General features: G+C 38.7%; 3 protein-coding genes and 1 non-coding gene across 5 annotated transcripts; 2 read left to right on the forward strand and 2 right to left on the reverse strand.

The window, feature by feature from the left end:
* Nucleotides 1-763: 763 nt before the first annotated feature.
* On the forward strand, nucleotides 764-5,901 carry STBD1 (starch binding domain 1). 2 transcript variants are annotated; one of them, XM_067035853.1, is made up of 3 exons: nucleotides 764-1,034; nucleotides 1,362-1,585; nucleotides 4,005-5,901. In XM_067035853.1, the coding sequence occupies exons 2-3, from the start codon at nucleotides 1,378-1,380 to the stop codon at nucleotides 4,865-4,867; spliced, it is 1,071 nt and encodes a 356-aa protein (XP_066891954.1). In that variant the 5' UTR covers nucleotides 764-1,034; nucleotides 1,362-1,377; the 3' UTR covers nucleotides 4,868-5,901. The 2 variants fall into 2 exon arrangements, with proteins under 2 accessions (XP_066891954.1, XP_058922858.1); XM_059066875.2 differs by lacking the exon at nucleotides 764-1,034 and having other exon boundaries at nucleotides 1,044-1,585.
* Nucleotides 5,902-8,010: 2,109 nt separating this feature from the next.
* CCDC158 (coiled-coil domain containing 158) lies at nucleotides 8,011-94,210 on the reverse strand. Its single transcript, XM_067035854.1, has 21 exons — nucleotides 94,081-94,210; nucleotides 87,027-87,244; nucleotides 81,478-81,587; nucleotides 81,038-81,365; nucleotides 80,600-80,676; nucleotides 79,048-79,158; nucleotides 78,311-78,425; nucleotides 71,890-72,009; nucleotides 69,933-70,130; nucleotides 68,769-69,251; nucleotides 62,363-62,552; nucleotides 60,407-60,559; nucleotides 58,247-58,359; nucleotides 54,987-55,145; nucleotides 53,535-53,615; nucleotides 52,171-52,296; nucleotides 32,812-32,969; nucleotides 23,248-23,307; nucleotides 20,687-20,754; nucleotides 18,050-18,208; nucleotides 8,011-8,049 (listed from the first exon to the last, which is right to left on the reverse strand). Exons 1-21 carry the CDS (start codon nucleotides 94,148-94,150, stop codon nucleotides 8,045-8,047), a joined length of 3,102 nt encoding a protein of 1,033 aa, XP_066891955.1. The 5' UTR covers nucleotides 94,151-94,210; the 3' UTR covers nucleotides 8,011-8,044.
* Nucleotides 59,628-59,735, reverse strand: LOC131759009 (U6 spliceosomal RNA). Its single transcript, XR_009336352.1, has one exon. It is a non-coding gene; the product is annotated as a U6 spliceosomal RNA (small nuclear RNA).
* Nucleotides 94,211-128,166: 33,956 nt separating the features above from the next.
* Nucleotides 128,167-128,613, forward strand: H2BN1 (H2B.N variant histone 1). Its single transcript, XM_059066115.1, has one exon. It carries the CDS (start codon nucleotides 128,167-128,169, stop codon nucleotides 128,611-128,613), a length of 447 nt encoding a protein of 148 aa, XP_058922098.1.
* The last annotated feature ends 15,566 nt before the right edge of the window (nucleotides 128,614-144,179 follow it).

Below are 144,179 nucleotides of genomic sequence, written 5' to 3' on the forward strand. Positions count from 1 at the left end.
TGCCGAAGAACTGAACAAACGTGCCCACGTGTCTCTCCGTCTGAAAGAGCTTCCCTTAGGCCTTGTTCTCTTCTCAAGCGACAGTTCGATTCCTCTCCTTGTCCTCCAGGGTTCTCTGGAGAGGGCTCCCTCCGCGTCGGCCTTCTTCACAGCCCTCACCACGTTCACCCCTCAGCCTTCCGAAGCGAGCTCCCGCCATACAAACACTGCAGAGTCACCAGGGACTCCCACTGCTCTCTGTACCTGACTTTGCAAACGAGGCTCGAGCCCGGGGCACGTTGGAACGATTTGTTTCACCAGAGGAGCCATTTTAGTAATCATTCCAGCTGTGGTCTTAGCAGTTGGATGTGGGAGCGTGTAGGTCAAGGAAAAGGCTCGCCCTGCAGATACAAACATGGGAACCGTGAGCTTGAAGTTGGCGTGTAAAGCCATCAGATCCGCAGAGGAGTGAATTTAGAAAGAAATGTGTAGAATTCTTAGTTCCCAGGTTGTTGTTGTTTTGTGAGGATCAAATTAAATGCATACATTAAACACCTGGCACACCGACAGCATTTAACAAAGACGGTCGCAATTTTTTATTAATAACCCATCCGGAGGAGCTTGCGTCTGCACAACATCCAGTCCAGTCAGGAGGGCGCGCACTTTGCGACAACCACGCACCCTCAGCAATGACTGGAGGCGGTTAAGGTGATTGGCATTTACAGATGGATGGATCTTAGTCCAATCCTTTCCTTTTACAGGCGGGAAGGCGGAGGCTTGGGGACGTTAAGCGCAGCTAACTGGCGGAGGAATGGAGCTTCCAACGCGCCGGCTGTATGGGTCTACCCACCCGGCCCGGCTGCCTCTCCCGCCCCGCCTCCGCTCTCGCCGCAACCTCGCGTGTCGCAGATGCACATCGGCCTCTTCCTCCTCTAAGAGCCAGAAGCTCAGCCCGCACTGCTACTGAGTGTTTGTGGGGAGGAGGCGCCGAGGTGGCCGGCGCTGTCCCAGGCAGGGCTGGACCTGAGCTGCAGCCAGAGCAGGAAAAGAAGGCGGCGGGTTTGCGCACGGGAGCCTCGCGCCCTGGGACTCGTCAAGCGCGCGGGACGCACTTGGAACCCTGCCCGGCGACTGGCGGGGTCGAGGAGGGAAAATGTTGGAGAAGGAGGGCGCTCGCGTGTCCGCCTTGCCGGAACCTGGGGCTGCAGCCCCGGGGCGGGGAGTGGGGCGGGGCTGGGAAAGTTGAGTTTTGGTCGCGGAGGGCTGGGCCCCGCGAGGGAGCGCCCGCCACCGGGGACCGTAAAAGGCTGCAGCGGGCTGGGTAGGTGTGGCTCTGCCTGCGTGACCCGAGCCCCCGTCTCGGTCTCCGTCGTCTCCCACAGCTGCGGCCTCTCAGTCATGGGCGCCGTCTGGTCCGCCCTGCTGGTCGGAGGGGGTCTGGCCGGAGCGCTTTTCGTTTGGTTGCTGCGGGACACGGGAAAGGAGGGGGATGCGGAGCAGGGGAAGGACGCCTCTCCAGGGGAGGCTGCGGCTCCGGGAGACGATCAGGGTGGTGGCGGCGGACTGAGCCCTGGACCTTCTAGGCGGGAGCTGGTCACCAAACCAGGTATTCTTCCTCCCTGTGTCTCGAGGGCATATCTGCCGGGAGGCTCTGAAGTTACCCGCGGGAGGGGGCAGAGGGCGGAAATCCACCTGGAGGTTTCCCGAGGGCTGGCTTCTCCTAACCCGGGCAGGACCCTCCCCGCGGCTCGCGTGTTCCGCGGCTGGTGCGCACGCGCCGGGTGGGGTTCTCGCCCTACACCTAGGCCCTGGGGATGCCCAGGCGGTTTGTCCCAGGCCTGCGCCCCGCTGAGTCGCTGCCCTCGGCGCCCGCCCCTGAGGACCTGCCCCTGCTCCTCCGGCGGGGATGGGCTCCTCCGCTTGGCGGCTCTTGGTGCAGTGCGGGCGGCTGCAGCGGCGGCGCCCCTCCCGGGCCTTCGGAAAGGGGTGCTTAGGGTTCGGAGATCCCACGACCCTCTCCAATTTCCGTCTGAGCAGGGACACTGTCTCGGTCCCAATCCCATAGGCTCATGTCCTCCCATCCCTCACCCCATGGAAGAGCCATGTTTGGGAACACCGGCGCAGCGAGCAGCCCCTGCTATCTGGAAGCTTCTGTCGGGGAGGCAAAGTTCAGGTTGGACTCTGGCCCTGAAGGCTTCGGCTGAAGCCCTGGGGCTGCTCCATGGCCGACCATTTCGGAGCTGTCGGCCCTCCCCCACGCTCACCCGAACAGTGCACGGTTGTCTGAAACCCCAGGGAAGAGACACTTAATTGTACTCCGACGAGTACAATTGACATCTAGGTTTCCATCTCTATACTTTAGACCCTGTGTACTAGGCAAAGGAAGAGCACTGGCAGAGAACCTTACCTTCCAGCGCCCTCCCTTGGCAAGGTGCCCATGCCTGGACTCCAGCCTAGTGGTGAAAATGACATCTGTAAACTTTAGTGGAGTGGCATTCATGTGTAGCCACTTGAAAATCTGCCCCTGTGCCTCTCCTGCAGAGAGCTCATTTATCTTCTTTTCCTGAAAGCCTAACTCACGTTTCAGGTCGAAAGATTGGGGATTCAGAGTAATATTTGTTTACGTCTCACTTCCAACACCACCATTAAAAAGAGACAAAATTAAACAAGACCACCCTCTTCCCACCGCCACCCCCCCCCCATCTCCATATGCTGATTGTATGGTTTTGGAGAATAAGATCTTGTAGCTACGGCAGCGGTCCCCGACCTTTTAGGCACCAGGGATAGGTTTCGTGGAATACCGTTTTTCCACGGAAGGGGGCGGAGTGAGAGGGTGGTGCAGGCGGTAATGCGAGCGATGGGGGGCGGCAGAGGCAGCTTCGCTTGCTCCCCGCCTCTCACCTCCTGCTGGGCCGCGGGTTCCTAACAGGCAGAGGACTGACGGCTACCTACCGGTTTCGCCCCGGGGGTTGGGGACCCCTGTTGTAGGGGGCTATTTGGACTATCAGTGAGGTGGCCAAGAAGGAAACTGAGTCTTTAGGGAGCTTGGATTGTGTAGTATTAAGAAAATATATTTTTATTTATTTATTCGTAATTTATTTATTTTTGGCTGTGTTGGGTCTTCGTTGCTTCGCGCCGGCTTTCTCTAGTTGCGGCAAGTGGGGGCTACTCTTCACTGCTGTGCGCGGGCTTCTCATTGCGGTGGCTTCTCTTCTTGCAGAGCACCGGCTCAGTAGTTGCGGCACACGGGCTTAGTTGCTCCACGGCATGCGGGATCTTCCCAGACCAGGGATCGAATCCGTGTCCCCAGCGTTGGCAGGCGGATTCTTAACCACTGTGCCACCAGGGAAGTCCCAAGAAAATATATTTTTAAAGTATGCAATGGGAGGGGATATAAGATGCCTGTGTTTTGTTGAAGAGGTTCCTAATGCACATGGGGTGTGCAAGGCGAATCCAGCCCTCCTCCCCACCCTCCTCCCCAACTCTTGCCCAGCCATGCACTGCTGTCCTTTGTATTCTCCCACAGTGACAGCTGCTGCTGACCTGCCCGCATCTGTGAGAGCTAATCCCTGACCTGCACGCAGTTCCTGGGAGTACAAGTGTACTCATCTGGTTTGCAGGGTAACCGTGCAGCTCTTCGTCACACAGGCTGGACATTTTTTGATGATAGCAGCCAAACAACTTGACTTGGTTGCATGCCAGTACGGCCTGGACTGCAGAGATCCAGGACCATGTCAGGGTTACACTTCTGCCTCCACAGCTTGCCACCTCGTTTACACTCTTGTGCTGGTATACTGACAATCCTGGATGTGCCTTTTATTACTGGATATGCCTGTATATTCTTAGAGCACAGTTGGGAACACACCAGGTAATTAAGTACTTGATTTTAATAGAGACCAATTTTGTGAACTGCAGATAGATTAGCAGCAAAGTCTTTAAAAACTAAAACTATTTTCTCAGCCTAACTTAACTTTTTTCTCACATGAACTGCACAACACTATTACACTTTTCCTTTTGTTTTTTAGAGCATCTTCAAGAAAGCAATGGATGTTTGGTTTCTAGGACTAAAGGCCCTGGTGACCTGCAGGAAGCAGCATGGAGACTGCAGAGTCCTTCTGGAGAAGGCAGTAACCATGACAATTCAAGAGCACATGTTCCTTCTGGACAATTACCAGACACACAATCTCTAGCTACCTCTGAGACTGGTAACTCTAGAAGTTACTCTGACGTTTCAAGAAACGAAAGCCTTGGATCTCCTATAGGAGAATGGGGATTCCAAAAAGGCCAAGAGAAAACTGCTCAAGCAGATCCACATCTGGCAGAGAAGTTGCCTTCTAGCAACCTGCTCCTGGACAGAGCGAAAGAAGAAGTGAGCCTTGCACAGTTGGACAGTCGGGCACGGGCTGACCACGTGGACTGGGAGATGGTGACCCGGTGCTCATCTTGGGGCGATGTTGGTTTGGGTGGCAGTCTTGAATCTCCAGTGTTAAGCTCTAAGCAGGGAGAGGACTATGACAGAAGCACTCTTGTGGAAGCAAGAGGTCAGGAAGTGGATGTGAAACCAAAAAGGGTAGGAACAGTGTCTCCAGAGTCTCATCAGGTTAGTGTCAGCTTCCAGGTCCATTATATCACACGCACTGGTGTGCAATGCCTTGCAGTAACTGGAGACCATGAGAGTCTTGGGAGATGGAACACTTACATCCCACTCCAGTCTAGCAAGGACGGGCTCTGGTCTCGTTCTGTGCCCCTGCCGGCAGACACAGTGGTGGAATGGAAGTTTGTGGTAGTAGAGAATGGGGAAGTTATCCGTTGGGAAGAATGCAGCAATAGATTCTTAGAGACTGGCCATGAGGATAAAGTGGTTCACAAGTGGTGGGGGATTCACTGATTCAATCTGCAAAGTATCGAAGAGGCTATTGCAGAACATGGAAGAGGCTTAGGTTGTGGAGCACCCTGAATAATTTAAAACAAAGGAAGTGAAACTTCCAGTCTAGCCATCAGAGTTGTTTCAGATTTGCTAGTGGCTTTTGTCTAATGTGTAGATAATGCTTCCATTGAGCATGGACTTTTTTTTCCTGTGGCACTGATGGATGGATTTTTTTACTGATCCATCATTACTTTAGGGCTTGGTGGTCTTGAGGAGGGCTTGGCTAAACTTCAGATGTGCACTGGTCACAGAGCACAGAAACTAACCAGCTGCAGAGGGTTCAGGCTTGAGCCTTTGGGCGATTCTTGAACCAGGGGAGTAAAACACGCCTTATTCAAAAGGAGATTTTGTACTGGTACAGCTGGAGAAATGCTCTCTTTAATCATACACACTTTATATTTAAAAATCGTTAACATCGCATGGAACTGTGATTAGAAAATATCTGGTCACTAGGTGTGATTAGCCAGGATATAAGGTAATGCATTAAGACTTCCCAATGTTTTTTTGCTTGATTTTACTTGCCATGTGTGGTTTGAGGGTAGCAAGTATGTTTTTGTCTTAATGATCAACGGCTGGTGTACAAACAAGGGGCCTAATCAGAGCCTGTTAGCAGGAGCAGCCCAAGAGGAAAGAACAGGAAGGGGGATAGGGTACAGGCTGAGCAAGGTGGCCTGAATGACACCTCTTAGAGAGCTGGGAGCTACAGGCCCCGCGGACTGCAGGGTGGGACACGCCCGTCATTTCCTCACGGGTCTCCTGCAGGACCGTCTCTCCCCACGGCCCCTCCTCTCACAGCAGCTCTGGGCTGACAGATGGGACTGCCCCATAGCAGTCATTTCACCCTCTTCCCTCTCCCTTCATGCCAGTAGCTAACAAAATTATAACAGGAGAGTGATACGGAAGTACATCTTTGCTCTGGGAAGAAGTAAACATTTAAACTTTGCCATTATAACTGAAAAAAATAATAAAACCCGAGTTTTAACATCTTTATTAAATGTCTGAATTATTTGTATAAATCTTAGTACCATAATAGCTTAGACGTAAAATAAAATACTAATATTTTCTCCACTAATGACACAGAAAAAAAGCAAACATCAAGAGGCACAGAATCTGTTCTTCCTTTAGAGAAAAAGTTTTAGAATATTTCTTTTAAAACTTTACCTTTGTTTGGAGGGATATTATACATGCCTGTACTTGAAAATTAATTCTATATTAAAATAACTTTTAATAAGTGTAACACCTATTGGCAAAACAACGTTTAATCCTGGTTATAGATGGTCTTTGCTGAAAAGAGCCTAAACCCAACTGAAAATAGTGTTAGAAAGTGCTTTAAGAACTGTTTTTTGGCTCATAGCACTTTTGTGTTAAATTCACATATGTTTTCTACAGACTTCACAATGAATTTTATATTCTACCAGTGAGGTCTTCAGAAGGCATTTACCATTACTGTACAGAACGCCCAAGCATTTCTATTAGGTCAAACTAAAGGTAAAACAATTTACAGTCAAAATCTGTTTAAAGTTCTATCATTAGCCATTTTATCATTACCTGATAAAATAAAAATCTTTCAGTAAAGCCAACTGATTTAAGAGATAACATATAATACTAAACTTTACATTTTTACAACTTGTTATTTAAAATCAGATGTGCTTAGAGGGAGAAGCATGAGGGCTGTGGTGGTAACTTAACGCCCTACTTAGCGTGTCATCTGCACTGGTTACCCTGCGCGCCACCCGCTGTCACAGACCCCAGCGTGTAAGAAGGCTGCAACGACAGCAGCTTACTTCTCCCTCACTAAACGGCAGTGGGTGCTCCTGGTGGGAGGGCGGCTTTCCTTGCAAGACATCACCCAGGCTCCTGTCCTGTGGCTCCTCCATCCCCTAGGACCTCACTGTCCTCTGTAACCAGCCTGTGGAAGGGGAAATAAAGTGAGGAGAGACCCCACTAAAACTTTGGGCCAGAAAGCACCACAAACTGCTGTGTACTATGGAACAGGAGTACAGGCTTTTTTGGACAGGTTGGCTTCTGTTACACTGTTCCTGTTATCTTTGGCACAATGTAAACATTTTTGTATCTGTTCTGCTCTCCTCTTATTTGGTTCACATCCTGTAGTATCATAAATATATTTGGTCTTTGTTCCTGGCACAGAGCTCTTCAAACCCTGGGAATTTCCCGAGAGACAGGAGTATCTTGTTATTCATAATGAGGCCCTTTAGATCACGCCTGAGCTTCTGCTAGTGAGGTGACTTAGATGGGGCCCCTAGATAGCCTCAGGCCGGGGCTGGTCACTGGAAAGACCAAGTGATCCGAGGCTTGCAACTTCCAGTGCCACACTCTGATCTCCAGGATGGGGGGCGGGGCTGGAGAAGCAGCTCTATAAAGTCTCAAATGGTGAGATTTAATGAGCTTCTGGGTTGGCGAACACAAGTTGCCGGGAGCCCTGAGAGGGCATGGAAGCTCCACACCTCCACCCCATACCTTGCTCTGTGCATCTCTTCCATTTGGCTGTTCCTGAGTTATAGCCTTTATGATAAACTGTAATAGTAAGTAAAGCACTTTCCTGAATTCCATGATCAGCTCTAGAAAATTATTGAAACTTTAGAGGGGGATGTGGGAACCCCCAATTTATAGCCAGTCAGTCAAAAAGTATAGGTGGCCCGGGACTTGCGACTGGTGTCTGAAGTAGGGGCAGTCTTGTGGGACTGAGCCCTTAAATCTGTAGAATCCGACACTAACTGGGTAGTTAGTGTCAGAATGGAATTGACTCATAGACACCCAGTTGGTATCCACAGAGAATTGGTTACTGGTGTTGGAAAACACTCCACATACAAACCCCACTAACTTACTAAACTCTAATTAAGGCAGACTGAATCTATTCAATTTGCAGAAGTTACCCACTGGCTGAAGAATAACAGACTTTTTCTCTCTTGCTTCCTAGTTATTAATATGTAAAAAGAAGCTTTTCTAAAAGTTTTGATTACGGGCCACAATGTTTAGTTATGTGATTACATTCACTGATATTGACAGAACAAACAGGGAGTTCAGGGTCACAGAAGGAATCCTGGTCAGTACCTTGGAGTTTGTCCTCCTGTTCTGGGCATTATACCCCATCTTTCAATTTCATGTGAAAGAAGCATTTTAAGCTGAAAGAAAAAAAGAAGACTATTGCCTCAGCACCATTAAAGGCAACAAAAAAACACGTGATTATTCCAACACACTGGTATTAGCACAAAATAACACCTATAAGGTACTTCTGCATCTAGCTAGTACTGCTTTTAAGTTTTACTGAGAGCACTCAAGACTAGTTTATTTCAAAATAGAGTTTACAGGACAGGGTATCTTTTATTAAATTTTCACATAAAAAGAAAAAAGTATACAGGGCACTAATTATAAGTAACACCACAATTAATTAGGCATCATCTCTCTGTAAAGAATAGGCAAGCAATGTATCATTTTAGTAACATTTTTTTCCTGGTCTTTCACTTTCTATATCCTCTTTCCTTGATTTCTGATCATTGAAGACATTGCTGAAAATGGTGATAAAGCAAAGTTAGAAAAGCAACATTACTCAGGCTTTAAATTCTATTATGCGCTTCTTAAAAGGTCAGCTTGCTACCACAGAATAGATACATCCTGAGCTCAATAAATTCTCAAAAATTGCAAAGTAGCATATTTTTTAAAAGACTGAAATTTTGAAACAGAGCTAAGGGTAAATCTTTGCTAGAGAATTCCCTGGTGGTCCAGTGGTTAGGACTCTGCTCTTTCACTGCTGAGGGTATGGGTTCAATCCCTGGTCAGGGAACTAAGATGTCACAAGCTGTGCAGCACAGCCAATAAATAAATGAACATGATAATTATTGTTACAGAAGTAATACATACTAATTGTAAATAATTTGAACACCTCAGAAGGGTACAAAGAGGGGTAAAGGTCATTGTTTGTTTTTGTTCCCTCAATCTGTTGAACCTCCCCATCCCAGGTCATCACTGTAAACCTGTCAGGGAGTATCTTCACATGTACACACACACACACACACACACACACACACACACACACACACACACAGAGTTTTCTTCTTTACACAATGGAAATATGTGATATAAATTGTTCTGTAGCTTGCTTTTATTCACTTAACAAAATGTCAACATCTTTCCAGTTCAGCTCATGATTTGTTATGACTGCACAGTATTCCACTGTGTGGATGCACCATGTTAGTAAATAAATTTTTAAAAGTTGTTTCTTATTTTTGTTTATGAACATGCTATAGGAAATACTTCAGACTTTTGTATGTACAATTTTTCCTTGCAGAATAAATTGCTAGAAAGTAGAGTATCTGGGTAAAAGAATACATGCACTTTAAATTTTGATAAATGTTCCCCAAATTCTCTCCAAAATACCTATTGCAGAATTTCCAAGACACACACCATCCAGACAATGCATCCAATAAAAAGTATTTGTCTAAAAAAACTTTTTAAAAGTTTTTTTAAACAAATACAACATGTTTTCCATTTGGATTATTACATGGTAGGATTACTCAGATAAAGTCAGAAAATATAAGTCAAAGTGTGAATAAAAGTGAGGCCAATAAGAATGCATCTTCCTTAAAAAAGTTACGATAAACTTAAAATCAAACATTTTTTTTTATGTTTATATATGCAGGTATCTGGAGTTATCATAAAGAATTTGTTAATTTTCTTTAGTAACAATGTTGTATAGCTTTAGTACATTAAAAAATGTGCATTTTGGAGTCAGAAATTGTAGAGATCAAGTCCCAGCTCTACTACTCATTGTGTGACTTAAAACTTATTGACTGATTGTGATTCTTCAGCTTCCTCATCACCAAATGACATAATATTAGCACCCACATCCCAGTGTTGTGAAGCTAATTAGTAAGACACTGAGTACAGGGCCTGGCACATAGCTGTAAGTGCTCAATAAATGCTAATAACAACTATTATTATTAATAAGGTTAAATTTATTTTAAAAGGATTTATTCTTAGAAAATTATTTTTTATCCTCCATCTATCAACTTATATTCTCTAGAGATGGAAGATGAAAGGAGAATAACATGTATCCTCCAAAATTAATTTCTTTCTGACAAAGGCTCCTGGATTCATGTCAGGAAATCATAAAACATGACAGCCTCCCAAATCCATGGGAACATCCACTTAGAATTTATGCCCCCAAAGTTGTCTATCATCTGCAGAGTACAACAGTTTCTCATTCAGATAGCTTCAGTATATATTTTTTTAATTAAAAAAATTTTTTCATTTATTATTTATTTTTGCTTCAGTATATTTATATGCAGTTTATCTTTTTTTTTTTTTTTTTTGTGATATGCGGGCCTCTCACTGTTGTAGCCTCTCCCGTTGCGGAGCACAGGCTCCGGACGCGCAGGCTCAGCGGCCATGGCTCACGGGCCCAGCCGCTCCGCGGCATGTGGGATCTTCCCGGACCGGGGCACGAACCCGTGTCCCCTGCATCGGCAGGCGGATTCTCAACCACTGCGCCACTAGGGAAGCCCCAGTTTATGTTTTTATTTAGTGATTCATTGGGTGGCACAGTCTCCTATACCCATGCTAATTTAAATCCTCGATAAGGTTAAATACTGTTGTTTTGTTTTCTGGCTATTAACTGCAAACTTGTCTTGGCTACTGCCATACAAATTCTCATCTACAGACCTAACAGGGACAAGAAAGACAGTGTATGGGAAAGTCTCATGTGAAATCAGCCACTCAAAACATGTGTTCTATTGCAGGCTAGTCAGCCTTTTTATCATCCCTATTAGATGAAAGAGGAGAGCAGGGCTAAAGTGACCTGCCCAAGGTCACTCTATTAATCCAGGCATTAGGCATGGTTAAGACACTCATATTTTGACTAAGGTTTCTGAATTTCTTGTTCAAGATCCTTTTCAGTGGGACTACAGATAAGAGGCTTAACATGAAAGCAAGGTGAGTATTCTTTTGAACAAGGAAGATCTCTCCAAAAATGTACACTGTACCTTGGTTCTTCATCTGTAAATCTTCTACCAGAGTCTGCAAGCTTTCCAGTCTGTTCTGAAGCTTCCTGCATGTTTTTCCAGTTGTTTCTATTGGCTGAGACTGTGAAGCTATTAGAAAATTGCTTAGATGTGGTATTAAAAATCTATTCAGTATTTCATTTTAGAAATCTTTCACTTACAGGTTAAACAATCTTTCCTTTAAAATAATGAAAAATTTAAAACACTTTGAAAATAAAGAAATGTTTTATCTAATACTGCAATACTAGCTTATCTGATTTTGTTTCAAACCAACATGATTTACTATTTTTTAACTAGGTAGCATTAAATGTGATGAGTGTGAAGAACACTTCAAGTTTAATGATACATTCTGCATTATAAATGACAACTTTTCATACCAAACCTGAGTAGTTCCAGTAACTTAGGGTTTGGAAGCACAAGATTTAATACTGATGCTGGCAACAGTTTTGAATGTGTGTGAGGCCAAGTGCCCATTTCAGTTGTTGACACCTGAATGAGGATAGTATTAAATCATGGGAGAGTGGAGTACAAATGCTGACATGGCCACAGTGAACCTAGAATAAATGTGGCAGCAGAAACTGAGGAGGGGCTAGAAGCATTTAAGCTACTCTCTAATAAGTATGCTAAGTTTTGTCAACCTCTAAAAAATACTGTTTGTGGGCTTCCTTGGTGGTGCAGTGGTTGAGAGTCCACCTGCCGATGCAGGGGACGTGGGTTCGTGCCCCGGTCTGGGAAGATCCCACATGCCGCGGAGCGGCTAGGCCCGTGAGCCATGGCTGCTGAGCCTGCGCCATCCGGAGCCTGTGCTCCACAACGGGAGAGGCCACAACAGTGAGAGGGCCGCGTATGACATACACACACACAAAATACTTGTTGTCAATCACAAGATTTTAATTTTGAGCTTAGCCTCTGACTTGCTGTATAATCTTGAAAATATTTCTGATGGCTCATTTTCCTATCAAAAGACTTTCACTTAAAGATATTAAATTTTAAAGGCAATCATCTAGGAGTTATTTTGGTTTGAGAGAATAAAAAATAATTTCTCATTGATAAATTTTTAACATAACACAAAACATGTGAAGTTTGATGAGTATCTGACAACAGGGTAAAAAAAGAAAATGCCATGCTATTATGTAACCACAAATTAATAATGGGGTGACCAACAGCACTGTTCTACTCCTGCAATAATCACTGCTGTAATAATGCTGTAATTTGCTACTTTTAACTTTTTAAAATATTAAAGAATAACATAGAAGCATAAGAGATGAAGGAGGATACAAATGCAGAAAAAGATGGTAAAACAGAAAATGTACTAAAATCTGTGATTAGGTCCTGATTTCTTTTTTTTTTTTAGGATCTAAAAATATGTTAGGCATAGAATTTCAAAAGACCAGAAACTGATTTAACAATGATGCAACAACTTGCCTAATTTATCCCTTATCAAAGGGAATGATACCATAGAGCACTGGGGCAGTTTGAATCACTGTCATATATGATGAAAAACATATCAAGTTCAATTCAACATATACATATTTAATGTCCACTTATTTATCAGGCTCTTATTCTAAATCAAATCATTTCCCCATCTGTCTTAGTGAATAACAAATGAACTTAAAATTTAAAAAATGAGAACATTTTGGTAAGTTTGTATGATAGACACTTGCACTTACAAAGGCAGAGACTGAAGAGAATGTAAATAATTTTAGAGAATGTAAATACGAAAGAAAAGTCAGACACATCAGAAACAAGAACTAGAATCCTGCAGCCTGTGGAACGAAAACCACATTTGCGGAAAGATAGACAAAATAAAAAGGCAGAGGACTATGTACCAGATGAAGGAACAAGGTAAAACAACTAAATGAAGTGGAGATAGGCAACCTTTCAGAAAAAGAATTCAGAATGGTGATAGAGAAGATGATCCAGGATGTTGGAAAAAGAATGGAGAAAAAGATTGAGAAGATACAAGAAATGTTTAACAAACACCTAGAAGAATTAAAGAACAAACAAACAGAGATGAACAATAAAATAACTGAAATGAAAAATACACAAGAAGGAATCAATAGCAGAATAACTGAGGCAGAAGAATGGATAAGTGACCTGGAAAACAGAATGGTGGAATTCACTGCCACAGAACAGAATAAAGAAAAAAGAATGAAAAGAAATGAAGACAGGCTAAGAGGCCTCTGGACAACATTAAACACACCAACATTTGCATTATGGGTCCTGGAAGGGTGGAAGGAGAAGAGAGAGAGAAAGGACCCGAGAAAATATTTGAAGAGCTTATAGTAGAAAACTTCCCTAACATGGGAAAGGAAATAGCCACCTAAGTCCAGGAAGCGCAGAGAGTCCCAGGCAGGATAAACCCAGGGAGAAACATGCAGAGACACGCAGTCATCAAACTGACAAAAATGAAAGACAAAGAAAAATTATTCAAAGCAACAAGGGAAAAACAACAAATAACACACAAGGGAACTCCCATAAGGCTAACAGCTGATTTCTCAGCAGAAACTCTACAAGCCAGAAGGGAGCGGCATGATATACTTAAAGTGGTGAAAGGGAAGAACCTACAACCAAGATTACTCTACCCAGCAAGGATCTCATTCAGGTTTGATGGAGAAATCAAAAGTTTTACAAACAAACAAAAGCTAAGAGAATTCAGCACCACCAAACCAGCTCTACACAAATGCTAAAAAACTTCTCTAAATGGGAAACACAAGAGAAGAAAAGGACCTACAAAAACAAACCCAAAACAATTAAGAAAATGGTCATAGGAACATACATATCGATAATTACCTTAAACGTGAATGGATTAAATGCTCCATCCAAAAGACACAGGCTTGCTGAATGGATACAAAAACAAGACCCATCTATGTGCTGTCTACAAGAGACCCACTTCAGACCTAGGGACACATACAGGCTGAAAGTGAGGGGATGGAAAAACATATTCCATGCAAGTGGAAATCAAAAGAAAGTTGGAGTAGCAATATTCACATCAGGTAAAATAGACTTTAAAATAAAGAACGTTACAAGAGACAAAGAAGGACACCACATAATGCTCAAGGGATCAATCCAAGAAGAAGATATAACAATTATAAATATATATGCACCGAACATAGGAGCACCTCAATACATAAGGCAACTGCTAACAGCTATAAAAGAGGAAATTGACAGTAACACAGTAATAGTGTGTAACTTTAACACCTCACTTACACCAATGGACAGATCATCCAAACAGAAAATTAATAAGGAAACACAAGCTTTAAATGACACAATAGACCACATAGATTTAATTGATATTTGTAGCACATTCCATCTGAAAACAGCAGATTACACTTTCTGAAATGCACATGGAACATTCTCCAGGATAGATCACATCTTAGGTCACAAATCAAGCCTTGGTAAATTTAAGAAACTTGAAATCGTACCAAGCATCTTTTCTGACCACAACACTATGAGATTAGAAGTAAATTACAGGGGAAAAAACTTAAAAAACACAAACACATGGAGGCTAAACAATACGTTACTAAATAACCAAGAGATCACTGAAGAAATCAAAGAGGAAATAAAAAAATACCTAGAGACAAATGACAATGAAAACACGACAATCCAAAACCTATGGGATGCAGCAAAAGCAGTTCTAAGAGGGAGGTTTACAGCAATACAGTCCTACCTCAAGAAACAAGAAAAATCTCAAATAAACAATCTAATGTTACACCTAAAGGAACTAGAGAAAGTAGAATAAACAAAACCAAAAGTTAGTGGAAGGAAAGAAATCATAAAAATCAGAGCAGAAATGAATGAAATAGAAACAAAGAAAACAATAGCAAAGATCAGTAAAACTAAAAGCTGGTTCTTTGAGAAGATAAACAAAATTGATAAACCATTAGCCAGACTCATCAAGAAAAAGAGGGAGAGGACTCAAATCAATAAAATTAGATATGAAAAAGAAGTTACAACAGACACCACAGAAATACAAAGCATCCTAAGAGACTACTAAAAGCAACTCTATGCCAAAAAATGGACAACCTGGAAGAAACGGACAAATTCTTAAAAGTATAACCTTCCAAGACTGAACCAGGAAGAAATAGAAAATATGAGCAGCCCAATCACAAGTAATGAAATTGAAACTGTGATTTAAAATTTTCCAACAAACAAAAGTCCAGGACCAGATGTCTTCACAGGTGAATTCTATCAAACATTTAGAGAAGAGCTAACACCCATCCTTCTCAAACTCTTCCAAAAAATTGCAGAGGAAGGAACACTCCCAAACTCATTCTATGAAATGACCATCCCCCTGATACTCAAACCAGACAAAGATACTACTACAAAAAAAGAAAATTAGAGATCAATATCACTCATGGATATAGATGCAAAAATCCTCAACAAAATACTAGCAAACAGAATCCAACAACACATTAAAAGGATCATACACCATGATCAAGTGGGATTTATCCCAGGGATGCAAGGATTCTTCAATATACGCAAATCGATCAATGTGGTATACCATATTAACAAATTGAAGAATAAATCCGTATGATCATCTCAATAGATGAAGAAAATATTTTTGACAAAATTCAACACTCATTTATGATAAAAACTCTCCAGAAAGTGGGCACAGAGGGAACCCACCTCAACATAATAAAGGCCGTATACGACAACCCACAGCAAACATCATTCTCAATGGTGAAAAACTGAAAGCATTTCCTCTAAGATCCGGATCAAGACAAGGATGTCCAGTCTTGCCACTCTTATTCAACACAGTTTTGGAAGTCCTAGCCACGGCCGTCAGAGAAGAAAAAGATATTAAAAAAATCCAAATTGGAAAAGACGAAGTAAAACTGTCACTGTTTGCAGATGACACGATATGATACATAGAAAATCCTAAAGATACCACCAGAAAACTACTAGAGCTAATCAATGAATTTGGTAAAGTTGTCAGATAAAAAATTAATGCACAGAAATATCTTGCATTCCTATACACTAACAACAAAAGATCAGAAAGAGAAATTAAGGAGACAATCTCATTCCCCATGGCAACAAAAAGAATAAAATACCTAGGGATAAAACTCCCTAAGGAGGTGAAAGACCTGCACTCAGAAAACTATAAGACATTGATGAAAGAAATCAAAGATGACACAAACAGGTGGAGACATATACCATGTTCTTGGATTGGAAGAATCAATATTGTGAAAATGACTATACTACCCAAAGCCATCTACAGATTCAATGCCATCCCTATCAAATTACCAATGGCATTTTTTACAGAACTAGAACAAAAAAATCTTAAAATTTGTACAGAGACACAAAAGACCCCGAATAGCCAAAGAGGTCTTGAGGGGAAAAAAACGGAGCAGGAGGATTCAGACTCCCTGACTTCAGACTATACTACAAAGCTACAGTCATCAAGACAATACGGTACTGGCACAAAAACAGAAATATAGATCAGTGGAACAGGATAGAAAGCCCAGAGATAAACCCACTCACCTATGGTCAACTAATCTATGACAAAGGAGGCAAGGATATACAAGGGAGAAAACACAGTTTCCTCAATAAGTGGTGCTGGGAAAACTGGACAACTACATGTAAAAGAATGATATTAGAACACTCCCTAACACCATACACAAAAATAAACTCAAAATGGATTCGAGACCTAAATGTAAGACTGGACACTATAAAACTCTTAGAGGAAAATGTAGGAAGAACACTCTTTGACATAAATCACAGCAAGATCTCTTTTGATGCACCTCCTAAAGTAATGGAAATAAAAATAAAAATAAACAAATTGGGTCTAATGAAACATTAAAGCTTTTGCACAGCAAAGGAAACTATAAACAAGACGAAAAGACAACCCTCAGAATGGGAGAAAATATTTGCAAGCGAAGCAACTGACAAGGGATTAATCTCCAAAATATATAAACAGCTCATGCAGCTCAGTATTAAAAAAACAAACAACCCAATCAAAAAATGGGCAGAGGACCTAAACAGACATTCCTCCAAAGAAGACGTACAGAATGCCAAGAGGCACATGAAAAGCTGCTCAACATCACTAATTAGTAGAGAAATGCAAATCAAAACTACAATAAGGTGTCACCTCACACCAGTTAGAATGGGCATCATCAGAAAATCTACAAACAACAAATGCTGGAGAGGTTGTGGAGAAAAGGGAACCCCTCTTACACTGTTGGTGGAAATGTAAATTGAAACAGCCACTAAGAAACAGCCACTGAGAACAGTATGGAGGGTCCTTAAAAAACTAAAAATAGAACTACCATATGATCCAGAAATCCCACTACTGGGCATATACCCTAAGAAAACCATAATTCAAAAAGAGTCATGTACCACAATGTTCACTGTAGCTCTATTTACAATATCCAGGATATGGAAGCAACCGAAGTGTCCATCGACAGGTGAATGGATAAAGAAGATGTGGTACATATATACAATGGAATATTACTCAGCCATAAAAAGAAACAAAATTGAGTTATTTATGGATGGACTTAGAATCTGTCATACAGAGTGAAGTAAGTCAGAAAGAGAAAAACAAATATCGTATATTAACACATATATGTGGAATCTAGAAAAATGTTACAGATGAACCAGTTTGCAAAGCAGAAATAGAGACAGAGATGTAGAGAACAAATGTATGGACACCAAGGGGGGAAAGGTGGCGGGGGGTGGGATGAATTGGAAAATTGGGATTGACATATATACACTAGCATGTATAAAATACATAACTAATAAGAACCTGGTGTATAACATTTCCTCCAAACTGGAAAAAAAAAAAGAAAGAAAAGTCATTCGGAGCATTTAAAAGAAGACTCAAAATCTTATAATAAAATAGAGAAAAACGGTCATTATTCATGTCAGAGAAAGAAACAGATAATATTTACCTATAATATCTATGTATATTTACTAAGGGGTGTGTGTGTATGTGGTATACAGTAACTATTCTACTTAAATAAGACTCAATAAATAAACAAATAAGGAAGACACCCACCACAAAGCATCAATTAGAGTGTACATATAAGAACACCATGTGAACCTTTATTAATTCCAATTATAGAACTTTTAAGTCACTGGAGTAGGAAATCAATTAATCTCATCAGTTTTATCAGGTTATTCTTACCTTTAACAGAATCAGGTGAATGAACAGGCTTGGTGGATCTATATTGTGGTGTGGATCCTATAGAATCTTCAACCGAACTAGTTAGGAGTGAGTGAATTGGAGACTTCTTAGGAGAAGAATGGAATGAACGACAAGCTGAATTTTTCACAGATGGACTTCCTAAAATTTTACAAGAACAAAAGTAAAAAGACAGAATTACTTAAAAATAGTATGCTGCACCTCTCAAAAACTCAAACTCTCATGAGAATATGTTCCCAATCATGGGGCTGGGGTGTGTTCTGGTAAAACCCCAAGGCTTTGAGTTGGAACAGAAAAGGGCTACATCTTAGGAATAAGGAACTGGACCTGCCCTTGGGGATCTTGAGGTCTATCTTCAAATCATCTTAATTCCTGATTGGATTAAATTGATCTGGGATTGCTGGTGTCCTTGGTTGTGTACCAGAAGCAAGCACGAATGCTCTCTGGAGGAAGGTGATCATATTCTAAGTCTGAAACCGTCTTTACAATTTTTCACATGTGTCTGTCATACAATAAAAATAACCAGGCATATGAGGAGACAAAATAACATGGCAGAAAAACAAGAGAAAAAAAATACAGGTAATAGATATAGACCTACAAGGTCTGGATGATGGAGGTGCAGACTACCACAGATTCAACAGCATTACTCCAAACACCAAACAAGTTCTTCTTATATAAAGAAAATCATACCTAGGTATATCAATAAAAACTGCAAAAAACAAACAAATAAACAAAAAAACGCACAAAAAATCCAAAGACAAAAACAATCTTAAAGCTGCCAGAAGGGCAAAAATGGCAGATTACATTTAAATGAGCAAAAATTAAATTTAGAGCTGACTTCTTAGTAGACACTGGAAGCCAGAAAACAGCTGAATATTTTCAAAGTGAAGGAAAAATGTTAACCTAGATTCTATACTCAGCAAAAATATTCCTAAAAAATGGGGATAAAGTAAAGACAAGTTCAGGAAAACAGAAACTGGGAGAATACATTAAAGGGAACATTAATGGCATAAGTAAAATGATAGCAGATAGAAAGTAAAGTGTGAATATGTGGGTGTATCTAAATGAATATTAACTGTACAACACAATGCAAATGATCCATTATGGTCTTTACCTTTATATGTGACAACAACTGTATGACAGTTGGAAGGAAAGTGAATGGAGTTAACATGTTCTAAGGTACTCACAAATTATGAGAAAAGGTAAAGACACTCACATATTAATCCAATAAAACAAGGATATATGTTGTATTCTCTTGGGTAAACATTGAAACAACAGTATAAACATATAAGTGAAGTAAAACCTGAAGGAATTAATTGTTCAATTTCAAATAAATGCTCTTTTCTTCAAAATATTAGTTCTTAAAGATTTCTCACAAGTTAAAGGTTTAAAAATTAAGCATTTGCAATTATTTTATTTAAGAATATTATGTTTTTATTTTAGATATACATAGATACTCTTCTACAAAAGACAAGAAAATCTGGAAATTTACCTTCTTCTATTTCACCTCACACCTCGATTTTCCCTATTTACATTATTACTGTCCAGATTTATAGCTACAGTTTGTTGAATAACCATCATTTTCACAGTATCATTCTTTCCCATTTATTTTCTTCTCTTCCATAAGAAGGCTGATAATGTGTGTGCTGATTTGCCTTCTCCTTCCAAATCTAACATATTCTGTATCATTATCTTTCATGTTTCTTAGTTTTAAAAATTCCTTTTCTCTAATTTTCTCTTGGGATCCATCATGTCCCTGACTATGATTTCAGTCATGCATATCCTAATTTTTATTTTTCTAAGGCTTTCCTCTGTAATGTTATTATTTTTTCTTTTCCATATCTAGCCCAAGTTGTGCCATTTTGTTTTTCAACAGATTCTGTTATCTTTCAATCTCTTCCTTGATCTCCTTGTTTTATAGAGAACATTTTGTCTTTCGAAAGTATATGGAGAACCATCTGTCTTATTTCTTTTTCTTTTCTTTTCATCCATTAAGTAATTATTTATTGAGGACCTGCTATGTGCCAGGAAAGTTCTAGGTACTGGATATATCAGGGAACCAAACAATTAAAGACATATGCCCTTGTGCAGCTTTTGTCTAACAGGAGGTGACAAACAATCAACAACATAAATTAGTAAGTTACATAGTATTAAAAATGCTAAGTGTAATTTTAGAAAAGAAAAAGATAAGGGGGAATGGGACTATGAGAGGGTTATAATTTTTACATAAGGTGATGAGAGTAGGTCTCACTGGGAAAGTGACATCTGAGCAAAGGCTTTAAAGGTGGTGAGGGGACTAGCAGTGTGGAGGGAACCATTGAAAGGGGAGCCACTGCCGGGTTTTAAGCAGGCCCCATTTCTGTGCTTTCATTAAAAACTCACCTGCAGGGCTTCTCTGGTGGCGCAGTGGTTGAGAATCCGCCTGCCGATGCAGGGGATACGGGTTTGTGCCCCGGTCCAGGAAGATCCCACATGCTGCGGAGCGGCTGGGCCCGTGAGCCATGGCCGCTGAGCCTGTGCGTCCGGAGCCTGCGCTCCGCAACGGGAGAGGCCACAACAGTGAGAGGCCCACGTACCACAAACAAAACAAAACAAAACGAAACAAAACAAAAAACTCACCTGCAGATGGGAATGTGAAGCTACTAGGTGGATCTTCCAACTCTCCTGTGTGTAATGTGACTGGCTCTCTGGAAGCATAAGAATGGTCATGAAAACATTCCATTTCAAAACTCATTGTTAAGATTTATCGACAGAAACAAGCTAATGAAGGCGAAAGTGATGGCTTAGAATATAAGCCCAAGATGGCAGCCATAACCCGAAACTGCAGAAGTCCTAAAATACCCTGTGAGGGAGATCCAAAGTTGCATCATCTCTACGTATTCAGTGCTCATGAACATTTTGCAGAATGAAAAGGTAATAATATATAATCTTGGTTAGAAAATTCATTTTTGTATAATAATAGCTATAAAACCCAGTGTTTCTTCTCTCATGGATTCTAAGAGATGAAATCTTAATGACTCATTTAAAAATTAAAAAACCAAAGGAAGAAAAAAACCTCTCTTAGCAATAAGTATCGCTTTACAAAACTATCAGACCTATTTAAATCAGTAAGTTGAACTAAACTACTTAGTTCTCTGTAGGATGGGTACCAGTTTGATAATATTATGACAGCAGCTCTGAAGGTGGTGCCCTTGCAAAGGGGGGTTTATGAGGTCAACACTATTTTTATTATAACACTAAGGTATTATTTTCTTTTCAACTCTCAGTCTCAAATAAGTGTATAGTGGAGGTTCCCAGAGGCTCCATCATATCTGATATCACAGCAGATAAATGCGGAGGCAGATACGAGAATACAGCTATCTTTTATTAAGCCATGCATTAAACTGATGATTTAATGACTTTAATGATTAAATCTTAATGATTTTTTTTGAAAAACATAGTTATTTTTCTTAATAAAATATGTTATTATGGTAATATGTAATATACTTTGTTACTTTTAAGTGAATAAATATCAAAATGTTTTAATTTTTTAATGCTTAAAATTAAATTTTATTTTCCAATACTAAAAATGGAAATGACCTATATATAAACAAAAGCTCTCTGGAATCCTCAGTGATGTTTGTGAGTGCAAAGGGGTCCTGAGACCAAAAAGTTTGAGAATATTAGGAGAAAAGCCTTGGAAAGGAAGGTCATGGCTATATTGTGGTGAGTTTTAATTATCAGGGCAAGCAGTTTGTTCTTGCTGCAGTAGCAATGGGGAGACTTTGAAGGTTTGGGGGCTGGGAACATAGTCTGAGGTGTGCTTCAGGCGATCAATCGGAAATTGATGCACAGAAGTGACTGGAACTTGCAAGAGATTGGAGATTTCAAACATCCACACTAAACACTGTAGAGCCCTCCACAGTGGTACATGCGAATGGTACAACGGCCTAAAAAGCAGCGTGGTAGGATGAACAATGGCTGCCAAATATATCTGTGTCCAAAGGCCAAGAACCTATGAATGTTACCTTATATGGCACAAGAGACTTTGCAGATGTGATTACATCAAGGATCTCGCGATGGGGAGATTATCCTGGATTATGTGGAGCTATACCTACATTATCTAAATGCCATCACAAGTCTCTGTACAAAGAGGAAGGCAGGGGGAGATTTCACACAGAAGAGAGAAGGTGATGTGACAATCTCAGCAGAAAGACTGAAGAATGCTATGTCACAGGGTGTGAAGATGGAGGAAGGAGCCACAAGGCAAAGAGTGCAAAGAATGAGGCTCTAGAGGCCCAGAAGCTCTAAAAGAGAAAGGTAAGGAAATGGATTAATCCCAAGGGCTTCTGCAAGGAGTGCAGCCTTGCCATCATCTTGATTGTTCAGGTACTCAGAGGCAGAACACAAGAACAGTTACAAGCCTGAGCTCAGGAACCAGCTAGACCTGAGTTCAAATCTGGATCCTCTATTTACAAGCTGTATGACCTTGGCAAATTGCTTGGCAAGCTGAGTCTTCATTTCTAATCTATATACAGGGATAATAATGCCTATATCATAGATTCAATTAGACAGACTAAATGAGTCTGAAACACCCATATAATAGTAAAAATTAAAATATGCAGTAGATAGCTGTAGATATTATTAAAAGCAACAATGTAACGTTACACACTCAGGTGAGAAGAAAATCAAAACTTGTTCCTTTTAGGCTAAGAGAAAGCTGTATTTAGAAAGATTCAAGTTCACTGAATATTGATCAAACAGCAGGGACAGTAAGAAAGTATCTGTCTTAATTTATTCCCTAAACAAATATTTCCTGAACAGCTACTCTATGACAGGCAATATGCTTGCTGCTGAAGATACAGTAATGAATAACCCTTTCTTTGCCTAAATTGAATTTAAACACTAGAATTCATTTTCACATTCTTATGATATAAAGAGGGCTCTGATACCTCTATTTTTTATAAGTGCTAAAAATAGAAAAGATAAAAGCTTTTTTCCAGGCAGTCAGTCAATAAATAGACCCTATGACTATAAGCAACTTGAGGACAGAGCCCGTATCTGTCTTCCTCACTGTTACATCCTAAGGGCCTAGCACAGAGTGGGCACATCATGGGCAGTTAACAATCTTCTGAATTAACGAATGAACAGTAGTAAAGGGGACATTTTGAAAGTCAGGGGCTGGAGAGATAGTTTCTTACCTGCTAAGAGTTTCACTTGATTTGCTGCCTTCAGTGGATTCCCTTAATGAGTTGTTGCTTCTGTTGGCAGAGGGTGGGAGAAGTTAAAGACTATGTGATGTAATTTTAACTTAGTGATCAAACAAAATTGTTCCTCTGGATACTGCTTTTAGACAAATGTAGATTCAAAAGAGTGAGACTGGGGCGCTGGCTCTTCCCAGTGGAGAGAACAGTATGGAGAAAAGCTTGAAGACAGAAGGAAATGAACCCCTTTTGGGAATCAGGAGTAGTCTGTTTTGGTTAGAGCACAATACAGGAGGAAAGCAGGGTGGTGACGAGTCAGGGAGATTCTTCAGTGTCAGCCTGAGAACCATGTACTGAATGCAGCACAGTGAGGAGCTACTGAAGTTCTGCAGGCAATGGCTTCTGTGTCTGACATGAGTAACAAATTAATATTAGCTTTTCTTCCTTTTTGGCTAAAGTCAGTTCTCAGAAGTTGTCTTTGTTTAGGGGTTATAGACTTCATTTCTTTATGCTCTTTTTATTATTTCATTTAAACATTCAGCTATTCAATTATTAATAAAAATAGAACTGTTTTCAGTAAGGTTCTTATAATCCTATATTGAGGTTGTTGTAACTTCCTTTCAGACTACCTTTCTCTCAAAAGATATGTAAGCTATTGTAAATACATGTAAATGTAGAAAAAGTAGTCTGATTTTGGAATGGCATACCATATAAATATCTGTGTCTGGTTAAACAGCAGTAAAATTTAAAATAAGCAAAAAAAAAAAAAAAATGCTGGGGCTTCCCTGGTGGCACATTGGTTAAGAATCCGCCTGCCAATGCAGGGGACACGGGTTTGAGCCCTGGTCCAGGAAGATCCCACATGCCATGGAGCAAGTAAGCCCATGCGCCACAACTACTGAGCCTGTGCTCTAGAGCCCGCAAGCTACAACTACTGAGCCCATGCGCCACAACTACCAAAGCCTGTGCATCTAGAGCCCGTGCTCCAAAACAAAGAGAAGCCACCGCAATGAGAAGCTCACGCACTGCAATGAAGAGTAGCCCCCGCTCACCGCAACTAGAGAAACCTGTGTGTAGCAACAAAGACCCAACGCAGCCAAAAATAAAATAAGTAAATTTTTAAAAATGCCTATTGTCTCTTTGGTGGGGCTAATGACAGACTCTAGGAGGGCTCACGCCAAGGAGTACTTCCCAGAACTTCTGCTGCCAGTGTCCTTGTCCCCACTGTGAACCACAGCCACCCCCCCGCCTCTGCAGGAGACCCTCCAACTCTAGCAGCTGAACACACATGTCAACTGAAGAAAACTCACAACCTAAAAGTTGCGAGTTAAGCTGTACTCTGGGATCTTACTGAGGACTCTAGCACAGGCGGCAGCAGTTCAGATATCCCTGAGGAGCTTCTCTGAAGAGGATGTGAAAGAGCAGCTGTGGGCTATAACTGGGAGGAGTCATCTCTGCATTTTTCACTGTTGCTTGCTGTGTGGAGGAGAGGCTTTTGGTGCTCCAGCCAGGCGTCAGGGCTGTGCAACTGAGGTGGGAGAGCCAAGTTCAGGACACTGGTCCACAAAAGACCTCCCAGCTCCACGTGATATGAAATGGCGCAAATCTCCCAGAGATCTCCATATCAACACCAAGACCCAGCTCCACTCAACGACCAGCAAGCTACAGTGCTGGAGAGCCTATGACAAACAACTAGCAAGACAGGAACACAACGCCATCCATTAGCACAGAGGCTGCCTAAAATCATAATAATCACAGACACCCCAAAACATACCACCAGACGTGGACCTGCCCACCAGAAAGACAAGATCCAGCCTAATCCACCAGAACACAGGCACTAGTCCCCTCCACCAGGAAGCCTACACAACCCACTGAACCAACCTTAGGCACTGGGGACAGACACCAAAAACAACAGAAACTAAGAACCTGCAGCCTGTGAAAAGGAGACCCCAAACACACTAAGCTAAGCAAAATGAGAAGACAGAGAACCACACAGCAGATGAAGGAGCAAGGCAAAAACCCACCAGACCTAACAAATGAAGAGGAAATAGGCAATCTACCTGAAAAAGAATTCAGAATAATGATAGTAAAGATGATCCAACATCTTGAAAATAGAATGGAGAAAATACAAGAAACGTTTAACAAGGACCTAGAAGAACTAAAGAGCAAACAAACAGTGATGAACAACACAATAAATGAAATAAAAAATTCTCTAGAAGGGATCAATAGCAGAATAACTGAGGCAGAAGAATGGATAAGTAACCTGGAAGATAAAATAGTGGAAATAACTACTGCAGAGTGGAATAGAGAAAAAAGAATGAAAAGAATTGAGGACTGTCTCAGAGACCTCTGGGACAACATTAAATTCACCAACATTTGAACTATAGGGGTCCCAGAAGAAGAAGAGAAAAAGAAAGGGACTGAGAAAATATTTGAAGAGATTATAGTTGAAAACTTCCCTAATGTGGGAAAGGAAACAGCCACCCAAGTCCAGGAAGCACAGAGACCCATGCAGGATAAATCTAAGGAGAAACACGCCAAGACACATATTAATCAAACTATCAAAAATTAAACACAAAGACAAATATTAAAAGCAGCAAGGGAAAAACAACAAATAACACATAAGGGATCCCCATAAGGTTAACAGCTGATCTTTCAGGAGAAACTCTACAAGCCAGAAGGGAGTGGCAGGACATATTTAAAGTGATGAAGGAGAAAAACCTACAACCAAGATTACTCTACCCAGCAAGGATCTCATTCAGATTTGATGGAGAAATCAAAAGCTTTACAGACAAGCAAAAGCTAAGAGAATTCAGCACCACCAAACCAGCTTTACAACAAATTCTAAAGGAACTTCTCTAGGCAGGAAACACAAGAGAAGGAAAAGACTTGCAATAATAAACCCAAAACAAGAAAATGGTAATAGGAACATACATATTGATAATTACCTTAAATGTAAATGGATTAAATGCTCCAACCAAAAGACACAGACTGGCTGAAAGGATACAAAAACAAGACCCATATACATGCTGTCTACAAGAGACCCACTTCAGACCTAGGGACACATACAGACTGAAAGTGAGGGGATGGAAAAAGATATTCCATGCAAATGGAAATCAAAAGAAAGCTGGAGTAGCAATTCTCATATCAGACAAAATAGACTTTAAAACAAAGACTATTACAAGAGACAAAGAAGGACACTACACAATGATCAAGGGATCAATCCCAGAAGAAGATATAACAATTGTAAATATTTATGCACCCAACATAGGAGCACCTCAATACATAAGGAAAATACTAACAGCCAAAAAAGGGGAAATTGACAGTAACACAATCATAGCAGGGGACTTTAACACCCCACTTTCACCAATGCACAGATCATCCAAAATGAAAATAAATAAGGAAACACAAGCTTTAAATGATACATTAAACAAGATGGACTTAATTGATATTTTTAGGACATTCCATCCAAAAACAACAGAATATACATTCTTCTCAAGTGCTTATGGAACATTCTCCAGGAAAGATCATATCTTGGGTCACAAATCAAGCCTTGGTAAATTTAAGAAAATTGAAATCGTATCAAGTATTTTTTCCAACCACAATGCTGAGACTAGGTATCAATTACAGGAAAAAAATCTGTAAGAGATAGAAACACATGGAAGCTAAACAACACACTACTTAATAACAAAGATATCACTGAAGAAATCAAAGAGGAAATCAAAAAATACCTAGAAACAAATGACAATGAAAACACAATGACCCAAAACCTATGGGATGCAGCAAAAGGAGTTCTAAGAGGGAAGTTTACAGCAATACAATTCTACCTTAAGAAACAAAAAACACCTCAAATAAACAACCTAACCTTACACCTAAAGCATTTAGAGAAAGAAGAACAAAAAAACCCCAAAGTTAGCAGAAGGATAAAGATCAGATCAGAAATAAATGAAAAAGAAATGAAGGAAACGAGAGCAAAGATCAATAAAACTAAAAGCTGGTTTTTTTGAGAAGATAAACAAAATTGATAAACCATTAGCCAGACTTATCAAGAAAAAAAGGGAGAAGACTCAAATCAACAGAATTAGAAATGAAAAAGGAGAAGTAACAACAGACACTGCAGAGATACAAAGGATCATGAGAGATTACTACAAGCAACTATATGCCAATAAAATGGACAACCTGGAAGAAATGGAAAAATTCTTAGAAATGCACAACCTTCTGAGGCTGAACCAGGAAGTATTAGAAAATATGAACAGACCAATCACAAGCACTGAAAAGGAAACTGTGATTAAAAAATCTTCCAACAAACAAAAGCTCAGGACCAGATGGCTTCACAGGCAAATTCTATCAAACATTTAGAGAAGAGCTAACACCTATCCTTCTCAAACTCTGCCAAAATATAGCAGAGGGAGGAACACTCCCAAACTCATTCTACAAGGCTACCATCACTCTGATACCAAAACCAGACAAAGATGTCATAAAGAAAGAAAAACCAATATCACTGATGAACATAGATGCAAAAATCCTCAACAAAATACTAGCAAACAGAATCCAACAGCACATTAAAAGGATCATACACTATGATCAAGTGGGGTTTATCCCAGGAATGCAAGGATTCTTCAATATGTGCAAATCAATCAACGTGATACACCATATTAACAAATTGAAGGAGAAAAACCATATGATCTTCTCAATAGATGCAGAGAAAGCTTTTGACAAAATTCAACACCCATTTATGATAAAAACCCTGCAGAAAGTAGGCATAGGGGTAACTTTCCTCAACATAATAAAGGTCATATATTACAAACCCACAGCCAACATTGTCCTCAAAGGTGAAAAACTGAAACCATTTCTACTAAGACCAGGAACAAGACAAGGTTGCCCACTCTCACCACTCTTATTCAATATAGTTTTGGAAGTTTTAGCCACAGCAATTAGAGAAGAAAAGGAAATAAAAGGAATCCAAATTGGAAAAGAAGAAGTAAAGCTGTCACTGTTTGCAGATGATATGATACTATACATAGAGAATCCTAAGGATGCTACCAGAAAACTACTAGAGCTAATCAATGAATCTGGTATAGTAGCAGGATAAAAAATTAATGCACAGAAATCTCTTGCATTCCTAAACACTAATGATGAAATATCTGAAAGTGAAATTAAGAAAACACTCCCATTTACCATGGCAACAAAAAGAATAAAATATCTAGGAATATCTACGAATAAACCCACCTAAGGAGACAAAAGACCTGTATGCAGAAAATTATAAGACACTGATCAAAGAAATTAAAGATGATACAAACAGATGGAGAGATATACCATGTTCTTGGATTGGAAGAATCAACATTGTGAAAATGACTATACTACCCAAAGCAATCTACAGATTCAATGCAATCCCTATCAAACTACCACTGGCATTTTTCACAGAACTAGAACAAAAAAATTCACAATTTGTATGGAAACACAAAAGACCCCAAATAGCCAAAGCAATCTTGAGAACGAAAAATGGAGCTGGAGGAATGAGGCTTCCTGACTTCAGACTATACTACAAAGCTACAGTAATCAAGACAGTATGGTACTGGCACAAAAACAGAAATACAGATCAATGGAACAGGATAGAAAGCCCAGAGATAAACCCACGCACATATGGTCACCTTATCTTTGATAAAGGAGGCAAGAATATACAGTGGAGAAAAGACAGCCTCTTCAATAAGTGGTGCTGGAAAAACTGGACAGCTACATGTAAAAGAATGAAATTAGAACACTCCCTAACACCATACACAAAAATAAACTCAAAATGGATTAAAGACCTAAATGTAAGGCCAGACACCATCAAACTCTTAGAGGAAAACATAGGTAGAACACTCTATAACATAAATCACAGCAAGATCCTTTTTGACCCATCTCCTAGAGAAATGGAAATAAAAACATAAATAAATGGGACCTAATGAAACTTAAAAGCTTTTGCACAGCCAATGAAACCATAAACAAGACGAAAAGACAACCCCCATAATGGGAGAAAATAGTTGCAAATAAATGAAGCAACTGACAAAGGATTAATCTCCAAAACATACAAGCAACTCATGCAGCTCAATATCAAAAAAACAAACAACCCTATCCAAAAATGGGCAGAAGACCTAAATAGACATTTCTCCAAAGAAGATATACAGATTGCTAACAAACACATGAAAGAATGCTCAACATCATTAATCATTAGAGAAATGAAAATCAAAGCTACAATGAGATATCATCTCACACCGGTCAGAATGGCCATCATCAAAAAATCTAGAAACAATAAATGCTGGAGAGGGTGTGGAGAAAAGGGAACCCTCTTGCACTATTGGTGGGAATGTAAATTGATACAGCCACTATGGGGAACGGTATGGAGGTTCCTTAAAAAACTACAAATAGAACTACCATACGACCCAGCAATCCCACTACTGGGCATATACCCTGAGAAAACCATAATTCAAAAAGAGTCATGTACCAAAATGTTCATTGCAGCTCTATTTACAACAGCCAGAACATGGAAGCAACCTAAGTGTCCATCGACAGATGAATGGATAAAGAAGATGTGGCACATATATACAGTGGAATATTACTCAGCCATAAAAAGGAATGAAACTAAGTTACTTGTAGTGAGGTGGATGGACCTAGAGTCTGTCATACAGAGTGAAGTAAGTCAGAAAGAGAAAAACAAATACCGTATTGTAACACATATATATGGAATCTTAAAAAAAAAAAAAGGAAAAGAAAAAAAAATGGTCAGAAGAACCTAGGGGCAAGACGGGAATAAAGATATAAAGATGCAGACCTACTAGAGCATGGACTTGAGGATATGGGTAGGGGGTAGGGTAAGCTGGAACAAAGTGAGGGAGAGGCATGGACATTTATACACTACCAAACATAAAATAGATAGCTAGCTAGTGGGAAGCAGCCGCATAGCAGAGGCAGATCAGCTCGGTGCTTTGTGACCACCTAGAGGGGTGGGATAGGGAGGGAGATGCAAGAGGGAAGAGATAAGGGGACATGTATATGTATAACTGATTCACTTTGTCATAAAGCAGAAACTAACACACCATTGTAAAGCATTTATACTCTAATAAAGATGTTTTTTTTTTAAATGCCTATTAAGTTGATTTCTAGAAAGTAAATTACTTTAGTACATTTCACCAAAATCCTTTTTGGTTTCCGTTAAACACTATCACAACTTTCCATCAATTCTCATGTAAACTGTCCAGACTTCCCAAATTACCTGGTCACATGTAAAATTCCTGGACAATTAATTAGATTCAGAATCTCAGATTCCTCTCACCTATGGCATATCTTTAATCTCAGGCTTGATTCAGTAATGCAATCTCTATTCTATCATCTCTGTATAGATAAATGTAACTCTCAGTTGATTATACAAAGAATAATTTCTAGATTCCATGTATTTTTAGAATAATCAATTGCTCCTATGTATTTAACTCTTCTTTAAGTCACAACAGGAGAATTTAGGCCTCCAAGCAAATTTTGCAAAGTTCTACCCCTAGAATTTGTCAACTTAGAAACGTTTTTGTTCCTGAACCCTTAAAAGCTTGAGGCTGAGTTTTGGCTTTGGTGACAAAGCCTAAAATGACAAGGTCATTTGTAGGATTACAGCAAACTAACATAAACTCTCTAACGGCAGGGGCTAAATATATTCATGTTGAATACAGTTCAATATAGTCAAGCCCATCATTAGTGGTTGAAGTGATGGAAGTTTGATCAGGGAAGTCCTGGTAATCTTGTGGAATGATTAGTGCTGGAAGCCAGGGGCTCTAATGTTTACTTCTGACTTTGTCTCTTTGCCTCATAGGAGGAGGCAACTTAATCTGTCTAAATGTAATCATCTGTCAAATGAGCTTAATAATACTGCCCTGGCTTAGAAGGCATATTATAGAGTTATGACAAAAATGAAAGTGCTCTTCTCTTCACAACAGCCAAGACACGGAAATAACCTAAATGTCCATTGACAGATGAATGGATAAAGAAGATGTAGTATATACATACAATGGAATACTACTCAGCCATAAAAAAGAACAAAATAATGCCATTTGTAGCAACATGGATGCAACTAGAGATTATCATACTAAGTGAAGCTAATCAGAAAGAGAAAGACAAATACCATATGATATCACCTATATGTGGAATCTAAAATATGACACAAATGTACCTATCTATGAAACAGACAGAATCACGGACATAGAGAACAGACTGGTGGTTGCCAAGGGGGAAGGGAGTGTGGAGGAGGGATGGAGAGGGATGTTGGGGTTAGCATATGTAACCTTTTATATACAGAATGGATAAACAACAAAGTCCTACTGTATAGCACAGAGAACTATATTCAATACCCCGTGATAAACCATAATGGAAAAGAATATTTTTAAAAAAGAATGTATATTTGTGTATAACTGAATCACTTTGCTATACAGCAGAAATTAACAACATTATAAATCAACTACACTTCAATTAAAAAAACTGAGAAAAAATAAAATGCATGAGAACATTTTTTAAAAATAAAAGTGTCCTGCACATATAAGTATTCTTGGATGGAGTGACAATAGAATGTTTCTAACATGTGATTCAGAGAATGCAATGTTATGCTAGGTAACTGGACTGTTATCAATATTTTACTACTACTATTAATAATATTATTAATAAAAAATAGACAAATCCAATTAATATTTTGCTACCTCAGGTTAATAAACACTAACTGAAGAGCTTAAGAGAATGGAGATTGTTTATATATAAGTAGTATGTCAGAAAGCATTATTTTGAGATATTTGCCATATAACCAGAAAACAAAATTACAACAATGGGTTATTATAATACTAACAACATATAATTAGTATTATAACGCTAAGAATATAGTATATACCATAGTAAAATGCTCTAAGTTAATTTAATAATAGCACACATTAAAAATTTAAAACACTATTTGAAAAGAGTATGAGGATCTCATTGATTCCTGCAGGTACGTGCAGGCAGTGGCTGGTGGACTGGTTGAATCCTTTTTGGATCTGACTTTTATTAATTTAAGTCATTGGCATGAATGCCTAGAGAACCAAGGCTTTCCAATTAGCTTATACCTGGAGAGTTATCCAGTTCTCAGGGTTTGAGTTTTAGCTTCACCATGTGTGGTTGTAGGTAAGTCAACCTTTTGGAACTTGTGTTTTTCTCATTTTTAAAATGGGATAAATAAATCCTGCTCTGTCTTGTCTCAAACATACAGTTGTTGTGACAACAAATAAGATTATGGATGTGAAATCTGTTGGGAACTATAAATTACTGTATGAATGTAACTTTGGGTAACACATTGCCCTAATTTCTGAGTAGAAAAAACTATTGCTATTATTTTCTCGTGATGTCAAGGTGTTTTACTTTTGCTAAACTCATCCACTTTTGTTTTCCCTGGTAATGTCCAGATACCCCTCAAAGTTACTGAAACTTCAACCCCCCAGAAGTTGTCCCACATAGACAACGTGATCGCCACCCACTGATGAGAGAAGCCTTCCCACTCTCAAGTACACTCAGTCTTACACAGCCACATAGGAGACCCCCAGATATGGTGCTCTCCTGTCTTCCTCGCTCTTGCCCAGGGGCACGGGTGGCTCCTCGTTGATCACACTTCTCAACTCCTGGAGAAGCTGTTTCAAGTCCCTCGTTGGATTTCCCTTTGTGTTAGGTTTCGTAGAGTGCTGAATTAAAACAATTTACAAGACAAGGACACTTTGTTTTTTTCAGATTTGAATGCCATTTCCTACTATAAAGTTAATTCAACTGGTAAACAGAAATTATGGAGAAGAAAGAAGAGGAAATAAAAAACCTGTAATCTTACTACTCAGGGATAATCAATAATATTCAATCAATAATCCACACAGTGCTATATCTAATCTATAAATGTGTGTATACTTATTTATACATATATGTAAACACAGTATCAAACTATACACATCTATTTTTAAATCTTTTTTAATTTTTTAACTTTAACAATGTGGTATGACGTCTTACCATGCCATTAAATATTTACAACTACATCCAGGCAAAAATAATTCCAATGCTTTTGTTAAGGGCTGAACTAATTTTATAAAGCTACAGAACTTTACAAGTAAGGAACTCTCTAGCGATGAGTCAATCTACCCCCAACACTTTACTGATGAGGAAAGAGACAGCCAGTATTTTCAAACTGTGTTAGTTGGAGAATAGTATAAGAAAGGTTTTCAAATAGATAGTATTCCTCAATGAATAGTTATAAGAAAAAGTACAGAGGTTCCCAACTGTCACAAAAAGAGAGGAGACCTAACAATAGTCAGAAGTTGCCCTGGTGATCAGGTGGACTGCTCACCACCATGACATGCTCCTCACCATGGAGGAAGTCCATGGCTAGAGAGGCGTCAAGCTTCATCAAGCTATTGTAGCCAGAAGTGTCTGTCCCAAGGCAGAGTTACACCTGCCACACGGATTGGTTGCTGAAGGATGAACACTGCAAAATTTTTGTTCTTTGGGCATTACTTTTCTAGGGTCCACGTCAACCAAGTGTTGATGTTACTGGTATAACCCTCACATTCCACTCCCCTTCCTACCACCACTGATAAACCACATAAAATATCCAGCTGAAGATGTCAAGAGTTCTAACCGAATGTGTGGTAATTATGATCGTTCCAGTTTACTGATGGTCACCTTACCTAGAAATTACCATGATGAGTTCAGAATTTCATAAATTAGACTCCATTAAATTATGAAATTTGACTTCATTAATTTAAAATATATGAAGATGTGAACCATTTTTAATAAACTTTATTTTTTAGAGCAGTTTTAGGTTCACAGCAAAAATGAGTATTAGGTACAGTGATTTCCCATATACCCGCTGATCGCACACATGCTAAACAAGTTTCTTAATCATAAATTGGATCTGCTTGTCTCTAAGCAGATCCAATTTCACCAAACAAACACTGGCTCTGTTCCTGTCCCAGCCCTGGTGGACATCATATCTAATGTGGAATAAAACTTCAAAAACCTTATCTTATTGCAATATTCAGTCACTTTAGTTCCAACCTTGAAATCTCAATATAACACCTGGACCTTCATATATTCTGCCCACTAGAAAGTTTACTTAATAAGCTTTGTCATTAAAAATTTTAAGCCCTTGACATTTATTATAACTTATCAGTATAGTAACGTACAAACATGTAAATATGCTTCCTTCCCCACCCCCAGGATCATGACACTCATGTTGTTTGAGAGTAACTGGTGCTTTACAAAACATACAAGGTTGAAAAGTATTCAATTAACATTTACTTAACACTTAATCGTAATCAGCCCCATGATATTCTCTTATTGTGATTTCAACCTAATACTCTTTAAAACTTTAAAAATTTGTGTTGTTCCTCCAATTAAAATGTAAGTTTCACAGAGGCAAGGACTGGTTGGACCATCTCAAATGCAGTCTTTATACACTGTATTTCAAATAACCCATACTTTGCTTGTATATAAAATCACAAAAATATAAAGTTGAAAGGGTCTTTAAGATCATTTAATTCTAGTCCAATCTCCAGTCAGAAGTGATGATGAATTTTCTCTACGGCATCCCAGCAATATACTTATCTGACATTTTCTTGATCACCAAAAACCAAAGAAGGCAGTTTAATTTTCTTATAGTTTTAATCCTTTGCAAGAAAGGTTTAAACTGAATCTCCTCCATACAACTTCCATCCCTGGTCATAGTTTTATCTCCTAGTGTTATGAGGGAACAATCTAACATGATAACCTTTTAGAAATGGATACTTATTTTATCATGCCAACCTCCCTTCCCCCACCTATACTTTCTAACACACTCCCCAGGCTAGATCTTCTCAATTCATCTACTCTTTTAAGTAGCATGGGCTCATGATTTCTCACCACTTTGGTTGTGCTTCTTTTTGACAGACTCTGGTTAATCAATGATTCTCTTAAATGCTCATGCTCAGAAATGAAATAGAGAAATCAAGGAGAATCTGACCAGAGCAGAAGGGAGGAGAACTGTCTCCTTCCTTGATCTGGGTGCTATCCTTAAAACCTTTTTTTGGCTGTAACATAATACTGCTGACTCAGACTGAGCAGGCAGTCAGCTGAGGCTCCCCAGGTCTTTTCCACACGTTATTGATAATACACATCTTCCATGTCCTGTACTTTGCATTTCTGTGTATTTAGTACCAAGTTCAAGACTACATCTATCCCAGTCAAACTTTCTCTCATAGATGTGGCTCATCATTTCAACTGTCAAGATAAATTAATAGAGGCACCATTTATCAAATATTTACCATGTACCAAGTACATGGTACTTGGTATAAGTAGATATAAGTAGAGACATTATCTTTCTTTTCTTTTTTCTTCGCTCCCTTCCTTTATAAACCAATATCCTATTGTTAGACTGTTGTATTATTTCCAGTTTTTGCTATTATAAATAATGCTTCAGTGAATATCTTCAAGCATTTACCTTTGTGCCTATCTCTGACTATTTTATCAAGATCAATTTCTAGAGATGATACTACTGAATCAAAGGGCATTTTAGGACTTCTGGTAACTATTATCTAGAAAAGTCATAACAGTCCAATCCAATATGTAAGGAGCTTAGAAGTCACCACTTCTTTCCTCACAACAAGAAAAAAACTTAACAAACTGATAATCATCAACTCTCCTTAGATCCATCAGAGAACTGAGGACACAGGCCAAACTGCTGCTCTCAAAACTGGAGACAAATATACAGAATTATAGCTTACTGGAGCAGAAGTTCAGGAGCAGAGATCTTCCACTGAAGACAGTAAAGGATAGAAAAACTTAAACTGATGAACTGCTAGAGGCTCAGTGTGAACTAGCTTAAGAATTAAAAACTCCAAGTTAGGGCCGTCACATTTTTGTAAGCTTTACCTCTAGGAGCCCCATCAGGTTCTCAGAATGAAGACTGGAGAAAAATCCCCTTGTGTTTCCTGACAGGAGTAAGGGAAAAGTAACTATCTTGAAATATGCTCAGAGCCTTCTGTTCTTCTTAACAAATCCAGCCCTCAAGGGACACTTGATATCAAACCAGAGGTGAAACACCTTGGGTTTTACTAGAGCCTGACCAACCTTGGGGAAGGGAAATACCCAACTCAACTCCCCCTAGCCTTCCTGTCTTACCTAAGGATGATAGTGGTGGTGGGGTAACAAAACTGAGAACTTGGGAGGGTCCCACCCAAGGGGCATAGGCTCACTAAAAGACAGACCTAATAATAGGACTATATGGTGTTCCCCACACACACACCTTACCATGACATCAATAAGCCTTCTGTATAATAATGAGACTACAACATAAAGAACTGCATGTCAAAGGCCTTAAGAGAAAGTCTCTAGGGAAACCCAAAGACAAGAGGGGAAACAAAAACAAGGACACCTGAGAAAATTTTAGCCTCTGACACCTACAGCTACTGCAAGCAGTAAATACAGCCCAACTCCTAGTGAAAAAACACAAAACCACACACTAAAGGTCTGTTTATCTCAGTTCTTTTTATCCAGTACATCATGTCCAGCTTTCAACAAAAAAGTACAAGGCATACTAAAAGACAAAAAAAACACAGTTTGAAGAGACAGAGTAAGCATCAGAACCAGACTCAAATATGGCAGATATTTTAGAATTGTCAGACTAGGAATTTAAAATAACTATGATTAATATACTAAAGGTTCTAATGGAAAAAGTGGATGACTTGTAAGAACAGATGGGTAATGTAAGCAGAAAGATTAAAATTCTGAGATAGACTCAAAAGGAAATGCTAGAAAGAAAAAACATTGTAAAGACAAGAAAAAGGCCTTTGTTGGACTTATCAGTAGGCTGGACATGCCCAATAAAAGAAACAATGAACTTTAAGATATGTCAATGGAAACTTCTAAAGCTTAAATACAAAGAGAAAAAAGCATGAAAAAGATAGAATAGAACAGACTTTATAGTTGTGGGACAACTATAAAGGTGTAATATCCATAATGGGGATACCAGAAGGAGAATAAACAGAGAAAGAAAGAGAAGAAATATTTGAAGTGATAATAGTTGAGAATTTTCCAAGATTACGGAGAGATACCAAGCCACAGATCCAGGAAGCTAAGAGAACATGCCAAGCAGTATAAACACCAAAAAAAAAAATCTATGCATAAGTATAAGTATTCAAACTGCAGAAAATAAAAAAAGAAAGATTTTAAAGAAGCCAGAAGAAAAAAACACCTTACCTATAGAGTAGCAAGGATAAAAATTACATCAGACTTCTCTTCAAACCATGTATGCATGTGAAAAGAGAGCTGAGTGAAATATTTAAAGTATTGAGAGAAAAACACCTACCAACCTAGAATTATGAACCCTGCAAAATTATCCTTCAAAAGTGAAGGAGAAGTAACAACTTTCTCAAACAAAAATTGAGAGAATTCGTTGCCAGTAGACTTGCTTTGCAAGAACTGTTAAAAGTTCTTTAGAGAGAAGGAAAATTATAAGGTCAGAAACCCAGATCCACATAAAGAAAGGAAGAGCATTAAAGGAGGAATAAGTGAAAGTAAAATACAAAACTTTTTCTTAATTTCTCTAACAGCAGTTTGTTCAAACAATAATAGCAATAATGTATTCAACTAGGTATGTACATCATATATATTAATAAAATATATAATATACATTATGATATGTATTACTAATATATGCTTATGTATAAGTGAAATGAATGACAACAATGATACATGGGGCAGGAGAGAGGAATTAGTACTATTTTGTTGTGAGAAGGTACTTGCACTACCCATGACACAGTATAGTGTTTCATGAAAGTGAACCTGGATTATCTGTAAATGTATATTGCAAACTCTAGGACAACCACTAAAAAAAGCAGAAAAAAACCCATAATTGATGTGCAAAAGGAGAGAAAAATAAACTCTTACAAAATGCTCAATTTTTAAAAAAAGCAGGAAAAGAGTGAAAGACAAAAATAGGAAAGAAAACAAAGGCAATGATAAAAAAACAGTAACAAATATGATACATATTAATCCAGCTATATAAATAATCACTTTAAATTTAATGGTCTAAATATACCAATTATAAAACAGAGATTGTCAGCATGCATCAAAAAAAATAAGACCCAAATATTTATCGTCTACAATAAACCCACTTCAAATATAAAAGCACATATAGATTAAGAGTAAAGAGATGATGGACTTCCCTGGTGGCGCACTGTTTAAGAATCCACCTGCCAATTCAGGGGACACAGGTTCGAGCCCTGGTCTGGGAAGATCCCACATGCCGCGGAGAAACCAAGCCCGTGCACCACAACTACTGAGCCTGCACTCTAGAGCCCTTGAGCCATAAATACTGAGCCCACGTGCCACAACTACTGAAGCCCATGTGCCAAGAGCCCGTGCTCTGCAACAAGAGAAGCCACCGCAATGAAAAGCCCATGCGCCACAACAAAGAGTAGCCACCGCTTGCCACAACTAGAGAAAGCCCGCATGCAGCAATGAAGACCTAATGCAGCCAAAAATAAAAAATAAATAACAGTAAAAAAAATGTAAGGAGATGAATAAAGTTACATCATGCTAACACTAATTTTAAAAAATCGGGGGACTTCTCTGGAGGTCCAGTAATTGGGACTTCACCTTCCAGTGCAGGGGGTGTGGGTTCGATCCCTGGTCAGGGAGTTAAGATCTCACATGCCTTGTGGTCAAAAAACCAAAAAAACATAAAAACAAGCAATATTGTAACAAATTCAATAAAAACTTTAAAAATGGTCCTCATTTTAAAAAAAGTTGGAGTAGCATTAATTTCAGAAAGAGAGACTTTAGAGCAAGGAAAACGATCAGGGATAAAGAAGGGCATTACATAATAATAGACAGGTCAATTTTCTTAGAAGGTATTACAATCCTTAATGTGTATGCACTTAACAGTGGAACATCAAAATATGTGAGGCAAAACCTGACAGAACTGCATGGAGAAATAAATGAATTCACAATTAGTTGGAGACTTTAATAACCTTCTTTCAAAAATGGAAACATTCAGCAGGCAGAAATTCAGTAAGGATATAGCTGAACTTAACAACACCATCAACCAACTGGATATAATTGATACCTAAAGACTAATTCATCTAAAAACAGCAGAGGGCTTCCCTAGTGGCGCAGTGGTTGAGAATTTGCCTGCCGATGCAGGGGACACGGGTTCGTGCCCCGGTCCGGGAAGATCCCATATGCCGCAGAGCGGCTGGGCCCGTGAGCCATGGCCGCTGAGCCTGTGTGTCCGGAGCCTGCGCTCCGCAATGGGAGAGGCTACAACAGTGAGAGGCCCGCGTACCACAAAAATAAAATAAAATAAAATAAAAACAGCAGAATACATATTCTTCTCAAATTTACATGGAACATTCACCAAGATATGAATTTGGGGCCATAAAACACACCTTAACAATTATTAAAGAATAAAAATCATACAATGTCTACTCTAGGAACACAATAGCACTGAACTTGAAATCAGTAACAGGACAGCTGGAAAATCCCCAAATAATTGAACATTAAACAGAACAGTCCTAAATAACACATGTGTCAAAGAAGGTATATGAAGAAAAATTTTAAAATTTTTTTTTTTTTTTTTTTTTTTTTTTTTTTTTTTGCGGTACACGGGCCTCTCACTGTTGTGGCCTCTCCCGTTGCAGAGCACAGGCTCCGGACGCGCAGGCTCAGCGGCCATGGCGCACGGGCCCAGCCACTCTGCGGCACGTGGGATCTTCCCGGACCGGGGCACAAACCCCTGTCCCCCGAATCGGCAGGCAGACTCTCAACCACTGCACCACCAGGGAAGCCCTTAAAATAGTTTGAATGAAATGAAAATGAAAATAAAACTTACCAAAATGTGTGTGCTATAGCAAAAGTGGGGCTTAGAGGGAAATTTATAGCACTGAATGCACATATTAGAAAAAAAGAAAGCTCTAAAACGAATAATCTAAGCTTCTTTGGGAATTTAGGGAAAAAAAAGATCAAATTAGATCCAAAGCAAGCAAAGAAAACACAAATAAAATTTAAAGCTGAAATCAATGGAGTTAAAAACAGGAAACCAATAGAGATAATCAATGACCCAAAAGTAGGTTCTTAAATCTGCTTTTTATTAAAGATCAATAAAATTAGTAAGTCTCTAGCCAGGCTAACTAAGAAAAAAAGAGAGGATACAAAAATTTCTATCAGAAAGAGGTGACATCACCACAGATCCCATGGACATTAAAAGCATAATAAAGGAATATTATGAACAACTCTGTACTCACAAATTTGATAACCTAGATGAAATGGACCAATTCCCTGAAAGACATAATCTGTCAGAACTTACATAAGAAGAAATAGAGAATCTGAATAGGCCTATATCTATTAAAGAAATTAAATCAATAATTAATAACCTTTCAAAACAGAAAGCACCAGGCCTAAATGGGTTTACTGCTGAACTCTAACAAACATTTAAGGAAAAGATTATACCAACTCTCTACAATCTCTTCCAGAAAATAGATGTAGATAGAATATTTCCTAAGTCATTCTATGAGACCAGCATTACCCTGATACCAAAACCAAAAACACTAGAAGAAAACTATAGACTAATATCTCTCATGAACATAGATATAAAAATATTCAACAAAATATTACTAAGTATAATACAACAATCTATTTTAAGAACTACATCCCACAATCAAGTGGGAATTATCCCAGTTATATAAAGCTAGTTCAACATTAAAAAAATCAATTAATATACTCTATCACCATCAACAGGCTAAAGAGGAAAAATCACATGATTAAATTAATAGATGCAGAAAATGTATCTGACAAAATCCAACATCTACCCATGATAAAAACTCTCAGCAAAAGGCCATTTACAACCAACCCATAGCCAACATAATACTCAACAGTGAAAAGCTGAATGCCTTCCCACTAAATTCAGTAACAAGACAAGGATGTCTGCTCTTGCTGCTTCCATTTAACACAGTAATGGAAGTCCTAGCCACAGCAACCAGACAAGAAAAAGAAATAAAAGGTGTCCAAATTGGAAAGGAAGAGGTAAAACATTTGCAGATGATGTGATGCTCTATATAGAAAACCTTAAAATCTCTACCCAAAAACTATTAGAATAAATGAATTCAGCAAGGTTGCAGGATACTAACATACAGAAATCTGTTCCATTCCTGTACACTAATAATGAAATATCAGAAAGAGAAAGTAAAAAAAATCCCACTTAAAATTGCATCCAGAAATATAAAATACCTAGGAATAAACTTAACCAAGGATGTGAAGGACCTGTACTCTGAACTATAAAATACTGATAAACGAAACTAAAGATGATTCAAAGAAATGGAAAGATATCTCATGCTCTTGGATTGTAAGAAATAATCTTATTAAAATGGCCATACTATCCAAAGCAATCTACAGATTTAATGCAATCCCTATCAAAATACCCCATGACATTTTTCACAGAACTAGAACAAATAATCCTAAAATTTATATGGGACCACAAAATTGTCAAAGCAATCCTGAGAAAAAAGAACAAAGTTGGAGGTATAACCCTCCCAGACTTCAGACTATCCTATAAAGCTACAATAATCAAAATAGCATAGTACTGGCACAAAAACAAACACATAAATCAATGGAACAGAATGGAGAGCCCAGAAATAAACCCAGGCACCTTCAGTCAATTAATCTATGACAAAGGAGGCAAGAATATATAGTGGAGAAAAGACAGTTTCTTCAATAAGTGATGCTGGGAAAACTGGATAGCCACATGTAAAACAATGAGATTAGAACATTTCCTCACATCATATACAAAAATAAACTCAAAATGGTTTGAAGACTTAAACGTAAAACCTGAAACAATAAAATTCCCATAAGAGAACATAGGTGGAACATTCTTTGACATATTTTCTTGGATCAGTCTCTTAAGGCAAAAGAAATAAAAGCAAAAATAAACAAATGGGACCTAATTAAATTTAAAAGTTTTTGAACAGCAGAGGAAACTTTCCATCAACAAAATGAAAAGACTACTTACAGAGTTGGAGAATATATTTGCAAATTATGTGACTGACAAGGGGTTAATATCCAAAATACACAAAAAGAGCATATAACTCAGTATCAAACAAACAAACAATCTAATCAAAAAAATGAGCAGAAGTCTTGAATAGATATTTTTCCAAAGAAGACATACAGATGGCTAACAGGCAAATGGAAAGATGCTCAACATCACTAATTATTAGAGAAATACAAATCAAAACCACAAAGAGGTAGCACCTCATACCTGTCAGAATGGCTATCAACAAAAAGTCTACAAATAGAGAATTCCCTGGTGGTCCAGGGTTAGCACTTTCTGCTTTCACTGCTGTGGGCCCAGGTTCAATCCCTGGTTGGGGAACTAAGATCCTGCAAGCCATGCAGTGCAGCCAAAAAAAATGTACGAAAACAAATGTTGGCAAGGATGTGGAGAAAAGGGAACTCTCATACACTGTTGGTGGGAATGTAACTTGGTGCAGTCACTATGGATAACAGTATAAAGGTTCTTTAAAAAAACCAAAAATTGAACTACTATATGATCCAGTAATTCCACTCCTGGGTAAATATCCAGAAAAAACAAAAACACTAATTTGAAAAGATACAGGCATCCCAATGTTCACAGCAAGTAATATTTACAACAGCCAAGACATGGAAGCAACCCAAATGCGTATGAACAGACAACTGGATTAAGAAGATGTGACGCGTATATATATACACACACACATACACACACACAAACAATGGATACTACTCAGCCATAAAAAAGAATGTAATACTGCCAGTTGCAGCAATGTGGATGGACATAGAGAACATTATGTTTAGTGGAATAAGTCAGACAGAGAAATTGTTTAGATTCCACATAAGTTATCACTTACATGTGAAATCTAAAAATATAATACAAATGAATATATATGCAAAACAGAAACAGACTCACAGATATAGAAAACAAACTTGTGGTTACCAAAGGGGAGAGGGATGGGGAAGGGACAAATCAGGGGTATGAGATTAACTACTATATATAAAATAGATAAGCAACAAGGATATACTGTATAGCAGAGGGAATTATACCCATTATCTTATAATAACCTATAATGGAATATAATCTGAAAAAATACTGAATCACTATGCTGTATATCTGAAAGTAACACAATATTGTAAATCAACTATATTTCAATTAAAAAATAATTATTTATAGTCTTGAAAGGAAAAAAACCTCTCAGTAAACTAGGAATAGTGGGGAACTTCCTCAATTTGATAAAGAACACCTACAAAAACCCTACAGCTAACATCACACTTAATGGGGAGAAGCTAGATGCTATCTTGCTAACGTCAAAAACTAGGCAAGAATTTCCCTTCTCATCACTTCTGTTCAACATCATATTGGAAGTCATAGTTAACGAAATAAAAAGAAAAAAAAAGGAAACAAAAGGTGTACAGACTTTCAAAGGAAGAAATGACTGTCTTTCTTCACAAATGACATGATTCACTATGTAGAAAATCCCAAAGAATCAACAAAAGTAACAAGAAAACTCCCAGAACAAATAAGAGATTATCACAAGGTGTCGGGAAACAAGGTTAATATACAAAAGTCAATTGTTGTATAAGAGCAATGAACAATTGGATTTTAACATTAAAAACACAATACCATTCACATTAGTATCAAAGATATAAAATTCTTAGGTATAAGTCTAACAAAATATGTACAAGAGCTACATGAGTAACACTACAAAATTCTGATGTAAGAAATCAAAGAAGAGCTAAATAAATGGAGAGATATTCCATGTTCATGGATAAGAAGACCCAATATTGTTAAGATATCAGTTTTTTCCAACCTGATTTATGAATTAAATACAATCTTAATCAAAACCCCAATAATTCTTTAAATTTTGTTGATATTGACAAACTGATTCTAATGTTTATATGGGAAGGCAAAAACCCCAGAAGAGCTAAGACAATAGTGAAGGTGAACAAAGTTGGAGAATTGACACTGTCCAAGTTCAAGATTTACTGTAATAAGACAGTGTGGTACTGGTAAAAGAACAGACAAATAGACTGATGGAACAGAATAAAATAAAGATCCCAGAAATAGTCCCACACAAATATAGCCAACTGATCTTCAACAAAAGAGCAAAGGTAATTCAATAGAGAAAGGGCACTACTTTCAACTGGTGGTGCTGGAAAAACTGGACATCCACATGCAGAAAAAAATGAATCTAGATGCAGACCTTATATCCTCCACAAAAATTAACTCAAAGTGAATCACAGACCTAAATGTAAAATTCCAGACCATAAAACTCCTAGAAGATAATATAGGAGAAAATTTAGATGACCTTAGGTTTAGTGATGACTTTTTAGATACAACATCAAAAGCATGATCCATGAAAGAAAAGTATAAGTAAATTGTACTTTATTAACCTTAAAAACTTTTCTTTGTGAAAGATAATGTTTAAAAAAATGGAAATATAAACCAGACTGGCAGAAAGTCTTTTCGAAACACATAACTGATAAAAGACTAGTAACCAAAATACACCCCAAAAAAGAACCTCTTAAAGTTCAACAATAAGAAAAATTTTTAAATGCCCATTTAAAAAATGGGTAAAAGTTTGGAACAGACATCTCACCATAGAAAATATGTATATGGTAAATAAACATATGAAAATAGGCTCAACATTGTATTTCATTAAGGAATTTCAAAGTCAAACAACAAGATATCATACTACACTACACTCCTATTAGAATGGCTAAAATCCAAACACTGACAACACCAAATGTTGTCAAGGATGGGGAGCAACAGGAACTCTTATTCACTGCTGGTGAGATTACAAAATGGTACAGCCTCTTTGGAAGACCGTTTCGTAGTTTCTTACAAAACTAAGCATGCTCTTACTATACAATGCAGCAATCATGCTCTGTAGTATTTACCTAACACAGTTGAAGACTTATGTCTGTGCAAAACCTACACATAGATGTTTATCTGCACATAGATTTATTCATAATCTGCCAAAACTTGGAAGCACTCAAGATACCCTTCAATAGGTGAATGGATAAACAAACTGTGGTACATCTATACTATGGAATATTATTCAGTGAAAAAGAAATTAGCTACTGAGGGATGAAAAGATATGAAGGAATCTTGCAAGCATATTACTAAGTGAAAGAAGCCAATCTGAAAAGAGTATATACTATATGATTCCAATTATATGATATTCTGGAAAAGACAAAACTACAAAGAGAGTAAAAAGATCACTGGTTGCCAGAGGTTCAGGGGAAGGGGGGGAACAGATGAACAGGTGAAGCACAGGGCGTTTTTAGAGCAGTGAAACTATTTTGTATAATACTATAATGGTCAATATATACCATCATATATATATGTCAAAACCCACAGAATGTACAATACAATTTACAATGTAAATTATAGACTTTAGTTAATAATAATGTATCAATGTTGGCTTATCAATTGTAACAAATGTACCACACTAATTCAAGATATTGGTAATAGGAGAAACTGAGGGGAGGGAGGGGTAGGGCAAAGGGAGTCTATGGGAGCTCTCTAAACTTTCTGCTCAATTCTCTGTAAAGCTAAAACTACCCTAAAAAATAGTCTATTAATTTAAAAAGAAAAAAAAAAGAAACAGTGAACTTTGGAAGCAAAAATGACAACATAAAATCATACCAATTTATATCTTTATCAGTAAGGTATGATACAAGAGTAGCCATTATGCTGCACCCTTCCCATTACCATTTGACCATTTTATATGCAAAATTGTTAGTTTGTTTTTGCTTTAATGTGCAGTAATTATTTGTTTATAAATGAGTTTGAACATTTTTCATGTTTATTGACTATATGCATTTCTTATGTGAATTTTGTATCCATATCTTTAGTACACTTTTCTTTTAGAATATATGCTATCTTCATCTGGGTATGTAAAAACTCTCTATATTATATACATTAACCTTTTCTTTATTAGAAATATTTTTCTAGTTTGTGATTTCATTTTGATTTTGTTTATGGTGGTTTTGTGATTTAAGTTTTATTTACTCAAAATAATCAATTGTTCCTTTTTAAAATTAATTAATTAATTAATTAATTATTTTTGGCTGTGTTGGGTCTTTGTTGCTGTGCGCGGGCTTTCTTTAGTTGCGGCAAGCGGGGGCTACTCTTCATTGTGGTGCACAGGCTTCTCATCGCGGTGGCTTCTCTTGTTGCGGAGCACAGGCTCTAGGCGAGCGGGCTCAGTAGTTGTGGCTTCCGGGCTCTAGAGTGCAGGCTCAGTAGTTGTGGCGCACAGGCTTAGTTGCTCCACGGCACGTGGGATCTTCCCAGACCAGGGCTCGAACCCATGTCCCTTGCATTGGCAGGTGGATTCTTAACCTCTGCATCACCAGGGAAGTCCCAATCATTTCTTTTAATGTTTATAAAGCTTGTAATACTTTCACTGATTCATTTTTAATACCTTTGCTGTTTGATTCATATGGAACATATTTTGATTTATAACATGAGCAAAATACACTTTTAAAAATTAGAAAATAGCTAGGAAATGAACAATTTAAAAACATTCTTTACATATGACTCCTGTCTGGCGGGTAAAGAAATAGCTACATATAAGCTATTCCTGATGTTACTGGAGCCCGTCAAAGAATCTTGTTCTCTCCCACTCCAATCTCTGACCCTTAGGATACACATTAAGGCTACTGCTAGGGGACATACATTTTCAGGTTAAAACTTCTACAACCTTTTTTGGTTTCAAGGGAAGAATATAAGCTTATACTGTTGTTGTTAAACTTAAGGTTTATTTTGTGATTTGATTAGCTTCCTATTACATTTTGACTCTGAAATTATTTTATGTTAAATTTGTTTCCAAAATACCTTGCAAATTATATCTCTAATGTACCTCCATCTTCCCCAAATACTGTTCTCTCTAATGGCCTTGAGTCCATTACAGGCAAACTTATGAGTTATAATGTAAGATAAGTAATGTCTAGGGAGAATGTGTGCTTCTCAACTCCTCCTAGCTCCACTCTCCAAAGATAGAAGATGAATGTAAAAGCTAAAAATAAAAGCTTGATCTCATTCAGTTTGAATTAGACTATTCTATTTTGAGACTGTCTGACCAAATCCATCTCCTATAATACTTATGTTCCTGTCAGAAGGCGGTAATAAAAATGGAATATAAATATACTGTTTAGAATATATATATATTATTTATATTATATGCTAAAAATGGGTGAGTAGGAAATAAGACAAAAGTTACAAAGTCCTGCTGAAAATCTTGCTCACATCATGGGTACTTCAATGACAAAGATCAAGCACAGCTAGCACAAATTACAGTGCATGTGTATGAAATCTGATATATAAACAAAATAAATTATATGATCCTGGAAATATTTTATTTTTATATGCTACAATAGCCTTTATTTGAAACTTTCATCTAAAATCTTCTATGTCAAGCTACCAATTATTTGTGTGTATGTGTCTGTCTGTGTAGGTATGTATTTAGATACATATATACATGTCCTTGGTGTTTGAGCTTGGATCAAATCACATAATATAATTTTTCTGGTTCTACCATTTTCTCACCTGTTAAAACTAAGGCAATCAATTGGATAATTTTTATTGTCTTTGTACCTCCAAAATGGTATAATACTCATTCACAAAGACCTAATGAAATACACTATTTGTTCAGGTAGAGTATCAATTTACATCATCATCCATTTATTTTGTTTATAAACAGCATTCAACAGTGTGGTGTAGAGAATCAGTACAGTATAACTGGCTAAGGAGACAGGTTCTAGGCTCAGGTTATCTTGATTAAGTGTTGGCACAACTGGGTTTTTGGAGTGTGAACTCTGTAAGTCACTTAGCTTCTCCACGCCTCAGTTTCCTCCTCTGTAAAATAAGTATAATAACAGCACTTAACCTCGTGCGGGTGGCTGTGAGGAATAAATTATATAATCTATAGAAAGTATGCTGCACAGTGCCTGGTGTTCAGTAAGTAATGACTATTATTAGAATCATGGAACAAGAAGACTAAAATGAAACAAGATAAATGAAGGGGCAATGGAGAACAATGCACATAGAAATATTCTACTTTTAAACATAAGACTTGGCATTTATCTTTGCTCTATCTGAAGCCCCACTAAAATGACACTAAAGAAATTAACAAGGATAAAGAGGAAAGGAGAGATAACATTAGATGAGTAATGATGATAAAATTTGGGGAGATGGAAAGCAAATAGGTGATTCATAATTAATTTAGTAGAACAAAGAAAGCCAAAACATCAAGTACCTGCACAGAAGTAGCCAAGAAGCAGCAAGCTGCTCTGCATCAGAGTATTCCAGAAAGACTCAGGAAATAGAGGCCTTGTGTATTTCTAAAGGCCACGGTAAGGGACAGGGCAGCAAAATGGGAGGACTGGCTAAAAGTTTATGGTAGAAGCTGTGAGAATACCGGATGTACTCCCCATGTAGGCAGGTAATAATTCATTCTTTTCCCCTAAATACATTTAGAGGCTTAATCTCTGGGTGAGGTTGAACCAAAGATATCCTTTGGTTCAACTAAAGATATCCTTTAGGCTCCAAAAGGATATCTGGCATGGCAGGGGGAAGGTTGCAAACTGAAAATAGAAGCATAAAGTAAGATTTATATATATATATAGATACCCCAGATTCCCTGCCCCACTCACCTCTCAGAATACTGGCAGATAGATTTATATCTACAAGTCTGTAGTAAGACAACCGTTCTTTGAGGGAATTAACAGGACCAAGAAAAAAAACAAAGATAATTTTTGGATCCCTCAGTTAAAAAGTAATACCTAACCGTCTACTAGCTAACAAATCCTGTGAACTTTACAAAGTGCTTTTCACTGGCTTTTTAGGGCCTCAGTCTTAAATATGAATGGACAGCCAATGACCGCCAAACAGTGTAGGAAAATCTCCAACATGAAAGACAGACATCAAAACAAACAGAAAAAAAATGAATTTAAAGAAACAGCAATAATTCAGGTAACAGAAGAAATTATATTGAAAAACTGATGCTAATACCCTTAAACGGAAATGAGGAAGTATCGCATCCACAAAAGAACATAAAACTATATAAAGAGAAGATTTAAAAAACAAGAAAAGGCTCCTGGAAATTTAAAAAAATACATGATATCAGAAAAAAATTCAGTAGATGTTTAGAAGATAAAGTTGAGGAGTTTTCCCAGAAGGTGGGAATAAAATATGAGGAGATGGAAATTGAAAGTCAAAATTAAAGGAGATTAGAGAATAAATCCAGAAGGCTTAATAGGTGACTTAACAGGAATTCTAGAAAGAGGGAACGGAAAAAGTGAAGGAAGAAAATGATCAAATAAATGACACAAGAAAATTTCAGAGAAGAAAGAACATAAGAGCCTGCACAATGAAGGGAAAAAGACCCCCAGCAGAGATCACCCTGAAATGAATACCAGAGGTAAAGAAAAGACTCTAAAAGCTTTGAGAAACAAACAAACAGGTCACATACAAAAGTCCTAGAATCAAAATGGCACAACAGCAACATCACTTTGCACATCAATCAAATGTAAGTGAAGAATAAAGGTATTTTCAGACACGAAAGGTTTTAAAACACTGAATGAATGAAATGCACCCATTCTCAGGAAACTACTGGATTATATAATCTCTGCCAAATGCTGGCAAGGCTGTGGAACAAGAGGAACTCTCATTCACAGCTAGTGGGAGTGTAAAATGGTACAGCCACCTTGGAAGACAGTTTGGTAGTTTCTTACAAAACTAAACAGATTCTTACCATATGACCCAGCAATCATGCTCTTGATATTTACCCAAAGGAGTTGAAAACATGTCCACACAAAAACCTGCACGTGGATGTTTATAGCAGCTTTATTCACAATCACCAAACTTTGGAAGCAACCAAGGTGCCCTTTAGTAGATGAACAGATAAACCGTGGTACATCCAGACAATGAATATTCAGTGCTAAAAAGAAATGAACTATCAAGCCATGAAAAGAGATGGAGGAATCTTAAATACATATTACTAAGTGAAAGAAGCCAATCTGAAAAGGCTACATACTGTATGATTCCAACTCAATGACATTCTGGAAAAGGTAAAACTAGGAGACAATAAAAAGATCAATGGTTGCCAGGGGTGGAATAGGGGGAAGGCAGAACTTTTAGGAAAGTGAAAATACTTTGTATGATATGATAATGATGGATATATGTCAATTATGACATATGTATAAACATTTGTCCAAATCCATAGAATGTACCACGCCAAGAGCAAACCCCAAGGTAAACTATGGACTTTGGGTGATTATGATGTGTCGATGTAGGTTCATCCTTGATAACACATCATTCTGGTGAATGATGTTGATAATGGGGAGGCTGTGCATGTGTGAGGGCAGGGAGTATATGGGAAATCTCTGTATCTTCTTTTCAATTTTGGTGTGAATCTAAAACTGCTCTAAAAAATAGTCTTGAAAAAAAGGCAGCAAAAAGAGCAGACAAAAATATGACTAGAAACCAAGAGAAACAATGGTCACAAGTTCATAGGGGATTCAGATAATGGAGTTATCACATACCCATTTAAAAATAAAGTTACTTAATAGTACAAGTCTCAGAAGGAAACGAGAATGGGGCAGAAAAAATAGTCAAGAATATAAAAGATTAAAATTTTCCAAAATCAATGAAAGATATCAATCCATACATCCAGGAAGATCAGTGAGCCCCAAGAAAGATAAATACAGAGAAGACTACACATAGGCATATCACAGTCAAACTGCTTAAACCAAAACAAAGAGAAAATCTTTAAAGTGGTTAGAGAAAAAAAGTACCTCCCCAAAAGTGACAATAAGACTTAAAACTGACTTGTCAGTAGAAACAATGAAAACCTGAACACAATATTTTACAATGGATTCATTCACCCATGAGACAAATATGTACTGAATACCTACCACATGCTAGATAGTGTTCCAGGTGCTTGGAACACATCAGTGAATAAAACAAAGAATGTATGTTACATTTAATGTGTAAAATTATATAATAAACATTTTTAAGGGAAGAAATTATATAAAACATGCTTAACAGTCTATTTAGATAACACATTTCATTACTGCTGTTAGAATTACAATTAAAGTTTTAAATTTAATAGACTTATGACTAGTACTTTTTCAGTGATGGATGAGATTCTTTGTAATCAAGTACAGTCTATGTATTAAAGAGCCTAACTACTAGGCTGGCTTTTGGGTAATGAAAAGTCATGGAATTTCAGAGCTGATCTTCTAGAAAACCCTAGAGATGATCTATAGTCCAGACTCCTCATTAGAGATGAAAAGGAACAATATATTTAACTCAGTTTCCAAGGTCACACAAAGTAGTTAGAGATACATCTTAAGTCCCAATGACTCCTGGTCAAATGTTCTTTGTTGTGTTTGTTGTTTGCTTCATGGGGAGAGGGGTTTAATTTAATTTTTATCAATGTAACATGCATATAGTTTTAAAGGTAAAATGATTTTATAACACTTAAAACAAAAAGCAGCAGTCTCCTTCCCTTCTTCTGCCCACCTCCAAGTTCCAGTCTCCAGCGAGAACCATGTTAACTTCTAATATTAATAATATTCTTTTGTTTGATAGAATGTTACTTGCTGTGTGATAGCTAGTTTATCAGTGCACATAACTCATGTGTGTGAAAAGAGTCCATTTCAACTTTTTCATTTTGCAGTGCATGCTTTTCATTTACATGCATAAGCAGGATAACTCGTAGGTTACTAGCAACCCTGTTGCTATACGTACAATAGGACTATTAACTAATGAAATTGATTGTCATGTGTGATTTCATGTGTGATTAGACTATAAGACTAGTTACTTACATGAGATAGGAAGCTGGCTGCAGACTGGGAAGATGGTACATTAGGATGAGAATGGGCAGCAGATGACGGCTGTAGAAGGAATGGTTTCACAGAAGAACTGGAGATGCATCCAGGGCCCTTAAGTTCCTGGAAGACAATATACATGTAAGCAAAATAACTGTCAACCTACAGTGAGAATTGTGAAATCAAATTTTTTTTTTTTTTTTTTTTCAGTACGCGGGCCTCTCACTGCTGTGGCCTCTCCTGTTGCGGAGCACAGGCTCCGGACGCGCAGGCTCAGCGGCCATGGCTCACAGGCTCAGCCGCTCCGCGGCATGTGGGATCCTCCCGGACAGGGGCACGAACCCGTGTCCCCCGCATCGGCAGGCGGACTCTCAACCACTGCGCCACCAGGGAAGCCCCAAAATGTATTTTTGCAAATATAATTTCAGACTTGCATGTTGAACTTCTACAAAGTTTTAAGCCAAAGTATTAAGCAAGATGATTCTGGTGTATGTTACTCTCTGGGGACTAATCATGGGCTTAGGAAGATGCCTTCACACTTCTGATGGATAAAATCATTCCAGATGTGAAAACATATCTCGGATGGGATGCTACTATTTTGGTTTCTAACTTTGCCAAACACTCCACACTATTTCTGACATACTACTGAGAAAGATCCTCTCCAACTATGGAGTGCTCCTGCCTGTGAAAATATACAGTATTGAGACTTTAAAGTACGTCTGCAACTTTAAAATATACTCGAAAAACAGACATATACATACTCCAGTGGAAAAATCTACTATTTTTAGCTTTTTTTTTTTTTTTTTTTTTTTGCGGTACGCGGGCCTCTCACTGTCGCGGCCTCTCCCGTTGCGGAGCACAGGCTCCGGACGCGCAGGCTCAGCGGCCATGGCTCACGGGCCCAGCCGCTCCGCGGCATGTGGGATCTTCCCGGACTGGAGCACGAACACGCGTCCCCTGCATCGGCAGACGGACTCTCAACCACGGCACCACCAGGGAAGCCCTCTACAATTTTTAAAGAACACATGTTTTGTCATGCAAATTACATCATTTTTCTATTCTCCAAACAAGCCAAACATACTTGACCTCCTGTATACAAACCTCTGGTTCCCCAAGGTGTGTACTTTATGTTTCCCTCATTCAGTATAGACTTAACATAAAGCATGGTGCTTCAATTTGTTACTATATATGAAAAGGATAGGTATAATCTGTACAATGTACAGATTTTATAAGTGCTAATATTAGATAATGTTAAAAGTACACTTGAATGTATCTAAAGTACACGGGGAAAATATGAAAGTATATCAAACCAAGGCACAATTTTTGCTTAAACTACTATTTTTGATGAAAAAAGATCTTACTTTTACATCCAAAGTGTGTTGAAGTTTTAGGCGCACAGATTCTTGTTCCTGACGCTGTATTATACTTTGACATTCTGCAAACTGAAAAGATACCTACAATCAAGCAACCACATGTGGTTTATCCTCCATTCTTTATGCAATTTTATTTTATTAATGTATAAATGCAGAGTCGCCATCTCTTCAAGGAAACTTCCCCTGTTCTTGGCATACTGTATTACATTTATCTATTTATCTGTTTTATTCAGAAAGCTTGAGGGTAATTGGAGGCCATGTCTTTATCCTCTGTAGCCGCAGCATCTACATGGCATTTAGTATGTGGAGGGCACTCAAAAGAATGAATGAACTAAGGATGAAATGAGCAAACAGCTTTAGCAATATAAAAACATTTCTATAAAAATAACCACAACTGAAATTCATTGAATTAATATATCATGCTCTAAGACCTAATTTTGAATAGGTGGGATCACAGGTCATTTTCTATCACCATGAAGGCTCTGAGTTCTCAAGAAGCAATGACTAGTCTTAGTATATTTTTAGGTTTCCAGAGTTTTCAGGTGACACAAAGAGAGAATTATTTCTCTACAATAAATGGCAATGACAAATACAGCATCATCATTGATCCTTCTCATTCTTTAAACTGTGTTCCCTACCTGCACTTTTTCTTTTTTTTAATTAATTAATTTATTTGGTTTTTTTTTTTTTTTAATTTTTGGCTGTGTTGTCATTGCTGTGTACGGGCTTTCTCTAGTTGTGGTGAGCGGGGTCTACTCTTTGTTGCAGTGTGCGGGCTTCTCACTGTCATGGCTTCTGTTGTTGCAGAGCACAGGCTCTAGGCACGCAGGCTTCAGTAGTTTGGCACATGGGCTCAGTAGTTGTGGCTTGTGAGCTCTTGAGCGCAGGCTCAGGAGTTGTGGTGCACGGGCTTAGCTGCTCCGCGGCATGTGGGATCTTCCCAGGCCAGGGCTCGAACCTGTGTCCCTTGCATTGGCAGGCAGATTCTTAACCACCGTGCCACCAGGGAAGCTCCCTACCTGCACTTTTTGAACTCCACAAAGTGCCAGATGTTAGCATTATTTTATCTCTTTATGGATATTATTAACAGACTGTATTCTACCTAGTATTCAAGTCCTTCTTTGACAGTAAGTTAGATTGGTGGTATTTTTAGTTATTCAGGTCACAAAGGATACCAGGAGCATCTTACATCTTATATCTTACTGCTCTTGTGACCTGTTAGCCAGAAAAAAGATAAGTTTGTAAAAAGTATACATCATGATTATGTTTTTAAAGCTCAGCCTTCTGTACAGGATACAGTTTTCTTGTGTCAGGTGCCTGGGATACAATACAGTTTGACAGATTTGGTTCCTATCGACATGGTGCTTTCATTCAGAACAATTCTCCTTGGTTAATAACTATTTAGTTGATAACGATTTTATATATCTAGTTAATAACCACCTTGTCAAGAGCAAATTCCATATTAGCAACCTTTTTTTTCAGTCGGCGTTCCTGAGATCGTAGGACTTCTAGTTCTCCCGCCATCTTGTTTTTCTCTGTTGCAACAGTACTCAATTCCTGGCTTAATTTTGTCTTTTCTTCTTTTAGAAAATACTTTTCCTACAATTACAGAGGACCAATATCAGAAAAAACATGCTGATATAGATGCTGAGATGTGATGGAAATATAAAACTATTACACAAGGATCTGAACTATAGCTTAACTGTTTATGGATTGGAGTTGGGAGCTGCTAGAATTATGTTACCATGTTCTCGCTCATTTTTATCATTGCTAGTTTATTGCTTCTTTCCAGGCTTATTAAATCTTTGATAAAACCTATGAAATATGTAATAACTGTGCTGTCATAAAAAGAGACAGTGTTGTGGTGAATGACACAAGAGATTTAAAGAAGACACATGTATTTGAAATCTTTATGGGTTCTCTATTTTGTTTCAAGGTTGAATATTAATTTCAAAAATGGTTAAATATTAATTTCACAAATGCCTACTATAGATCCTCTGGCATAAAAAGAAATAGGACACACAGCTCCTGTCCTCAAAGTCACTGTGATCCAGTGATGAGAATGAGCTTACTAATAAACTTATGGAGAATCTTTGGTATCTAACAAAATTTCATAAAAATTAGTTCATTCCTTTAAGATACATCATGAAATGGGTAGAAAAGAACAAATGCATAGTAATCAAGTTAAAATATAAACCTGAACTTACTGAGTCTATATTTCTTTCTATATGTATATTTTTTTCATAGAGAAAATGTTTAATGTAAACAAGGTAGTAGGTATCACCACTGTAATACACATTTTGGATACAAATAGTTTTTCCTTTTCTGATGAGTTAGGCAGAAGAGGCTGCAGAAAGAAAGAAGGATTAATTTTTCAAGCTGCCTTCTTCCTGTTTGAGGGGAATGTCATTGAGCTTTGATGAACACCTTCCTTTACTGGGTGCAGGTGTTTCTGGTGACAGCAGGCACCTTCTTAACAACTCCCACGCTGCAATTCTTAAAGCACAAGCAAACTTCAGGTCTTTTTTAAGATAAAGGGCCATCCTAATTGTATTATTTATGTTTCTCTTAACCATTTAACATGTGTAAAACTGTGCTACCATTTTCATTAGGTTCCTGTTTTTCTTTTGTCATTGATGAAGTTCATTAGTGTGGTGCTCCTAATCCCACTGTTCTGATAAGCCCCATGGTGGTTTTTATTGCATAATTTTGCATAGCATGGTGATTTCAGTAACACATATGTTGCATTAGAGCAGAACTGAATATGCTTTGTTTATAACCATTCCGTCTCTCTACCATGAATATCCTTTTGCCTACTTCTTGCAGTTAAATTATTAGCTCTTGGACAGTTACATGTAAAAAACATGAAATTAGATATTCTTTAACACTATACACAAAAATAAACTCAAAATGGATTAAAGACCTAAATGTAAGACCAGACACTATAAAACTCTTAGAGGAAAACATAGGAAGAACACTCAGACATAAATTGCAGCAATATCTTTTTTGATCCATCTCCCAGAGTAATGGAAATAAAAACAAAAATAAACAAATGCGACCTAACTAGACTCAAAAGCTTTTGCACAGCAAAGGAAACCACAAACAAAACAAAAAAACAACCCACAGAATGGGAGAAAATATTGCAAATGATGTGACTGACAAAGGATTAGTCTCCAAAATTTACAAACAGATCATGAGGCTTAATATCATAAAAATAAACAACCCAATAAAAAAATGGGCAGAAGGCCTAAATAGACATTTCTCCAGAGAGGACATACAGATGGCCAAGAGGCACATGAAAAGATGTTCAACATCACTAATTATTAGAGAAATAAAAATCACAACTACAATGCGATATCACCCCACACCAGTCAGAATGGCCATCATCAAAAAATCTACAAACAGTAAAATGCTGGAGAGGGTGTGGAGAAAACAGAACCCTCCTATACTGTTGGTGGGAATGTAAATTGGTGCAGCCACTATGGAGAACAGTATGGAGGTTCCTTAAAAAACTGAAAATAGAGCTACCATATGATCCAGAAATCCGGCTCCTGGGCATTTATCCAAAGAAAATCATTGTTTGAAAGGATACATGCGCCCCAGTGTTCACTGCAGCACTGTTAATAATAGCCAGGACATGGAAGCAAACTAAATGTCTATCGACAGATGAATGGATAAAGAAGATGTGGTACGTCTATACAACGGAATATTACTCAACCATAAAAAAGAATGAAATAATGTCATTTGCAGCAACATGGATGGACCTGGAGATTATCATACTAAGTGAAGTAAGTCAGACAGAGAAAGACAAATATCATATGATATCACTTATATGTGGAATCTGAAGAAAATGATACAAATGAACTTATTTACAAAACAGAAACAGACTCACAGACTTAAGAGAATGAACTTAGGGTTGCTGGGGAGAAGGGTCGTGGGGAGGGATAGATTGGGAGTTTGGGATTGACATATACATACTGCTGTATTTAAAGTACAATAGATAACCAACAAGGACCTATTGCATAGCACAGGGAACTCTGCTCAATATTCTGTAACAAGTGTAACAAGCAAAATAGGAAAAGAATTTGAAAAAGAATAGATACATGGGGACTTCCCTGGTGGCACAGGTTAAGAATCCGCCTGCCAATGAAGGGGACATGGGTTTGAGCCCTGGTCCGGGAAGATCTCACATGCTGCGGAGCACCTAAGTCTGTGCGCCACAACTACTGAAGCCCACACACCTAGAGCCCACAATGGGAAACTAAGCCTGTGCTCCACAACAGGAAAAGCCACCTCAATGAGAAGCCCGGGCACCACAATGAAGAGTGGCCCCTGCTTACCACAACTAGAGAAAGCCCGTGCACAGCAATGAAGAACCAACACAGCCAAAAATAAATAAATAAATTTATTTTTAAAAAAAGAATAGATACATGCAAAAAAATAATAAAAGAGGACCAAGGAAAAAAATAATAAAATAAAATAAAATTCATTCCAGAATAGTTACAAAAAAAAAAAATACTAGCTCTTTCAAGGTCCTGGTCAAATGTTCCTTCAGGAACTTTCTCCTCATTCTCCCTGTCAGAAATAAACTCTTGTCTTTCTTCCATCGTACTTTGTAGCTCTGCTACGTCTTATTCTGTGTTGTAGTTTACTAATGAGTGAACATATTGGCGTCCCCCATTCCAAAGACAGAGACTTACCTTGTTTGCATTTGCCATGGCCTCTTCTAAAAATTGTATCTTGCTCTGAAGGGCATCTATCTGACCTCTTTTAGCCGTAATTTGTTTTTGCATCCCCATTGCCACTTTCATAGCTGGAAAAAAAGGAACTAAACTGTATCTTAGTTTCTAAAGTTTCTAAATTTTGAGAGGTGACTATAATTTGATGGTCAAACATTATGAGAAGGTGACAGGTAAGATTCCTCTAAGGCACCTGGACAGTTTCAAGGAAGTGTTCACAGAAAATGTCTTCAGATTTCACAATATTGGGATACAACAATTTTCAGCAATTAATCAGAGGTTTTGAGCTCAGAAATGTATATAAATGATGATGTTTTGTGATTCCTTGCTAGAATTAATTTCATTGGCTATCATAATTTGCCATATCTCCAACAGTAATAAAGAATGCTGACCAAGTTCATACTTACACATATAGGAAATACATACACACAAAATATATACAGTCATAAAATGAAAAACGTATATAGTATTTTTACTAAAATAATTATTCTAGAAACTGATATATAAAATACCATGCAAGACATCTACTATTAGTGATCTTCTAAAAGATCCCAGTGATATCACAAACGATTCAATTTCCAATCTCATGGTTATCGTCATGTGCTTGGAACTCACTGCTGTTTCAGAAGTCAAACTGGCAATACAAGCATATATGTGATTATTTTACTAAAAATGATGACAGGATGAGAATGTTCTAGATAGGTAGTAGGCACTGAATACTTAAGATATGGCAGGCCACTGAAAAGATAAATAAAGCTCATCCTTGTTTGGAAATTCAGTCAGAGACCTTGTGTTGTTTCTTGGAGTCAGCTGAGAAAAGAGGTTTGAAAATGCCACTGCTTTGAGTTAGGTCCAGCTAGAGCTTAGAGGTTAACAAGAAAAAGAAAATGTGCCATTCTTTAAAAACAAACTATTGGAGGATGAAAGGTATGACTTCTTCCTAACAAGATATATTTCTTATAGCTAAACTGTCAAAGACAGGGTTAATATAGGCACATTACACTGATCTGTTGGCATCATTTGCTCACCACTTTGAAGAATTTTGGTCTGATTAAGTGGATCATGGTTGGCCTTCAAAGGTAATTTTCTTAATAAATTTTTTGTTTTAAGGTGATCTTAATCAATGAAAATAGGCATTCAAGAGCAAATACAGGATTACCTAGTTAATGGCAACGTGACTGGGGCAGTTGTGGTGAGGCCTGGAGCACACTGAGGACGAGACTCTGTCTGGTGGAGGGGGTGAGGGAACAGACCCCAGATGGGCCTCTGGAGTGATCTCTCCAAGCCCCACCATTTTCTTGGTGTTAACCAGCAAAGAAAGAGCTGAATCTCCAAGAACCGCACAAAATATGGACGCGTCAAGAATTTGCGTGCCATCTTTGTGCAGGGGCCATGGGAATCTCCTTCAGTATCTTTCCAATTTTGGTATATGTGCTGTTGAAGTAAGCACAAACGTAAATCTTTTGACATGAAAAAATACTGAGAAATAGAAAAAATGTAGCCTTTAGTTAAATATTTATTCTTACGGTCAGCTAATATAGCTATACAAACAATGATATGAATAATATGAAACAGCAACTAACCTTCTCTCTCTGAATTAATATGGGCAGCAAGGTGAAAAGGGAACAGGTAAGTGGTTGAAGGGACCCCTCATCCTAGCAGTTCAATTCCCAGGGCTCCCTCCCATCTTCTTTTCAGAGAAGGAATTGGGAACTGACAGCCACAGATACACAGTTTAATAAACGTGTGAAAAATAAGGTGTTGACTGAAAATTATTGGTAACCTGTATTTATATCAACAGTTCCTTAAAAACAATTAACTGGCATTTATGGACATTGAGGTCTGTTAGAAATTGTTGAAATAGCTACAGAAACAGAAAGATTCAGATACTTAAAGATTAAATTAAGTAAATGGCAATTTCCCTCAAAAAAAAAAAAAAAAAAAAAAAAAAAACCCTGAGAACTACTGCTATATAACACCCATCAGTGATACCTATTGTTGTATGTCTCTCACATCATGCTGCCCTGTGAAGAGGTGAAAGGCAATGTATCTAGGTTTGTGTTTTAATAAATTTAGACCAAGGGAATTAAAAACAAAAGGAAAAAATCTACTAAAGCATACCATGATCATCAGATCCTTCCATTGACTTTAATGTATTTCTTGTTTGTTCTAGCTCAGACTGTGCAGATTTTAATTGCATTTTCAGCTTATTTGTAGTAGTTTCCATTTCTTCACTTTTGTTTCGAAAATTCCTTTTTAAGACTTCATAGTCCTCTGTACAACGTGATAATCAATAATAGTTGATTAATTTTTTCTACTCCATTGTTATAAAGTATATTTTATTTGTTATCAGTGATCACAGAACTTTAGAGCTGAAAGAGATTCCATTTAATTATATCATTTGTTACAGAAATTAGATGTACATACACATTTCCAGGCATCTGACTCTTTTTAATCTGCTTGGGTGGATCTTCCTCCTTTACCCACTTATTATTTACTGCTTTTTCCCCGCCAGTATAATTGGCTCACATCTATTTCACCTTAAACCTTCTCGGATAATCACATCTACCACAACAGATTTAACCACCAGCTGTAGGTAGATGAAATGTCCACCACATGGTAAGTAACCTGAGGCTACCATGCGTCTTATCTGATTTTTTATCTCCAGTAACTACCAAAATACCCGGCATTCATTGCTTGTACATAAGAATACACACACACACACACACTTATTCAACTATCTATTTATTTATATTTATTTATTTATATATGATAGATAGATTTACATATAAAGGGAACAAACAGAGCCAAGGCCTCTCTGCTGAGATCTAACTCTGTCTAACCAGACACTTCCATGTGGATGTCCTGGTGCCCCCAGACCAACAGTATCACACTGACTGTGTCTCACCCTCCTGCCCGCAAGCCAAGCCCTCCTGGTTTCCTTCTCTCAGCTGTTGGTATCATTGTTCTCCCAATACTGCAAATTTAAAACCTGAAACACAAACACAGTCCCTCCCATCTCCAAAATATTCTTAATTCTTCCCTCTCCTCTCCTTCTCACTGCCACTGCCTCAGTTCAAGTTCTCATCACCTTTCCCTGGGACTACAGCAAAACCCTCCTTAACTGGCTGGCCTCTGTTCCTTTAGGCTTGCCTTTCTCTCCTTACCTGCTGACAATGTCCTTCTAAAATGTAAATTTGATGACAAGAATCTCTTACTTAATATCTTTTGCTGGCTCCACATTGTCTGCCTCATTTCTTAGTCCTCATTCCTTTGTATTTTTACTTCCATAAATACTTCTGAGGTCACATTATGTTATTTTATGCCTTCATGCCCTTCTACCTCTTTTTCACCTGCCAAATTGTTTTTCCTCCATCAATCCCAGTACAGATGTCACCTCCTACAGGAGGCTGATTCTCTACCCTTTCCCACATGTGCAGCCAGCACACATCCACTGTGCCTCACCCATTGTACTGTAACCTACCTGTTCTATACGGGTCTGGTTCTCAACTAGCCAGGAGCCTCACTGTTGTTTCTAGGACCTGTCTCAGCATCTGGCATAGTAAATGTTCAGGAATCACAGAGGTTTGTGTTTGTGTGTGTGTGTGTGTGTGTGTGTGTGTGTGTGTATGTGTGTGTGTATGAGAAGTAGATAATACCTATACCATACTATTGGTCAACTGGGAGTATTTCATTTTAAAATTTAAGGCCTTGGATTTTTCTGTTTCATGAAATTTGCATAAGTCTGCTTACATGTGTTGCTTCGTTATTAAACATCTAATCAAGCTCTCTGACTCAAAGGACTCAAGGTTTCCACTTTCCTCACCCTTCTCTTGGAAACTCGGTAAAGAATTTCATGGACACTGAAGACTGACTAAAGTTAATGGTTAATAAGTGCAAGCTGTGGGAGGGCTTCAAGGAGAAGTATCAGGATTTCAGGTGTCCACTGGGACAGCATAATTATCCACGTTTGTAATTGGGATGAGGAACCATTCTTTCACACAGTCCTAGTATCCTCATTGAACTTCACTGATAGCACTCCTATTTTTTAGCAGAATTTGAATTGGAGTAACATACCTGTAAGACTGTTAAACTCATTCCTACTAGCTTTCACCTCACTGAATAAATGATCTCTCTCTTGTTTGATGTCCTTCATTGCACGGAGCCGCTCAGAGCCTGCATTCACCAGCTTCACCTTTTCCAGCTCCAGGTCACTCACTCTGGCTTCAAGCTCCCGTATCTTTGCATCTTTTTTATCTTTCAAAACCTAAATATAGGGATGAACACAAACGACAGAGTAAGAAATAAAAAACTAAAATATAAAGCAGCAATACTAAACTGGGAAACAAAAGGAATATTTTACTTCCTTTTAACCTTAGATGTTAATTCTCAGTATCACTGACCACAACCCTTCATCATTCCTATTCTTTGTATTCATTCATTCAGAAAAAGGTATTGAGCACCAGCACCTGTGTTGTGCCAGGCCCCACTTTATCTGTTGGGGATGGCATAGCAGGGGAGGCAGGGGAGGCCCGAGGTGAGCACCTCCTTGTTTTACTCCCCGAACACCTCACCTGCGAGGCTCCCCCTGCCCTGGCCGTGTATAGCAGGAATCAAACAGTGTCCTTGCCCTCCTGGGGCTTCACATTCCAGTGAGAGGAGACAGATGAAACAAATATTTAATAGCCAGATAATAATAAGGACAAAAAAGAATTAAAAAGGTGAGAGGGTAGAGAGAATGAACCCAGGGAGGGGGCTGCTACATGAGCTAAGTTGGTATGTGGAAGAGAGCCTGACTGCTACCCTGATGAAAGCCTGCCAGGCAGGTTGGCTGTTGGCTGTTCTGGAAACTTGGGTTTTGAGAGGGTTCCCACCAGTCTAGCTGATAAAAGTGGCCCACTCTGCCTAAACTGTTCTGCAAACAAAATGATTTATGCTGAACACCTGTTTTCCTTTCGGAAGACTGTATTCACCTGTCCAGTAAGGAGTACCTAAATGACCAGCCCCCAGTATAAAAACCCCGCATACTGAGTCTCTAATGACCTTCTCTGGTTGGCAACATTTGACACATGCTGTCACAACTTGTTGCTGGGGGAGTTAAGCATATCCTGCGCGACTGCCAGAGAGGACTTTTGGAAGCTTGTGCCTGGTTTCCTCCGTGTGCTTTTTCCCTTTGCTGATTTTGTTTTAGATCCTTTCGTTGTCATAAATCCTATCCATGAGCACGACAATCTGCTGAGTACTGGGAGTCCTCCTAGTAAATGATCACCCTGTGAGTGGTCTTGGGGACCCTGCCACAGTCGGTCAGGAAAGCCTTCTCTGATGAGCAGAAACCTCAAAGAGGTAAAGGAGCAAAAGCATGTGGCAGGCTGGGGACAGCTTCAGGCACGGGTACGGTGTTCAAGGAACAGCAAGGCTGTCAGAATGGCTGGTGGAGGAGACCAGAATAGGCCACCCCCAAATCTGCCTCTTTGGCATAGGATTATTTTGAGAAACAACAAACTCAGAAGAAGCTCTGAAAACAGTACAAGTTAACCTTTAAGGCGAATTTACATTTATAAAGGAAATCTCCATTTGTAAGGATGTCTCGCTCTCTGAACCGGAGGAAGACTAAATCATGAGAGAATCTTAGCCACTGGGGAGGCACCAACTTAAATCTACCGTAACTGACCTCATCCTGGTTTACTGTAGTTTTCCTGGTCTACTTCCCATGACACACCTCCCCTACACCGTTCTCTGTTTTAGCTGAAGATGGTACTTAAGCCTGAATTCTAAGCCACCTCTCTGAATTATTCATTTCCCTGGGTCTCTCCCATGCATATGTGAAACTTACATGTTAATAAACTTGTGTTTGTCTTTCTCTTGTTAATCTGTCAGGGCCCCAGAGAATTTAGAAGGACAGAAGGAAAAGGATTTTGTGTCCTCTACACTGGAGTGGAGTGCGAGTGGGTGGAAGTGGTGGGAGATGAGTCAGAGGGAGCCCTGGGCAAGACAGGCCTTAGAGGCAACGTAAGGACATGAGTGAGAACTCCTTCTGAGAGAGAAGCCACTGGACAGTTCTGAGCATGGGAGCGATATAGCATAATGTTTAAAAAATATAACTCTGGCTCCTGGGTGAAGCATAAACAGTGGTGGGGACAAAGGGAGGAGTGGAGGGAGAAGGCACCTGCTACAACAAGCCAGTGAGGTGGGCTGGGTCTGGTCCTTGAAGTGAGCAGGGAATATGAATTTGGAAACTCTCATTTTGCATTTCCAACCAACTGCCAGGAATTCCCAGCTTGGCATATCCTGCTGCAAACTGACCAAACCACTCCCCTAACTCCTTCCTCACAGGGCTTTTCCTCTCCGAGTTTCTTCCCAATTCTCCCGTTAGGGGTACTACCTTATTCTAAGTCCCTCAGACATCTAAGTGCCTTTGAAACCTCAAAGTCTCCTGTGTCTTTCCCTTTCCCCTGACCCCTTATTATCAACTAAATCTTCCCCAACCTCCAATGGGGATTATCATCCCTCTCATGTGGATTCCTACAACTGGCTCAAAACTGGTCTCTATTTACGTTGGTAAAGCCTTCCCAGGATGAACCCCTCTCTTCCCAGACCTAGGTCTGCACTGTCTAGTACAATGGCCACTAGCTACATGTGACTGTTGAGCACTTGAAGTGTGGTTAATCTAAGTGGAGATTTCAAACACCAGATTTCAGACTCTATATTAAAAAAAATTAAAATATCTCAATTTGTGATATTGATTACAATATAAAAACATCACCCTATTTTGGATATGAGTAAAATAAAATGTTATTAATTTCACCAGTTTCTTTATACGTGTCTACTAAAAACTTTTAAATTATATATGTGGCTCACATCACATTTCTAGTGGACAGAGCCAGCCTAGATCCTTCTGAGCAAACACCAGGTGAAAAGAAACTTACTTATTTGTCATCAGATTGTCCCCTCAAATTAAGGCCCGTTGGCCTTAAATATAATACTAGCTAATGCAGTTTAAATGTACAGACCAATGCTATATTTGAAATGTAACACGTGACAAGCTTTTAGCTGTTGCAGAAAGGATCGGTGGAGAGCTACGAGCTTGTCTCGCTCCCACCTGTGATGGGCTTGGGCAGTAAAGGCCCTAAACAAGGCCATCTGATCCCAGATTGCCTAGCCACTCCCGGTAACTGCCACCCTAGATCCAGCTGGACTCATGGGGTGACGGAGGGGGGAGGGCTTTCCTGGGACAGCCTGTGGCATCACAACATGTACTGAGCATATGCTACTTCTGTTCCAACTGGTGGGGTCAGCTGATGGACATTTGGTCCTTTTTCAGCCTTGGAAGAAAGGACCCAGCTGGGAGGACCTGCAGTTGCTAGAAGAGAGCTTACCCTGCTCCTTTGCTGTCAGTGTGCGCAGGACCCAGCCTAAAGAGGTGAGAGAAACCATACCTTCTAGGGCTAGGATTCCCCTCCTTTCGTCCTCGCTGGATTGTGGAGGGAAGTGGATGTAGCACAAAAGCTCAAGTTTTTAACTTACATTCTATGCATCTGTGTGAAGCTCTATTCAACTAGGAAATCTTTCCCTGAAGCCACTCAAGTTCCGTATTTGGGAATTAAAAATTAGTTTCTACCCTCTCTAATCTATCTTTAAATTCTTTATCCAAACTTCGTCAGATTAACCTACCCCCAACATTGCCTTTTTCATGTCACCTTCTCTTCTCTACCCAAAACTTTTAACAGCTCCCACACCACCTGTAGGATAAGGTATAGATTGAGCTACCGTCCCCTTGCTAGGAATGCCTTCTTCCCTCCTCTTTGCCTAGTTTTTACCATTTCAAGTCCCCACTTCTCTAGGAAGGCTTCATTGGCCACTTTAGTCACAGTAATCCACACTGCTCTGGGATACTCTAATATCAGAACTTGACCTATGCTCTCTAGACCAGCATCAGATGGAAATTTGTTTAGAAACACTAAATTTCAGGCCCCGTCCCAGACCTACTGAATCAGAAACCCTGGGGCTGGCGCCCAGCAGTCTGTGTTTTAACAAGCCCTCCAGGTGATTCTGGTTTTCAGTCCAGGTGACTGAGAACTTCTAGTTCTCAGGTGATTGAGAACCACAGCACTGTAGTATTTACTAGTATACTGCCAAGGATCAAATTCCGAGGTAGTGTTGTTCTCAGGCAAGCTATTTAATGTCTCCATTTCTCAGTTTTCTCATCTGCAAAATGGGACAATAATATACATACCTCATAATGTTTTTGTGAACGTAAAATTGATTTAATTTACAGAGTATGAAACACAACAGATTCTTCCATTTCTTTGTACTCTTAACAATACTAGAAATCCATCTCTTTTCTTTAACAAGAAGGTGGAATAATCATCTTTTCTCCTCTAACATGTTCTGCAAACCTATTCTAAAGTTTTCACTATAAGGGTTGGCCACTGAGAAGCCTTTAAAAGTCTCTTTCATGGTGAGTTTGGCTGTTAAAAAAAACTGTATGACATAATCAAGTAAAACTTAAGCACTAGAAAATTCTAGGTCTTTATGCAATGAACCTGTATATCTCCATAGTATAGGTAATAATCCATCGGCCCAATTTTTAGAATGAGGAAACTCGGGCATCTGAAGTTTAATGAAGTTTTGTGATTATCAGGACTTCCCTGGTGGCACAGTGGTTAAGAAGTCACCTGCCAATACAGGGGACCCAGGTTCGAGCCCTGGTCCAGGAGAATCCCACATGCCATGGAGTAACTGAGCCCATGGACCACAACTGTTGAGCCTGTGTTCTAGAGCCTGTGAGCCACAACAACTGAAGCCCACATGCCTAGAGCCTGTGCTCTGCAACAAGAGAAGCCACTGCAATGAGAAGCCCAAGCACTGCAAGGAAGAGCAGCTCCCGCTCACTGCAACTAGAGAAAGCCTGTGCGCAGCAACAAAGACCCAATGCAGCCAAAAATATAAACAAATAAATAAATAAATTTATTTTTTAAAAAAGAAAATCAATATTTTTTAAAAAGATTTGTGAGCTTCCCTTGTGGCGCAGTGGTTAAGAATCTGCCTGCCAATGCAGGGGACACGGGTTCAAGTCCTGCCAGAAAGATCCCACATGCCACGGAGCAACTAAGCCCATGTGCCACAACTACTGAGCCCGCGCACCTAGAGCCCGTGCTCTGCAACGAGAGAAGCCACCGCAATGAGAAGCCAGCGCACCGCAATGAAGAGTAGACCCCGCTCACCACAACTAGAGAAAGCCCTCATGCAGCAACGAAGACCCAACGCGGCCAAAAAAAAAAAAAAAGATTCAGGTGGTCAAAAGGTACAACATTCCAGATATAACAGAAATAACTACACTAGTGATGTAATGTACAACATAATGACTATAATTAATACTGCTGTATGGTATATTTGAAAGTTGCTAAGAGAGTAGATCCTAAAAGTTCTCATCATAAGGGAAGAAACATTGTTTTATTTAATTTTTTTTGTATCTATATGAGATGATGGATGTTAACTTACTGTGGTAATCATTGTACAATATATGTAAATCAAGCCATTATGCTGTATACCTTAAACTTACACAGTATTGTGTCAATTATATCTCAGTAAAACTAAAAGAAAAAAATTAATTGTACGTGACTTGTCTCCTACTACTTACCGTGGCAGATACAGGTAACATAAAGCTTAGGAAATCAAATTTTTAAAAATTTGTTTAATAGTTTTAAATTTTGATAAATATTTACTGAGCACCTGCTGGGTGCAAGGCACAGAGTCCTGGGGCAGGGGTACAAAGATGAATAAGATGTGTACCCTGCTTGAAGAAGTCTGCAGTCTTATAGGGAAGAGGAGACACTGCTGTTTATACAGACACACACAGACACACACACAGTGCAATACTGAACGTGATCCAGGCTATAACAGGTACAAATGCAGTATGATAAGGTTCAGAAGGAGAATGGAATGGGGGAAGAGAACTAATATTTTCTAAACATCTTCCACAGGCCAGGAACCAAGCTAAATAAATCCTTGATACAAATTTTCTCATTTAAGCCTCAAATAACCCAATAGGTTTTGGGGGTTTTGTTTTGTTTGTTTGCTTTTTGGTTTACAGACATAGAAGCCAACATTCAGCAAACAGTCCAGTGTTTTACAGTTATTGAGTGGTAAGAGATGGGGTTCAAATTTAGGTCTGTTTGAAGAGGGACAGAATACTTCTTCAAACTGTGGGATCAGGAAAGGCTTCACAAAGAAGCTGGATTTTCTGACTTTTCTCTTTTGTGTCCGCAGTCCTGAACCATTTTGGGGCCATTCCTTGTGGAATCTGATAAAAGTACGGAAACTTTCTCACAAAAACATACATGCACACTGACACAAACACGTTCAAACAATTTCAGAGTGTCCACAATCATCTTACAGAACCACTTTCCAGTCAGTTAGGTCATACTTACTCCTGGGGAAAAAAGATATTTCAGAAGGTAAACCACCAAAACACTCTACAGACCTTAACTTCCTGTAGCTCCAGTCTCCTATCATCGATCTCCTTCTCCAGCCGGGCCTTCTCTACTTGCATAGCCCCAGCCGTCCGTCCGTGCTGGCCCACCAGCTGCGTCATGTTTTCAATCTGTTGTCGCAGGATCTCGATCACTTTGTCCTTCTCTGCCATCTGCAGCTTGAGGGCCTCGCATTCCATCTGCACGTTTCTGAGGTGACCCCCTTCATTCTTCAGATGCTGCAGCTCCTGCAGCTTCAAGTCTACCCGGGAGCGCAGCTTCATGATCTCCGAGTTGGTGGCCTCGATGGCTCTCTCTTTCTCCTGGAGTGAAGCTGTCAGGTCCGACACAGTCCTCTCAGAGCTCTCCAGGGTCAACTTCTTGGCTGTCAACTCTTCTACTACTTTGCGGAGCATCTCCTTGGTGGATTCAAGCTGAGCAGTCAAGGAGGACACTTTTTCTAGACTTTCATTCTTTCCCTGAATTGCTGCCATCTGATTGTTAAAGAAGAATTTCATGAATTTAGGCAGACAGACAGAGGTCTCAAGAGATATGACAAGTTAGCTCAACAACATGAAATCATGAATCTGACAGTGTCTCAAGTTGTTCTGCTGTCAGAACCTCATAGAGACCATAGACTGACGTGTTAATTAGACCAAGGTGGAGAGGCCTTAATTTAACAATAACGCTCCTCTAGAATGGTTTTCTAGCATTGGGAGGAGCTTGGCAAGTTTCCTCTGAGGATGTTTTCCACACCAATTTAAGTTAGGATAACACTGGCAATAGTGGAAAGTGTGGTAGGATTGAAGACAAACTGCCCTTTCTGTTTCCCCCCAACCTGCCCCTTAATTCCAAGGGAAAAACAAAAACAAAAAAACAAAAAAACATCTGTTGGAAACCTTCAACCCTGCTGTTCCTCAGATCTCCCTATGGTTTGATGCTTTTCTGAAATAAGCAATTATTAGGTTACAATTGCTAGATGGAAATGAGAAGGCAAATTGGATGGGAGTTTCATTACTCAACAATGGACAAAAACGAGATAAAGCTTAACATTTTAAATTTAACAAGTCGTCAAAACTATAGATATAAACAACAGGTTTTTATAAGTTGCTCACAGAACCCACAACTCTAGTTTTTGGGGGAGACCAAGGAGGAGCCGCCCAGCCCTGCCTGACCTGCCGTTCCATCTGGCCCTGACACTCGCTCTTCACGGCCTTGAGGAGGGCCTCCAGCCGCTGCACCTCCATGTTCCTGTCGTCCAGCTCCCGCCGCAGGTGGTCGATGGTGATGCTGTTGCCTGTGTCCCGGTCCCACAGACGCTTATTCTGTTCCTTCTCCAGACTCAGCTCCTTCTCTCGTTTATGCACATCAGCCTACAAGAAACGAAGACAAGCTTTTTCCCTAGCATTAAATAATTAAAGTAAAATTCTTATTTTCCTTCCTTACATCATTTTCGGAGTTGTTATGTGGTTTGAGAAGCCTTTGACTTTGGAATCTGATTCCCTTTTAATGGCTTGATAAAGGACAATATTTCCTAGAAAAATAACACTTTGTTTACTTGTAATTTCTAGCATTACATCTCAATGGACTAGACCCCAAATAGTATATAATGAAGAGGAAAATACAAATCATCCTGTTAAGTTTTGAATTTTCTAACAAAGGCATAATGCTTCACATCAAGTATACTCCTGTAATAAAGAAAAACTTGAAGGAACAGCAATAGTAATTTGGTTGACTGCTTCAGAAATAGCAGAATAGTGTCTGGTACTGGGATTGGAGTGGCAGTTGGGTTGTGAATAGAATAACTCCCTCTTCAGTTACTCAAGAAACACAGAGTGAGTGTTTACTGTTGGCAAAAACTCCATAGTCGAAGAAAGAGAAAAAAAGACACACAGATATTCAGAGAACTTTTCACCCAGAGAGAGATAAATGGACAAATAACTGGAAGTGGCTTTTCACTGAAGAGACAGAGCTAATGTACAGCAGAGAGAAATGATCAAAAAGGAGATCAAATGCTTCCAGAAGGCATCTAAGTTGGACCTTGAAAACAGCTTGGAGATGCAGAGATTAGGAAGAAGGGACTAGAAAGACGCACATGGGGTTTGCTTGGAGCACTGGGTGTATGTGGAGAGAAAAGACTGGAAAGGTAAGCTGGGGCCAGATAATGAACAGTCTTGAAAGGCCGGGAGTCTGACGTTATGGGGAGAGTAATTTCTGAGTGGAAGAGAGACAAAATCAGAGCTATAGTTTAGAAAGATGAATATAGGCTGGACGGAAGAGGGAAGAAACGAGATTTAGGAATCGAGTAAGGGGATGCTGCCACGCTGCAGGTATAATGAGGGGCTTGGATGAATGCGTAGTGGCAGCAAGAATGAAAAGGAGGGGATGGTTATAAGGACGGTTCAGACATTTAACCGCCAAGATTTTCAAATTAGATATGAGGACACTGGGATACACGCAATAGGAGGGAAAGAAGTGAGGGTCATCCCAAGGTTTAGAGCTTCTCTCCCAGTTGCCAGCTCTCCCTTTACTGCACGCTCGTCAAGCCCCCTGTCGGCCTGTGAAGGACGCTCTACCAGCAGAGGGCGCTGTGGCCTGGGATAAGGTTGGGTGGGGAGAAAGAACCTTATTCTATAGGACCTCTAATAAATATCACACAAAGGGGTACTAACATCTCCTTTCCTAAACTTCTCAGCCTGTAGTACCCCTAAACAGAGGGCAGAATCTGGTTCACCACTCTCAGAATCCTCTTTTCTTTCCTTCTAAAAATTTTGTTTACCTGAACTTGCATTTAAATTTTCTTTATACATAATTTGTATGTGTTTTGTTGTTTGGCTTTGAAATGAACACTCAACATTTTTTCAATTTAGCAGAACACAGTACCTAATTGAAAGACTATGACTGCTTGAAGATCGGCTTCATCTAACTTTTAAGCCCTAACAGTTCTGCTTAAAGTACAGAATACTATATTTTATATGTAAAACTTGAATAGTGTCTAGGATACTGTGTTGTGTATAAATGTACGACTATGTTGTAAAATTTGTAATTTTACAAATGAAACTAGTTTTGTGAACTATTGTGGTAAAAATTTCCCAGAATTAATCTCATTCATATTTCAGAGCATCAACTTGCCAAGAGCTTTTGAAGTTGATCATCCAGATTTCCAGATTCCTGACTGAACTGATCACGTTCCGTCCGTGCTTCCGTTAGTTCTGAGTTCGCAAGAACTAACTGCTTCTCCAGCTCTTCTATCTAAAAGGAAAGCACAAATCAGTCTGACTACGTCAATGAGTAATATAAAATAAATACAGTCTTTGGAAAACAAATGGTATTATTTGGGGGCAATGGTATTATTTGGGGAGCAAAAAAAAAGTTTATTTTGATGTATTTTGCAAAGTTTTCTAAACTTAAGATCTATGTAGAATTTAGCCAGACAAATTGACCAAAATGAAATACTTGGTACTGTTAGGTTAAGCCATGGTCTGAAATGCATCACTCTCATTTTCACACTATTCAAGATTTATCTTCTGTGAATATGTGTTCTATAATTTGGTATTTAAGGAAGCTTGATGTAGCATAAATAACATTCTGCAGAGCCCAAATAAATTAACTATATTATACTTAGAAGAGCTATTTTGTTTCAGAATATCAGTGTCAATAATAAAAGGCATTGAATATAAAAGAACAAATGGTTACAACAAGTTTATAGTTACTGTCATTATTATATAATCACCCTAGTTTGAAAGAATAAGTGAATTTATATTACAATCCTCAATTCCTACGACTATAAAATGGGATAAGAATACCAATTTTAAGGGATTGTTATAAGTGTGTTTTTCCCTTACAGACGGACAGCTGTCTCTTCTGTGTGACTGTGCATTTCTAGGACATATGCCAGAAGGGCCATAGCTGTTAACAGCATCCCTATAGCTCTTAACCTGGAGGTGCAGTGCAGGCTAAAAGGTTAAGGTCTCAGACAATGTAGATTCTGGGTTTAGAGTCTGGCACAGCTGTACAAACTCATAACTTAGACACAGATATTAAAATACTGAAAAGCTATTGATACTTAGTGATATGTAGTAATACCTGATCTTTAATGTGATACCTACAATAAAATTTTGTCATCCACTTTTCAGTAATTAAAAATCTTTCGCGTCTGCATAAATGTTACATATCCCTTCTTACTGCTAAGGCGTCTATTGAACAGGCTTCCAAATCTACTGTCAAGAATAAAACTTATGGATTGGTTTGGATGCAACTGTGATTAAACCTTCTTAAAGAACATATGAGCAAGACTAACTTTTTCTTAATGACTATTTTAAACTGGACTAAGTTCATTTAAGATCTTCATTTATTAATTCAGCACACACTTATTAAGCACATTATATATAAACACATATATGCAACTATCTCTTTGATAAACGGTAAGCATGAATACTTAGAAGTTGTGTGTGTGTATATATATATATATATCTTTATCTACATACATACATACATGACTTAAGAAAATACTAACACAGGACTATCAAACAGTTTCAAATTTACCAACAGAGTAGTATTATAGCCAACAGGGACTGTAATATAAATTTTAATATATACATTGGATATATTTTAAAACTGACTCTGTAGTTGACTGTATGTTATATATAAAAAAGTATTTCACAGGAATTAGATAAAATAAAACATTAGGTGACCGACTGAAATGTGCTCATAGATTCTAATAATCCTATAAAGAAGTATTTTCACTCTTGTGCTCCTTTGAGGGCATATACAGAAAAAAGCCCTACAACAATTCACCCTCTGTGGCACAAGTAGCTTCCTAAGATAAATGAATGAATAATATCAGTTGATACAACCTCTTCAGCTCTTTTATTATTGGGAAAGACTAACTCAGCACACTTAGTACAGTAGGAATAGTTAGGAAAAAAAACCCATAAACTTTCACTTTGGGTAGACAAATGTGATCGGACAGGAAATGTGATCTTACTTAGAGTCAAACACCTTGGGTTCTGAACCAGCTTCTGTCACATAAGCTCTCTGAGTCTATAATTTGAGTCTAAATTATACATTTTTCACCAATAATTTGAAAAGAGTATTCTAGATGATCTTTTAAATTCCTTTTAATTCTGCTACTAATACTTTTTAACACAAGAAGAACAGTATTAATGAAGCTGAAATTCTATCTTTTCCACCTGTCTTTGGAAACAAAATATGGTCAAAGGAACCATATTTTGAGCTATAAATTTACACTTTCAACTTGAAAAGTTACTCATATGACTAAAACGAACATCTTCTACTCCTAGTCTGGTGTAAAACCGTTTCTGTCTTTGAGCAAAGTATTTTTATATGTGGTTTAAAAGCTTCAATTAAGACTTGCTATTTTATCTTTTTTTTTTTTTTTTTTTTGCGGGCCTCTCACTGTTGTGGCCTCTCCCATTGCGGAGCACAGGCTCCGGACGCGCAGACTCAGCGGCCATGGCTCACGGGCCAGCCGCTCAGCGGCACTTGGGATCCTCCCGGACCGGGGCACGAACCCGTGTCCCCTGCACCGGCAGGTGGACTCTCAACCACTGCGCCACCAGGGAAGCCCTATTTTATCTTTTTAAGAAATCCTGGGTAACCATTTGATGTTAAAATCTATGAGACCAAAATTTTCAAAAGAAAAGAAAAAAGAAAAAGAGTCAACTCATAACTTTCTAAGTATCAGAAGTTCCTCCAGACCCCTGCAGGAACATTTGTTTTGTAGTTGTCAGTACTGACTCAACTGCTATAGCTCTGCTTTTACCTTTCACTTTTTAGAGTAAAAATATTTATATTAATTAATCATTCAAAAAGATAAATGGAGAGTGAAAGGGAAAACCATTGAAGTAGCAGCTGAGCTGATAAAAACAGCTGTTAAAAACACTATAAAGAAAAGCCTTTTAAAATGTCCAGAATAAAAACTGACATCTGAGATATAGTAAAGGTTTCTTCTTTTTCTTTTTAAATAGCAGCACTGGTTTTCCCTTTCACCATCTATGAATCTACTTTTTGTTTTGGATCACTGGACAAATAGGTACTGGGATCTCATTCTAATCTTACAGAGATTTTAGGTATCACCAATCATGCCAAATTGTATCTTTTGTTTTCTGTGCTCAAAAAGACACAGTTATGGGGTAATAAGGGGTGCTGCAGGTGAGCATGGAGGTGCATTGGCAGAACTATGCAAAGAGGTTTGCACAGAATCTTCCCGCACAGTATATAGCTCCAGCCAGTGCTACTAAATCTTCACTTTTTGAGTATGAAATTCAGCCCCAAATGCTTTCAAAGTAGGAAAAATAAACTTAGAATCAAGATCATGAGATATTTTTGTTGTCAAAAAGCGAAAGTTAAGAGTAAAGCCAAATCTACAGAGCCAATAGTGACAGCTTCTACTGGTCCAAATTCGTAAAGGGGAATTCTGGAGGTTCTCCTAAAATGGAAAGAGAAGAATAGAAAAAACATTACAGTAAAACACTGTTGTATCTCTGAAAGCTATGTCTAAAATCTTCTTTGAAACATTATTTTCATCAATATGATCTGAAGAGAAACATTGCCCTCCTAAACAAGTTTTCTCTAAACTTATGCATTTTAGTTGGGAAAGTTTTGTTCAGACCTGTCATGTCATCAGTTTTTTAAAATAGTAAATACTTTTTTTCTGAAGGAATCTGACCTCAGGAGAAAATTCTAACACTGCCCGCCTCTCATAAAATATGTTGCTGTATAATATCAACATACCCTTATAAGTCTCTTTTCTCACAAATCTCACTTTTAATCATAGCTTTTAAGTATTTTTTCCTTATTGTTATTTGGACAGTATATACTAAAATGTGCACTGAAGCAATGGAAAATAAAATATATTTGAAAGTTTTAATAGGCTTTAGCAATGTAAAGTCAAGGTACATGAAAAATAAAAGAAATTAACAAAAGAATCTGTCTTTAAAAATTCTATATTCGATTAATTACCACAAAAACATTTCATAACAATAGAATTTCTCATGAACCCAAAATGAAATACTTTTGTTAACTTGCTTGATCTTCTTTGCTCAGTTACGCCATGTATTATTAATGCCTTTCAGGTCGGAGTATATTCAAATCTATATTTACATGGCAGGGTAATCATCTCTCAGTGTTCCTTCACTAAAGGGAGTTACTGTTAAGAGATCCTTGTTAACCATCAACTAGGTGCCAACTCAATTAGGTTCAATATGCTTTATTATAAGTCTCAACGATCTGGATTAAAATTAATTAAACTAATATGCCCCTCTTATTTCCAATAATGTTGACTGTTTAAGACTGTTGAAATTTTTGGTGATCCATTGTTTACATTAGAGCAAAGACAATGATTTTAGTATTATGTTTGTATCTATATGACCTCAAAACACTCATATAAAAGGTTTGCAGTCATTCATCTGGATGCTTATGCTTCTGGAATGCTAAAGAGATAGACATTTATAAAAACAAAAACTCTCTTTGTATTGTTTAGATGTCAGTATTTGTTAAAATTTCCTACCATGCCCCAATTTAGAGTTGATCAGCATGATGCTATATATCAGACCATATGCAGATTAGCAATGGGTGATAGCTTATGAAGGGGTAAGTTTTCCAAGCAACATTACAAATGGAAAGCTATATCAATTTCAAATTATGTAAGACAAACAGGTGAGTTGAGTTTTATTTAGTACTTCATGGCTTTTCAAAGGGTTTAATTTGTCAATAAACAATGAATAGTCTTTTCAAAATGGTTTGAGTATGATGAATATCAGTCATTGTACTGTACTATAATACAGCAGCTCTCCTATTTCCTTTCTCACTGTTGGATTGTCAGTGCTCAGCTCGGCCAAGGTGCCTACCTCCACCCAACCTGAGTAGTAAAGTAAAGCATCTTTCTACCCCACGCTGTATTGAAATCATTACCATCCTATAGGGTGAGATCAAGGCCTTTTGTGTAGGCTTGATCTGCCCAGAATGGGTTCGATCGATATTCCTGCTATCAATCTTCAGGGGAAAAGTTCACCCTGAGAAAAGAAACTAGAACACAAAAAGCAGGCTTCAGAGAAGCAGTAAAGAACAAATATTTCTCTCTGGGCTTTTGTTTCTTGGGTTTAGCCTTTAAGAAGTCTAAGGTTCCTCAAGGCTGCTTCCAGGTGGCAGTTGTTGAAATGACCTTGATACAATAATCTAGACCAAGAGCTAAGGAAGAGGTCTTGGAGAGCGGTGTTATTCACACTGCAACCCAGCAGTGAAACATGAAGTCAACTTAGTGAGCATCAAATCAGTATCTGAAGAAAACAGAAAAGAGCCAGCGTCTTGTAATAGAGGTTAGTATTGTTTTGTGAAGTGTGCTTCAGTTGTATGTGTGTACTAGATTATATGGTAAACTACATTTCTTGCTATGGGTAGTGATCAAAAATGTTTGAAAGTCCCTGTAGAGGATCCAAATCTCATACTGAGATTATATAGTTTCATGTTACTCTTTATTGTTTAGACTTTTATAGTAAATTCATGTCTAAATTTTCCATTCTTCTTTCAGCTGTGCCACAACGAATTAAAGTTGAGGTCTAGAGCTAGAGAACCGAGGAGAAACAGCCCCCTCCTGTGGCCAGCAAATGGGTGACAGTGGTAATTACAGGAGGGGTTGCTCAAAGGCAGGAATATATCTGGAAGAGTTAGTGCTGCAATATTCAATTGCTTCTTCCCATAAGGAGCTTTTTTCTTGTACTGTTACCCTGTAGAACTGGATTATTTTATAAAGAAAATCTGGCAGCTTCCTTATACTCTATTTCTTCCCAATCAACTAAGGAGTAGGAAATTAGCTACAAGTGGTTAGAACTGTAGGTTCTCTTATAGGTAGGATGATTATACGTAGAATTTATCTTCCAGACTAGGACATGTTGGAGATGAAAGGTGGCATTCACAAAACAGGACACTATTTTGTGTCCTTCAAATTAACAAAAACCTAAGCTCCAGAAAAATGTCTGGTAATGATAACCAATAGCTTGCCTTTAGCTATAGACAGTGAGAGAACAGAATATTGTAGTAAATATTAATATCTAGTTTTAATAGGAACTGTGTGATGAGAAACGAAGATTTAGCTTCCTAATTATTTTTTATTCGGCCTAATCTTGAAGTGAACTCAGTTTGCTAGCCGCACACAGATTAATAAGGAGGAGTTGAAGTTAGAGAGGAGGTTAGGCCCCAAAACGTTCAATGATCGGGGAGACCAGCTGGTACCAAAGTACCTGCTAAAGCTAAGCCTTGTAAAAGTAATTAAAATGGCCTTATTATTCACTTTTTAGAAACTTACTTGAAGGATGCAAAAAACTTTTCTAAGAATGAATTAATTTGAGCAAACAACTTAAAAACTGTTTTTTATAGTAATTTAACATGTAGCTATTTAGCACCCACCTTATAAACTGCTTTTAATTTTAAATGATTGCTTTGATTCCTCATTTTCAAATAAACCATTAAAAACTATATAATTGATTCTGTGTATAATAGTCGCTGGAAGCAGAGCAGCAAAATCTAAACTCACCTTGTCTTCATACATCCTTTTGGCTTCCCTTAATTCAGAACGTAGCTGAGAAACAGTCGATTCCAGGTCACTGAGTTGACGCATATACATTGAATTTTGGTTTCTTGCTTGTTCTCTAAAAAGGGTTTAAAGGGGGAATAACAGCAAATAGCAGACTAAGAATAAGTGTGATACCTAAGGGTTCTCTAGCTTTTAGATACTTCCACTAATTATTTAATATGGCCTTATTAGGCCAATAGTCTTTTAGTTTCCAAAACTGCTTATTAAAAGATTAAGTTAAAAAATGTTAACTGTTAAAGGTAGGTGATGTATACATAGGAGTTCATTATACAGTTTTCTCTATACCTTTGTGTATGACTGAAAATGTCCATATAAATCAACACAGGAGCTCAAATTATAAAATTATTTATATGTATATATATAAAATTTATGTATATTTATACATACACACACATATATATAGTGTGTTTGTTTTATCCTATCAGTTGAAATGTAGACAACATCTAAAACATCCAGTCCCAAGAGGCCCAAATACTTGCCATAATACTTCTGATATGGTTATAAAGTATTATCTACATGTTAAATAATCTTTTCTGTTTCTTTGAATGTTAGAAAAGTTTTACTTTCCTGTAGAATCAATTATTAAGCAATTTTTTAAAAGATCTTAGATCAAAGAATTAATAAAAATAAAATGAAGATAAGTGACTATCAATTTCAAACCACCAGGACACACATACTGAATGATTTCCAGTTGACTTTGGATACTATTGGCTTGGCTCCGAGCACTGCTAGCTTTCTCAGTAAGTCCTGCTATTTCAATTTCATGTTCACTTATTAACTGCTCGATCCTATAAAAAGAATGTCACCACATTGTTATTTGATACAGATTTTGCCTGACAATGAATTATTCTAAAAATTAATGATTTTCAACACTCTCAAATTTAGTATTTTGTTTTAGCTTTGAATATGCTATTCTTTTTATAACAAGTATATAAATTAGATCCAGAATCCTTTATCCAAGTCCTTTGGGGGCAGTTAGGTTTTAGGATTCAGAATATATTTTTTACATTTTACAATGGTAATATATAACAGTACTAAATATCATGTGACACCCCCAGAGAGATCTAGGGAAGTGTCCTAGAAGCCAGACATTACTAACACAACAGTAGGTTTTTAAATATTCACAGTAACTCATAAAGACTATAAAAAGCTTTACATTAGCTCAGGTTTTCCCAACAAAGGAGTGACGAAGACTCTAACCTTGACTTTAGTCAGACTCCTCTGGGCAGTCTGCGCCTCCACCCCACTTAGTAAGAAGCCTAGGCTTAGTATGAATCTCGCTAAATCAGTTTAGTAAGAAGTCTCTCGCCTCGATGCCTCCTCCTAGTAATTTTCTATCCACTGAACCCCTCACCCTGCTTCTTGGCTATGAATCCCCATTTGCCCTTGTTGTATTGAGAGTTGAGCCTCATCATTCTCTAATGCAAACTCCTGTTGCAATAGTCTTGAATAAAGTCTTCCCTACTTTTTAAACATGTGTCAGAATAATTTTTTCTTTAACATGAGTTTGCCACAAATCTATGAAAAAAAGCTTCTGTGCTTTAGAGCTTTACACATTTTGGAATTACTGATGAGAGATTGTAGACTTGTGGTATAGTTTCACTACGATCTTCTATACCAGTGTTCCCCAACCTTTTTGGCACCAGGGACTGGTTTCATGGAAGATAATTTTTCCATGGACTGGGGTTGTGGGGGAGGAATGGTTTGGGGATGTTTCAAGTGCATTACATTTATTATGCACTTTATTTCTATTATTGCTACATTGTAATATATAATGAAATAATTATACAACTCACCATAATGCAGAATCAGTGGGATCCCTGAGCTTGTTTTCCAATTGATTTATTATGGTCCCTGTGCAGTCAAACCTCTCTGCTAATGATAATCTGTATTTGCAGCCGCTCCCCAGCACCAGTATCACCACCTCGGCTCCACCTCGATCATCAGGCATTAGATTCTCACAAGGAGTGTGCAACCCAGATTTCTCACATGCTTAGTTCACAGTAGGGTTTGCACTCCTATGAGAATCTAATGCCACTGCAGATCTGACAGGAGGCGGGGCTCAGGCAGTAATGCGAGCCACGGGGAGCGGCTGTAAATACAAATGAAGCTTCACTTGCTCACCACCACTCACCTCCTGCTGTGCAGCCCAGTACTAACAGGCCACAGACCGCTACCAGTCCGTGGCCCAGGGGTTGGGGACTCCTGTTCTATACCTCAGACACCTACCTATTTTGATGTTGTTGAAGTAGTAGTTCTATTTTGTTCTGTGATTCAGATTTCAGTGTTTCAAGCTGATCCTCTACCTGGTTATAAAAAAGAGATACTGATTTAGGAACTGGTAAATCTAAAGCTTGGAAAATTTAGAGATTTTCCAACAAAGGAATGCCTTAGAAAGATGCAAATAGAAGCAATGCTAAAATCAGATACATTCTATTGCTGTTATTTTATTAGATCTTTTACATTGGCTATACTCTCATGTAACTATACAGATAAGTCGAGTTAGTTCTCATTATTAACAAAGATCATTGTGGAAGTAACTTCTGCTATTTTAGAGAACAAAAATGAGAACTTGGCTTACTTTGAAGAGTTTTCAAAATTATATGCCTAATACTATTGTCTTAATGAATTTTAATATAAAATGGATGTAGTGTTCTCACCACTTACTGGAAATATCCTCCCTTTAAGATAAGAAATCTCTGTGTCTAATTCTCTTAGGATTTTACGAATAGCTGAGCCCATGTTGTGGAAGTGGATGGTAGACATGCTGTCATGTTCATATATTTTCTTGCCTGAGGCTTCTTCAAAGTCAACTAGGACTGATCGAATTTCTTGAAGCACTTCCTCATGACTAAGCATCATCTTTCTTAGCTGCTCTATCTGTGTGTTGCTATCTTTCAACATATCGTCCTTAAGGCATCTGGCAGCTTCAAGTTCATGAACGGTATTTTGAAGCTGATTTCTTAAATCCTCCTGGGACTGACTTTCTCTTCGTCTATGAAACAAATGAAAGAGAAGAAATAATACTGATAAAACTCAGATTCAACAAGTGATTTTACACTACAAAGAGTAAAACTTTAAGATAATTTCAGGTAACGAATCCCAACCTGATGTCAGCCATGGCATCTCTCTCCATCTGCATCTCTTGAAGTTTTGTTTGCAAATCAATGACTGACTGTCTTAAGTAAAATTTTTGTTTATCATGCAATTCATTGCTCTGAAAAAAAAAAAAGTCCTGCAAATTAGTTTTCATTAGAGGAACATATTTCCTTATAACTAATAATTTCCAAAAATCTATATATCAATGATTTATTTTTATGTGTACTTCCTTCCCCCTTCACCATTGTTCGGAGCCTAATTAATCATTTCTCACCTAGGTTTTTTGAATACCTTAGTCTCACTGTCTCAACCTTGCCCCCTTTCAATCCATTCACTTTACAACCAAAATACCGTTCCTAGAACAAATCTGACTCCGTCAAGATAGAGATAGGAATAAACTCTATTCCTGAGGACATGAGAATTGGTGGAAATTGTATATACAGAAAAGTCATCCCCTACCTCCAACTGACTTAAAAAACTTGGCAGCAGACAACTACCATTCAAAAATCAAGGTGTTCTACTACAAAGAGATTCACAAAGATCTCAAAATCAGGCACTGAGAGATCTCCCAGCACAATGGTTGGTGCCCCACCAGTTATCTCAAAGTAAAGCCATCAAGTTCTGACCTCAGTTTTTTTACTATTCATTCTTTTCCCCCCCGCCCCCCACCCCCGTACGTGGGCCTCTCACTCTTGTGGCCTCTCCCGTTGCAGAGCACAGGCTCCGGATGCGCAGGCTCAGCGGCCATGGCTCACGGGCCTAGCCACTCCGCAGCATGTGGGATCTTCCCGGACCGGGGCACGAACCCATGTCCCCTGCATCAGCAGGTGGACTCTCAACCACTGCGCCACCAGGGAAGCCTTACTGTTCATTCCTGAGTATGAACAAAAAGCCAAAAACCACTGAACACTTGAAGGAAGATTACAAAATAAAAAAGAGATCAAGATTAAACAAATGAGCAAATACTCAGGAAAAAAGATCCAAAGAAACAAAATGAGATAATGCAACAGTGGAAGAACACTTCCAAAAACTTGTATTGCAGAGAAATTTGAGAGACATTTTTGCTGTAAAGTAAGAACAGGACACTGTGTCAGAGAAGTGATCAGAGGAGAAGAGAGAGTTCTTGGAAATTAAAAATATGGTTGCAAACTAAAAAGTTGTAATAGAAATGTTGGAAGTCAAGAAATGCACCCCAAAAGTGAAAAAGTAGACAAAAATTTTGAAAGAAAAGGTAAGAGATTTAGAGGTTCAACCTAGGAGATAATATCTGACTAACAGGAGCTTCAGAAAGAGAGAATTGAGAAAACAGAAAAAATCTATCAAAGAATAAAGAACCCCAAAAAACCTGAATTCCTCAAAGCTGAAGGGCACAAATCTGCAGGCCAAAAGGGTCCACTGAGTCCCTTTTGGTACTAGCACAGGGAAAAGGAAAAAACAAAAATCCACATCTAAGAATATCATAGTGGAATTTCAGAGATAAAGACCCTAAAGTTTCCAAAGATGAACCCCAATTAAGTAAAAACATATCACCTACAAAGGAACAAGAATCAGATAGACATCTTCTCAGTCTGTGCAAGGGCACACAATATTTTCAAAGGATTGAGAGAAAATAACTTTCAACTTTATCCAGATTAAGTCATTATCAGAATGAAAAAATTCATATAATGTATGTCCCATATACTTCTTAAAAGTTTCTAAAAATGTGTTTTGACTAAATGAAGAAATAAATCAAGAAAGAGGAAAAGAGAAAACAGTGAATCCTGGAAATCATGAATCCAACCAGGAAAGCAGTGATAGGAATCCCAAGAAAATATCTATACAGCAGACTTAAGAAGAAACTCATCAAGACTAGACAGAAGAACTCCTAAAGGGTCCTGGGTTAAAGGAGGTTTGATAGAAAACCTATATAATATTTTTTTAATGAGGATATGATAAAGGTAAATATCAACAGTATAAGGAAAAAGCAAGGCAATTAGGAACCACAGGAAAAACAAAAATGACACAAGAAAGGAAATATAATAGGTTACTACCTAATTCTGCAGTTGACAATGTTTATACAGTCAATATAAGGTAAGACCCTTTACCTTCTTTTCAAATAGTCCAGGTGAATGGCTAGAGTAGTCTGAACTTTGTATGGTAACAGTGGAAATGAAAACATTTCCATATTTGAGAAATATATATGTGGTACACTGGATGGACTTGGTAGTAAAGTGGATATCAGGGAAAATGAAGAGGTATCAAGAATGAATCAGGTTTTTGCCCTGTGCAACTATGTAAATGTGGCACCACATATAGCTAGAAGAAAGGTTTGGGGGAAAGATCAGGTATGCAGTTGGAAATGTTGAGTTTATGGAGGCTGAGAAACATTTCAAGTAGAAATGTCCAGTAGGAACACAGGTACACTAACTGGTGTGGAGACCAGTTAAGAGGTCTGACCAGAAATGTAAACTGAACATTCACTTACATATAAATGGCAACAGAAGCTATGGGAATCACTATTACTGTCTATGGAGGGTTTTGCTGGAATAAGAAACTGAAAAAGAATGAGCTGGAGGAAAATCAGGAGAGTGTGTTTCCATGAGCCCTAAGAGAAACGAGCACTTCAAGAGGAAGAGAATTGTCATGTGTGTCAAATGTTGAAAAGTCAAGTAAGATAAGGAATGTAAAGCATTGATTAGATTTAGCATCACTGCTTACCCCTACTGTAACATACATGTCCTGTTACTATAATTTTCTATTTTAAATATCTCACTTATAAGACTGTAAATGTGTACATAAAAAGGACCACATCTTTTCCATTTTTATATATCCAGCACCTAGCATAATATTTGTTACACAGGAGGTCTGTGATAAATATTATAAGTACCCATATAGCCCTGTTATTTATTTACTGATTTAAGTAATTTATTGGGAGCCAGTCAAGTGTCACATACTCCGCCAGAGGACAGACTTGGAAAATTAACTGACATTGCTTCTTTTCCTCATTGGTACCTCTGTGCTTCATCTATCTATCTATCTATCTATCTATCTATCTATCTATCTATCATCAATCCGTCTCTTTAGTGCACTTATCATAAAGTATTGTCATTATTTGTTTATATGCCAGGCCCCCTTCAAGACTATGAACGCCTTATGAGTCCTATCTTATTCATCTTTGCATCCCCTCTACATAATACCATGGTATCTCATTGTCAGCACTTAATAAATCTGCAGTTTTTTTAAGTGCTCACACATTCTGATGAAGTAGAACAATCTGTTAATGAATATAATAAAACTAAATACTAAATACTACAATACTACAATTGTACTAAATACTACAATAGACGTGTGTATGAAGAGCAACAAGTGTACAGAGGAGAACACACCTACTTGTGTCTAGAGGAGAGGCTTCAGAGAAGGAAATGATGGAGCTGAGTCTTGATGGATAATAAGAATTTAACAGGTAGACAGGCAGAGAAGAGGAAATGACTTGGGCAAAGGCATGAAGGTCTAGAATAGAATGGCACATCCAGGGAAGAGCGATATTGCTAGAATGTAGGGTACATATAGGGAACAGGGAGCAGAAGAGGCTAAAATGTACAGGGAAAAAATTAGATCACAAAGTCCTTTGTATAAGTTTGACCTCTAGGCTATAGACTATTAGGATCCAACATGCAGCTGTAAAGCTGACTAAAGCCAGCTTGATTCTACACAAGGTCCACTTGAAATTTTTATCGAATAACTTCTATACACTACTTAGCTATCATGTATACACATACATCTAAAAACCGACCCCCTACCAACTGCTCTGTAAAGAAAAACCAGGTGTCATGAAAGCAGGACAGCAGGCCTGAACCAATTACTAATTATAATTATAGATGAATGTCATTAATTATAACATTTTGAGTTATTCAAGTTTCACCAAGATTACACCAAGAGCACAGCAAAAGAAACAATTAACAAAATGAAACAACCTATGGATTGGGAAAAAATGGTATTTGCACATCCTATATCTGATAAGGGGTTAACATCCAAAATATATAAAGAACTCATACAACGCAATAGCAAAAATCCAAATAATCCAATTAAAAATGGGCAAAGGACCCGAATAGACATTTTTCCAAAGAAGATATACGAATGACCAACAGGTACGTGAAAAGATGCTCAATATCACTAATCACTAGGAAAATGCAAGTCAAAACCACAATGAGATATCACCTCACACCTGTTAGAATGGCTAACATCAAAAAGGCAAGAGATAACAAATGCTGGCGAGAATGTGGAGAGAAGGGAACCTTTGTGTACTACTGATGGGATTATAAAAAACTGGTGCAGCCACTATGGAAAACAGTATGAAGGATCCTCAAAAAGTCAAAAAGAGAACTAACATGTGATCCAGCAATTCCATTTCTGGGAATATATCCAAAGGTAATGAAAACACTATGTTGAAGCGATACCTGCACCCCCATGTTCATAGCAGCATGCTTTATAATAGCCAAGACATGGAAACAACCTAAGTGTCTACTGATTGATGAAAGGATAAAGAAGTTGAGGTATGTATGTATGTGTGTGTATATATACACACACACACACACAATGGAATATTATTCAGCCACAAAAAGGAGGAAATCCTGCCATTTATGACAACATGGATGGACACTGAGGGCATTATGCTAAGTGAAATAAGTCAGACAGAGAAACACAAGTATCATATGATCTCACTTACATGTGCAATCTAAAAAACAAAAAACAAAAAAAACTTACACAGAAAGAGATCAGATTTGTGGTTACCAAATGGGGATGTAGGGAGAGGGGGAATTGGATGAAGGTGATCAAAAGGTACAACATAAGTACTGGGGATGTAATGTACAACATGATGACTATAATTAACACTTGTTGTATGGTATATATGAAAGTTGTTAAGAGAGTAATCCTAAGAGTTCTTATGACTAGGAAAAAATTTTTTTTCTTTTTCTTTTTTTAATCTATATGAGATGATAAATGTTAAGTAAATTTATTGTGGTCATCATTTCATGATATATATAAGTCAATTCATTAAGTTGTACACCTTAAACTTATGCAGTGCTGTAGGTTGATTATAGCTCAATAAAACTGGAAAAAAATTACACTATTAAAACAAGGCATTATGACTTATTATTAACAAAAGACAAATGGGTATGTAGACTTTTCATCAGTCCAATTTTTAATAGTGAAATAGAAGGCATAGGCCAAATTAACAAGTTTAACCAATGAATCCATTATTATTATTTTTAAAAATTTTATTTATTTATTTTTGGTTATTTTGTGCTGGGTCTTAGTTGCGGCCAGTGAGCTCCTTAGCTGTGGCATGCAAACTCTTAGTTGTGATATGCATTGGGGATCTAGTTCCCTGACCAGGGATCAAACCCATGTCCCCTACATTGGGGGGTGAATTCTTAACCACTGCACCAGCAGGGAAGTCCCATGAATCCATTATTAAGTTTTTCTTCCAGAAAGTTTGGGTTCTATTCCAAAGCTCTGTGCCTCACTGTCTCCCCAAAAATGGTATCAGATACTGGAGGAAAAGAATGTAACTCACTTCATTTAGTCTTCTCTGCAAATCTCTGACTTGATGTGAATATTCTTCCAAAACACGTTCAATGTGTTCCTTTCCAGGGTAAGGAATGACTTTTCTGTGAGAATCAAGTTCCACTTCATATTTAGGGAAAAAAGGGATCTGTGTCAAAGTCCCAGTTGAAGATGTGTTTTCAATTATTGTTCCACGAATAGATGACATAAAAAATGAACCTGTAGAACCTAAATATTAAATAATTAATTAACAAATTAATTAAGTTAATAAAAAAATAATTTTGTGGCAAACAGTATCCCAGGTAGATTCCCTTATTGAACCTGAAGGAGCTCAAGGTCTCATGGGGAAAACAGAAAAGTGAGAGTCTCTGTGAGAGAGAAGAGCACAAGGTAAAAAGGAGGAGCCCGTTAGGGAGGAGGGGGCAGTTTTACTTGACAGTGATCAAGTGATACTTGAGCTGAATTAGTCTTGGAGCATCTATGAGTAAGAAGTAACTAGTCTGGAAGACAGGAGAAGAGGAAGAGCATTCCAGGAAGTGGGAACACCATCATTATTGGCGAGGGGTCTTGAAGCAGCATGGCATACTATGGGTGAAAGGAAGTAGTGGCCAGATATGAGAATGAAAATGTAGGACAAATCACGAAGGGCCTTGTGGTCATGCCAAGGAATTTGGATTTCATTGTGAAAGCTCTAGGGAATCATTTAAGGACTTGAAGATAGGGGTAATATAACTACACCTGTGTTCTGAAAAGGCTCTCTGGCTTTAGCGTAGAGAATGCATTGGATGGGGATAAAAATGAAGGTAGAAACTCAAAGTAGAAGAAGCCTTTCAACAGTTCAGGCAAGACATGGCAGGGGTCTGCCCTAAAGCAGAGACAGCAGAGATAGAAACAAGGGCATGAATTTCAGAAATATATGTGGTAAGTGAGAGAGAGGGAGACATCAAAGATTTCTCTTTAGTTTCTGGCTTCAGCAACATCCAAGTAACGATGCTGATTTGCAAATACTGTACGTGGACTTGAAGTCTGGGAGAGTGTTTTACTTTAGAGATAAGCCTCTGGTAATAATCAGCATATGAGTTCTAATGAATCCTTGGAGTCAACAGGATCATCTAGGGGCAGTGTACAGAGTGAAAAGAGAAGAGGGTCAAGAAGAGCACTCTGTGGAAATATTAACATTTAAAAGGAAGACAAAGGAGGTAAAACCCAGTAAGAGCCACAGAAGACACACAAAGATTTTCAAGAACCACCACTGGGTTGAACTGAGGGACAGAGACAGTATGAGATGGAAAGAGGCTTCTCTATAAGCAGGCTGAAAAAAGCCACCCAGCTGGAAACATGCTACCTTTCATGCAAAAGGGAGGAGAACTCAGAGTCAGATCCAAGAATCCAGTGGATGGTGCCAGGAACCATGCAGACTTATTCCCAGGCCTGGGTCTTAATCAATCAGCTAGTCCTGAGTGGTCAACCTGTGCCCAGCTGGATTTCAGAACTGTGATGGACACATGTGCTTCCTGTTTACTGCTTTCTCAATAGGAGAGGACAGTGGTTACCCTGTGCCTGGCTACCATTGCATGTTGGGTGTCACAAGTCTTCAGATAATGAGGAACTCTACTCAAGGAGCTGTATTTAAGGGATTACAATTAAGGAGTTTCATCCACACTTGAATCTAATTTAGATAAAAATATTCTGGCCTTTCAGTGAGTGCTGTAGTGTGATCAGACTATTAGGGGCCTTCTTAGGAAAGTGAATATATTTTGTATGTGAGAGAAATCTAATAATCTGTGACCAGAAGGTAAACTGCAGTGGTTTTAAAATATGTCCACATATTCTTTGCTACTCCTCCCTTAAATAGGTGGAGGTTAATTTCCCTCTTCTTTGTAAGAAAGGAGAAACAAGAGTGTATGTGTATATGTATGTACATATATGGATATGTGTGTATGTGTGGCATTTGCCTTAATTTTGCACAAAAGAAACACTGGAACAATAAGACAGAATCTCATGAAAACAGCTAACTATAGGAGTACAGGGATGGGTAGAAATAGAATGGAAAAGGTAGGGATGGCAGCAAGACTCTACTGAATATACCTTTTTATAAAGTTTTCTCTTTTGAGCCATATACATGTTACACATATTCAAAATATAAAATTGAAAACTAACAGAAAAAAATAAACCTAAGTGTACAGTAAGTTGATAACATAACCTCACAGAGAAAATAGTTCCTTTCAAATAACTTTAGAACACAGTACCCTGACTGCACATGAACTTAACTTAGCAGGTAAGTTGTTAATATAACAGGTGTCATTACAATTCTGAAACAATTTTGTGTGTACTGTGTAAGAGAGAAAATGAGTAAACACAATGAAGTTTTTGGAAACTTGAGTTTTCACTGTAAGGGAAATACAGATATGGAATGAGGGGAAGATGAGGAAGAACTCTGTGGTGCTAGATTTGAGAATTACCAGTGTGAACTTAAGGGAAAAAATCTAATTGCAAGCGTTAGACACTGAACACTCCTAGACACAGTGATACTTCAGTAGCAATAAGCACATGAGATCTTGGTGTGTGAATACTATTTCCTACTAGAAGGAACCAGGGCTCTTTAGTGAATAGCTGATTCCAGGTCTGGTGGAACAGGAAAAGTACAGCCTGGAACATTCTGATGTGCCAGAAAGTAATGAAGTGGGCCATGTTTTAAAAAGACACAGAATTGGTTTAAAGGGGCTGGCCAAATTTGGTACAACTGAGCATCAAAACAACAGTGACAACAATACATTATAGCACTTTGAATTAAAAACAACCTATGGGGCTTCCCTGGTGGCGCAGTGGTTAAGAATCCGCCTCCCAATGCAGGGGACACGGGTTCGAGTCCTAGTCCAGGAAGATCCCACATGCCACAGAGCAACTCAGCCCGTGCACCACAACTACTGAGCCTGCGCTCTAGAGCCCACGAGCCACAACTACTGAGGCCCGCATGCCACAACTACTGAAGCCTGCAGGCCTAGAGCCCTTGCTCCACAACAAGAGAAGCCACTGCAATGAGAAGCCTGCACACCACAACGAAGAGCAGCCCCCGCTCGCCGCAACTAGAGAAAGCCCATGTGCAGCAGCAAAGACCCAATGCAGCCAAAAATAAAATAAACAAACAAACAAACAAAAAACAACCTATGGATCTAGAGTGATAATAATAAAAGAAAAGCTTTTCTTTCCTAAAAAAATGTATGCTAATAACTATGGTGAAATTAGAAATCATCAATGTAATAATTGATTCAGGCAAGGATCTTCAATTGATGCTAAAACCACTGAATGAAAGGTTACTTAGTACTAGGATATTCACAAGGTCTCAAAGCGCCATCCTACAGGTTACTTATTAATTGCAAAGGAGAAAATATGACTCTAAATTAGCAGGATCTGGCATTATGTGTTCCCTAAAGTAAGATGTAAAAGTATAAATTGTCACCTATGTAAAACTCTTGCCAAATGAGTTTCATCTGAATTTAAACATGAGAAACAATAAGAAAAATCTAGAATGTGGAACATTCTGTAACACAACTGGTCTGGACTCGTAAGGAAAATGCTATGAGAAACAACAACAACAAAACGAGGGAGGATAGTTACAGATTTAAAGAGAATAAAGAGACCAAACAACCAAATATAGTGCATGATCTTTGATTAGATTTTAAAATGCTAACTAAAACTTTTTTTGGAACAAATGGGGAAATTTAAATATGAATATAAATTAGATGATAACTGTATCGACAGTAATCTTCTCAGATACAATGATGTGGCAATGTAGGAAATCATCCTTTTTCTAAGGAGATGCACATTCAGGTTTTTAGGCATGAATAATGATGCCTTTCACTTCAGCAAAACGAAATATAAATTGTAGGTATAGAGATAAAGCAAATATGATAAAATGTTGATAACTTGTGCATCAGTTGAAAGGTATTTAATGTATTCAATGTACTATTTTTTCAATTTTTCGACCATTTTGAAAAAATTCGAAATAAAATGTTGGGCAGGGGGAGAGTTCACTGCATTTGGCAAAAAAAGAGAAAATCGGGGCTTCCCTGGTGGCGCAGTGGTTGAGAGTCCACCTGCCGATGCAGGGGACGCAGGTTCGTGCCCCGGTCAGGGAAGATCCCACATGCCGCGGAGCGGCTGGGCCCGTGAGCCATGGCCGCTGAGCCTGCGTGTCCAGAGACTGTGCTTCGCAACGGGAGAGGCCCCAACAGTGAGAGGCCCACGTACCAAAAACAAAAAAAAAAAGAGAAAATCTAGTCATTATGGCCAGAGTGATTTCATTGGAATACTAGGTTCAGAAGTCCTAAGGCAGTGGTTCACAGAGCGAATGGATGGTGAAGATGTGGACACGTGAACACAGACTTTTTCAGACGGCACAGCTATGAAGGAAGAAGAGACACGGAAGGCATAGGTTGAGGAGAGGTTTTCATTGTTGTTGTTTTGGTTTGTTATATTTCCTTGTTAGTGGTTTTAGCCTTGGAGAGATTTAGCATGTTTACTTTGATGGATAAGTGCAAATGGAGAGAGAGGGACTGAAGATATCCGAGTGAGTGGGTCCCCAGACTCTGCAGAGATTCTGGAGCCAAACCTCCGAGGAGGCTGAGCTGCTGTGAACAGGGGTGGGGAGTAAAGCATGGGTAGCAAATTAGGAGGGTACCTCCTCCACTGAACTATGAAGAGGCATGGACTGTGAAAAACAGGGAGTCATAGGGGCAGGATAGGAGAGGGTAGGAGAATACCAGCCGAATGGCACATTTTCTCTGCAGATCAGGAAATGATGTTATCTGAGAGTGAGAAAGACGGTGGCAGAGCGAGGGGCTTGAGAATGGTGTAATTTTGAAATAAGTATGGTGAGAAATTGGAGACAGAACTGGCTAAGATTAAGAGAAAGTTTCCTCAGCAGCATCAGGGGCCCAGCTGAGATGGCAAACTATGACTCTGAAGTGGCAAATTGGTGGAAAATCCACATTTGCGTGTTTTCTTCCGGCAGCCCAGAACAAAAATGGAAAAGGCCATCAGTCTGAAAGGACTAGGATTTTCCTGTAAGAGTGCACAGAAGAATAAGAGAAAGAGGAAGTTGAGGATTGGCAAGTGATAAAGAAAGTGAAGATAGGAAGAGGCTGATAGTTTAGGAGAAAATAGCAGAAGGTACAGCAGCTGTTCTCAGCCCTTGTTGTAAACCAGGAACACAAGGAGAGCTTTAAAAAAAAAAACAAACAAACAGTGGTGCCCATGCCCCATTCCAGATCTCCCGAATTAGCATCTCTAGGTGTGGTTCTAAGCCATAAAGTCTCAAAAAGTGATTTTGACATGGAGCCATGGTTGAGAACCACTACCTCCATGAGGCAGAAAAATAAGTGTTGCAGGAATAAGACAGTGAGAGTGCTAGAAGATAGCAAGCTGGATTCCAGAAGTCCAACCATTCTTGGCAATAAGATCCAAGATAGGAAGTGAGTAGCTAGAGTATAGGTCTAAACAATTAGAACTAAAAAGGTGTAGAAGCTGTGAGTCTAAGATCTTAGATGGGTCATCCATGAGGACGATGATATTATGGGATGATGATGTGCCTGGGGAGGGAGAGACAGCCCATGAGCTAAGTGCCCATGTCCCTGAGGATGAGGGATATCGTGTAGTGGGGGGAGGTGAGCAGGGTTGATGGGTATAGTAGGATGGAGGTGACAATGGCATGAGCCTCCTAAAGAGCAGAAGCTTTTACCAAATAAGGGTGCTAAAATAAAAGTTTTTTTTTTTTTTTTTTTTTTTTTTTTTTGCGGTACGCGGGCCTCTCACTGTTGTGGCCTCTCCCGTTGCGGAGCACAGGCTCCGGACGCACAGGCCCAGCGGCCATGGCTCACGGGCTTAGTTGCTCCGCGGCATGTGGGATCTTCCCGGACCAGGGCACGAACCCGTGTCTCCTGCATCGGCAGGCGGATTCTCAACCACTGCGCCACCAGGGAAGCCCTAAAATAAAAGTTTTTAAGCACTGCTTCACTGTGCTTAGAAACAGTGAAACAACACCTGTAACTGAGAATTGATAACTGTCTCATTCTTTCAGATGAGACAGACATGACAGGGAAAGCAGTTAGGGCTGTGCAGGTCACCTGCCTGACTGCCAGATAATCCATTCTCTGTCCTGCCCCTATTCTGCTGTGTGTTGTAGAGAACTTTTTTTCCTAGGCCCCGTTCCCAACTTGTTTCCAGGATGGTTCACAGTGGGAGGTACTGGCAAAAGACCAGAAGGCCAGAGGAAGGGAGAAGCTAAGGGACCACTTCTCTCTCCTGCCTCAGACAGGCTTCTGGCAGTGAGTGGTGGCTTCAGCTCCCACAGGCAGCCGTCTCCATGGTTCTAGCTCCTGCTTGTACCTACGCCTTAAGACAGTTCCCATTCTCAGGGTCCTTCTAGCTCAAAAGCTGGTAGCAGCTTCCTGCAGTGGCTCATCTCTGAGCCTTCTCAGCTCTTTCAACACCTGTGTTATCAATTCCTTGTATTAAATGTCACCTATTTATTCCAACTGTTTCTGTTTTCCTGCCTGCCATCTGTTGTGAAATAATTTTCATCAGAGTTGAAGGGGGTCCTGAACTAGGACAGTAGTCATGAGAATGGAGAGGGAAAATGCATTCAAGACACATTTCTGAGAATAGAGAAAGAAGGACTTGGTACTTGACTGGATGGGGGGGACGGGGGGTGTGAGGGAAAGGAAGTCACAATGATGCAGAATTCGGGCTTAGAGCAGACCGAGGAAGAGAAGGCATTTAGAGAAACATGGCATGTGCATAAGTGCTTCAACTTGAAAACAATCTTCAAACCAAAAAATAATGTAAACACATGCTAACAAATAGATATGCTATTTTTAAAAGACTAAACAATTTCTTCCTCATAAAGCAGAATTATAAATAATCTGGTAAACATTCATGAACAAGGTCTGTGCCTTGCACAGTTAAAATCAAAACATACTGAAAAAAATAGCAACTTGAATGAATATTATGAAGACTGCTTAGTTCTAATTTTTTTCCCATTTTGTTTTATAAAAAACACATACCTGCATTGGATGTAATGCCACTACTTGATAAAAGATCCTCATTATTTGATTCACAAGGTTTTTGTTCCATATTAAATATCTGCTACCTCTTCTTAGAGATCTTGAAATATAAATGCTTCCCTATTTAGTTCTTTTAGTTCTTATCTATAAAAGACAGGGATTCGATCTTTATTAATAAGGTATTACATGGAAAGAGTTCATAGAGGAGGAACTGACTATATTCACATTTGAAATTTAATAGCAATTTTTCACCAGGAAAATATTTACACAGAAATATTTTATTATTATCTAACATTAATAAGTGAAGAGAATCTTATTGTAAAACTTATTGATTTTAATGGCCAAGTGGCTTATTAGAGACAATCTAAAAATAAAAAACTAACACTTTAATTATTATGATTATTAGCACTCTGATTTGGGGAAGTTTTTTCTCTTCTTAAGTCTCTCTCATCACGTTACATTGTCAAATAATGGAAGAAGACATTTCCTCAGTAAAAAGCCACAAATTAGGAAAAAAGATCACAAATCAGCAAATTAGAAATCATTAATAAAAGGTAAAAACTTCTTTGATATCAAATAGTGCTCATAATTTTAGATTAGGCCAAGAGAGGTCTTCTGGGTTTGGAAAACACTGGTGGCCTGATTCCAAATATCCTCCTCATCCTCTGAATATCTGTAAAATCAACAAGAACAACAAATAAATAAAAGCACATGGGCTCCAAGCCTTCAGCATTCCCAGAAGACAGAGAATAATACTACAGCCTTCAAATTGTCTGTAAGGAGAGGGAAATTTTTTCCAAAAGTTTTCCCATATTCTACCAACCAGTACTGCAGGCCTGTGAGTATGGACAACAGGAAAGGAGAGGCTGAAAAGACTGAAAAGGAGTAGAGGACTGAGAGGAAGCAAAGAGTCACCTCGGAAAGTGAAGAAGAAAGGCCAGGTTACTAAGCACAGGCTGGAACATGATAGTCTGTAGCCCTGACTATGCAGTAAGGGCTTGAAAGTGGGTGGGCACCAGCCTCAGAGAAGAATGTTTCTGCGGGAGAATCAGATATGGAGACATGGCAGTAAAGGGAAGAACGAAATGAGAGGGGAAAATTCAGGAACCAGCAGAAACAAAAAGAAGCAAGATATGCCAATGCTCCTTCTACCCTTCCCACCCAACATCCCCACCACCATCCATAAAAGGGAACACATGGAAGACGGCTCTCTCAGACAAGGAATCCTGTCCACTAAATGAATAAAAATAGATAAAAGTAGAACACATCCATACAAAACTACAACAAAATGTCAGAAAATGTGGATAAACTCTTTTTTGCCTATGAAGAGTCCCCCCCATACCCTCCCCGCCAACAAACATGAAGTCAAAGAAAATTGTAACACAACACTCCAAACTGAACTAAATATTCTCAAGCAAGCATTTGGGGGTGATTAAAAGTCACCCTTGAATGAGAATTGTAAATGTAAGAACAGAAGTGGATAAGAAACAAAGAAAAAAGCAAAAAATCAGGAAGAAATGAAATGAGAGTTGATTAAAGTAAGGAAAGAAAGAAGAGAAAAAGACAAAACTATATCAGAAGTGAAAACCAAATTACAAAGTACACAGGGAGGAGAGACTGTAATGTAAACTTAATGAAGGCATTGAAGAAAATCAGGGAAACAACCAAGAGGATGAAAACTGAGATAAAGAAATAAAAAGGGTGGGAGAGGAAGTGAATGAAATGGAAGACAGGCAAAGAAGGTTGAACAAAATTGGTGTCCCTGAAGAAAAAAGTCAAATAAAATGAAACAGAACTATTATTTAAAACTATAATCCAAGGAAGCTTCTTAAAAATAAAGGAAGATCCAAATCTACACATTTTTCATACTAGGGAAAATCGACCAAGAATGATCAACTCTGAAATATATCCTAAAAAAACAATATTAAGACTTTAAAGATTATGAAAAAATCCTCAGGGCCTTCAGGCAAAAAAGATGAAATAATATACAAAGGCAAGAGGATTAGAATGGTATCAGATTATTCAAAAACAACATACAAAGCAAGGCAACAGAAGAGCAGCATTTTCAAGAGATCTAAGGAAAGAAAGTATTGACATAAACCAAGGATATTATACCCAGCCAAGATCTTCAAAAGATTCAAAGGCACAGAAAAGCAGTTTTGAATGCACCAGAACACTGTACATTAAGTGCCCCTTCTGAGAAATCTACTAGAGGGAGTGAAGCTTCATCCAACCAACAGATGACCAGCAAATGTGGCCAAATGATAACAACTGGTGAAAATCTTGGTTTTTCTCTAGGTTTTAAATTTTTCAAAATAAAACTTGGGAAAAAAGACGAAGATTTGAAAAAAAAAAAAAGATGACTGGGAGCAGTGAAAAAAGACTGATGGTGAACATCTAAATATTCAATTGCAAAGTTGAGACTAAAACATGGGTGGGATAATGGCACTGAAGAATAACATATAAACATTATATGTGTGACAATGGAGAACTGATGTAACTAAAGATGGGAAAAGAGAAAAAAAGGGAAAGTAGAATGCCATTGGTTCTAAAAGGTACCATTTAAAACTGACAAAAAACAAAAGGTAAAGAAAGAAAAAAAAGGGGGTTATAGGTGCAGTATAGAAAGTACTAGGGCAAAGGTAACCACTAGAATAAAAATACAAATCTTCTTAAGTGACAAAAGAATTTTAAAAAGAAAAAGTAAAGAATAAACACCAAATAAACACAGTAAATATTAATACTTGCAGTAATTACACAAGAAGATAATAACATAATAACAATGTGACAGAATTTAGACCAAACACAACAGTCACATCAATAAACCTGAAGGGACTTAACTTGCCTATTCAAAGAGAAGTATTTTCAAATTGACTCTTAAAAAATTCAACTCTGTGCTGTACACAAGAGGACACTAATAGGCATTGATTCAAAAAGACTACAAATAAAGTGATGGACAATGATTTGCTAGGCAAATGAAAGCAGTAAGAAAGCATGGGTTGGCCATACTACCCAAAGCAATCTGCATATTTAATGTGATCCCTATCAAATCACCCATGGCATTTTTCACAGAACTAGAACAAATAATCCAAAAATTTATATGGATCCATAAAAGACAGAGAATTGCCCAAGCAATCCTGAGGAAAAAGAACAAAGCAGGAGGCATACTCTAACTTCAGACAATACCACAAAACTACAGTAATCAAAACAGCATGGTATTGGCCAAACAGACATATGGATTAATGGAACAGAATAGAGAGCCCAGGAATAAACCCACACACCTATGGTCAATTAATCTTCGACAAAGGAGGCAAGAATATACAATGTGGAAAAAACAGTCTCTTCAGCAAGTGGTGTTGAAAAGTTGGACAACTGCAGGTAAATCAATGAAGTTAGAACACATCTTCACACCATATACAAAAATAAACTCAAAATGGCTTAAAGACTTAAATATAAGACATGACATCATAAAACTGCTAGAAGAGAACATATGCAAAACATTCTCTGACAAAAATCGTACCCATGTTTTCTTAGGTCAGTCTCCCAAAGCAACAGAAATAAAAGCAAAAATAAACAAATGCGACCTAATCAAACTTATCAGCTTTTGCACAGCAAATGAAACCACAAATAAAACGAAAAGACAACCTATGGACTGGGAGAAAATATTTGCAAATGATATGACCGACAAGCGATTAATTTCAAAATACATATATAAATAGCTCATACAATTTAATAACAAAAACCAAACAACCCAATTGAAAAATGGGCAGAAGACCTAAATAGACATTTCTCTACAGAAGACATACAGATGGCCAATATGCACATGAAATGATGCTCATCATCGCTAATTATTAGAGATATACAAATCAAAACTATGATGAGGTACCACCTCACACCAGTCAGAATGGCCATCAATAAAAAGTCTACAAATAATAAATGTTGGAGAGGGTGTGGAGAAAAGGGAACCCTCTTATACTGTTGGTGGGGATGTAAATTGGTGCAGCCATTATGCAAAACAGTATAGAAGTTCCTCAAAAAACTAAAAATAGAGTAGCCATATGATCCAGCAATCCTACTCCTGGGCATGTACCCAGACAAAACTCTAATTCAAAAAGATACTTGCACCCCTATGTTCATAGCAGCACTATTTACAATAGCTGAAACATGGAAACAACCTAAATGTCCATTGACAGATGAATGGATAAAGAAGACGTGGTATACAATGCTATACAATGTACAATGGAATATTACTCAGCCATAAAAAAGAATGAAATAATGCCATTTGTAGCAACACAGATGGACTTAAGAGATTATCATAATAAGCAAAGTAAGTCAGTAAGAGAAAGACAAATACCATATGATATGTCTTATATGTGGAATTTAAAATACGACACAAATGAACATATCTAGGAAACAGAAACAGACTCACAGAAATAGAGAACAGACTTGTGGTTGCCAAGGGGAAGGGAGGTGGGGGAGAGAAGGACTGAGAGTTTGGGATTAGCAGATGCAAACTATTATATATAGGATGGATAAACAACAAGGTCCTACTGTACAGCACAGGGAACTATACTCAATATCCTGTGACAAACCATAATGGAAAAGAATACGAAAAAGAATATATATACGTGTATAACTGAGTTACTTTGCTGTACAGCAGAAATTAACACAACACTGTAAACCAAATATACTTCAATAAAATTTTTTTTAAAAAAGCATGGGTTAAAATCCTGATACCAGACCAAGTAGTCCTCAAGCCAAAGAGTATTAAATAAGACAAAGGGCACTTAAAGTTAAAAGCTGCATTCCACAATAAAGATATAATACCTCTGACTCCATGTACCATGTAACACAGCAACCACTAAGATAAAACATAAATTACAGGAAATGCAATAAGAACTAGAAACACAGTAATAATGAGAGACTTTAACAGGCCACTCAGTATGAGATAGGTCAAGTGGCCAAAAAATAAGTAAGGATATAAAAGATTTAGATGAAATAATCACTAAGGTAGACTTTTTGGATATATATTGAACACTACATTTTGATAATAGAGAATATACCTTCCTCTTAAGTGCACATGGAATATTCACAAAAACCAATCATACTTTAGGGCACAAATAAAAGATCAGTAGGTTCCATAAATATAAATGTTACAAACATCCACCTCTGGTCACAATGTAATAAAACTAGAAAGTAAAAGTAAAACCCAAAAGCAAAAAGGCCTTTCCACTTGGAAATTGAAAGGGCTTGTATTAAATAACTCATGTGATAAGAGAAATATAAACAGAAATTTAAAATTTTCTGAAAAATAATGACAATGAAAGCACTACATATCAGAATCTGAGATACATTAAAGCAATGCTGGGACTTCCCTGGTGGCGCAGTGGCTAAGAATTCGCCTGCCAATGCAGGGGGCACCGGTTCCAGCCCTCACCCGGGAAGATCCCACATGCTGCGGACCAACAAGCCCGTGAGCCACAACTACTGAGCCTGCGCACCTACAGCCCCTGCTCCACAAGAGAAGCCACCGCAATGAGAAGCCCACGCACTGCAACAAAGAGTAACCCCCACTCGCTGCAACTAGAGAAAGCCCACGCACAGTAAGGGAGACCCAACAGAGCACCCCAAAAAATAAATAAATAAAATAAACAACAGACTTAAAAAAAAAAAAAAAAACAATGCAAAGAGGAAAATTCCTAGCCTTAAACACCTATTTCAATTTTAAAAAAAGAATGATAATAAGTGAATTTGATTTCTAACACAAAAAGATAGGGGGAAAAAGTATAACAAAAGAATGCACATGGTAGGAAATAATAAAAATAAAAGCAGAAATTAATGAAGAAAACAGAAAAACAACAGATCAAATTAATGAATCAGAATCCTGATTCTTTAAAAAATATAGGCAAGGACCATCAAAATGATGGGAAGAAGAAGATCACTTATAACATACTTTTTACCATTTTTACATTAATGCACAATGTAAGCATAGTGTTAAATTAAAAAAAAAAAAAACTTCTGAGCTAAAAAGAATTTTTGTTGAACAGAATTCCTTTTTATTTCACTCAGAGTTTCTCCCTTTAGATTACTGAGGTGCCATCTGTCAAAACAACAATTAGATAAATTCTACCTTAATATGTTTTGTGCTATCATTTTTAGGAAATAGGTAGTAGGTAGGGAGACAGTCCATAAAGAATTATAACAAATGGAATGTTACTCAAGATTGCTAGGCAATTTAAATGTTCTAACAGAAGGAATTGCTATTTGGGAAAAAACTCTCATTTAAACAAGTTTTATCATGAATGTTTGCTGTATAACTTAGCTTACACACTAAAGTGATGCATTTGGGGATTTTTCAGGATGATGAAAGACAGTAAGAAAATGTAAATTACTGAGTAATGTTATTATCATAAATTACAGTTATATCAAAAGCATGAAGGAATGAGCAGGACAGGCTGAATCAAAGCCCAGCATTGCGAGATCATACACTAATCCACTCTGCTTGATACCAGAGTTCTGGGTATCAAGTAGGAAACAGAACTTACAAGCAACATAAGCAGAACGGGTACTAGAAGTTGGAGAAAAGAGAAGAAAGGAAAAGGTTTGACTTCAAATTATTCTGATATGGAAACCATGTTCTACTTTCGTATAAGATGATGATAATAAACTCATTAATTCAATATCCACTGATTGTTGCTAGGACATTAGGAGCCACAGTGCTTCAGAAGAAATTTTTTGTCTTAGAAAATTAATAAAGAACACAGCACAGGTTTATTTACTTAAACAAGAATTTTAAAACCATTTATTTGTAAAGATGCTTAGCACTTCTACTTGTCAATGCTGCTAGCTATTTTATGTACCGTAATGAAATCTGTCTTTAAATTTGTAGTCTAGATTTTCACTATTTTAGACTGACCAAATCATTAAACTGGTCAAATCATTCAGTGTTTCTCTACTTGTATTGCATTGTAAGAACTGAAAGATAATTCCTATTTTCAGGCATAAAACTTATTAAATTACTAAGGATTCCTGGCAAAAGAAAGGTTTTTTTGCTTCAGTAAGTCATAAAATTGTGAAAACGCTGCACTTTGTTGATTTGGGGAGCAAAACATGAACTTACGTGTGTCTGATTTAAATCTCTGAGTAAAGTACACACATAAGATCTTGGCCTTTTCTAGCACGCTCAAGATTTATTAAGAACAATTCTACCTGGTTTAAAATTATGAACAGGTTCACATTGAAAGGAGCCTTAAATTTCTGACGAGTAATAGCTAGGTAAAGACTCTACTCTTGTTATTTAATTGGAATGTTGCAGAAAAGGCCTTAGAAAGACAACAGACCACAAAAAGAGGACTTTTGGAGGAAAATAGTTTATAGGATTTAGCTTTTGCTACATAGTTGAGCTAAAAGACTTAAAACTATCTCCTGGGTTCTAACCCCTTCTCCTTGGCTTCCAAAAGGCTGTGGTGACTGTACGCCTACTTTCCCTAATGTGACCAATCCTCACCTTGATTTCTTTCCTTATGGCTACGTAAGGTGTACCTCTCATGTGACTGTGATAAAATGTGACTGCCTTCACAGTAAGCTGATTTAGAATCCATGCTCTATTTTGATTAGGAAAGATTATGTATAATGTGTGTTATATTTAGATTACTGGATTCATCAACTAATGACTCAAGCCCCTAGAGTGCTACCTTTCACAGAAGCCTGAAACTGGTGATTTTATAAAACTGGTCCATACTCTTGTTGAACCAGTCTGCGGGTATGTTTCCCCTAGAAAATTCTAAGGTACCCCAAGATTGATCCAAATACCACATATCTGGGCTGGTACAGTCTCAGAAACGCAATGAGGAGAGCAATTATTACTGAATAACCCTTTATTGCCTGAGTTATTGTTGTTACCAATAACTTTGCATCACTCTTACTGTCTGCTTTCTCAATCACATTCTTTCTCTCTAGATGTTGTGATTGACTGTTAGGGTTCAAATCCAAGCTCTGTGATCTGCCACCTATGTGACCTTGAGAACTATATTTAACCTCTGTAAGACTATAAGATGGAAATAAGAGTATATACTTCAAAAGAATAAGAGTTAACTGAGATAACTTACGTCAGCCTTACTATGCAGTACTTGCCTCAATCTATAGGTACGCAGTGCCACAGTAAGCCATGAATAACAATTGTTTTTAAAATTTAGGCAGTGTATACCCCCTCACTTGCCCATAATAAGTGGCTATATCATATCTAGAAAGAAGATATAAGTTTCATATAGGTCCACTAACAGAAAAGAGAGTGAGTTTAAAATGCATTGAGTAAACACAGGGACTATTATAATGTAATGTAGAATTAAGCTATTTAGACCCTACTTCACCAGTACATACCATCTTGTAGGGAGGTAGTGCATAAGAAGCACAGAACTTAGGATCAGGACACGTAATTCTGTCACTGGTTACCTGTGAAAGCATGGGCAAATCTTTTCACATCTCTGAGCCTCAATTTCCACCATTACTAAGTGAGGTTACAGTTGTGTTTTCCAAACGTTTCTTAAGCAGTGGAAGCCGTTTTTTGAATCTTCAGACCCAGAACTACACACCCTCCTCTCTGCCTCCCAAACACCTTTATGGAATGTAGAAGGCTCCACAGAGCAGAGTTTGAAAACCACAGAGATAAACCCCTTATAACTTTATTATCTTAGATACTCCAGCCTAGGCATTCATCAAGTTTAAGACTTCAGGCTCTAAAATCAGACACGGATATAATAAATTAGTGTATCAGTTGTATTTAGTCACAATTCTTAAATATAACTCAAAGTAAAACAAGAAGTACCTTAAAATCTGGATATTCTTATTTTCACTTATACTATTAACACCTGAAAAAAATTAAAAATCTGCTTATTAATATATAGAATACTTCATTATCTGAAATTTATTGTTTTCAAAAAGTTCAATTTGCAAGTTAATTTTCTTCACTTAAGATCTTGACAACACCTAAAACACACACATACAACAACAACAGCAGCAACAAAACTAAATTCTCTTTCCTTTGGGCTTATCTTGTATATGAAAGTATGCTTTAAAATTATAGCCTATGGCACTTATCTAGGCTATGTTTATACAACAGAACATGTTCTATTATATGCTCCCTATTTATTGGTCCAATGCTAATCTTGTTGGTATAGGTCTCATTGACATTATCAAGATAGCGCAGCAAGTAAACCTATAGGCCCGTGTCTACATTCCCAGACCTGACCTTTCTCCAGGTACTGTCCAAAATGACTTAAATAGACCCCCTGAATGTCTTCTGACCATTTAAACTGCTTTTCACTGCTTGGAGATGCTTTGACCAGGTAACAGCTCTTATGCTTGCTTAGAAAAGTTACTGAGCAGAGGAACTTCTGTCTATAAATCAGAAATAGGTCAGAAATGGGTCTATAAATCTTAAGCAATGGAGCTGAGATAAACAACTAGGAGTTTTGGACTATCTCAGTGGAATCTAAGTAAGCAGTTGCCTCATTGGAAAAATGAATGACAATACAAGTATCAAATCATTGTGAAATACACCTGAAACTAATATAATATTAGCTATCAATTATACCTCATTTGAAAAAAAGAATGACAATATTCTATGTTCAGATGAGGACTAATGAACAGAAGGAAAGGGAGGGAGGTTCTAGCTCAGGGTGGAAATGGACATTCTAAAAACTAGAGCACCTTGGATATTTACATGGTGGACTTCCTTGGGAGGTGTTCAAAACTGAGCATTTGTTGGGGTGACAACTTGCCACTGGCTGTCCTCTCTTGGGCAGAGTATTGGACTAGAAGAAGGGTAAAATCTTCTCCAATCTGGACATTCTATAATTTTGTATGGAGAACATTCAGCAAAAAGATGACCAAAAATACAGTTACTTCTCACAGATGATTTCAGTCAACAGCAAAGCCAGATAGGGACAAATCCACTGCTTCCAGCAAGTTTCATGCTCTTTTGTTTAAAAATTTGGGCTCTAGATAAATTTTAATGAAATCTGTTCCTTTAACACCTCTGCACATATGTTTACAGTCACCTTAAATTCATCTTATCGAAAATCTGGTCTCTTTTCCTTCCAACCTAACCTGTTTTCTAGGGCGTTTTCAGATAGTGATACCATAAACCCAGCTTCCCAAGTCAGACATTTCAGTGTCTTCATTCTTCATCTATTCAAACTCCACATTCTGTTGAGTCTGTCTCTGTAATACCTTTTAACTCAGTGAAGGAGACTTAAGTGTGGTCGAAAGTTATAAGGAAGGAATCCTGGAATATGCAGTTTAGTTAATTTTAGTCCTATCGTATTCTTTCATGCTTTAATCAACTCTTACTAGACCCGCTACAAAATACCTCATAATGATCCTTCTAGTTTCAGTTTCTTACAATCTTCCTTTAAAATCAGAGCCATCTTGCCATACCTTGCCCCAAAACAAAGCTTTGAACTAAGACCAGCACTCAATGCCCTTTACCATCTGGCCTAACCAACCTCCCAGCCTCATCTTCACTCCCTTGACACACACTGTGCACCATTCAAAGTTTACTAGCTGTGTCCTGAGCATGTCCTGCTCTTTCAGGACCCTGCTTGTATTTATACTCTTCCTTTTCTTCCTCCTTTCTTCCCAGCAAAATCCTCTCCAGTTTAGCTTTTAGTGTGGAGAAAGAGGTTCAAAAACTATGTCGCTGGTAGCAATGTACACTGATCCAGTCTTTAAAATCAGTGTTCTAATGAAAAGGGAAAGAAAACTGCCTAATGCCTCTGAAAAACATAATTTAATGTAGGGGACTGTATTTGGAGGACATGCTCCCCTTTACTCTTCCCACATCAAAAGTAGTAAGCTTTAATTAAATCATTCATGCATATAAAACACTCAGCACAGGGCCTGGTACAAAGTAGACCTCTGGTAATTATTAATTACTGTTTTTAGCATTTTGATGGTTTACAATGTATTGCTGCTATGAATAGTGCTTCTATAAATACTAGAGATAGAACTTTCTAAGATCAAGACCAATCAAGTTTCTGCCCTCGTGGATCTCATATTCTAACGGAGAAAGACACTAACAAAACAAATCAAAAATATAATTTTGGAGATTGGTCAAGTGCAATGATGAGAATAACACAGGGTAGAAATAAGATACAGAGAGAAGGAGTTGAGACTACTTAGTTAGGGTAGGTCAGGGAAAGACTTCCTGAAGTGACATGTGAGCTGAATGACAAAAATTCAGCCCTGCAGAGGACTGGGGAAGATCTTAAGAGGAAGTGCCACATGCAAAGGTCCTGAGATGAGAAGGGCTAAGGGTTCACTAACTGCCAGGAAGGAGGCTACTGAAGCTGCATGTAGTCCAGGGAGAATGCGAGGTCTGCTTATACAGCCAACTGTGTACTGTGCCCAAAGAAATGTTGTGCTTATTAGCAGTTCTTTTCCTAAATTATCCTGAGAAGTTGCTGGTGAGGTCGGCTGATGGTAGAGCTCAGGGGACCTTGAAAAAGTCATACTAATGACTTTGGGGTTTATTCTATAATTGCAGTGGAAAGCCACTGGAGGATTTTAACCAGGAGAGTATAATCCTCTAGCGGCTGGGTGGGAAATATACTGAGTAGAAGGAGCCAGTTATGAGGCCCCTGGAGCAGCACAGCAGAGGAACTAAAACCTTAACTCTAAAGGAGGCCCGTGACCTAGAGTGGATTGGTGCTGGGATTGGGAATGGAGATTGACTACAAATGGGTACCAGGGATCTTTTTGGGGTGCTGGAAACGTTCTAAAACTGATTTGTGGTGATGATTGCACAACTCTAAATTTACTAAATATCATTGGATTTTACACTTAACATTGGTGAATTTTATGGTATGCAAATTATACCTCAAAAAAGCAGTTCAAAAAGAAAGCAGATCGGCTACTCTTTGTACGTTTTTGTGATGTTTTGTGGGGTAAGACTAGGGGTGCAAATTAGCTGCCTGGGACCCAGAAGTCAATCAATTAAACCTGAACACTGGCTTTTTCCTGCATCCTGAATACCCCAAAGGGTTTTTATTTCAAGATAACTAGAGGTTGTTTTTAACTCCCTGCCACATGGAAGCACTTTGGCATTACCTCTTTTCCCCTGGATTGAGCCTGGAACTCAATCCCCAAGTGTCTGCAACTCTTATTTGATATACACATGACAGCTATCCAACAATGTCTCAGCTAAGGACCAAGCCTAATTCACTTTGTACCTTTATTCTCTTAACCAGAACAAATGCAGTGATATATTAATAGGAATAAAACAAAAGTTTAAAAAATTGCTTTGAAGTGCTAGACCACCTCTTTCTTATGCACTTTTTCTTTTCTCACCAAATTCTTTGTTCAGTCTTTTCCTTAGGATTTACGGGGTTCAGGAAATATTTAGTGGTCTCCACTACTACACCTGCCACTGCCCCAGCTGGAGAGCTTTAAAATACAGTAAGTCCCCTGCATATGAACGAGTTCCATTCTGTGCATGTTTGTAAGTCCAGTTTGTTCATAAGTCCAACAAAGTTAGCCTAGGTACCTAGCTAACACAAGCAGCTATATAATACTGTACTGTAACAGGTCTGTAATACTTTTCACACAAATACATAAAATACAAACAAACACAAGAAATAAAACATTTTTAATCTTACAGTACAGTACCTTGAAAAGTAGAGTAGTACAGTACAACAGCTGGCATACAGGGGCACGTTCACATCTTTGAAAGCCTGCAGCTTGAAGGTTCATATGTAGAAGACTTACTGTATTCATCAATACAGGATTGATTCTATGTGATTTATAAGTATAACTGTGTGTATTAGTTTCCTGTAACTGTCATGACAAGTTACCACAAGTTTGGTGGCTTAAAATCATAGCCATTTATTCTTTCACAGTTCTGGGGCCAGAAGTTCAAAATCAGCCTCATGGGGCTGAAATCCAAGTATTGGCAGGTCTGTGCTCCCTTCAGAGGCTCTAAGAAAGAGTCCATTCCTTGACTCTTCCAGCTTCTGGTAGCTGCTGGCATTACTTGACTTGTGGCTGCATCACTCCAATTTATGTCTCTGTGGTCACACTGCATTCTCTTCTTCTGTATCTAATCTCCTCTGACTCCTTCTTATAAGGATACTTGTGTTTGCATTTAGAACCCACCCAGATAACCTCCTATATCAAGATCTTTGACTTTACCCTCTTTCCTTATCCCATTCACAGGTTCCAGGGATTAGGACCTGATATTTTTGGGTGGCCCTTATTCAGCCTACTATACCATATAATTGGGGTCCATCTAGTTTGGGAACAGGTGGTTCACAGAGGCCCTATTTAATGAATTGTGGATTATTACAGTGAGTGGCCCTAACATACTATATAGACAACACTGAGTCTTCTTTGTAGAACACAATAGTAAGGGCTTGCACATACCAAATAACTTGTCAATTCCTGCCCTCAATTCAGGAGTATAATAATATCTCTATGGCCTAAAAACCACTTTACCCACAACACAAAGATAACTGTATAAGTTTTAAAACAATAAATGTGGTACAGAGGTGGAGGATCAGACTGTCTCCCACCACTGCCTCACCTCCATCCCACGACTTTACACACATGGAAACAGTCCTGCCCGGCTGGTCTCTGGGACAGTAAAGTGCTAGCCCTGTCCTTCCCGAATCGGCTGCTGAGAAAGCAAGAAGTGGTTTTGCCAGTCTAAAAACCCTGAGAAATAGCCGACTTCAGTTTTCTTCTACTTTTCCTTGCCCTTAAATTACACCAAGATAAACGAACACAACCTGGAACAGCCTCAGCGGGGACTCGGAGCACAGTTTTGTGGAAAAGGATGGTCTCATCTGAGAACTTCTTGTTTCTGACTGATGCAGAACCAGACTCCTCACTTACAGGGGAGGGCTCCAGCTGAAAGGGCCCCTGCACAGCATTTAATACAATCTCATTCTGGAAGAGACTGTCCAAGGCTACACATTCCTCTTCCTACCTGTCTTCCCCACCCCTCCCCCCGTCCGCCGGAAGCGGGGTAGGAACAGGAGTTAGCAGTAATGTTGGGACAGGATCCTGTCATTTCTACCAAAAGGAAGACTATGATCCCAGAGTTCAGTCACAGTCCCCGGAGGTCTTGCGATCCCCGAAAACAACGGCAGTCCGTTCTGATAAAGAAACAATTTATTGGCCATCTACCATGTGCAAAACAAGCACAAAGGTCTGGAAGGTTCCAGAAATGAAGACGCGCTGCTTCGGGTCCTCCGGAAAACGACCCACCCTCTCACCCGGTCCTAGGGTCGCGCCCGCCCCTGTACCTGCGACCAACGCCTCATCCTAAGAGACCGGCGCCATCCCCACGGGGACGCCGGCGGGCGCGGCGGCCGCACCTGCGTCGACTGGGCGGGGCTGCGGGGGCGCGGACGCTGCCCCGCCCACCTCTCCGCCCTCTCGTCGTGGGCTCGGGCTCCGGCCGCCGCCGCGCAGGCAACGGTTAGGCACCTCAGCCGGGCGTGGGGAGGGGGAAGGGATGCTGGACTATGTCAGCGGGGGCCGGCGCCAGCCCCGGACTCCGTCCCCAAACGCCGTCGCCCGGGCAACCGAGCGCCATTCCCCCTCTCTCCGGCCCTCCTCCCCGACCCCAGGAGCCCTAAGGAGGCTGCTTGCACCCCGTAAGCATCAAATGCTGCCAGCCCTACCCCAGAAACGACCCTGATTCGGGCCTCCACTTACACTGTCTGCCTCTCAAGTCCTCTCTATCTATGGCCCCTTAGCCAGTTTCCAGGTCCTACTCTTCACACACACCCCCAACAGCACCCGAACGCCCCAGGCTATTCTCGAAGTTGTTCCGCAAATCATCTTCCCCAATTCTTACCGACCCTCACAAATCCTATCTCTACCCACAATGTAAGCGTCAAGCCCAATCTTTGCGTTGCCAGTCAGTTCTCCCCGCCCGGCTCTGACAGTGCCTCCGTACCCCCCTCCGCCAACCCACCCCTCAATTCTCCTTTGACTATCTCATTTAACGATTCATATTCTGCAGCTCTGCCTTCGCTTATGCCAATCCTTTGTATGGAATGATTTTCAAGGTTCACAAGTGTTCTCGGGGTAGCTGACCCTCTTGCCTCTGGAGAGTTGTTTTTTCCGCTGTGCTTCACTTGCTCTCTGTCGTTATCTCTAATATAGAACTTATCACATAATGTGATTTACACACTTAGACCTCTCGGTGCTGCCTAAATTAGTGCTCAGGTGGAAGGAATCCAGAAAGGCCTGCGTGTGATAGATAAAACCTGTCGCGTTAATGCTATTGGCTGCCGCGTTATACGGACACCTATAGTGAATAACTTTTTATGTGCAAGTTGATTGGAAGTATTAATAAATACTACATTATATAATGTAGTTATACATTTTAATAAAATTAGTATTAAATACCACTAAAGATTGCTTTTTGTTGTACCTACGATATAAATTATTCCATTTATTGACTGGGAGAGAGCTAAGATTGCCTATAGAATCAACTATTTTAATAGGGAATGAAATCGTATTAAATGGAGGGATGAATGGTTTAAGTTTTGTGGCTAGACAGAAAGCATTTTTAAATTATATTGTTTTAAATTTTATTCTATCAAAGCATGAGTGTGGCAAGAAAATTTCAGTTCCTAATATGTGATTTCCATTAGTGTCTCGTTTGTATTTGTACCCTGGGCTCCACGAACAAAGAAAGTTCTGTTTTCTTTACGCTTTGAAGTCTTTAATTGAAATAGTATGTTAATTAGAACACTATAAAACTATTTAAACCCACATATATGTATGAAAATTATTTTATAACTTTACTTTTAAAGTTTATTTTATTTATTTTTTTATACGGCAGGTTCTTATTAGTTATCCATTTTATACATATCACTGTATACATGTCAATCCCAATTTCCCAATTCATCCCACTCCCACCCCCACCCCCCACCCTGGCTTTCCCCCTTTGGTGTCCATACGTTTGTTCTCTACATCTGTGTCTCAATTTCTGCTCTGCAAACAGGTTAATCTGTACCATTTTTCTAGGTTCCACATGTATGCGTTAATATACAATATTTGTTTTGCTTTTTCTGACTTACTTCACTCTGTATGACAGTCTCTAGATCCATCCATGTCTCTACAAATGACCCAATTTTGTTCTTTTTTATGGCTGAGTAATATTCCATTTTACATATGTACCACATCTCCTTTATCCATTCATCTGTCAATGGGCATTTAGGTTGCTTCCATGACCTGGCTATTGTAAACACTGCTGTAATGAACATTGGGGTGCATGTGTCTTTTGGAATTATGGTTTTCTCTGCGTATATGCCCAGTAGTGGGATTGCTCAGTCATATGGTAATTCTATTTTTAGATTTTTAAGGAACCTCCCTACAGTTCTCCATAGTGGCTGTATCAATTTACATTCCCACCAACAGTGCAAGAGTGTTCCCTTTTCTCCACACCCTATCAAGCATTTGTTGTTTGTAGATTTTCTGATGATGACCAATCTAACTGGTGTGAGTTGATACCTCAGTGTAGTTTTGATTTGCATTTCTCTAATAATTAGTGATGTTGAGCAGCTTTTCATGTGCTTCTAGGCCATCTGTATGTCTTCTTTGGAGAAACGTCTATTTAGATCTTCTGCCTGTCTTTGGATTGGGTTGTTTGTTTTTTTAATATTGAGCTGCATGGGCTGTTTATGTATTTTGGAAATTAATCCTTTGTCCGTTGAATCGTTTGCAAATATTTTCTCCCATTCTGAGGGTTGTCTTTTCGCCTTGTTTATAGTTCCTTTGCTGTGCAAAACCTGTAAGTTTCATTACGTCCCATTTGTTTATTTTTGTTTTTATTTCCATTACTCTAGGAGGTGGATCAAAGAAGATCTTGCTGTGCTTTATGTCAAAGAGTGTTCTTCCTATGTTTTCTTGTAAGAGTTTTATAGTGCCCGGTCTTACATTTAGGTCTCTAATCCATTTTGAGTTTATTTTTGTGTATAGTGTTAGAGAGTGTTCTAATTTCATTCTTTTACATGTAGCTGTCCAGTTCTCCCAGCACCACTTATTGAAGAGACTGTCTTTTCTCCACTGTATATCCTTGCCTCCTTTGTCATAGATTAGTTGACCAAAGGTGCGTGGGTTTATCTCTGGGCTTTCTATCCTGTTCCATTGATCTGTATTTCTGTTTTTGTGCCAGTACCATATTGTCCTGATTACTGTAGCTTTGTAGTATAGTCTGAAGTCAGGGAATCTGATTCCTCCAGATCCGTTTTTTCCCTCAAGACTTCTTTGGCTATTCAGGGTCTTTAGTGTCTCCATACAAATTTTAAGATGATTTGTTCTAGTTCCATAAAAAATGCCATTGGTAATTTGATAGGGATTGCATTGAATCTGTAGATTGCTTTGGGTAGTATAGTCATTTTCACAATATTGATTCTTCCAATCCAAGAACATGGTATATCTCTCCATCTGTTGGTATCATCTTTAATTTCTTTCATCAGTGTCTTATAGTTTTCTGCATACAGGTCTTTTGTTTCCCTAGGTAGGTTTATTCCAAGGTATTTTATTCTTTTTGTTGCAATGGTAAATGCGAGTGTTTCCTTAATTTCTCTTTCAGAGTTTTCATCATTAGTGTATAGGAATGCAAGAGATTTCTGTACATTAATTTTGTATCCTGTAATATTACCAAATTCATTGATTAGCTCTAGTAGTTTTCTGGTGGCATCTTTAGGATACTCATGCCATCTGCAAACAGTGACAGTTTTACTTCTTCTTTTCCAATTTGTATTCCTTTTATTTCTTTTTCTTCTCTGATTGCCATGGCTAGGACTTCCAAAACTATGTTGAATAATAGTGGTGAGAGTGGACATCCTTGTCTCGTTCCTGATCTTAGAGAAAATGCTTTCAGTTTTTTACCATTGAGAATGATGTTTGCTGTGGGTTTGCCATATATGGCCTTTATTATGTTGAGGTAAGTTCCCTCTATGCCCACTTTCTGGAGAGTTTTTATCATAAATGGGTGTTGAATTTTGTCAAAAGCTTTTTCTGCATCTATTGAGATGATCATATGGTTTTTCTTCTTCAGTTTGTTAATATGGTATATCACATTGTTTGATTTGCGTATATTGAAGAATCCTTGCATCCCTGGGTTAAATCCCACTTGATCATGGTGTATGATCCGTTTAATGTGCTGTTGGATTCTGTTTGCTAGTATTTTGTTGAGGATTTTTGCATCTATATTCATGAGTGATATTAGTCTGTAATTTTCCTTTTTTTGTAGTATCTTTGCCTGGTTTTGGTATCAGGGTGATGGTGGCCTCATAGAATGAGTTTGGGAGTATTCCTTCCTCTGCAATTTTTTGGAAGAGTTTGAGAAGGATGGGTGTTAGCTCTTCTCTAAATATTTGATAGAATTCACCTGTGAAGACATCTGGTCCTGGATTTTTGTTTGTTGGAAGATTTTTAATCCCAGTTTCAATTTCATTACTTGTGATTGGTCTGTTCATATTTTCTATTTCTTCCTGGTTCAGTCTTGGAAGGTTATACCTTTCTAAGAATTTGTCCGTTTCTTCGAGGTTGTCCATTTTATTGTCATAGAGTTGCTTGTATTAGTCTCTTAGGATGCTTTGTATTTCTGCGGTGTCCGTTGTAACTTCTCCTTTTTCATTTTTAATTTTATTGATTTGAGTCCTCTCCCTCTTTTTCTTGATGAGTCTGGCTAATGGTTTATCAATTTTGTTTATCTTCTCAAAGAACCAGCTTTCAGTTTCATTGATCTTTGCTATTGTTTTCTTTGTTTCTATTTCATTTATTTTCTGCTCTGATCTTTATGATTTCTTTCCTTCTACTAACTTTGGGTTTTGTTTGTTCTTCTTTCTCTAGTTCTTTTAGGTGTAAGGTTAGATTGTTTAATTGAGATATTTGTTGTTTGTTGAGGTAGTATTGTATTGTTATAAACTTCCCTCTTAGAACTGCTTTTGCTGCATCCCATACATTTTGGATTGTCTTGTTTTCATTGTCATTTGTCTCTAGGTATTTTTTTTTTTTTTTTTTTTTTTTGTGGTACGCGGGCCTCTCACTGTTGTGGCCTCTCCCGTTGTGGAGCACAGGCTCCGGATGCGCAGGCCCAGCGGCCATGGCTCACGGGCCCAGCCACTCCGCGGCACGTGGGATCTTCCCGGACCGGGGCATGAACCCGCGTCCCCTGCATCGGCAGGTGGGCTCTCAACCACTGCGCCACCAGGAAGCCCTCTAGGTATTTTTTGATATCCTCTGATTTCTTCAGTGATCTCTTGGTTATTTAGTAACGTATTGTTTAGCCTCCATGTGTTTGTGGTTTTTACGATTTTTTCCCTGTAATTGATTTCTAATCTCATAGCATTGTGGTCAGAAAAGATGCTTAATATGATTTTAATTTTCTTAAATTTACTGAGGCTTGATTTGTGACCCAATATTTGATCTATCCTGGAGAATGTTCCATGCACACTTGAGAAGAAAGTGTAATCTGCTGTTTTTGGAGGGAATGTCCTATAAATATCAATTAAATCTATCTGGTCTATTGTGTCATTTAAACCTTGTGTTTCCTTATTTATTTTCAGTTTGGATGATCTGTCCATTGGTGTAAGTGAGGTGTTAAAGTCCCCCACTATTATTGTGTTACTGTCAATTTCCTCCTTTATAGCTGTTAACAGTTGCCTTATGTATTGAGGTGCTCCTATGTTGGGTGCATATATATTTATAATTGTTATATCTTCTTCTTGGATTGATCCCTTGATCATTATGTAGTGTCTTTCCTTGTCTCTTGTAACATTTTTTATTTTAGAGTCATTTTATTCTTTTTTTTTTTTTTTTTTTTCGGAGCGCAGGCTCCGCGGCCATGGCTCATGGGCCCAGCCGCTCCGCGGCACGTGGGATCCTCCCGGACCGGGGCACGAACCCGCGTCCCCTGCATCGGCAGGCGGACTCTCAACCACTGCGCCACCAGGGAAGCCCTAGAGTCATTTTATCTGGTATAAGTATTGCTACTCCAGCTTTCTTTTCCATTTGCATGGAATATCTTTTTCCATCCCCTCACTTTCAGTTTGTATGTGTCCCTAGGTCTGAAGTGGGTCTCTTGTAGACAGCATATATATGGGTCTTATTTTTGTATCCACTCAGCAAGCCTGTGTCTTTTGGTTAGAGCATTTAATCCATTCACATTTAAGTTAATTATCAATTTGTATGTTCCTATGTCCATTTTCTTAATTGTTTTGTTTTTGTTTTTGTAGGTCCTTTACTTCTCTTGTGTTTCCCACTTAGAGAAGTTCCTTTAGCATTTGTTGTAGAGCTGGTTTGGTGGTGCTGAATTCTCTTAGCTTTTGCTTGTCTGTAAAACTTTTGATTTCTGCATCAAATCTGATTGAGATCCTTGCCGGGTAGAGTAATCTTGGTTGTAGGTTCTTCCCTTTCATCACTTTAAATATGTCATGCCACACGGCTTGGAGAGATTCTGCTGAGAAATCAGCTGTTAACCTTATGGGAGTTCCCTTGTATGTTATTTGTCATTTTTCCTTTCCTGCTTTCAATAATTTTTCTTTGTCTTTAATTTTTGCCAGTTTGATTATTATGTGTCTCAATGTGTTTCTCCTTGGGTTTATCCTGTATGGGACTCTGCACTTCCTGGACTTGGGTGGCTATTTCCTTTCCCATGTTAGGGAAGTTTTCTACTATTATCCCTTCAAATATTTTCTTGGGTCCTTTCTCTCTCTTCTCCTTCCGGGACCCCTATCATGTGAATGTTGTTGTGTTTAATGTTGTCCCAGAGGTCTCTTAGGCTTTCTTCAGTTCTTTTCATTCTTTTTTCTTTATTCTGTTCCACAGCAGTGAATTCCACCATTCTGTCTTCCAGGTCACTTATCTGTTCTTCTGCCTCAGTTATTCTGCTATTGATTCCTTCTAGTGTAGTTTTCATTTCAGTTATTGTATTGTTCATCTCTGTTTGTTTGTTCTTTAATTCTTCTAGGTCTTTGTTAAATGTTTCTTGCATCTTCTCGATCTTGGCCTCCAATGTTTTCCCGAGGTCCTGGATCATCTTCACTATCATTATTCTGAGTCCTTTTTCTGGAAGGTTGCCTATCTCCACTTCATTTAGTTGTTTTTCTGGGGTTTTATCTTGTTCCTTCATCTGCCTTTTCACGTTGTCTACCTTTTTGTGAATGTGTTTTTTGTTCCACAGGCTGCAGGACTGTAGTCCTTCTTGCTTCTGCTCTCTGCCCTCTCTTATTTTTTTATTGTCACTTCATTGTAACATTCTTTGCATTTTGAAGTATCTTGCAGTTTTACTTCATGGTATTTTTCTGATATTGAATATAGAAGAGCTTCTTAGCTTTTAAAATAATTTAGAGATAAAGGAAGGAGTCCAGAGTTAATTTACCATTCATCCAGTCATTTCACATATATTTACAGATGACCTGATGGAAAGGTGTTGAAAATATAGCTGTGAAAGAAAAAAAAGTCTCTACCCTCGTGGAGTTTACATTCTTGTAGAAGAAGATGAGTAATGTGCAGAGAGGCAAGTTCAAATATGTCAGATGGGGATAAGTATTAATGAGACATGTAAGGAGGTTAATTTCGTAGTGTGGTCTGAGAAGGGCTTATTGATAACGTGACATTGAACAGAGGCCTCCTCCTAGAGGGAGGAGCGATATTGTACAACACAGCTCCCCAAGTGTGTGCTTGGTGTATTTAAGAATCAGCTGAAAAACCAGCTTGGCCTGAGCAGAGTGGACCAGCAAGAGGAGGTTGGGGGTTCTGGTCATATAGGGCCCAAGTCACCAGGAGCTCATTAGTAAGAGTACATGCCTCGATCCAGGGTTGTTATTTGTCTCCCTTCTTTGGGTTTGTACTCTGGACCAGACCCTATGCTGGGCACTGGAGGAACATACAAAGAAGCTCCAGTTTCCGCCCTCAAATAACCAGTGTCCTTCTTATTGTTGAATGGCTGCTGGCCTTTATGAGGTGCAGTTAAGGACTGTTGGTTGATTAGAGGATAGTTCAGGAATAAGGAACCCAGAGCTGGTCTGAGCTTTGTCACTAATTATACAGCCTTGGGCAAGCCATTCAACCTGTGGAAGTGTTAGTATTTTCATCTGCAAAATGCTAGATGTAGAAATTATCACAAGAGATATTTCTGACTCAACCCCCCCCCAAAAAACCCCACTATGATTCTATAAAACCAAAAAATAGAACTTTATCTTAGTACAGTAGCACTGATTAAAAGTGTACTAGGAAAGCACTTCAGACATCACATACATGATGTATATGTAGGGTCACTTAAAATTTAATTCATGATTTGCTTAGTTAAAAAAAAAATCTTGTTTCACCCAACACAATCAGTTTTGTAAATGAGTGGTAGTTTAAAAACTACAGTGTAGATTATATAAAAATTTTTAACCATGTGTTGCCTTTATAACTTCAACCTTAAAGATTTTTTGCCATAGGTCTTCAAAACTAAATGCAGTGCTAAACCAGAGTTACAGAGTAGCCTGGATTTTGGTATAGGTATTTTCTTTTTCTGATTATGGGTTAAAAATTTCTATTTCAAGTGCTATTTGACAGCCATATTTCCCCAGTCCCTGGTAGAATGCAAACACATAGAAGTGACTCAGTATATATTGTGGAGGAAATAAATGGCAAATCACCTCCAGTAATTTTTTCAAGTAGATATGGTATAAAACATTAGAGACTGTAATAGTTAATTTTCTAACATTTTCTTTTCACTAAGACTGCAAGAAAAGAAATGTATTTCATAAGAAAGTTTGAAACAACAAGATCCTACTGTATAGCACAGGGAAGTATATTCAGTGTCCTGTAATAAACCTGTGGAAAAGAATATGAAAAAGAATGCATATATATATATATATAACTGAATCACTTTGCTGTACAGTAGAAATTAACACATTGTAAATCAACTATACTTCCATAAAATATATTTTAAAAAAGAAAGTTTGATCTCATTCAACAAATATTTATTAAACACCAACTATACCCCAAGAACATCAGTGAACAAAAGAGACAAACCCTGCCCTCATGGAACTTATTCTAGGTGGGAGAAACAGATCATAAATAAACACTTGTCCTAATTAACATATTAGAACATGGTGAGTGCTATGGAGATGGGGAAGAAGCATGGGATGTATGCACATTCAAACAGAGCAGAGAAGGACCCACCTGCTTCCAAGGAGTAGTTGTGATTAGATTTCTAGAAATATTGCCTGACGGGGTGGACTGGACGATGAGCAATTTCTAACTTGTGGTTACTTTCTAAACGAGTTTAAAATAAGACTTTCATGGGCTTCCCTGGTGGCGCAGTGGTTGAGAATCCGCCTGCCGATACAGGAGACACGGGTTCGTACCCTGGTCCGGGAAGATCCCACATGCCGCGGAGCAACTAAGCCAGTGAGCCATGGCCGCTGGGCCTGCGCGTCCGGAGCCTGTGCTCCGCAGCGGGAGAGGCCACAACAGTGAGAGGCCCGCATACCGCAAAAAAAAAAAAAAAAAAAAAAAAAAAAAAGACTTTCATATACCATCCTAAGAAAAAGACTTTCATATACCATCCTAAGTACAGGAGTGTATTTACTCTTTAGAGTTGATTGAGGTTTTTAAAATCAACTTTATTGATATATACTTCACTTACAATAAAATTCATTCATTTTAAGTGTACAGATTGATGTGTTTTGAGAAATATACATACATAGTAAACAGCACGCCAGTCAAGATGTGGAACATTTCTATTGACCCAGAAAGTTCCTTTGCATCCCTTTGCAGTCAGCCTCTCCCCCCAACACTGATATGAGTTAAGTTTTTTAAAAATGCAAGTCCTTGAGTTTTGAGGATAAAGACTTCGTTTTATAGAAGAATTAAAAGGGATAGAAGTAGGAGATTGAAGCCAAATAACTAATAAAATGAAGGCAGATTGCCTTTTCTCCTCTAGGCTGTTTCTGCCGTTGTGGTCAATCACTGTTGTCACTAGCGTTTTTTATGTTTGTTTTGTTTTTGTTTTTTTGCGGTACGCGGGCCTCTCACTGTTGTAGCCTCTCCCGTTGCGGAGCACAGGCTCCGGACACACAGGCTCAGCAGCCATGGCTCACGGGTCCAGCCGCTCAGCGGCATGTGGGATCTTGCTTCAGGGGAAGGTCTAGCAGGTGCATCCTGATGATTTTTAAACTAATCTTTGGGCTTTCAGTCCTCTTTCAAGTGACTGTTTTCAGGTGAGGCTCCTTGGCATTTAGCGATGAGGGAAGGTCGGCTTGGAAGTTTTCCTCACTCATAAGGAGACACACGAAGAGATCATTCTTTTTGCCTCTGAAAGGTTGCCTAGAGAGACTGAAAAGTTTAAAATAAGGTTGATTTTTGTCTATTTGGGATGGTTCTGAGACGTTCCTTTCAAGAAAAACTGAGTAAACTTCCAAACCTACAGTTTAACAATTTGTCTACAGTTACTTCGATGATGATTTAGTAAGCCAGAAGAGCCACTAGATGTCACTCTGACTTTATTATTTTTTATTTTCAGAGACAACCTAGTGACATTTTCAATCTTTGAAATATTAAATTTAAAGGCATTCCAAAAAATCCAATAAGTTAAATCACATTTAAAATGCTAAAAAAGATAAAGACACATGGGTTGCTATGAAAAGTTAAAATCAAGAAATGAGAATTTTGAAAAGAACAAATTAATTTTTCCTTAGGTGATGTTAAAAAATAGAGTGATGAGTGATTTCTAAGAAACCAAAACAGTGATTAGGCAAATGATATTTAAAACAATGTTTGGTATAGGCGTGCCAGAAGAATAGGAGAGACAATATGATTGAAGTATTTTTCTGCTTTGGGACCATATTCACAGTAACAGAGCAATGTGAACTCAATTACAACACTGGGAATTTTTCATATAGGGACAGAAAGCAAAGTTGCGAGGTACATTGGATCTATTTATCATGAAGGGAAGAACTTGATAAGAAGGTAGGAGTAATCCTAAGTTAGAGGCAGAAGGAAGGAGGGAAGAAGTAGAGAGAAAACAAGATTCGAAGCTACCTCTTTGAGACTGCACTAAGCTTCCCTAAACTTTTTCCTAAACCAGGAAGAACAAGGAAGGGTTTCATTGTGTTTACTCAGAACTCTTTCAGTTGCAAGTAACAGAAGCCCAACACCAGCTATTTAAGGAAAAAGTACACATGTGTTTTATAGGCTCACAAAACTGGTAAGAATGGGGTAGCTTCAGATATGGCTGTATCTGGTTAAGGAAAGCAATTCTCAAAGTGTGGCCTGAGGATCTTGGAGAGTTCCCTGAGACCCTTTTGGGTCTGCAAGGTCAAAGCCATTTTCATAATAATACTAAGACATAGTCTTAGTGCCTTCCACTGTCAGCACCTTGAGACAATAGGGTTGTTTTTCTCTCTCTAGGGAGGAAAGAGGGTCCAATTTCATACTCTAATTAGTCTTAGTCCAAATCACATACCCTAACAGAAGTTATCCTTATGAATTAGCAATGCTAATTCATAAGACAGAGACATAAATTATGCAAAAGACCTACCTTAAACTGAGATTCCATTCCTGAGTGTCTGACAATTTTAATTTTATGCTGCTTGCAGGATGACTCTAGTCAGATTAGTTAGGCTTTTCATGGCCTCTATGTCCTTACCTCTAAAAAAAAGGATACATTCATTGATTGTGAGCAATGGAAGATGGGGAAAAAGTTATTCTAACTCTGATCTATCAGTTGCTACAATGAATGTCCACCAAATGAAGTTCTATATGTTTTTTTTTCAGATTGTATATAAATTTTCATTAAATATTTATGTCAAATATTTTTGGTGATAATGTAAAATAGAGGTTTCATTAGTCCACAAGCACTGAGTTCTATTCATCACTGTTTACCTTGTTCTTATTTCCTTTGCCTTTTGATTTTGGCTTTATTACTTTTAATATTAAATGTTGATTCTGTGAAATCCCATTTTTTACAAAATGAATCAGGGCAAGATGGTAAGTGCCATAAAAAATAATTTTCAGAAAAAAACTATTCATTTACTTAGGACTTTATTTAAATGTATATATATATATATATTTTAATAATGGAGTGAAAGAAAAACCAGCATTTCTCCTTTTATTCTTAATTTATAAATTAAGCTGCAAAAGGAAGCCCCAATAAAAACTGCATAATTACTCTTAAGAATCAGACAATATTTATCATCTACTTTCATTTTGTACAACTTTTGTTTCCACTAAAGTACTGTCATTACATTAAAATGAGATTTTACCTTTTTTTGTCTTTGAGCCCTACGGTTAAAGTTACTACTGAGAAGCAAATAACACTTGACATGTGTCGTACATTAAATACCATCTAGACTTCTTTGCATATTATATCTGCTTCTCTATTATATTAACTTTTCATTAACTGTAGGTACAAACACCCAAATTAAATTGATATCAAAATGTCAGTTTCCAACATAATTCACATTATCAAGTACTTTTAAACAGAAAAAGTTTTAGCAAAATAACTCTTGGAAATAATTCTAAATTGTTCCAATAACTTGATAACTGAAGCTTCTGGGTAAAAGATATAGTTATCTTGCACTATTTAAATTTTTAATAGAAAGTATTAATGTTAAATTTTATATAACATTATTACAAAATTCCATTGCTAACCTGAAATCAGAACAACATTCCGCCTTGAGTGTCTATTACTTGCCAGATATTAAGTATTTCTTTTCACTTAAAGAATGGATAACAAACTGTCTTGGAGTAGATAACAATTAAAATATAGAAGAAAGCCTGCCTCCTGTTTGTATTGAATCAAACAAGGAGTAATTTGACTGGAGAGTCCTATTTCAAGATGAGAGGCCGGTCAGGTCATATATTTTACTTGGCATTTTCTTCCAATGAACAAAATAAAGCCCTTGTGCTACCACCTTGACACTTACTTAAATGTTTACCAAATCCTCTTTGCAAACTTGGCTGCACAGCAGAATTGCCCAAGGTTTTTTAAAAAATGTCAATGCCTGTGCCTCACCCCCAGGGATTCTGCTTTAACTGGAACAAGGTGGGGCTAGTCTATCAACTATTTTTCTACTCCTTGCTAATTAGCCACCTGTATGGTATTTTTAACTGTCTACATTTTATCAGCTGTAAGACTGTTTTGATTGGTCAAGTCTTTGTGGGGAACTGAATTCCGCATAGCAGTGCTTACTGTGCAGAAAGGTTGCGGTGCCTCTGTTTGCCTTGATCCATTTTCCTCTCACTTCCTTACTCTTTCTCTCAGAGGAGGCAAGTGGCTGCCTCGGCAGCTGCGGTAGCTGATCATCACTGAAAGGACCAAAGAAAGAACTGAGCTGCCTCCTGGACATTTTTTCCAGGGAAGGTTAATTTACCATGCTTTTTTTCCATTTTTCTCTACATCCTGGAAAAACCTTTTTTTTTTTTTCTTTTACAAGAAACAAACTGAACTTATTGCTGAAAAACAGAGGCAAAAAGTTTTAGCACAGCTTCTCAGTTTGGGACAAGTTAGAAACTCCTGAAGCAAGCAGAAGCATAGTAAGTGCTTTCTTTCTTTTAAAGCCACTTCTGGGGAGAGGGGGGACCATTGTAATGGTAAATTTCACTCAGAGAGGAAGAAAGGGTTGATAATCAATCAGAATTGAGGGATTCGGTTGAGTTTTTGCAATTTTCTTACTACATTGTAAGATGACTTGAAGTTTCTCTGTAAAATCTGCTGGAAAAGTTTTGGTGTGGGTGTGTGTGAAATAAAGGCAGTCTTGAGAGTGACATTGAAAGAAGTTTTTTTTAACAGAGTAGAGAGATATACACCACTCGGGGGCTTCAGTGAGAACCGGGAATTCCAGGAGGAGAGTTTACATTCAGAAATGTTGAAGTGAAAAATCCTCCTGGCTCAGCATCTTGGAGTTAAGCTCGGAAGAACCCTTTACATCTGAAAGAATTTGTTCCTGAAAACCTCTTTTTCGGCCAGTGTGGATCATGAAGGATGGGATAATGTGCTATACAAGCACCGCTTTCTTGAATCTGCTGTAGGCATTTAAAATTTAACTTGAGGGATCATGTGTTTGGCATGATGAGGACCACAGAGAACTTCGATGAGAACAGTGCCACACTAAACCCTAACAGGACCCCCAGGGGAAGGTACGTTTATCTGGAAGCGTTCCTGCAGGGAGGAGCTCCCTGGGGTTTTACTTTGAAAGGTGGCCTGGAGCATGGAGAACCATTAATCATCTCTAAGGTATGTTTCTTTTTCCAATATTGTCTTTATTGAAATTGCTTTTTCAACTTTTGTCAGATCTGTCAAAAACACAAAATAATGCCGAGGATTGCCTGGATATTGCTTAATTTGCTGTTTCATACCTTTCTGATTATATCTGGAAATATTTTGCATAGCTTGGTGTTTGAAAGAAAAATGTGTCTCACGCATTTATTCTGTGAAATCCCAGGGAAAAATGTGCTTGTTTAATGGATAATCTCTTTCTGTGAATGAAGTAGTATAAAACGAGCTACCACATGATCTTTTCAGTTATGAATCAGATTAAAGATTAACAGCATAGTTAATGTAGTGGCATGGTGTATATTTGTGTATGAGTGCCTTTATTTAGCATACGGCTAGAAAACTATCTTCTCTTTCTCTTTTTAACTGGAAGTATCTAGCGTTCCAAAATAATTTAGAATTTGTTTGCAATTTTTGATAATTGCATAAATATCATTTATTGCTTTTTGCACACTCAGGAGAATTAAATCAGCTTTCAGTATAATCCAAGGGCAAAACAGCATTTCTGCCTCTTGTGTTTATCTATGTATTTAAGCCAATTTTTAAACCTTCGTCATCCTGCAACATGCCTCAATTCTTCATATATCTTTGGTGTGGATAGGTATACCCATTGAATGAATCCTTTTTGTTCATTAGGTTTAGTGTTTCTGCTTTTCTCTAAAACTTCAGAGATTAAGAAAGATTACAGAGATTTCTTTTATTTTTAAAATAATTTTTTAAAAACATTATTCATTAATTTATTATTTATTTAGGCTGTGCCAGGTGTTAGTTGAGGCAGGCGGGATCTTCACTGTGACATGCATGCGGGATCTAGTTCCCCAACAAGGGATTGAACCCGGGCCCCCTGCATTGGGAGTGCAGGGTCTTACCCACTGGACCACCAGGGAATTCCCCAGAGATTTCTTTTAAAATTTCAGAATATTAGCAGTCAAAAACAACCTTAGCATTTTCACACCTTAGCATTACTCAAGAAACATCTGTAATTGAGGGGAAATTTAGTTTTAGCTGGAGAGTGGGAAAGAGGTAAATATGCATTTTGCCTGAGCTCTATTACCTACTTAAGGTTAGTTTTCATATCCCACCAAAATGTGTGTTTTGAGAGAGACAAATGATTCTTACTGTGGGTGAGCCAGTGGGAACTGTTTTCCAGCAGTCAGCCAAGAACGTGCAGAATAGCATTGTAAGCTGTGTGACTTTTCCTTATCTTTCCTAAGAAAACAAAAGGTATGTATACATATATGTGTATCAGTTAGGAAGACTTCCAGCTATAAGTAACTGGAAACCCGACTGATAGTAACCTAAGTAAACTGGGGTTAGTTTTTCTCATATTACAAGAAGTCTGGAGTTAGGCTGTCCAGGCAAGGAGCAGCAGTCCAGTAATGTCATCAAGAATTTCAGTTAGCTCTCCACTCTGCCTTCTTTATGATGTTGACTTTTGTCTTCATGGTTGCAAGATGGATGCCATATCTCTGGCATTGCATCTTCATTCTGGGCAGGGTTTTGGCTTTTGGTTTTGGCTTTTGGTTTGGAACCCTCCCTATCAAACTTGTGCTTACATCTTGTTGACCAGAACTGTGCCACATACCTATCCTGAGACCGATTATTGGCCAAGGGGAGTGAGACTAAACATGACTAGTTTAGACCAGTCAGGATTTCTTTCCTGGGTTCTGCAATAGAAATGTAGCCTTCCTGATGTCAAGGAATCTCTGCCCACTATTTGAACAAATTGAGGTTCTGTTTTCAGGAAGAAGGAGGGAGTGGGTGCTGGGTAGACAGTTGAGAATATCTGCCACAGACATAAATATCATCTCTGCATTTTAAAACTCTGGTTTACATTCAATTTGCCTGGTCTTTAATGTTAAGATATTATGTATCTGCTCACTAGAATACAGTTTCCTGTCAAACAGGCCTAATCCTACCATTAATGAGCCATTCCGCTAAGGCTCCATTTTATCTGCAGAACAGGGGTAAACGATTATCTCCCTTATTGGAATGTGTGGGGATTAAATGAGACCGTGTATTTAGAACAGCTAGCATAGGGGCTGGTACACAGAAAGAGCTCAAAAAAAAAAAATCTTAGGAAAGATTATGACTATTGCTTTTCATTAGTCTAAGAGACATTATATTAGGATACAGATTTGTCTGATCTACAAAGATCCAAAATAGCAGTAGCTTAAGCAATATAGGAATTTATATCTCTCTCACATGACAACCTGAACATAAGCCAAACTGAAAGATGGCTGCAAGGGGTCAGGGACCCAAATGCCTTCTACTTTCTTACTTTCATCCTGGTGCCCCATCTGCATGGTCCAAGGTGACTTGCCCCAACATCTGCTTTCCAGTCCGTAAGAAGTGGAAAAAGAAAAGAGAAGACAATCTCTTTCCTTTCAAGGGTATAATCTGGAGTAATCAGCTCTGTCCAATATGGTAGCCACCAGCCACATGTGGCTATTTCCATTTCAATTAAAAGTAACTAAAATGGGACTTACCTGGTGGTGCAGTGGTTAAGAATCCGCCTGCCAATGCAGGGGATATGGGTTCTATCCCTGGTCCTGGAAGATCCCACATGCCGCAGAGCAACTAAGCCCGTGCGCCACAACTACTGAGCTCGTGTGCCATAACTACTGAAGCCCTCGCTCCTAGAGCCTGCTCTCCGCAACAAGAGAAGCCACTGCAATAAGAAGCCCATGTACTGCAACGAATAGTAAGCCCTGCTTGCCGCAACTAGAGAAAGCCCACACGCAGCAACGAAGACCCAATGCAGCCAAAAATAAATAAATTTATATTTTAAAACAGTAACTAAAATGAAATACAATTTTAAATTCTGTTTCTCATATCCACTAGTCAGATTTCAAGTGCCACATTGCTTCAAAGCTCTTGAATCTCTCTCCCCATCCTGTCTGTCTGGCAAGTTCATATTCATCCAAACTCCATTTGTTCCTCTCTCTGAAGTTTTCCTGACTTCATCAAGCTGGGTTAGACGATCTCTCTTCTACACTCCAATAACATGCATTTATTATACCAAATCATAATTTTTAAATTTATGTTGACTGTCTTCTCAGCAGCCTGAAGCCTCTTGAAAGGCTGCAACTATTTTCTTTTCATCTCTACCACATCTAACTCAGCCCGGGTACACAAATATTTGTTGAGTAAATGAAAAGGCATGGGCTATGTCTTATTCATCTTGCATTTCCAAGATCTAGCAGAGTGCCTGGCACAGGGTAGGTGCTCGATAACTCCTATTGAATTAATAGGGAAAGACATAACAGAGCAGTGGGGCAGTCTAAGCAGGGATGCAGAGTCCCATGAGATGAAGATGCCAGGCAGATCTCCAGACATGGAAAGTGCATTTTTTCCATTGCTACCATAAAAATTGCCACAAACTTGGTGGCTTAAACAGCACAAACTTATTATCTTACAGTTCTGTAGGTCCGAAGTCTAACACAGGTCTCACTGGGCTAAAATTAAGATGTCAACGAGGCTGTGCTCCCTTTTGGAGGCCATAGGGGAGGCTTTGTTTCCCTGCCCTTTCCATCTTCTAGAAGCGACCCCCATTCCCTGGCTCATGGCCGCGTTCCTCCGTCTTCAAAGCCAGCAGCGGCAGGTTGAGCCCTCACATCGCATCACTCTGATCTCTAATTTCTGCCTTCCCTCTTCCAATTTGAAGTACCCTTGGGATTACATTGGGCGCACCAGGATAATATCCCTATTTTAAGATCAGTTGAGTAATGACCATAATTCTGTCTACAACCTTAACTCCCCTTTGCCATGTAATCTAACATATTCACAGGTTCCAGGGATTAGAACGTGGATGTCTTTGGGGGGAGAGGGCTTTATTTTGCCAACTAACAGGGAGTTTGAACATTGATGAAAGTCCACGTAATTCAGACAATACCAAGGATGAGACAAAAGTTAAGTCTGGTGGCTGATTGTGTGTATCCCAGACCTTTTTTCTAGGACTATGAAAAAAAGTGCCCATTAGCTCATGCTGCTTTTACCAAATGTTCACTATTCTCCTAATGGAGGGTGACCCCCATTGTAAGTGAAGGGAAGGGATAGTACACATTAAGTCTTTGATATGAAAGGCAGGTACATTTATACAAAGCAGTTATAAGCTGCCAGGTATGACAATATAATGAATGAAGTATCATTTTTCTTTAGGTACAAATGACGTGGGAGAATGAATGGGGGAAAAGGAGCTACACAAGTGTGGCAGTAAAAGAAATCCAAATCCCTTTCTTTGGGATTTAATGTCCTTGAAAAGGAAAGGTGGAGTTGAGGAAAGAGCCTCTGTAAACTTCAAAAAGAAAGGGTAACTTTTTAAAAAACATAGGGATTGTATGTAGAAGCTCAAGTATTTCAATAGTTCAGGAAGCTGGCAGCGTGATTTTATTATGACTCACTCCGTACTGTGGCTGAGAAAAGTGGTTCCACCTGCTGTGGGGATGCACCTGCCCCTAAGATTCATAATCAAATAACAACTAGAACAACAACAAACAACCACCAGTAACAACCACCAGTAAATTCTGGCACTTACTAAGTGCTTACTAGGTACAGAGCTCTAGTCCAAGAGATCCACGTGTGTTAACCCATTTAATTTCCCCAACTCCATGAGGAAGGTAATATTATGATGCCAGTTTTATACATGAGAAACCAAGACACAGAATTTGAGTAGCTTTCTGAAGCTCTCATGGCCGGTAGAAAATGCTAGAGTTGGAATTTGAATGCAGGCATCCTGGTTCTCCAGAATCCACGTGCTTGACCTACTCTGCCGTTCAGTCACTGTTGCCTACCAAATATTTGGCTCAGTCTAGTTTCTAGAGCTATGATCTGGGTAAAATATGGGATTAATCTTTTGTTATATATGTTTTAAAATTTATTAGAGAAAACAATTTTTAAAAATCTGAGTCCTTGGGATTTCCTTGCTGGTCCAATGGTTAAGACTCCTTGCTCCCAATGCAGGGAACCTGGATTTGATCCCTGGTTGGGGAACTAAGATGCTGCATGCTGCACAGTGTGGCCAAAAAAAAAAAAAATCTTAGTCCTATACATGGAAGCAACCTAAGTGTCCATCGACAGATGAATGGTTAAAGAAGATGTGGCACATATATACAATGGAATATTACTCAGCCATAAAAAGAAACGAAATTGAGTTATTTGTAGTGAGGTGGATGGACCTAGACTCTGTCATACAGAGTGAAGTAAGTCAGAAGGAGAAAAACAAATACCGTATGCTAACACATATATATGGAATCTAAAACAAAAAAATGGTTCTACCGAACCTAGGGACAGGACAGGAATAAAGACACAGATGCAGAGAATGGATTTGAGGACACGGGGAGGGGGAAGGGCAAGCTGGGACAAAGTGAGAGAGTGGCATGGACATATATACACTACCAAACATAAAATCGATAGCTAGTGAGAAGCGGCCGCATAGCACAGGGAGATCAGCTCAGTGCTGTGTGACCACCTAGAGGGGTGGGATAGGGAGGGTGGGAGGGAGATGCAATAGGGAGGGGACATGGGGATATATGTAGACATATAGCTGATTCACTTTGTTATACAGCAGAAACTAACACAACATTGTAAGGCAATTATACTCCAATAAAGATGTTTAAAAAAAAAATCTTAGTCCTATAAAGGTCCCCTAAAATAGGTACAGGAACTCCTTTAAGTAGTCAAGACCCATAAAAGGAGGGGCCACTTACCATTTCTTAGTAAGTATTGTTGTGGTGTCTCCACCTGGAGAGGCACCTTTTTTGTGCACTTCAAAGGATTTAAACCTCCACATGGACTTCATGTGCTTACCTAGGAAGAAGACTGAAATGCATACTCTAGTCAAAAAGAAGTATGAGTGTACCAGTTCAGGCCTTGGGAAGAAGGGGAGGAAAAAGGAGGCTTATTTTAGTTATATGGGGGAAATCCTAAAGCAAACCCACCCAGACTTCAGTGGATGCTCATGGGTCTTGGATGCTCTGGGTTCTCTGGCAGGTTGGCGACTGGAACAGATTAGCCTGGAGGCAACTAGGCCGTCCTTTGACAACCACAGAAAAGCTGTCACTGGCAGACAGCTTCTTGAAGCAGTCAAGCAGAGATCCTCTCTGAAGAGCTTTCGGATAAATGAAGTGTTTCTGAATGGCCCTGTTGTTGGAAATGATTGCACTTGCCCCCCAAAATTGGATGCGTCAGAGGGCTGGGTTGGAGGCAATGTATCTAAGAAGTACTGGCTACAATAGGAGTCTTGGTGCTCCACACCTGGTCTCCAGGTCCTGTGTTTTTAGCCTCTGATGTCCTTTGTAGAAAAAAATAAAGGCTTTTTCTTGTGTGTGTTAAAAAAAAAAAAAAAAAAAAAAATCCTGGGCTTCAGAATTGAAGGTCAGCCATTGTCTCTTATGTCATCAATGCTCCTGATTCCTACCTGCCTGGGAGGTATCTTTGCTCTGTCTGGCCTGTCTTTTGTGTCATCTCACAAGTAAATCCTGTTGGTTCCATCTTCCACGCCATTACCCCTCCTTCTCTGAATCTGCTTCTACCACCTACAACACCATCATCCTCTTCCTGTCAATCTAAATCTCAGCCTTCCCCCATCAAGGCTTGGCTCACTACCACTATCCCAACCCCATCTTTCCATTCTTTATCTGTAAGGGGGAGTGTTTGCTAGATGACGTCAGAGGCTAATCTCAAACTTATGCCCCCTGTCTTCCTGGTGGCTGACACTACTCAGATTTTATTTATTTATTTTTTTTGCGGTACACAGGCCTCTCACTGTTGTGGCCTCTCCCTTTGCGGAGCACAAGCTCCGGACACGTAGGCTCAGCGGCCATGGCTCACGGGCCCAGCCGCTCCGCGGCATGTGGGATCCTCCCGGACCAGGGCACGAACCCGTGTCCCCTGCATCGGCAGGCGGACTCTCAACCACTGCGCCACCAGGGAAACCCAACTCAGATTTTAAAATGGATTCTTTCATTGGGTTTTTCTAGCCTCAGTGATATGAGATAATCCCTGAATCCTCTTTATAATCCCTCCTCCGAAGAGAATCATCCAAAACATCCCAATCAACCTGCCCTTTCAGGATGAAATGAACTGCTTTACTACATTGTGAGAAGCCTTGGAAATAGAAACAGCCCTTAGGTTAGAAAATGACTCATTTGGAGCATTCTTAAGTTGTCTGGATAACCATGTTGAGATTTCCTCATTTCTGGATTTTCTATATCCATCTGTCCACACTGAGCACATTATAACCTTCTAGCTTCCTTAGGGATCCTCAGTTTCAACATGACAACATCAGCCATACTATCTCTCTTGACCCATTTCTTCTGCACTATAGCAAGGATCCTTTTATGAGTTTAGCCGGTTTCTGAGTTCAATGTGAAATTGACTTTTAGGCAGTTTTCCAAGACCTTGGGCTGGTTGGTTTAGTTCATCCCAAAGTCATCTTTTTCATCTCCTTCCAAGAACCCAGCTAGATTAGCTTGTTATTGACCTTTTAAAATAGCCAGTCCTTTCTGAGCTTCTCTCCCTACCTTTCTTGCTCTTTCCTTTAACATCACTTGCCCTTCATACTAGGGTAGCCTCATCTGTCTGCTGTTCTTAAACTAATTTGTTTGGTCCCTCGTTTTTCCATCCCCTTCCGTCCTGCATTTGCATCAAGTCTTCCTTCGTTGCATGTTCGCAGCACCTTTATTCGTGCCATCTTCTAGTACAGGTAGTTGTTTGCATTTGGCCAATAAATTATAATCACTTTAAAGCCAAATGAGTTTTACTCAGGCTGTATATCCTGTTTCTCCTAGCGAAATACTTCTCATTTCACACACAACAAATGCTCAATAAATGTTGAATGACCTATAGGAGGTTAGAGCTATAAAGAATCTCAGCAATCATCTAATCCAACTTCCTCATTATACAGAGAGAAAACTGAGATACAATAAAGTTCAGTTATTTGCCAAGATGGTTTCTGACATAGCAAACAAATTGTGTGTGTGTGTGTGTGTGTGTGTGTGCGCACAAAGCTCAGCTAGTGAGAGAATAATTAATTGCTTTCTGCTTGTGCCATTCATACTTTTCCTAGCTCCCTGTTAGGCTGCTAACTTCTAGAAGCTAAGGGCCTTTCTTTCCTCCCTCCCTCCTTTTCTTCCTTCTTTTCTTTCTCTTATCCACAATGCTTAAACTATCCATAACAATGATGAAAATGATGTATTAATGAAGAGGAAGACAAATGAAATATTAAAGAGGATCTTCTTTTAAAGTCTTTGTTAGAAAGATGTTGAGGGTAGTATATACTAGAAAACCCTGCTTAAAAAAATAAGGTAAGTAGGTTGAGTTTGATTTTCAATTTAATGATGGCTTGCACATATATAATGTTTGGTAAATGTCTGTTGAATTGAAGTGATTGGGGAAAAAAAGGAAATTTGTGTTTTTGATTTAACTTTTTGAAACGATGTAAACTTTGCTTAAAGGTTATGTGTTTTTAGATAAAAACTAAGTTTGTGATCCTATCAATATTGTTGGAATTAACTTTTATTCTAGCAGCATGCTGAGGTGATGTGCCAGATGGCTCTTAGCATTTGTAAGAACTCTGCTTTCTTTTAAAGGTAATAGATTCCCAAGGCACTGCCTCTTATGTAGGGAGCACAATTTAAGAAATATTTCTCTGTCTCATTTTAGTGAACCCACAATGTGATTGGAGACACATAATATGAGACTTTCTGTCAATCTTTGAAAAAAACAAAACCCTAAAGGACATTCTGGATCTTAACTAACCCACAGACAGAATCATCCATGTCTCTCCCTTTGATGTACTTCCAAACAGCAAACATCTTGATCCAAAGAGCTGCAGAGTCACTGTTTTCCCACTCGGTCCATCTCAGGAGTCCATCCATCTTTTATGCTCTGACAACCTGGGCCCTTCTCAGCGAAATGAAATGAAACAAGGCAAAGACTCTCTGCTAAATCTAAGCACTGTTTCTTCCCCTCTTCTTATGACTATCCCCACAAAAGAGAACTTGTGTGGCTAGGTCTGTAGAATGGAAGTGACAGTTCTTTCCTGCCTTCAGAGGAGGCTTTTCTAAATCAACGGCATTTTTTCATTCCTCAGCCATTCATGCATCTATTCATTATATCCTTCTCCATCTTGAACTGTATTTTACCTTAGAGATTTATAAGATCTATCTAAAGCCTTTATATTTAATGCCCTTTGGTATGTCTGTATTGATTTAGGGTTGTAATTCCTTTTTTTTAAAAAAATATATGTCTTATTTCCTTTTTTCTTTTTTAGTAATGACTTTGGGGTTTTTTTCTTCAATATTTATTTATTTATTTGGTTGCACCAGATCTTAATTGCAGCAGGCAGGCTCTTTAGTTGTGGTTCGCCAGCTCCTTAGTTGTGGCACATGGGCTCCTTAGTTGTGGCATGTGAACTCTTAGTTGCAGCATGCACGTGGGATCTAGTTCCCTGACCAGGGATCAAACCAAGGCCCCCTGCATTGGGAGCGTGGAATTTTTTTTTTTTTTTTTTTTTTTTTTGTGGTACGCGGGCCTCTCACTGTTGTGGCCTCTCCGTTTGCAGAGCACAGGCTCCGGACGCGCAGGCTCAGTGGCCGTGGCTCACGGGCCCAGCTGCTCCGCAGCACGTGGGATCTTCCCGGACCTGGGCACGAACCCGTGTCCCCTCCATCGGCAGGCGGATTCTCAACCACTGCGCCACCGGGGAAGCCCGGGAGTGTGGAATTTTATCCACTGCACCACCAGGGAAGTCCCTGGGGTTGTAATTTCTATGTTATCTTTTTTCTTTTCATTTTAGGCAAGGTTGTCTAGTGTAGCAAAATACACATCCCAGACACTCTTAGGCTTGGAGTGAAAATGAACAAATTTCATCTCTACCATAGTCTTAACAGGCTGTCTGACTGTGGGCAAGTAACTTAGCTTTCCTGAATCTGTGTCCTTATCTATAAAAATGGGACATTCTCACCTAATAGAGTTGTTATAAGTATCCAAGGGACTAAACTATATAACAATGCTTTGAAATGACAAAACACATCCGAAGTTTAGTTATGACATGACGTTATGGACTGGTGGGAGAGTAGTAGGTCCAAACAGAGGTTAGCAACTCACATAACAAAGATGATACTTGACTAATTTTCTGTATCATGGCCAATAGTTGCTACCTGAACAGATAATTCCCTGCCCTTGTGGAGCTCATAGTTCAGTAGAAATAGACTGGCGGAAAATATGTTTGTATATAGTAATTTCAGGGTTATTACGAAAAAAAAAGAGATGAGTTCCTGAATGGTAGTATCTGTTAGGTAGAGGTATGGGGAGCAGGGTTTACGTTAAGTAGGATGATTAGAGAAGAGTTTTCCGATAAGATGACTTCTGAGCTAAGACTTGATGGATGCGGAATAAGAAATCAGATATAAAAGAGGTTTATAACTTAGGCTGATGTAGGAAGGTGTTGGAATGTTTCAGAAGTATGAAGAAAGATGTTTTTGCAGTATATTAGGTATCTGTTTGGACTGCTATAACAGAATGCCATAGACTGGGTGACTTATAAACAGAAATTTATTTCTCAGTTCTGGAGGCTGGGAAGTCCAAGATTAGGGCACTGGCAGATTCAATATCTCATGAGGGCCCAATTCCTGGTGCATAGATGTCATCTTCTCCCTGTGTCCTCGTATGGTAGAAGGGGCAAGGGAGCTCTGTGAGGTCTCATTTAATAAGGGCACAGATCCCATTAACGAGGGCTCCACCCTCATGACCTAATCACCACCCAAAGACCTCACCTCCAAGTACCATCACGCTGGGGGTATAGGTTTCAACATATGAATATTGGGAAGGACACATTTTCAGTATATAGCAGTAGGCAGGAGAGAGAGCAGTATGACATCAAATGCAAAGGGAGGCAGGGGTCAGATCAAACAGGACCTTGTAGGTTGTAGAAAGGACCTTGGACTGAACTTAAATGCAGGGTGTGAGGAAGGGTACATCACACCACAACTCTTTCTCTACTTATGGTGGGATGGGCCAATTGCATGTAATTAAACTCTGGGTGATATTTTTGTGCTGACTTTTTTTTTTTTTGGCTCCGTTGGGTCTTAGTTGCGGAACATGGGATCTTCTGTTGCAGCGTGCTGGCTTCTCTAGTTGTGACGTGCTGGTTTTTCTCTTCTCTAGCTGAGGCTCACAGGCTAAGTAGTCATGGTACATGGGCTTAGTTGCCCCATGGCATGTGGGATCTTAGTTCCCTGACCAGGGATTGAACCCACGTCCCCTGCATTGGAAGGTGGATTCTTTACCACTGGACCACCAGGGAAGTCCCTATGCTGACTCTTAAAGCCAGCCTCTTCTCTCCCTCATACATTTCTAAGGCACTTCCTGGGTGTACAACAAGACAGAGCCTTCCAAAAGATAACTGTCAAAATTCATTGTGATTTATGGAATTATGCATAAATAAACAGTAAATATTCTTTTTGTAATTAGTTGGGAGAAAGTTCTCCCCCTCCACCTCATAACTGTTGATCTCTTGGGTTATTTTTCACTTAAAGACAATAAGATTTGTCATAGCAATATGACTAACTTTACTGAGATCCTGCTCTGTAACTGGAATGTTAGTTCCCATAAGCATCACAAAACTCTGTGAGGTATAGAGTCTATTATTAATTCCACTTTATAGATGAAGAAACTGGAAGCTTGCTTAAGGTCATAAAAGTAGTTAGGGGCTGATCGAAGACCTTTTAAACTTTAAGCTTAAAAAATACCTTTTAAAGTAAAAACTGCGTTGTCATTTTATAGTTCCAAAGAACCCTTCCATCTACTTTGTCCCATGTCACGATGACTGGGGGAAGAAGTGCGATGTGTAAACTGTGTGGAAAAGTCAGGCAGCTCAATGTTATCTTGAAGGTCACTTGCACCATGAAATGAGGGGTGTGACTGAGATATCAACCTCAAGAATTAAATTGGACTCCCCCCACTTTCCCAGGCTCTGCTTCCTGCTATCTTTTATTTCTGTCAGGTTCTAACCTTGGTCTCATTTGACCTCTCTGATTGTTGTTTTTCAACTGAGATCTTGTGTTTTCATCTCCATGCACAGTCATCATCTTTGCCTTTGCTTTTCTATCACGCCCTTGTCTCCTCAATTGACTTAAACTTCCCCCTCTCACTAGCCTAAACCCTAGGGCTTACCTCTTGGGCTGGATGCACTCCATCACATCGTTAAGCCATGATAAAACCTTAACCCTCAAATCAAGCCTGTTACCCCAGGAGAAACACTAATTGACTAAATGAACACTAAACAGTTTAAAGCTAACAGGGGCTGGTTCCAGTTAATATAAGGATCAGACTAGTCAGAGAGGAGAGAGATGGAAGCAGATGTCAGAATAATGTAGGGCACAAGCCAAGGAATGAATGCAGGTGACCTCGAGAAGCTGGAAAAGACAAGGAAAAGACTCCCCTCTGCAGCTTCTAAAAAGAACACAACTCAGCTGAAATCTTATTTTAGTCCAATAAATCCCATTTTGGACTCTGACCTCCAGTGCTGTCAGATGATAAATTTTTGTTGTTTGAAACCACCAAGTCCGTGGTAGTTCGTTACAGTAGCAATAGGAAACTAATACACTATCTCATTTAGCCCACTGTGCTTTTCAGAAACATAGAGGATAAAACATCGCACTGAAAGGGAAAGTGAGGGAAAAAAGGCTACAAAGGGTGAAGGAAGGAAAGATAAAGGTTTGACCCCAGGCAGGGTCAATGAAAAAGCCTGCGTTTGAATCACAGTCAGACTTGAGTTTCAAACTGGTAGAGGACTGATTTTCTGGGAGGCTTCAAGTTCATGCCCCCCAACTTGGTGAAGAGACCTGGTTATAAACTCAGCAGCACAACAGATGTTCTTTCATGGAGGAGCGTCCATCAACTGGCCTCAACCCTCACCTTTACTTGGCTCCTGGAAATGTAGTTTAGACAGATCCTAGAACTCTAAAGATCTCAACATTTTAAAAAGATATCAAAACACAGGCAAGTTAAGTGGAATAAGCACTCTTCAGGTTAGTTGGGCTAAGTGCCTAACACTCTGGGTATTAAATTATATCCTGAGCCACACATTTGTTGGAAGGTAAGAAGAAAGATTGGATTTCTAGAACTAATTGACTTACTCTTTTCCTTTGAAAAGTTATAAATTTTAATGGAGGAAGTTGTACGGGTGTAATTTAAGTTTTTATCTTCTTGTGTGCAGTCCTCTGAGAAGTTCACATTTTTCAGGCCTTGTTTCATGGAAACTGGAAAATTAGCTGTTGGAATTCAGACCTGGGATCTGGCTGGGTTCTAGAAAGAAATACACATGTTGAGTGTTGAGACAAAACATTAAAAGAGTATGAGAGTGAGTGAACTTGGGGAATGAGAAGGCAGAAAATATCTGACACTTTCATATTATTCCTTAATTTTTTTTTTTCATATTTTCACTTTGGAGTAATTACTGATGAGCATCAGGTCAAAAAAAAAAAAAAGTCAGCCATTGACCTCAATATAAGCAGCAGGCAGGTTAAAAGAATTAGTGTCATTCTTCAGGATTGCATTCATAGTTACATAGTGGTGCTCTTGGCCCTCTCTTGAAAGAACTGCTATCACAGCTTCCCCTACATATGTAAGTCAATGAATCTGACCTTTAAGAAGAAACCGTTGGTGTGGGCCCTTCCACTGGGTCAAGATACATTGCAAATTTCTCAAATTTCTGAACTAGGGCACTATCAAATGCTACAGCCACCTTTCCTTTCTATGAGAGAAAAGCAAAATAAAGGAGGGAGGACTGAATGGCAGAAAGAAGGAAATCGATACATAATAACTACATTTACTCAGTTCCCCCTGTGGGTCAGGTGCTCTCCTAGGTTATGTCATTTATTATTTCGTAGAATGAGGTTTTTTAAAAAATTTATTTATTTTTATTTATTTATCTTTGGCCGCATTGGGTCTTCGTTGCTGTGCACGGGCTTTCTCTAGTTGTAGCGAGCTGGGGCTACTCTTGGTTGTGGTGTGCAGGCTTCTCATTGTGGTGGCTTCTCTTGTTGCAGAGCACGGGCTCTAAGTGTATGGGCTTCAGTAGTTGTGGCACGCGGGCTCAGGAGTTGTGGTGCAGGGGCTTAGTTGCTCCATGGCACATGGGATCTTCCTGGACCAGGTCTCTAAACCACATCCCCTGCGTTGGCAAGCGGATTCTTAACCAGTGCGCCACCAGGGAAGTCCCAAGGTTTGTTTATATATATGAGAAAAGAGGTTTTTCACAAATGATGGAGTCAGGATTTAAGGCTATTTCATGCATTCACTAACACATTTAGTTAACACATTATTTACTGAATGTCTAAAATATGACAGAATTGGGAAACAACAGCAAACAAGGTCCTTGCACCCAAAGAGGGAGGTGTTCCCTGGTTGTTTCTATACCACTTGAAGCTGACCCAGGTGTGGCCACACCCACGTTCCCTCACCTTTCACTGCTGTGCACAGGGGCTTGACTTCCAGCTGTCAGCATCTGCATTTCTTTGCTTATGGACTTTCTTTTGCCTCCCCTTTGGTTAATGACTCTGGAAGCAACCCTCCACCCGTGACTGAGTGGAGTCGGAAGGCAACCAGTCCAACTCTCTCATCCCTTGGATGGGATAACAGTGAGGTGCATGTTTTCCACTAGCTCCTGGAGTTGCCCACGGTTGTAGCTGGCTTGATAATGTGACTGCCTTCCTTTCCCTGCCTCCTTTGCCCACTTCCCTCTCAGTTTTCTTTACTTCCCAGTGAAACTCCTTGCGTTTGAATTCTTGTCTCAGAGTCTGCTTGGGGAAACCCAAACCAAGATAACCACCATTTAGAGGATGCTTGCTAAGTGAAAGCCAGAACCTAAAATCTAATGTACAATAGATCTCTTTCTACTCTGCTCTAAAATTCAAGCAGGAGGAACCCCATACTTTCTTAGACTTAATATTTTCTTGGGTGCTAAGAAAAGGAGAAATTCATTCCTAGATATGATGTTTTACAATTCTCTCTTTCATCTTCTGCTCTCTCACTGATGGACTTGCCTTTCTCTTTTTTCTCCATTGAATGGGTTGATACGTCTCACTGTTTTTATCCTTATTTCTTTTTTTCTGTATCAGTGAAGCACCAAGAGACTTTCCCCTCCCCTCTGAGAGGAGAATCCAGTTTCTCTTTTGTTCTATGGGTTCTTTTATTCTGTAGGTTATGTAGCTTAGTGGTTAAGGAAAATGGGGCCCCATGAGCAGAACAGACAGAAAATTTTTTTTTCTGTCCGATTTTTGAGGGGGGCCTCTGAGCATAGGTTCTTTTCAAGAATTTTACTTACGTTGCTTATTTTCTTTCTGAATTCATTCTATAAACATAGCACAAGAAGAAAAATGAACAACATATTTTGAAGTCCAGAATATTTGACAGTATAATCTGTCAATGGTATGAAGTTTGGCACCTAAATAAGCAGTAAAATGATTTCCAACCCATCCCAACCCCAAAATAACAGAATAACTTTTCAACACAGAAATGCAGTTTCCTGGTGTAACTTGTACCACTGCCAAATTCAATACAAGAAGCTTCTTTTCTTTTGGAGCTGTTTCCCCACAGTATGAATATTCTTTGACTCCCTATGTTGTCCATTGCCAATTTCCTTGGTTTTTTGCTTGAGTTCACTGAAGACTGACAAGCAGTAGCTTCATGTGACAGCCATTAGTCCGCCTTAAACCTCAAGTTGCTCTTGAATGGATAGCATAATGAATAGATTTTATGTAATATAATTCATGTTGTCAGCTATATGAAATTGGCAGCTCAAAGGAAACTAAATATGCTTCCAGTCTTCTCTTTTCTATGTTTTTATTTGAATATAATAATGCCAAAGGCATTGTTCCCTCCTTCAGTTAAAGCAATTTTATAGCAATCTGAACTCTGAGTAATAGAGCAATAAACATATATGCTATCAAAAAAAGAGATGGTAAGGAAGATAAGTATTTGCTTCTTTGCATCAGTGGGAATTAAAAGCATTTTTTAAAAATTGTGGTTTTGTGTATGTGAGCACAGGGAGGGGCATTTCATTATAATGAAGGAGGTCTTGGCAAGTCAATGTTCATTTTACCCCCCATTGCTGGTGGGAATGTAAAACAGTGCAGCCACTTTGGAAAAACAGATGGCAGTTTCTTAAACATGGAATTACCATATCACCCAACAATTATACTTCTCAGTGTATACCCAGGAGAAATGAAAATGTGTGTCTATACAAAGACATACTCAGATGTTCATAGCCGCGTTGTTCACAATAGCCATGAAGTGGAAAAAATCCAAATGCCCACCAACTGGTTAAACAAAACATGGTCTAGCCATATGACAGAATACTATTTAGCAATAAAAAGGAGCTGAATACTGATACATGTTGCAACATGGATTAACCTCAAAAGTATTATGCTCAGTTAAAGAAGCCAGACACAATAAAACACACATTATGTAATTCCATTTAAGTGAGGTGTCCAGAAGAGGCAGATCTATAAAGACAGAAAAGAGATTAATGGTTGCCTAAGGCTAGGGATGGGAATGGAGAGTAACTGTAAATGGTACAAAGTTTCTTTTTGAGGTGGTGGAAATGTTTTGAAGGTAGATGGCAGGGCAGTGATGGGTGCACAACTTTATATTAAAAATCATTGAATTGTAAAGAAAAAAACCCACTTTTATTCTGGTAATAAAAAGTAGAAGAAACAAAAAAGGAGAAATAAAATAAGGAAGAATCACAAAATAGATGTTCAGCATTTAGTATTGATTTCATTAACTGAAATTTAAAGTAGTAGAGGAAGATGACAAAAATGAAGCTCTAAGCAACATTTCAGTGCTCTAATCATTTAGGGAATCAGGAAAATCTAAAAAGTTGTTCATAAGACAACTTAGGAGAATATAAAAATGTATATATGCGTATAACTGAGTCACTTTGCTGTACAGCAGAAATTAGCACAACATTGTAAATCAACTATATTTCAATTTTGAAAAAAGAGAAAAAAAATAAGATAACTTAGGAAATGAGACCTGATATGGCATGTTCAGAGGACCTAGGCAGTGGATTCTAGGATCTTCTCTGAAGGAAGAGTGCCTTCCTTGTTGTCAGATGTCAGGATCTTAAATCTGTTTAATTCTGCCCATGTTTTGAGAAATAAAGGTGCAGTATCCTGGGAAAGCAGAATAACGTAAAATATGGAAGTTTTTGCTAAATTGCTGAGGATAGAATTTCATTCTTTAGTGGAGTTCGAGGACACAAAGGCATTTAACATTGCAACAGAAAAAAAGTTAATGCTGCAGAAGAGGAGGGGTGCTAGCAATCGAGTATGAGAAATTTTTGTTCATTGAGATATGGAAATCAGTGAAGTCTTACACCTTTGGAAGTTATAAAGGTGAGTAAGCTGCTGAACTGATTAGATTATAAAGAAGGAAAAGAAGCATTTCGGAGTGAGGGATGAGGAAGCATTTCACAAGGGCCATCTTATACTTTATGAAGCCATGTGGGAGGCATGAGCCACCTGAGAGCAGGAGCCTCTTCACCACGGATGATGCCCAGTTGCTCTCTCTGCCCCATGGTAACTTTCCTGGTTGTCCACTCTGACTTCTTGTGGGGACCAATGACATGTGGGAGAAGAGTCTCTCAAATGTCTACAAAAGTCCTTGCTATCATCCTCCATTCCAGTATCTGCTGATCAAAATTGTCTCAGATCCAAGGTATCTATGGTGAAAGTTTACATGTTTGTTGCTAATGTGTAGTGAATGCTTCTTCATGGAAAAAGAGGATGGATACTTGTGTAATTAACTAATCAACAACAACCTATTGTTTTTCTGTTATAGACTCTAGCTCTCACATGCACTAGACTTAATTCAAAATGTGTTCTTGAATGGTATAAGTCACTTTCCTATTGACAGTTGACTTCCCTGAAGTTTTATAGTCGACACAAAAGAAAGGAGATGCTGGTTGGGGGTGTTGGTAGGTCAGATCACTGATTATAAGGGAGTGTGACAATGAAAGCAGGATTGGAAAGCAATCCAGTGGGGTTTTAGAAAGAAATAATTTTCTTTCCATTTTCTTCAGAGAAAAAAAATCCTCCGCAAAGTAAATGTTTAAAATAGTTCAGAATAGAATAACTAGAAGAAAAATTCAGTAAGGTGACTGGATACAAGATAATTTTAAAAAGAAACCGAGATCCCTCCTGTGGAAAAGCAATAATAATAAGAAAAAATAATGGGCAGGGGGTGGGGGGTTGGGTAGGTACCAATTTTCAGTAGTAATAAAAAAAATAAAACTACCTAGGAATTAACTAAGCTAGAAATGTGCAGCATTTTTTGATAAAAATTTTAAAACTTTATTGAGGGGGCTTCCCTGGTGGTGCAGTGGTTAAGAATCCGTCTGCCGATGTAGGAGACACGGGTTCGTGCCCTGGTCTGGGAAGAACCCACATGCCGTGGAGCAACTAAGCCCGTGAGCCATGGCCGTTAGGCCTGCGCGTCCGGAGCCTATGCTCCGCAACGGGAGAGGCCACAACAGTGAGAGGCCCGCATACCGCAAAAAAAAAAAAAACTTTATTGAGGAACGTAAAAGAAGACCTGACCAAATGGAAAAATGTAACATGTTTTGGAATGGGAAGATTAAGTGTTATCAAGATGTTCGTTTTTCTTAAACGAATCTATCAAATTCCAAAAATTCCCAAAGGCATGTTTTGGCAGAATAATGTAAAAATAGCCCATTTTAAGAAAGAAAATATAAAAATAATGAGTGAAGAATGTCTCTAGTAAATGTTAATACTTATTATAAAGCTATAGTTATTTAAAAGTATGGTTCTCCAAGGAAAATGAAAACATGTTTATATAAAGACTTGTACAGGAATGTTTGTAGCAGTTGTACTCATAACAGCTCTCAAACTAGAAATGATCTAAATATCTGACAACAGGAAATGGGTAAAGAAATTGTGGTACATCCACACAATGGAATACTGCTCGACCATAAAAAGGAATAAATTACTGGTACGTGCAACAACATGGATAAACTACAGAAACACTGTGCTGAGTGAAAAAAGGTAAAACACAGGGGAGTACATATTGAATTATTCCATTTACATGAATTTTTAGAACAGGCAAAATGAATCATCACTGAAAGAAATCAGAAAAATGGTGGTTTCTGTGATGGGGATGGTTGGGGACTGACTGAGGCACAAAGCATCTTTTTGGATGATTGAAATATTTTATATCTTAATAGTGGTATGGGCTATGTGTATGTATGCATTTGCCAAAACTCATTGAATTGTATCCTGAAGATCTGTGCTGTTTTTTTTTTTTTTTTGCGGTATGCGGGCCTCTCACTGTTGTGGTCTCTCCCGTTATGGAGCACAGGCTCCGGACGCACAGGCTCAGCGGCCATGGCTCACGGGCCCAGCTGCTCCGCGGCATGTGGGATCTTCCCGGACCAGGGCACGAACCCGTGTCCCCTGCATCGGCAGGCGGACTCTCAACCACTGTGCCACCAGGGAAGCCCTGTGCATTTTATATCATATAAATTACACCTTAAAGTGTGATACTTTAAACTGTGAGGCAGGAACAAATTGACTGGCCGATGGCACCATGGAACAAAATAGAAAATTTAGAAATGGATCCACTCCATAGATAAGAATTAGCAATGATGAAAGAGAAACTTTAAATCAGCAGGGGTGATGGGGGAGGAAGGATTATTTAATAATAATACTGTGATCAGGAAAGATAAGAGTTGGATCCACTTCATTCCTAACACCAAAATAAAACCAGCTGAATTAAAGGTTTACATATAAAATAATGAAATAAATTTACTTCATAAGCTTACTTCATGTATTTCTGTATTGTTTAGATTCTTTTAGCAAGCACACTTCAAAATTTTTTTGAATATGGTAAAATATACATAACAAACTTTACCATTTTAACTATTTTTAGCTGTACATTTCAGCGGCGTTAAGTACATTCACCTTGTTGTGCAACAATCACCACCATCCATCTCCACAATTTTTTATGTTCCCAAATTGAAACTCTGTACCCATTAAACAGTTCCCCATTTTCCTCTTCCCCCAAATCTACTTTCTGTCTCTATAAATTTGGCTACTCTAGGTACTTCATGTAAGTAGAATCATACAGTATTTGTCCTTCTGTGGCTTATTTCACTTATCATTAATGTCTTCAAGGTCCATCCTTGCTGTAGCATGTGTCAGAATTTCCTTCCTTTTTAAGGCTGAATAATACTCCATTGTAGTTTGTTTACCCATTCATCTGTTGATGGACATGTGGGTTGTTTCCACCTTTTGGCTATGGTAAATAGTGCTGCTATGAACATAGGTGTACAAATATTGCTCGAGTACCTTTTGTCATAGTCTGCTTGGACTGCCATAAAATACTGGCTGGCTTAAACTACATAAATTTGTTTTCTCACAGTCCTTGAAGGCTGGAAGTCCAAGATCAAGTTTCTGGCCAGTTTGGTTTCTGGTGAAAGCTCTCTTCCTGACTTACAGACAGAGATGGAGTAGAGAGGGAGCTCTCTGGTGTCTCTTCTCATAAGGACATTACTTCTATCACAACAGGTCCTCACCCTTATCTCACTTAACCTTAATCACTTCCTAACTCCAAATATAGGCATGGGTATGAATTTGGGGAGGGGGGGGCACACAAACAATCAGTCCATTATACTTTCTTTCAATTCTGGGGAGGGATATATACCTAGAAGTGGAATTGCTGGATCACATGGTAGTTCTATGTGAAACTGGAAAAATGCTTTATTTTTTTTGTAATTGAAAAATGCTTTATTTTCTATGTTTAATATTTTAAGGAAATGCCATACTGTTTTCCACAGCTGCATTACCCACCAGTAATGCACAAAGGATTCAAGTTTCTCCATCTCTTTCACAAGACTTGTTATTTTCTTCTTCTCCTTCCCCTCCTCCTTCTTTTATATAATAGCCCACCTAACTGGTGTGAAGTGGTATCTCATGTTTGTTTGTTTGTTTGTTTGTTTTTTGCGGTACACGGGCCTCTCACTGTTGTGGCCTCTCCCGTTGCGGAGCACAGGCTCCGGACGCGCAGGCTCAGCGGCCATGGCTCACGGGCCCAGCCTCTCCGCGGCATGTGGGATCTTCCCGGACCGGGGCACGAGCTCGCGTCCCCTGCATCGGCAGGCGGACTCTCAACCACTGCGCCACCAGGGAAGCCCCTCATGCTGGTTTTGATTGCATTCCCTAATGATTAACAATGTTGAGTATCTTTTCACGAGCTTGTTAGCCATTTGTGTATATTCTTTGGAGACATATCTGTTCAAGTTGTTTGCACATTTTAAAATTGAATTGTTTTGCTGTTTTAGAGTTCTTTATATTTTCTCAATATTAATCCCTTATCAGATATATGATTTGCAAATATTTTCTCCCATTCTGTGGGTTGCCTTTTGACTCTGCTGATAGTGTCCTTTGATGCACAAAAGTTTTTCATTTTGATGAAGCACACAATTTTTTCTTTTGCTGCATACACTTCAGGTGTCCCATCCAAGAAATTATTACCAAAGTTAATGTCATGAAGCTTTTCCTTTGCATCTTCTAAGAGTTTTATAGTTTTAGCTCTTACATTTAATTATTTGATCCATTTTGAGTTAATTTTTGTATATGGTGTAAAGTAAGGGTCCAACTTCATTCTTTTGCAAGTGAATATTCAGGTTTTCCAACACTATATATTGGAAAGACTGTCTTTTGAATATTAAATGGCCCTGGCACCCTTGTAGAAAATCATTTGGATGTATATGTAA

This window comes from Kogia breviceps, chromosome 6 (assembly GCF_026419965.1).
Source record: "Kogia breviceps isolate mKogBre1 chromosome 6, mKogBre1 haplotype 1, whole genome shotgun sequence".
Classification (NCBI taxonomy): Eukaryota; Metazoa; Chordata; class Mammalia; order Artiodactyla; family Physeteridae; genus Kogia; species Kogia breviceps.

Bases quoted from the DNA above. Each gene is read 5' to 3' on its own strand.
- STBD1 (XM_067035853.1), top strand. From the start codon at position 1,378: ATGGGCGCCGTCTGGTCCGCCCTGCTGGTCGGAGGGGGTCTGGCCGGA. The intron at 1,586-4,004 runs GTATTCTTCCTC...TTTGTTTTTTAG, and splicing joins GGAGCTGGTCACCAAACCAG to AGCATCTTCAAGAAAGCAAT.
- H2BN1 (XM_059066115.1), top strand. From the start codon at position 128,167: ATGGACTTCATGTGCTTACCTAGGAAGAAGACTGAAATGCATACTCTA.
- CCDC158 (XM_067035854.1), bottom strand. From the start codon at position 94,150: ATGGAACAAAAACCTTGTGAATCAAATAATGAGGATCTTTTATCAAGT. The intron at 81,366-81,477 runs GTTGGGATTCGT...TTTGTTTCATAG, and splicing joins GATGCCATGGCTGACATCAG to ACGAAGAGAAAGTCAGTCCC. The intron at 60,560-62,362 runs GTATGTTACTCC...CACGTTGTACAG, and splicing joins TGAGTTTAACAGTCTTACAG to AGGACTATGAAGTCTTAAAA.